General features: G+C 44.1%; 2 protein-coding genes across 4 annotated transcripts; one reads left to right on the top strand and one right to left on the bottom strand.

Annotated features, from left to right (window-relative positions):
• Positions 1 to 52,480: 52,480 nt before the first annotated feature.
• On the bottom strand, positions 52,481 to 90,422 carry COTL1 (coactosin like F-actin binding protein 1). Its single transcript, XM_001510276.6, has 4 exons — positions 90,118 to 90,422; positions 89,672 to 89,754; positions 71,027 to 71,184; positions 52,481 to 53,762 (listed from the first exon to the last, which is right to left on the bottom strand). Exons 1-4 carry the CDS (start codon positions 90,192 to 90,194, stop codon positions 53,652 to 53,654), a joined length of 429 nt encoding a protein of 142 aa, XP_001510326.1. The 5' UTR covers positions 90,195 to 90,422; the 3' UTR covers positions 52,481 to 53,651.
• An 802-nt stretch (positions 90,423 to 91,224) lies between these two features.
• Positions 91,225 to 127,529, top strand: KLHL36 (kelch like family member 36). 3 transcript variants are annotated; one of them, XM_029075419.2, is made up of 7 exons: positions 91,225 to 91,711; positions 93,629 to 93,735; positions 99,451 to 99,559; positions 110,147 to 110,233; positions 118,392 to 119,465; positions 120,584 to 120,741; positions 124,230 to 127,529. In XM_029075419.2, exons 4-7 carry the CDS (start codon positions 110,171 to 110,173, stop codon positions 124,783 to 124,785), a joined length of 1,851 nt encoding a protein of 616 aa, XP_028931252.1. In that variant the 5' UTR covers positions 91,225 to 91,711; positions 93,629 to 93,735; positions 99,451 to 99,559; positions 110,147 to 110,170; the 3' UTR covers positions 124,786 to 127,529. The 3 variants fall into 3 exon arrangements, with proteins under 3 accessions (XP_028931252.1, XP_007669840.1, XP_001509771.2); XM_007671650.3 differs by lacking the exon at positions 99,451 to 99,559; XM_001509721.5 differs by lacking the exons at positions 91,225 to 91,711; positions 93,629 to 93,735; positions 99,451 to 99,559 and adding an exon at positions 107,514 to 107,623.
• Positions 127,530 to 144,179: the final 16,650 nt, after the last annotated feature.

The following is a 144,179-nucleotide window of genomic DNA, read 5'->3' as shown; positions in this document are numbered from 1 at the left end:
TAATCTCACATGACAGTCTCTATCCTACAAAGCGCTCACAGCCGAAAAAGTGATCGTTGTATATGTTATCTCCAGAAATTGAATATTGCTCCACGCTATGTGCACAGATGCACACATACACACACAAACCCCTGCAATGGCTTGTTTGCCCACACAACACAATCCAGAACAGTGGATGTGCTTCCTCCTATCTTTAGCCATTTAGATTTACACAGATCATGCTACACACCCTGCACAATCTCACACAGGTAGAGTGCTGGATATCAACCCATCTCTCAGCTGAATACGTTGGAGTTTAGACGTTGCAGCTTTCTGTGACCAGTTCATTAGATTGCTCTGCTATGGAGCTTTGAAGAGTCAGGGAGACAGGTCTAGCGGAAATTGATGTGTCACTCAGTTTTACCTTCTCGTCCCAAGACAATCCATCAGCTCTTTAATGAAGGTCAAAATAGATCACCAACGTGCTCCAAGGTCATCCTGTACTTTCCTTTTCAACATTAGAGAAAAGAATCCCCATAGGGGTCTACTTTGGAGTTGCAGTAGGAAAATTGTAGTTTGAAAGAACAGGCAGTGTTCATTTTACTCTACTCAGAATATACCTTCAAATAGCATAACACGTTTGAGGGGAAATGCTCGCCTTAAGCAGAGTAACCTAAAAAGGAAGTAAAATAAGGGCATGGTGTCAAATGTTTGAAGCATTCAAAGAGACTAGGGAGAAAGATATAAGATGGATCAAGTTCTATTCGGGGCCTGACTTGAAACATCATAGTAGATGTGACCAAAAGAAATCAAAGCAGTCTGATCACCGTACACCTGGATTCAAGACACAGGCATGTCACCTAAATGTGGGATTGCCAAATAGATGACTCTGCAAACACGCTTTGCAAATTAAGTCGGTCACTCTAATATTTCCCTCTCACTAGCTTCTCAGACAGAGCCACGTACCAATAAAATGTTTTCATAAGTATGGGGATCCGTGTTTTCCCACTGGGGTTCAAAAAGGGTTTTTGCCACCCAATACGCAATTATGTTAACTGTGCTCATTGCCTTATATCACTTATATCAGGCCAAATCTAACCTGAGTATGAAAATTTTGGCAGATTTTGTAGAAAATTGAAAAGGAGGCAATACCTGCAAACCAGGAGAGCTAATGTTATGATTCTTGGTCAGTATGGAAAAAGCATTTCAGATGCTGGAAAAGGTTGACGCTTTATAGATGAAGGAAGGCCCTGCCTGGGACTGGTTTTAAAAAAAAACCTGTTCCCTTACAGCAGTTACATTCATTCATTCATTCAATAGTATTTATTGAGCGCTTACTATGTGCAGAGCACTGTACTAAGCGCTTGGAATGGACAAATTAGTAACAGAGACAGTCTCTGCCCTTTGACGGGCTTACAGTCTATCCCACCAGTTTCATTGCTGAACTGTTGCTTTGCTGCATTTTCCCTGTTGTTTCTTTCCTCTTGCATCTTTCCCCCAGAATGTTTCTCTCTCCCTCTACCTCAGTTTAGATCGGCGAAGGCTCACAGTGAGTTAGGAATCTTGTTTGAATTTAGATCTTGGAACTTTTTTCCTTTAAGCTGAGTTGAGTGCTTTGTACAACCTATCAAGCAATCGTATTTACTGAGCCCTTCCTGTGTGCAGAACACTGGACTAAGCATTTAGGAGAGAACACTCTAACAGAGATGGTTTCCCTGCCCCCAAGGAGCTTTCAGGCTAAAGGGAAACAAGAAGACAAATCAGATTTCCTTGTCAGAAGTGGAGAAATTGGGCACCCCCAGTTTCATCACCAAAAAACGGGTTTTATTAAGTAGCTACAAGGGTGACAATTGAAGACGCACAATTGCCCCCTTCCAGGAAGACTTCATCTAAAGTAGTGATGGAAACAAACCCTTAGAAGACACACACAGGCCCAGCTTTCATTTCAGAAATCTGGGGGCATCGCCTACACCGCTGCTTTACTCATCCTCTGTTCCGGAAAGAAGTGTGACTTAGTGGATAGAGCACAGGCCTGGGAGTCAGAAGGACATGGGTTCTAGTCCCCGCTCTGCCGCTTGTCCGCTGGGGGACCTTGGGCAAGTCACTTCACTGGGCCTCAGTTGCTTCGTCTGTAAAATGGGATAAGAATATGCACCCCATGTGGGACGAAGGACTGCGTCCAACCTGAATAACTTTTATCTATTCTAGTGCTTAGAACAGTGCTTGGCACATAAACAAGTACCATAATAATAATAGTTATTATTAAGGAACTCTGTCACTCAGATATGGGATGAACTGCCTTTTCAGGAAAAAGAGACAGAGGAATGAAATAAGGGGCAGCCCAACTGATTGGGACATTCTCTTCTTCAGCCTGGAAGAAGAGGGGAAATTAGAGATGGGGGTCGGGAAGGGAGACTTTTTTAAAGTAATCCCTCAGTGCCGAAGAACAGGTCAGGCCAGGAGCTGTGGGCTCCAAGAGTTACAGGAATAATCCATCAGTGGTATTTATTGAGTACTTCCTCTGTGCTTGGGGGAGTTCTCTAGAGTTAGAAGGGAAAGAAGGCAGAGAGTGACAAGAGAGGTAAGGACCACATTTTATCACTTTCAAGGGCATTTGAATATTTTGTTACCAAAACAAAAATAGTCAAATATCTGTGGGGTAAAAATAAAAATAAGTATCTTGAAATCTATTTGGGGAAACCTAAAAGCCCTCCCAACGGAAAGAAGGAATGAGCTGGGAAAATGGTAGCACTGCATTAGGATATTCATGACCAACCCACTTCTCCCATGAGGAGAGAGAGAAAGTAGTACCAGCATTCTAAGCTTTCAGACCATTGGGAAGACTGTGGCCGTAGTCATGGCTGCGACCATTCATGATAAAGATTGTGGTATTTCTTAAGGTCCTACCATAGGGAAGCTGCGCGGCTTAGTGGAAAGAGCACAGGTTTGGGAGTCAGAGGACATGGGTTCTAATCCCAGCTCCGCCACTTGTCAGCTGTGTGACTTTAGGCAAGTCACTTAACTTCTCTATGCCTCAGTTACCTCCTCTGTAAAATGAGGATTAAAACTGGGAGCCCCAAGTGGGACAACCTGATTATCTTATATCTACCCCAGCGCTTAGAACAGTGCTTGGCACACAGTAAGCCCTTAAATGCCATAATAATAATAATGTGCCAAGCACTGGGATAGATGAGAGACATAGAGGCCGAACACAGTCCCTACCCTACCGGGGCTCACAGTCTAAATAGGAAAGAGAACAGGTTTGGAATCCCTATTTTCCAGAAACTGAAAAGAAGCAGCATGGCTCAGTGGAAAGAGCATAGGTTGGGGATTCAGAGGTCATGGGTTCTAATCCCCGCTCTGCCACTTGTCAGCTGTGTGACTTTGGGCAAGTCACTTCACCTCCCTGGGCCTCAGTTCCCTCATCTGGAAAATGAGGATTAAGACTGCTAGCCCCACGTGGGACCAGCTGATCACCTTGTATCCTCCCCAGCGCTTAGAACAGTGCTCTGCACATAGTAAGCGCTTAACAAATGCCATCATTATTATTAGAAACTGAAGCACAGAGAAGTGACCTGTGCAAGGTCACAATGCAAGTGGCAGAGTGGGATTAGAACCCAGGTCCTTCAACTCCAAGGACCGTGCTCTTTCCATTAGACCACACTACACCTCCAGTGTGGACTGTTGGATCCAGAGCTGCAAGGAGCCTCTTTCATATATTTATATTTTATTAATGCGTTATATATAATATTTATATAATTTATATATATGCAATCATCTTGTCTTATGTTGTTTTTTTTACAACCTCCCCTGTGTGTCTGTCACCTGTCGCCTCTCCCCACAACGTAGCCAAAACAAGAGAAGATTGAGACCCCCCTTGGGGGCCAGAGGCCATGTATAATTTCCACCTGTGTATTTTTACCCCAGCCCCGAGAACAGTACGCTGCACGCGGTAAATGCTTAATAAATCCCATAACTACCATTATTACTATTTGTAAAGCTGTGACATCTCACTGCCAAAAATGACCATTGAGTCATATTACCGGTAAAGCAAGTGCAATCAACAATCATGTTTGGAGAGTGTCCAACATGTTGACATGGCTCCTCAGGAGAAGGGCCAAGGAAAGTGGCTTTTACAATGATGTGCAAGACACTTTCCTCTCGACCTACAGGCAAAAATTCTTCCTCCCAGCCCAGTGAGCTGTTTCTAATTAACGTTGGACACATTTACTGTCACACCAAATAAATCAGGGTTTCACAAGTCTCCTTGGCAACAGTAGTCACGGCAATTCATCGATACCGGTTACACGACACCACTTTTTGTTCAGTAGAAGCTAGCAGCCGTTACCCTATAGTTAGAATTCTTAGACGACGAACGTGTACACAAGTCAGTGACACGGGGGAACCTGCTCTAGAGCTCTAGCACGTAATGCTTTTCTGCACGTATAAAGCTCCAGCCAAATGCACGTCCAGTACGTGCAGAGTTTCCCATGAGCAATGTTCTTCTATGGTAAATGGTTTTCTCCTTAATCCTTGAAAATAATTTTAAAATGAATTTTCATCTTCCATCCCAAAATTGCTCTATTGCATCGACTGGGTAGAAGGCTGGAGTCATTGACACAGTATGGCTGAGAAAGGCTAAAGCACTGAAGGAGAAACTCGCTTTATCAGCACTGCACAAGATGTACAGTCTTCTTACTATACTTTGTACGCCCTACCCCCCAGCACAACACCGAACACATTATAAGCAGTCAATAAAAAGGTCTTTGCTGCTGATGTGCTGAGGATAAGATGGTGAGAACGAATGGAACAAAGTGGAAGAGCTAACAGAAAACAAATCATCTTGGATTTCACGATACTAGGAATAGACTAAGTTTAGAGCGGAGAATTCAGATTAAACCTAGAGTTGGTTAAAGCACGGGCCCCGAAGTCAGAGGAAGTGGATTCTAATCCCACTCTGCCTGCTATGGGAGCTTGGGAAAGACACTTCATTTCTCTGTGCCTCATTTCCCCATCTGTAAAATGGGGATTTCATTTAGACTGTAAGACTCATGAGAGTCAGGGACTGTGTCCGATCTGATCATCTTGTAACTTTTCCCAGTACTTAAATACCACAATTCTTGTTATTGGACCACTAATCGAGTCCAGAGAGTACGATGTGGTAGGTGAGCCCATTTCAAGAGATGAAATGCCAACAGTGAAGGAAGGGAACTCCCATCCTTTAAGAATAATCTTATTTTCAAGATACTTGTCACTCAGAACAAATCTGCACCCACAACTTTTAGCTCAGAAGTGCTCACTGAGAGAAAAGTTGACCATAGAATGGATTCCTGCCAAGAAAGATCCACCAAAGTTAGGCTGGTCAATAAACTCCCTAAGGTTGGACAGCAAAGCTACATCACACAACATCCACCATCTGTCTCCCACACTATACCTGATGCAGTGCAGGGGTCCCATTAAACCCTTTGAAAACACCGAGTTGTGTGACCACTCAACAACCTCACTAATCAAGAGATTGACTGATAACACTGAGTTGAATGAAGACTTCACAACCTCATTAATCAGAAGACTGGAAGCTCCTTGTGGGAAGAGAACATGTCTACCATCTCTGGTATATTGTGCTCTCCCAAGAGTTTTATACAGTGCTTGGCACATAGCAAGAGCGCAATAAATACCATCGACTGACACAAAAACCCATCCTGCAATAGAGTCTACCCTGAATTTGGAAAGAATGTGTGCCAGACAAGCAATCCAAACGGGCCCTGTGTCATTTGCCTGAGAAGGGTGTGGCTTTTTTATTTTCAAGGATGTTAGAGGTCTAGGGAATCGGAAATGGATCAGATCATCCTTGGCAGCCACACATTTTTAAATCTACTGAAATATCACCGGGGAAGAGATCAAGTGATATGGAGGATTTTCAAAAAGACACAGAAACAAGGCAACAGATGTTCTTGGTCTATGCCCTTGGGGAAATTCCATTGGTAAAAAAAAAAAATATTCTATTTCTCTCTTCTACAAACTCCCACTATATTTATGAATCCCTTCACCGCACACTATGCCTCAATTCATGGTCTAATGACAAGTAGAAGTGGGCATAAATTCAAGCGCTAATAATTACTGAGTTTCCCTTTGTCTTTATGCGGGTTAACTCTCAGACTAACCTTGGCAGGCTTGGACAAACAAAGAGGCCTCCTCCAGTTTCAGGGCTGTGGGGAAGCAAGCCCAGCAGGGTTTTCACACATGTTAGCTACAGTGGGACTTAGAGTATCTGGTTCCAATGTGATTCTCAAGTTAGGACATGTAAAAGGTAGGGTTAGCAAATCTCTCCGTAGGAGGGCTTTGACTCAATTACTAAGGGTTTCATCTAGTCAGCCCACTGAGTCAGAGAGAAGAATCAATAATTCTGCAGAGTGATTGTGCTTCATCTCTCTGTGTGGCAGTCACTCAGAAACCCCTCATTTCCATCCGTAGGCACCAAATGAGTGCAAGAATTGTAGATGCAGGCCAAGGAGGAGAAAAATAAAAGGAAGCCAGCAGTGATGACAGAAACAGGAAAGAGTTGCTTCATATATTTTCTTCCCCAACTCCTCATGAACCCTTGTTTAACAAGATTTCTCACAAATTCCTAAGTCTACAAGCTTAGCAAGAGGAAGAGAATAAAAGCTTTGACGGTTGAGTCACTAAAATGATCCATCTCAATGTTAACTTTTTTATTCACAGAAATTAAACCATTTTGCCTAGGAGCTAGTGATCTGGTTCACAGCAAAACTGATTATTAAAGCAGAAACAATTTGCCCCTGTGACTCATGCTATTCAGTTATTTTTTTCTTCACACTTTGAAATTCTGAAAGTGAAAGTGACCAACTGGATGTCCTCCCTCAAGGCTGTGGGATTTCATTGCAGCAAAAGGTGTGAAGCCCCCAAAATAGCTCTGCTTTCTTCAACAGTTCATAAATACAGACTAACTATCCTTTGGGTTTGAGAACGACCATATAATCCATGAGATTTTTCAGTGTGCAGAGGGGTCGCTGATAAGTTTAATATGATACTGGCAATCCCTTCCACATCGTCTGAATGGAAAGATTGCCTCTGCTGCCTGGTTGTATTTATTGCCCTGAAGGCCAAGCTGCTGATCATCCACATCCCCTCTACCCCCTCCCTGAAAGATCATGATCTTCCCAAAGCCTCTGCTCCATTTCTGCACAACAGCGTGCCTGCTGCAGTAATAATAATAATGATAATTGTGGTATTTGTAAAACGCTTACTGTGTGTCCGGCACCGTACTAAGCTCTGGGGTGAATGCAAGCAAATCGGGTTAGGCACAGTCCCTGCCTCACGTGGGGCTCACAGTTTCAATCCTCATTTTACAGATGAGGGAACTGAAGCCCAGAGAAGTGCAGTGACTTGCGCAAGGTCACCCAGCGGATCGGTAACGGAGCTGGAATTAGAACCCGTGACCTTCTGATTCCCAGGCCTGCGCTCTATTCACAACGCTGCTGCTTCACAGCCTCCCCACATACACTGCAGAGCCACAGTGAACTTTGGTTTCACTGGGTCTTTTAAACTATAAACTCCTCCCCTTAGAATGTAAACTAGTGTCTACTAACTCTGTTACAGTGAAATCTCCCAAGTGCTTAGTATAGAGCTCCTCACACACTAAGTGCTCAATAAATATAACTGATTGATTTAGACTACCCACCCTATTTAGTTCCCCATTTTAGATAATAATGCAGAGCACCGTTCTAAGCGCTGGGGTAGATACAGGGTAATCAGGTTGTCCCACGTGAGGCTCACAGGTAATCCCCATTTTACAGACGAGGTCACTGAGGCCCAGAGAAGTGAAGTGACTTGCCCGCAGTCACACGCTGACAAGTGGCGGAGCCGGAATTCGAACCCATGACCTCTGACTCCGAAGCCCGGGCTCTTTCCACTGAGCCACGCTGCATCTCTAGATCACCACAGCACTTTCTTTTGACCTGGTGGAAGAGAAACGCATCTGATGATCTTCCCCCAAATGTTGTTCGAGGTGTCATTATGTTACACTGGGGTACAGAGGCAGCACAGGATATCGACACAACTCTGACAATTTGTTAAGCTCTTACTAGGTGTCAAGGATTGTACTAAGCGTTCAGGTAACTACAAGATAAATGGGTGGGAAAGAGTCACTGACCCACATGAGGCTCAAGTGCTATCTATGTGGAGCGTTGCTCAGTGGAAGGAGCCCGGGCTTGGGAGTCAGAGGTCATGGGTTCGAATTCCGCGTCTGCCACGTGGCAGCTGTGTGACTGTGGGCAAGTCACTTCACTTCTCTGGGCCTCAGTGACCTCATCTGTAAAATGGGGATTACCTGTGAGCCTCACGTGGGACAACCTGATTGCCCTGTATCTATCCCGGCACTTAGAACAGTGCTCTGCACACGGTAAGCGCTTAACAAATACCAACATCATCATTATTATTATTATTACAGGATGACATATCATGAGCACTGCTGCATTATCAGTGCAAGGTAATGATGTCATATGGAACCGGAAGGAAGGGAAAACCTGCTTTTCCCACCTCCGGATGGCCAGATAGATGTCTGGAGATGTCTGCACAGAGAGACAGAAATAGGGAAGCAGTGTAGACTAGTAGAAAAAAAAAATTGTAATATTTGTTAAGTGCTTGCTATGTGCAAAGTACTGTTCCAAGTGCTGGGGTAGATACGAGGTCATCAGGTTGTCCCCCATAGGGCTCACAGTCTTCATCCCCATTTTACAGATGAGGTAACTGAGGCTCAGAGAAGTGAAGTGACTTGCCCAAAGTCACACAGCTGGCAAGTGGCAGAGCTGGGATTAGACCCCATGACCTTTGACTCCCAAGCCCGTGCTCTTTCCACTAACTGACTTCCAGGCTCTGTATCTACTAGAGAAGCAGTGTGGCTCAGTGGAAAGAGTCCGGGCTTGGGAGTCAAAGGTCATGGCTCATGGAGAGGTCATGGGTTCTAATCTCGGCTCCGCCGCTTGTCAGCTGTGTGACCTTGGGCAAGTCACAACTTCTCTGTGCCTCAATTACCTCATCTGTAAAATGGGGATGAAGACTGTGAGCCCTATGTGGGACAATCTGATTATCTTGTAGCTACCCCAGCGCTTAGAGGAGTTCTTGGCACACAGTAAGCACTTAACAAATACCAACATTATTAATTAGAAGGACCTGGGTTCTAATTCTGGTTCCACTACTTGCTTGCTGTGTGACCATGGGCAAGTCACTTCTTGGTGCCTCAGTTAACCTCATCTGTTAAATAGGGATTAAGACTGTGAGCTCCTCGTGGAACAGGGTCTGTGTCCAACCAATTGGCTTGAACCCACCCCAGCACTTAGTAGAGTGCTTGGCACATAGTAAGCACTTAAATGTCACTATTATTATTTTTATTATTATTATTAAAACAACCATCTCCTGATGGTGTTAAAAACTTTTTAAAGGTCTACCCTTTGGAGGTTTAATGCCATTTCTCCTAGATCTGTATCTATCAACTCTGTTGGATTGTACTCTGCTGCGTGTTTAGTACAGTGCTCAGTACAGTACAGTACAGGCAAGTGCTCAATAAGTACAATTGATTGATCTGATGTGTAGCAGAGATGGTTTCTGACGTGTCCTGCTGTGGTCTAAAGCCAAACAAAGTGGCTGATCCAGGAGAACTATGGATAGGTTCATGTCAGAATGGAGAGAGCCCATGAGAGCATCTGCCATCAGTTTTCTCACCACGTATCTATTTCCTTAACCACTCTAGTTCTGGACCCAAGTTGAATTGATCCTAGTTAGTGTCCAAGTAAACTCAAATCTTTGTCCTCCAACTCCTGAATATCACTCAGCTTGCTCTCAATTTTTAATGGTATTTGTTAAGTACAACCTGATTCCCATGTGTCTACCCCAGCGCTTAGAACAGTGCTCTGCACATAGTAAGCGCTTAACAAATACCAACATTATTATTATTATTATTAAGTGCTTACTAAGTTCAAGGCACTATACTAAGCATTGGGATAGATACAAGCTGATCAGATTGGACAAGTCCTTGTCTTACAGTCTTAATCCCCATTTTATAGTTGTGGTAACAGGCACAGATAAGTCAAGTGACTTGCCCAAGGTCACACAGCAGACACCGCAGTTCTATGGGAGTCAGAAGGTCACGGGTTCTAATCCCAGCTCTGGACCTCGTCTGCTATGTGACCTTAGGCAAGCCACTGAACTTCTCTGCACCTCTGATCCCTTATCTATAAAATGGAGAATGATGCTGTGAGCCCCTCGTGGGACAGGGACTGCATCCAACCCAATTTGCTTGTATCCACCCCAGTGCTCGGTACAGTGCCTGGCACACAGTAAGTGCTTAACAAATACCACTATTATTTCACCTTCCAGCCACTTGTCAGCTGTGTGACTTTGGGCAAGTCACTTAACTTCTCGGTGCCTCAGTTACCTCATCTGTAAAATGGGGATTAAGACTGTGAGCCCCACATGGGACAACCTGATTCCCCTGTGTCTACCCCAGCACTTAGAACAGTGCTCGGCACATAGTAAGCGCTTAACAAATTATTATTATTTTTCCTGAAACTTGAAGGACCTCCCCTAGAGGTCCATGTTGCTGTAACCCATCTAAGAAGGAAGCACAGAGATACTCTATTCAGTAACCACAGACTGCAACATGGCCTAGTGGAGAGAGTAAGGGCCTGGGAGTCAGAAGGACCTGAGATCTAATCCCAGCTCTGCCACTTGTCTTTTGTGTGACCTTGGGAAAGTCACTTCACTTGTCCCTGCCTCAGTTATAATAAAAAATAATGTTGGTATTTGTTAAGCGCTTACTATGTGCCGAGCACTGTTCTAAGCGCTGGGGTAGACACAGGGGAATCAGATTGTCCCACGTGGGGCTCACAGTCTTAATCCCCATTTTACAGATGAGGTAACCGAGGCACCGAGATCTCATCTGTAAAATGGGGATCAAGATTGTGAGCTCCATGTGGGACAGGGACTATGTCCAACCCACTTAGCTTGTAACTACCGCAGCGCTTAGAATAGCGCCTGACACATAGTAAGCACTTAAATATCACAATTATCATTATTATCGTGACAAACCCACCAGACGTTACCTCATTTCCAGCCCTTATATATTTATTGATAACCATTCTCAGGAGTTGGCATATTTATTCAATTATACATTCAATATTTGATTTTGATTACTCCAGTTGTAAATGGTTTATGTGTGTGATCTAAGATCCAAGGTTTTAGTACAGTTCATTTTTTCCTGGAGGGTGCTCAATAAATACTATTACAACTACTATCATTTGTGGAGCAATAGCAGTTTACCTGTAAGCAACTGGGAGGGTGAGTCAATCCTGCATGTCTTCTTAGCCACATTCACCAACAGATAAGATCTCATCATGGTAGATAATGGCCTCTTAATGTAAAGTTCCTCCTTTAGTCTATAAGCTCCTTGGGGGCAGGGTACGAGCTCGTCGCCTCTGTTGTACTGTACTTTCCCAAACACTTAGTACAGTGTTCTGCACTCCATAGCAGCTCAATAAATACCACTGATTGATAAGCAGCGTGGCTCAGTGGAAAGAGCCCGGGCTGCGGAGTCAGAGGTCATGGGTTCGAATCCCTGCACTGCCACTTGGCAGTTCTGTGACTGTGGGCAAGTCACTTCACGTCTCCGTGCCTCCGTTCCCCCATCTGTAAAATGGGGATGAAGACTGTGAGCCTCACATGGGACAACCTGATTACCCTGTGTCTCCCCCAGTGTTTAGAACAGTGCTCTGCACATAGTAAGCGCTTAACAAATACCAACGCTATTATTATAAAGGACAGCACGACTCCCATCGACTCTATTCATACTGTCATCCCTGTTTCCAGAATAGGGCCTCTCTCCACTAACAGCATCCTCTTGCTTATTGTCTTGTCCAGTCTTATGCCACTGAGTCGTTTCCGACCCATAGCGACACCACGGACACATCTCTCCCAGAACGCCCCGCTCTCCATCTGCAATCCTTCTGGTAGTGTAACCATCGAGTTTTCTTGGTAAAAATACGGAAGTGGCTTACCACCGTCTCCTTCCATGCAGTAAACTCGGGTCTGCTTGACTCTCCCTCCAGTAGCCGAGACTGGTAGAGTACTGGAAACTCTCCAGATGTGACCTGAGAGAGGTCTTGCTTCTTACTATTTATCAGATGGATCATTAACCAATCTTCTAGTTATCCTGTACCCTTTTAGAAGTCATTCATTCATTCAATAGTATTTATTGAGCCCTTACTATGTGCAGAGCACTGTACTAAGCGCTTGGAATGTACAAATCGGTAACAGATATAGACAGTCCCTGCCCTTTGACGGGCTTACAGTCTAATCGGGGGAGACGGACAGACAAGAACAATAGCAGTAAATAGAATCGGGGGATGAACATCAGTCAGCAGAATGTACCTCTTGCCCAGACTTTCCTCTTATTTCTTCCTGACGAGTCACTGTCCATTTTGAAGCAATCTCCTCTCTCATTTTATTTTCCTTGAGTGGGGAACATTCCCTTACATATTCCCACCAGTTGGTGCTTCCTCCACGGAGGGTCCAGGGAGTTCACCACACAATCAATCAGCGGCATCTATGAGTGCTTACTGTGTGCAGAATGCTGTATTAAACGATTCGATTCGGAGACTACAATAGGAGTTGATGATGATGATATTTGTTAAGCACTTACTATGTGCCAAACATTGTTCTAAGTGCCAGGGTAATCAGGTTGTCCTATATGGGGCCCACAGTCTTAAGCCCTATTTTACAGATGAGGAAACTGAAGCACAGAGAAGTTAAACGATTTGCCCAAGGTCACACAGCAGACAAGTGGCAAAGCTGGGGTTAGAACCCATGACTTCTGACTCCCAAGCCCAGGCTCTTCCCACTAAGCCACATGTTTCTTGACCATGAGGAGAAAGTGCTCAGTTTAGAGGGAGAAACAGATATTGAAGTAAATTGTGGCTACCTACAGGTCTCCCAGGCTCTGGGAAGACTTGGGTAATTCCAGTCAGGGCTAAGCACTTAGTACACTGCTTTGCACACAGTAGGCACTCACTAAATGGGATTGAATGAATGAAAAAGCCCAGAATGGAGCCTTTGTATTCCTCAAAGCTCTTTGAAGCCTGAAGCTTCCCTTCATTCCTTCCTTTAAAATCCCTCCCTCTTCTCACCCCAGAGTGCAAAATGAAAAGTTACTCCTGACATCTGTATTTACTCTCTTGGCTAGGGGGTTCATTATACTACCACCAAGCTTCTAAAAAAAGAATGCTACTATCATCTCCTCTTTTTAGCTCATCTGCCTGTGAAAGCTACCCTAAGATAAAGTCTGACCCTCAAGGCCGTGAATGATGGGTTTTGTTTCAACTAGAACAGTGTAGTAAAACAGCCCACATTCTTTTACACAGTAATTCCTCTTATTTGTCAGTAAACACCAGTCCTAAATAGGTTGTCTGACCAGGGTTCAAAGGACCCCTGTTCCTGTTTTTCAGTGTCTTAGAAAACAATTGGAAACTCGATGGAAAGAAGTCAAGTTAGTGATAAATTTCCAGATTTCCTCAGTTACAATAAAGTTTTAAAAAAATGCTTATTCACTTTCAGAGGATAAAGACTGATTTCTCCCTCCAGGTTCTAATTTTTCACCTGCTTTCTCAGACACCTAAATGCATGCACGCTACAAATTATGAGCTGAATTCTCCCCTCGTAGTTCAGGTGGAGTCTCAACAATAAGTTCTCACAAGTGGTGAAGGAAAAACAGTTGCTCTTCTCCCTTTCTCACCCATATGCAGTGTGAGAGCCAGGCCCAAACACAGCTATAGTAATAAAAATAATAATCAGAGTAACTTAAGTGCTTTCTATGTACCAAGCACTGTGCTGATCACAAGGAGGATACAATACATATCAGACAGTCCCTATCCCACATGAAGCTCATAATTTAAGGGGGAGGTAGTGAATCTCCATTTTGCAAATGAGGAAACTGAAGCCCAGAGAAGTTAAGTGATTTGCCTGAGGTCACACAGCAGGCAAGTAGTGGACCTAGACCAAGAACCCAAGTCTCCCGATTTAAGTCTTACGCTCTTTCCACTAGTCCATGCTGTCACAGAGCTACGCTTGGGCAACTTGAGAATCAGAGTGAAGTGGGGACCACCATCACGGTGTCACCAGAATTGCCAGAAATCAGGGGTTGCTGCTCGGCTCCTCTCCTGCCCCTGTCTGTCTGATCATCCTGTGAACCTGAGGTACACCCTGAGGATCACTCCATCATATGAGGATACTGTGTGTGACATCTGTGTTCCATGCATAGGTACAGGACACACTCCTCTCTACTCCTTACAGCAGCCACACAAACCCGCGGACACCCGCTATCTGTAGATCTGAGAAATGGGTTCGCTTTTCCTGACCCTGCACAGAAACCCAGTGACAGTATGAAGGAACTCTTTGTGTTCCTCAGCTGTACCTCCTTTCTTAAGAGGAAGGTGATCAGACTGATTTCCCCCTTTTAGACTGTGAATCCATTATTGGATAGGGATTGTCTCTACATTCTGCCACATTGTACTTTCCAAGTGCTTGGTACAGTGCTCGGCACACAGTGAGTGCTCAATAGATATGATTGAATGAATGAGTGAATGAATTTATCAACTCTCTGTAGCTTCCAGTACCTGTTATTTTAACAGCACTAGGGTGTAGGCTCTGTGAGGCAGGGATCATGCGTACCAACTTGGACACACTGTACTCTCCCACGTGCATCGTACAGAGCTCTGCCCACAGTAAGCATTTAATAAACCCTATTGATTGAACACTCGGTGACTGTACAACACCAGCTACGTGAAGCCTAATCATAGCTGAGGAGACAAAACAGGCAGTAGGGAGGATCCCAGCAGTAGTCAGGATTTTGGAGCAGAATCAGACTGACCCAGTCCCAGAGCCACGAACCAGAGGACTTGGTCTCACCTGGCCCCGAAACTCAGTGAGAAGGAGAAAAGCCATGGTTGAGAAAGGGGAGGAGACCTCGCCACAGTCCGGGCAGATAACTCTCTCTCCTCTTCCCTCCTTTTTTCCTCCTCTCTTCCTCTCCCACCCAGTTTTCCTTCTCTGTCCCCACAAAGTCCTTCTCCCACAAAGCCCTCCCTAAGCTCAAAATTAATAACTGCCTCCCCCCCGGCCCGCATTTGCTTAACTCACTCCGAGGAACCCCTACGTACTCCCAGGCCCTCTCAGAGTCATTGAGGAGAGTAGTGTGAGGGGACAGAGGTCAGGGAGCAGCTCTTCCAGCTGGGCTTCCCACTCACACTTGCTCTGACTGGGATTAACCCATGAAATATTCTGGGCCGGGGGGCTCTGTGCCTGAAGTAGATTCAGAAGTGGGACATCAGCAGTTCTAGCTGATTAACAGCCTCGAGGCCAAACCCTGACCCTGGCTTAGGGTCCCAGTCCCTCCTCAGAGTCCAAGATAGACTGTAAGCTCCTTGTGAGCAGAGAATGTATCTACCAATATTACATTATATTCTCCTAAACACTTAGTACTGTGCTGTGCACACAGTAAGCACTCAATAAATGATTGTTTGGAGGAGAAGGGGAGAACAGGGCTTCTTCCACACCAGGGCATGGTTGTGGGGGGTCAATAAGTCATCCTGGCAGGGAATGTTGCTCCAAGGAGCTCCACCCAGCGTGGTGCGACGGAAGAGCCGCGGGCCTGAAAGCTGGAGGTCCCGGGTTCAAGACCTGCCTCTGACACCCGTGCCCTGTGTGGCTTTGGGCAAGTCACTCAACTTCCTCATGCCTAAGTTTTCCCAGCTCTAAATTGGGGATAATAATACCTGAACCCTACCTCGCAGGGCTGTTGCAAAGAGTTGCAACTAAATAATGTAAGGTGCTTTGGTAATGAAAGCACCACCTGGAAACGCAGTTTGGAGAAGCCATGTGGCTTAGTGGACAGAGCACGGGCTTGGGAGTCAGAGGACCTGCGTTCTAACCCAGGCTTTGCCACTTGTCTGCTGTGTGACCTCAGGCGAGCCACTTGACTTTTCTGTGCCTCAGCTACCTCACCTGTAAAATGGGAATTAAGACTGCGAGCCCCATATGGGACAACCTGATTATCTTGTATCTACCTTAGTACTTAGAACAGTGCTTGGCACATAGTAAGTGCTTAACAAATGCCATAACTATTATTATTATCCCTCCTCCAGTAACACGACCCAGTCCTTTCATTCCAGCACACTGAAGTGATAGGAAACTCAGGATGCTGACAACTGACAATTAGACTACTAGCACCTGACTAGTAGTAACAAGCTGGATCTGTTCACCTGCTTTAGTTTTTTTCCAAGTCCTTCCCATGTATCCACACGCACTCTGCGATATAATCTGTCATTTGACTGGTCTCTGCCCATCTAGAAAATGGGGATAGCAAACTCCCTCATATCCCTGTGGGGCAGTGAAGTTTCCTGGATCGACTTCATCAAATGATTTGCAACCTCAGTTAATGGAACGATGACTACTATCTTTAAAGTTGGACCAAATGGGAAATAGAAAACTCAGAGGAAAAAGGGTGGGTGAACTTGAAAAAGAGAAAGAGAAGGCAGATGGGGCTTGAGCTCCTTCCTGATAGTAACATCATGCTTAAAAACCTTGTTGGTTTCCTGTTGCGAAACTCCCTTCTAGAATCTCCTCTGCCTCCTGTGCCATTGTTTGACAGGGGAACTTCCTCATGAACTAAACTCTGAAAAAGGGAGGGGAACAGAGAGTTCATTGCAATACACTGCTACTCTCTATAACCTTAGGGTGGTCAACGATGGCAGAAAAAATACTGCAAACCTCTTCGTCAATCACCGGGCTATCTCCTGCAGGGTCTCATTTTCAGAAGTCTCGTCCCCTGTGTGGTATAGTTATAGTTCAGATTCTTTAACGGGCTGGTATTTTCATTATTATTGCCCAACCCCCTTCCTCTATGCTTAAGATTTGGCAGCCGTGTTCCCACAGGCCTAGGAGGGAAATGCAAAGACTCCGGAACAAATAGGGTGTCAGAGATCTCCCCTGCCACACCCAGAGAAATGCTCTGGAATTGGACAGAACCAGAGTACTTGCACAAAACTGTGCATATATAATCATCACATCACGGGAAGCAGCATGGTGTAGTGGATAGAGCCCGGGCCTGGGAGTCAGAAGGTCATGGGTTCTAATCCCAGATCTGCCATCTGTCTGCTGTGTGTCCTTGGGCAAGTCACTCAACTTCTCTGTACTTCAGTTACCTCATCTGTAAAATGGGGATTAAGAGCGTGAGCCCCATGTGGGACAGGGACTGTGTCTAACATGATTTGCTTGTATTTACCCCAGTGCTTAGTACTGTGCCTGGCACATAGTAAGCACTTAACAAATATCTTAATTATCATTATTATTATTAATGTGAGTCTGGAGTGACATCTCTCCCCCATCCCGCCCATATAATAGTAGACATGGAACAGGCAGCTATGAACCATATGAATGACGAGACATGGCATGCTAGTGGGAAGCAACAGGCTAAGTTGGCATTGTTTGGAAAACAAAATACCCAGAAGTACCTGGTAGCCAAGCAGCAGAGAACTAGTCCCAGAGTTTTCAGCAAACACATGCTGAAAAACGGAACCCCACAAAGTAGCATACCACTGCAAACAATAATGGAAATAAACATGCTAAATTAAGGGGCAGAAGGGCACTCAGTTTGCAAGTCAAAGTTCATGGCCACAAATCCAAGGATGTGAAAATATAGAATAAGTAGCAGGACACAAAAGCACATATGAATCCAAATCAACTGAAAGGCCCTAGAATAAAAGTACTAACCCACTGGCCTACTTGACTTTCTAGAGAGGAAAAGTGAGAGGATACTTTCCCATTCCCGGTTTGCGCTTACCGTTCTTTGTCTTCGGTCAATCTACAAACCTCTTGAGGCAGAGAGTCGGTGATTGTTCTGGCACAAACTCGCTTACTACCGAATAGTCACTTGCTCTCTAACAACACAAATTTCTGTGAATGTAAGACCTGGCAGTCTACCCAGATGACAGGGGAAGGATTTTATTTAGGAAATACTGAAGGGCAATTTGCATGGTTGTCAACATATGTTCCTTAGCAAAGAAGACATGCCCTATCTACTGGGCAAACATCCGCCTGTTTGTTTTTTAAGAACCTTTCAAGATCCTTCTTATTGGACTCAGAGTCAGAAGCAAATTGATCACGTCCGAAAATGATTCTTTCATCTCTTTGCTCTATCTTCAGACCTTCCTGAGCCTGCAGAGCTGCCAGTAAAAGCCCCCTACCCCGACCCAAACCGCTTCCACTGGCTGCAGGATCCTGGGCTGGTCCATACTTAGCCTGACTCCTAAATTCTGCAATCCTTGAGCACAGACACTCCACTTCCCCTAAGGAGTCCCAGGAAGAATGGAACCAAGTGACTTGGGAGAGATCAGATTCAGTATTTATAGTAACAACTATGATATATTAAGTACTTATTACTTACAAAGCAAGGGCTAATTGCTGGCATGGACACAGGATCAGCAGATCAGACCCCATTCCAGGGGTGGGGCTTCACATTTAAGGAGAGAAGAAGAGCAGGTATATGCTCCCCATTTTACAGAGGAGGAAGCCAAGGCATAGAGAAGTGACATCACTTGCCAAAGGTCATACAGCAGATCAGTGGCAGAGCAGGGATAAGAAAGCAGGTCACCTGGCTCCCAGTCCCATGAGCTTTCCACTACTCCTAACTTCCTCTCCACTCCCACTGGGACAATAATTGCGGTCAAACATCCAGCTTTCTGTCAGGCCAAAAAAGTTATTACCTACCTTTATTAAAACTGCTTTTTCCTTTCATCCTGCTCCCATTTACCTCCCTCACTTTTTCCTAGGAATCCTGTGTCTGAGTTTCTCAAGGAATCAGAAGTGTCAGAGGAATCAGAAGGAATCAGCACTGCCTCCTTTCATTCATCACTCCTCACCCCGTTAGGAAACTCTGTGAATCATTGGTCTTGTAGTGAATAGGTAATTCAAGGTTCAGCAAATTCTATATGTTTCAGACGTAATTCCATAGCTGCATTCCCCCCTGTAGTTCCTAGAGAAAGGGCAGAGTGACCCATAGATTCAACAGAGATCTAGAATCCTCAGAGTTCTAGTTGTTTGGGGTCCTTTGGGACATCAGTCTTCCAGTGGGAAAAGCCATTATAATGGTTCATCTCTGAGGCTTATTTTGGAAGAAGCTTACTTGATGGATTGTCTGAGCTTGGGGACTCTGCTGTGAGGTAGCTGAACACTGTTAAGGACACAAATTTAATCCAGGGAGATCTTAAAAGTTCAGCTCTTTGTGTCTACTGGACAGTTCCAGAGCTAAGGACCCTATTTTTTTTAACAGTATTTGTTAACTGAGGCTTTGTATCTCAGTTACCTCCTCTGTAAAATGGGGATTAAGACTGTGAGCCCCATGTGGGACAGGGACTGTTTTCATCCCGATTTCTTTGTAATACTACCCTAGCACTTAGTCCAGTGACTGGCACAGAATAAGCAATTAACAACTACTAAAAGTGTTATTATTATAATAAAGTGAAGCGATTTACCTAAGGGCACACTGCAGACAAGGGGCAGAGACAGGATTAGAACCCAGGTCCTTCTAACTCCTAGGCCTGTGCTTTATCCACTAGGCCACACCGCTTCACTCTCTAGGGTAGAGTAAATGGGGATTATTACTTCAAGTTCCATGATCTAGGCCCCTGCCCTCTCAGTGAGCAGGATTCCAGTCAGCTGCTGCCATATGGACTAATGGAGGGAGGAAGGCGTAGTCACTCGCCTGAGCACTGGACAACCATCCCCAGTCTCCCCACTATCCTACATGGTGGCGACTGGAAGACTCAGAATGGGGATGGGACCAAGGGCATGAGGCGGTAAAGAGTCTTAGAATGAGGTGGCCATTCTGAGAGAGGGTGAAATGGGGAGAAGAGAGAATTTGTCAGAATAACTGTTCTTTTTTTATCCCTTTCCCCTCAGTGAATGGGAACCTGCACTTTCATGGCCTAGTAGAAAGAGTCCAGGCTCGGGAGCCAGAGGACCTAGGTTCTAGACCTTGGGAAAGTCAATTATGTCTCTGTGACTCAGTTTCCTCATCTGTAAAAGAGATTCCATATCTATTCTCCCTTTTACTTAGAAAGTGAGTCCCATGTGGAACAGGAACTGAATTATCATATATCACTCCCAATTCATTCAGTCATATTTATTGAGTGTTTACTGTGTTCAGAGCACTGTATTAAGCACTTGGTACATAGTAAGAACCACGGTTACATTATTGTCACAGGGTGCATATCCTGCTCGGAATGCTCTGACACCAGGTAATCAATCAGTGGTATTCAATGCAGCGTGCCTCAGTGGAAAGAACCCGGGCTTGGGAGTCAGAGGTCGTGGGTTCTAATTCCAGCTCTGCCACTTGTCAGCTGGGTGACTTTGGGCAAGTCACTTCACTTCTCTGGGCCTCAGTGAGCTCATCTGTAAAATGGGGATGAAGATTATGAGCCCTATGTGGGACAACCTGATGACCTTGTTTCTACCCCAGTGCTTAGAACAGTGCTCGGCACATAGTAAGCGCTTAAATACCAACATTATTTTTATTATCATTCACTGAGCACTTACTGTTTGCAGACCACTGTATTAAGTGCTTGGGAGAGTACAGCAGTGTTGGCAGACAAGTTTCCTGCCCCCAACAAGCTTCCTTAGTGATTAAATACCATAAACATAAATGTCAAAAACAGGAGGTGGGCAGTGCCATTTTGGGGTGAAACCAGAACAGAGAAGCAGGGTCGCCTAGTGGATAGAGCACAGGCCTGATAGTTGGAAGGACACGGGTTATAATGCCGACTCCACCACTTGTCTGCTGTGTGACCTTGGCAAGTCACTTAACTTCTCTTTGCCTCAGTTACCTTATATGTAAAATGGGGATTAAATTTGAGAGCACTATGTGGGACAAGGACTGATTACTTTATATTGACTCTAGCGCTTAGTACAGTGCCTGGCACATGGTACGTGCTTAACAAATACCATAAAAAAAAGGGCAGTTGCAGCATCTCAGTGACAGTTCATGAAAATCCTGCTGCTCAAGTAACATCACCTTGGTACATCTTTTGAAGCACTTACCCCCCCTTCATTTTGCTTTGCCACTTTTCCTTCCTGTAATCTACCTGAAATATAACTACAAGACTGTAACTGAGGCAGTGCCAAGTTTGGTCAATTGTGTTAATGTTTAGATGCCACCGATTTAAATGAAGAGAAAGAGGATTGATGTTTTTGGCAGATTTTGCTCTTTCCACACAGCACACACAGTTGGGAAAACTTTCTTTTATGATCTCCAGGTCTGTGGAGGGAGGCCCTATCTCTGGTGCCAAGAGTAGTCGTTCTTTTGTGCATTTCTCTGTTTGTACCCAGAAGAACCCTGAAGGAGATATTCTGGTGCAGCTTCAGAAAGAAAGATTCCTATTGATGGTAAAAAACAACTAGAACCACTATCAGAACTCAGCTTCCCTTCCACACCTTCCCCGGATGGTGCAGACATCGTCAGAGAGAGGATGGCCCGAACGCTGAAAACTGAGTCAGAGCAGAAGTTTGAAATGCCTCATGAAGCCATAATGCCTGACATGTTTAATTCTGTTTCTTTCACGGTCCATTCTCTCTAAAGTGGTTAAGTGGAACATTTTAGGAAGATTGCGGAGGAAAGACAAGCTAGAACATTCCACTTGTACTGGCATTATCCCAGCTACTCTCCAAAGTGGCTCTTTTTACCCCATTCCCAAAGGCTTATGGGCCAGGCCTCCAAGAGACTATGCAGCCTGGATCCATCTGCTCTTGTTTTGTCAAAATGAAGGCCTAACTCCTTTTGAGTTCTTCAGAAGAAAGAAAAGCAACCTCCCTGATCAACCCCAAATAAGACCTGTCCTCAGAACACTGTTTGCCTCTCCCCCAGAAAAAATAAGAGGAAGAACTTAAGAGCTCTGTGAGCTGGGAATTAAGTCCTGGCAGAAAATTAACCAATGAAGACACTATCTTTTCCTCAGGGTGCCAAAGTATTCCACTCTATCGCGATTGCAACTGTATCTCACATGCAGACTAGGATGGTCTGGCCCCAAATTGGCCCCTTCAGTCACTTGCATGATCCCAGAAGCCAATTCCCTCCAAAAGTAATATAACAGGTCTCAGAAGGTTCAGGAAAGCAATCTAGCCACCACTTGATTGGACACACTGGAAAAAAAAATTCACTAGAATTGCAGGACAATTTTTAGAGCCAGAAACTGCAGCTGAGGAAATTAGTATAGTGTGACTATCGTCCCATGAGTCACTAGGCACCTGCAAGACCCTTTCAACCCCTCATTGTGGGCAGGGAATGTACCTGTTTATTGTTGTACTGTACTCACCCAAGCCCTTAGTAGAGTGCTCTGCACACAATATGCTAAAATGCTCTATAAATATGACTGAACAATGGTTGTCAGTGTTACCAGGATGGACTCCTTGTTTCTACCAGATACTCTCTAGGGAATTCGCCTGCAGAACCTCTATACTGTCTACCAATTCGAATGTGATTATTCTTTTTTAATGGTATCTGTTCCACACCGTGTGCCAGGCACTGTATTAAGTGCTGGAGTAGATACAAGTTAATCTGGTTCACTGTCCACATCCGACATGGGACTCAGTCTAAATTCCCATTCTACAGATAACTGAGAAGTGAAGAGACTTGCCCAAGGTCACACAGTAGACGAATATATTCTCCCCATCTACTTTAACTGTGAGCCTCATTTGGGACAGGGATTGGGTCTAACCTGATTATCTCAATAGAGTGCTTGGCATTTAGTAAGTGCTAAACAAATATCACTTTTTATTAATAATTGCAACAATCAATTGTATTTATTTATTGAGTGCTTATTGTGTGCAGAACACCATACTAGATGCTTGGGAAACAGCATGGCTTAGTGAAAAGAGCATAGGCCGAGGAGACAGAGGACCTGGGTTCTAATTCCGGCTCTGCCAAATGCTTGCCGGATGGCCTTGGACAAGTCACTTAACTTCTCCATGCCTCAATTTTCCTGTTCTCCTTCCCACTTAGACTGAGCCCCATGCAGAACAGGGACTGTGTCCAACCTAATTCACTTGCATCTAAGCCAGTGCTTAGAATTACGTGTCAGTGCCACATAGGAAGCACTTAAATACCATTAAAAACAAAACAAAAAAAGAATCTTTAAATGAATGAGCATTCCAATACTTTATTATGTGAATCAATTGTATTTACTGAGTGCCTACTAAATGTACTTTATTCACCCCACCCTCAGCCCCACAGCATTTATGTACATATCCCGAATTTTTTTTAAAAAAAGTCTGTCTTCCCCTGTAAACTGTAAACTCCTTGTGAGCAGGGGACACATGTACCAACTCTGTTGTATTGTACTCTCCAGAGCACTTAGTACAGGGCTCTGCACACAAGAAGTGCTCAATAAATACCGTTGATTATTAGCAGATAATTACTTCTTTAATTCGATATATCTCCCCTACTCCTACCAGCTCCAAATTCTTCCAGGCTTCCTTCACTGAAGATTCAGGCACATAAGTTAGAGAGAGAAAATTGTGTTCCCCTACCTCCTTTCTCATAAAGAAGGCCCCCTTCCTAACTGATATACACAGAGTGGGTCTAACAGCCACTTCCACCTCCCAGAATGGTGTTGACATAATCGCCTCGTTTGAGAGTGTGCTTTAAATGTGTCTGAAGCAATTCTTTTTTTCTCCTCCCTTCAGTTGGTCCACTTCGGCTCACTGAGTACGCAGTAGCCGTTTGGGTCACCTTCTCTCTCATTCATGATCCACACTTGTTGGACCCAAAGAAGTTTCATAGATACGAGCACAACTTTGATTCTGGTATACGATCTGGGGGGTTCCGGGAACCCTGTCGATGATTCCTCTGTCTTACCATAGGGTGCCAAGAATGGGACTACTTAATCAGCTAAATGGTATGTTTGAGGCAAGTCCAGTAATCATAAGTATCACTCAATTTAATCAATTGCATTTATTGAGCACTTACTATGCGCAGAACATTCAATCGTATTTACTGAGTGCTTACTGTGTACAGAGTACTGTACTAAGTGTTTGGAAGAGTATAATACAACAGAATTAGCAGGCACATTCTCTGCTCATAATAGTTTAGCAGAAAGGTCAGTTAGTATCTCTTCCAGTGGAGCAGATCTTGGGCATGACTTCTTGGCCATCTGGCACGATGCATAGAGCTGAGCCTCCTCCCACGGGTTGCCTAACATTGTGTAATGCCCGCTATTCATCAGTCATCACTTCAATCAATCAATAATATTTATCAAGTGCTTACTGTGTGCAAAGCATTCAACTAAATATTTAGGAGAGTACAACCGAGTTGGTAGACACATTCCTTGCCCACTATGAGTTTACAGTCTAAAAAGGGGAGTGTTACTTGCACCGAGTCTATTTTCACAGGAGAAATAAATGTGTCAGCAGCAGGAGTTACTATTTACGGCTCAGATCATTTTGGGTTTGGTGATTTTTGTATGCTTTACTCCTGAGCTGCAGCATTCACGGCCTTGCAGACTGTCACTGCCATTACGGTGAGATGACACGGGGGTGGGAGAATTGTTTCAAAAATATTCTATTGCCCTTTGCACAGGATATGGTATGCAAGCTCATATGGTAACCACATCCTTTCAGCTCAATGCAAAAGTAGTCACACTCTCTGTGAGAGACTTTTGGGCAGAACTGCCACTCGTTGGATTTTGACGGGGTTAACCTTTCTGCGACTGGGAAAGAGAGCAAGTTTAAAAAAAAAACCACCTGCTTTCATTTTTTTTAACCCCTCAAAGCCATAATAATGCATTCTTGAATGGAGATTTGAAGGCACCACTTAAAAAAACCTGCCTCATGCGACCACCTGTGGTCCAAATAAAATCAATTACTCCCACAGGCTGAATTTTGAATCTGGAGAAGAGTTTAATTTTCTAAGAGTATTTCAAAGGAACCAATTGCTGCAGAGTGCTCTTTCGATACATTTTCCCTAAAGTTGATCCCGATTAAAAGTGTGTAATTTCATTACCTTTTACATTGTAATTCCCTAGATTTCTATTTTACGATCGTCAGAGAAATAAACCTGGTAGCTAGGGCAAATCAGGGAATTGTAGCACAAAGCAGACTCGGCACTTGCTCAGTCTCCTTTTCAAACCACCCCTTGACTCCAAGCGATTTCCAAGTGACCAAAGAGCTAACGATGAAACGAGAACATAATAATTAATAAACAACTGTGGTGTTAAGCATTTACTATGCGTCAAGCACTTTACTAAGCGCTGGGGTAGATACTAAATAATCAAGTCCCACACGGGGCTCGCATTTTAAGTCAGAAGGAAAACAAGTATTGAATCCCCATTTTGCCCATGAGGGAACTTAAGCACCGAAAAGTTAAATGACTTGTCCAAGGTCACACAACAGACAAGTGGCAGAGATGGGATTCGAACCCAGGTTCTCTGACACCCAGGCTCTTTCCACTAGGCCATGCTGCTTCTCACCTGGGGCAGCTGGGAAGGGCTCTTTTATACTACACCTTTGGGCCTAACAATTTCCCCTTACCCACCAGTAGATGCGAACACTTATGTGGAGATCCAAGAGTCCTTAGGTGAGATCATGTCTTAATAAACCAATTGTCGTAGGCTTAATTTGGACATCTGATGAAGCTAGGGCAATATACTCCTTTCCTCTGCTCCCACTCCCTTCTGTATCACTCTGACTTGCTCCCTTTATTCATCACCCGCCCCAGCCCCACAGCACTTATATAGTATATGCAATTTATTTATATTAATATCTGTCTCCCCCTCTAGAATGTAAGCTCGTTGTGGACAGGAAATATAATAATAATGTTGGTATTTGTTAAGCGCTTACTATGTGCAGAACATTGTTCTAAGCTCCGGGGTAGATTTACAGGGTAATCAGGTCGTCCCACGTGAGGCTCACAGTCTTCATCCCCATTTTACAGATGAGGTCACTGAGGCACAGAGAAGTGAAGTGACTTGCCCACAGTCACCCAGCTGACAAGTGGCAGAGTCAGAATTCAAACCCATGACCTCTGACTCCCAAGCCCAGGCTCTTTCCACTGAGCCACGGTGCTTCTCTATTTATTGCTATATTGTACTCTCCCAAGCACTTAGTACAGTGCTCTGCACACAGTAAGCACTCAATAAATACGATTGAATGAATACACCCAGACAAAAGATGCGAGAAAAATTTTTGCTATGGCATTTTCTCATTCACAGGGTTGAATGCAGTATTAATATAAAGTACTAGAAATGTTTACAGTAGATTTGAGAATCAGCAGGGCCTACTGGAAAGAGTACGGGCCAGGGAGTCAGAGGACCGCTTCTAATCCCGGTTCTGTCACCAGTCTGCTGTGAGACCTTGGGCAAATCACTTAACTTCTCTGTGCCTCAGTTACCTCATCTCTCAAATGGGGATTAAGACTGTGAGCTCTATGTGGAACATGGACTGCGTCCAACCTGATAATCTTGTATCTACCTCCGGGCTTAGCACGCTATCTGGCAGATAGTAAGTGCTTAAAAATTACCATTATTTAATACCCCACTCCTCTTCACCAAGATAATGAGGGCAGAGACTTTGGTGCTGAGATGTGAATTGTTTGGGGAGACTCTGGAGAACAGTTTATTTTTCTAAGAGTATTTCAAAGGAACTAGTTGCTGCGGAGTGCTCTTTTGAGTCTCTGTATCGTCATTTCCATTTTGGGGAGAAGGGAGAGAGAAGCTGAAAAATGGGGTGAGAAGAGTGAGGGGAGAGGGCAGGAAAGATTTCAGTTATGACCCCTAGTCAGATGACTCCTTTAATATCAGAATCCTGAGACCTGTCACCCTGAGGAGAAACTGCCCAGCTGCCCCTTCTCCAATGCAGCAGAGGTAGGATGAAGCAGCAGTAGTGCAAGGCCTTTCCAAAAGGCAGGGAACATGTCTGCCAACTCTCTTATATTGTACTCTCCCAGGTGCTTAGGACAGTGCTCTGCAAACAGTAAGTACTCAAATATAATCATTTGAATATTGGGAATTCCACGACTGTGGCTAGAACCTCCCCCAGCGCCACAGGATTCTGCTTTATGGAAACCCCATTTCTTGTATGGCATGAACTGAGTCACGTTTGGCTCAGAACCCCTCCCCTGAAGACTGGGGCAGATTGGGCATAATTTTTGCCAATCTTCAGATATAGAAGTCAGAAGGCTATGGATTCTAATTCTGGCACCTTGCCCAAGTCACTTCACTTCTCTGTGCCTCAGTTCCCTCATCTGTAAAATGGGGATGAAGACTGTGAGCCCTATGTGGGTCCAGGACTGTGTCCAACCTGATTATCTTGTATCTACCCCAGGATTAGAACAGTGCCTGGCAAATAGTAGATCCTTAATAAATACCATAATTATTATTATCATCACCTAGGCCTCACAGAAGCATTTGACATCTCCAGTAGACTCAAACACTGGAAATTGCTGAGTAAATGTAGTGGCCTGAGAAATTCATTAATTCCAAGACTATCTCCCAGTTGCATGACTCGTCATGCTGCATTATCTGCTCCATTTTCCATCAAGGGGGTAAAGCAGGGATATGTACAGTGACTGGTACATAGTAAACACTTAAATACCATAATTACATGTAGTGGGGGCTTATGCTACATAGGCAGCAGAATGATAGGGTTGCTAAATGCAGGTGACTTTGCCCTAGAGACAAAAATATGTCTGGAGAAAATGGAAATCATGTACCAGCCTGCACCAGGAAAACCTTACAAACAACAAAAGAGCATCACTGTCAATACAGACTTAAATGCCACCATAGAATACTTTTACCCAAGCAGCACAACGCTTAATCGTGCAATGATAGAGAAGGAATTTGATCAGAGCATCCTTTGGGAAGCTGACAGAAATATATTATCAGGCTTCATCAGACTAGGGTGGCTACTGACAGCACTCAAAATTAAAATGAACTCAGATGCACGACTGGGCATACGGTGAGACAGCATGCGCGTGCCTTAGTGGAAAGAGTGGGGGCCTGGGAGTCAGAGGTCATGGAACAATGTAATGAGTTTGTATCTACCACAGAGCTTAGAACAGTGCTTGGCACATAGTAAGTGCTTAACAAATACCATTATTATTAGTAGTGGTATTTGTGACATTTTGCAGAAATACGCCAAATTCGCTCAAATCTCGAGCACTTTTCCAAGAGGACCACTCACCCCCACACTTGTTCCAGAGCTGTTGCATTCCACTTCCAGCTTCCTGTGACCCAGGCAGTACTTCCAGGCCATGGGACTCAGCAACCAGGGCTATGGATGGAAGAGGGATACTGAAAATAAAAATGGTAGATCTGGAGTCATCTATATTGATTTGGGGACGGGGGCAGCTGAAAAGCGGACTCTCCGGAATTAGTGGGATGACTGGCCACCCAACTTCAGTCAAAATTGAAGGCCCACAGAGCTGTAGAGTTATCCAACCTTCTCTATAGTTGTGAGACTTGACCACCACTGTAGAAACCACTTCCAACTCCTTGAGCAGCTCCATCAGCATCACATACTGGCAACATGCAACAGAACGTTTCAAGATGGACCACAAATAAAAAAACCAGTACAGATAGACAACTCAACACAGCTTTACCGGGCGAGACATGTGAGGAAAGCACAGGCTAGTAACATACCCAAAATGATTGGTGAAATTGTACAACTGAGGACAAGGGAGATAGAAGGTAGGTTTCAATAACCAGTGCTTAAAACAGTGCTTGGCACATAGTAAGCACTTAACAAATACCATCATCATCATGATTATTGTGGTATTGGTCAAGCACTTTTATGCCAAGCACTGTACTAAACACTGGGGTAGATACAAGATCAATCAATAGTATTTATTTATTGAGTACTTATTGTGTGCAGAGAGCTGTACTAAGCGCTTGGGAGAGTCCAATTCAACAGATAATCAGATGCAGATATAACAAGATAATCAGATCAACATGGTCCCTGTCCCACATGGAGCTCAAAGTCCACGTTTTAATACTAAAACAAAGTCTTAGGCAATATTACACTCTAGCTGAAAATTGGAAGATAACTGGGGCAGATAGATTATTAGCATGGTCCATTGCATTCGAGAGAGAAACTCCTCGGCTTGGCCAGAGGAAAAAACAAAAACAGTGCCAGATGCTGCAACAACATGGCAACGTAAGGGACAATTTTTGTGCGTAGATGATGTAGTTACTAATGTTAGACCCACACTGGTTTTTCCAACCAAGCGTGATCCATACGTGAACTTCATTGATAGAGATGTCTTCAAGCGCGAAAGTCAACTAGATACCTTTTTAAAAGTCACACCAGTACCTACATCCTAGGAGGCTATAGTGCCACCCACCAAAGTATCAACAGGAAGAAAAAAGAACTAAGAACCTGCAGAATAGACTGTGAACACAGTGGAATCTGGGGACAAAGTGAGTGGGATAAAGTTACCTCATAAAGGGCAGTCAAGGGCTAGATGAAGCTCACGGAAAAGTATATTTTGGAGTAGGGGATAACGTTCCTCTTTAATTGAGCTTCACATCATTTTGCCATTTTTTTAATCCATACTAAACTAATGTATCTTCTGGCTCCATCAAAATTGACATTTGGCCTAAAATATGAACTATCTCCTTTTAATGCAAGAGATTTAGAAAGCACAGTTTAGCAGGATCTCCAACAGCTCTCTGGGCCTCTGAAGCTGCACGGACAACTTAGTGATAGAAGGTCAGTATCTGCTCCAGCCCTTTTGAAAGCATTAGGAAGATGACTTACAAGCCAGCCCATAACAAACTCTTCTTCCTTTAATTTAGTAAATGAGAAATGGCTTTTAAATAATTGACAGCTACTAAAACTTATTGCTTCTGAGCATGCCTGCCCACAGCCATTTAGATATCTCGGAACTGCCAGCCCATTTCACCAACATCTCTTCCCTAAGGAAAAATATCATATTTGACCTTAGAGTAGGATGAATTTTAAAGTGTTGTCTCAAATGGAGATCCTAAGTATCACATCTCCATATAGTTCCACAGTGTTAGAGATAAACCTAATTCCAGTCAATCAGTAGTGTTTATTGAGTGCTTACTGTGTGCAGAGCACTGTACTAAGATCTTGTGAGACTAAAATATAACAAACTGACACAGTCCCTGCCCACAACAAGCTTACAATCTAGAGGGGGAGAAAGACATTAATAGGAATAAATTACAGATATGTACACAAGACCAGCTTTCACACGAGCAACTTCACTTCAAATCCAAAATGACAGAACAATATTTGTAAAGCGCTTACTATGTGCCGAGCACAGTTCTAAGAGCTGGGGTAGATACAGGGTAATCAAGTTGTCCCACATGAGGCTCACAGGTAATCCCCATTTTACAGATGAGGTAACTGAGGCCCAGAGAAGTGAAGTGACTTGCCCACAGTCACACAGCTGACAAGTGGCAGAGCTGGGATTCAAACTAATGACCTCTGACTCCTAAGCCCGTGCTCCTTCCACTGAGCCATGCTGCTTCATTAAACAATATGCATTCAAACACTATGGAGTTAACTACCCAGGGGGCTTATATGGTTCATCTTTAATAAGTCCCTGGAACCTAACAAAACTACGTGAATTCAGTTTAATTACTCCGTTTTGAGCAACTAAAGGGTTAGTTCAGTCACTATGAAGAAATACAAAAATGAAGACAGTATGGCATGCTCAAATGTCCCAAGATGTGTTCAAAATGCTTTTTAGCAAAACAGACAGTTGTTATTTGTCACCTCGGTTATACTGTAAACTCCTTGTGGTCAAGGAAATCTCATTTCTGTATTCTGTGCTTTCCAAGGGTTTAGCATTATGCTCTGCACCAAGTGGACAAATGGCAAATACTTCTAATAATATTTCAATAGCAAATAGGGGCTAGGTGCCAACCCCTTCCACAGACTTTCCTATTTCTCTGCATATATAAGTTCTTAGAACTAAGGCACAAATTTTTATGCCCCACAGGTGCTTTTAGGGATTCTGTATTATACAAAATATTGAAGCAACCAGTCTTCTGGAGCACACACATATGTTTAAGGGAGAGTTCTTGTCTCACCCCCATACATCAAGCTGGCTTTCCTAGGTAACAGAGACCATATCAGAAATGCAAATTCTAGGTTCTCACTAATGTAACTCAAGAACACAATGTGCATGGCCACAATAACACAATTTTTTGCAGTTTTTTTTATGGTATTTGCTAAGCATTTACTTGGTGCCAGGCACTGTATTAAACACTGGGGTAGATACAAGCTAATCAGGTAGGACACAATTCATGTCCTACATGGGCTCACAGTCTTAATCCTCTTTTTACAGAAGAGGTAAATGAGGCATAGAGAAACTAAGTGACTTGTCCCGAGTCCCACAGCAAAGTGGTGGAGCTGGGATTAGAACCCAGGTCCTTCTGAATCCCAGGCCCAAAGTGTATCCATAATTTTTTCATTCTACTTTTCCCTTCAAATAGTTAAATATGAAGATTTCTTAGTTTTCACCAAGTTTTGGAGAGAACAATGAAGTGACACTGCAACAAAGCAGTTACACCAAACCCATTTTTGGGGAAATCAGGGACTATGATAATAAGGAATACAGTCCTTGTCCTCACAGAGTTTGCAGCCTGATTCAAACAAAACAAATGGTCAATACATTCCCCATTCAATGGACAAAGACTACCAACATACATACTCATTCAGAAGAGCTGTTCACCAGTAGGGATGGGGAGGCTGAGCAGAGAAGGTTGGCTCTGAGTTGAATTTTGAAAGATGAAAACAATATAGTCTGTAAGAAGAGAGAAGGAGCCTAGTCCTAACATGGAACTGGCATGAGTAAATGGCTCTGTAAAGTCTAAGGAAGTGAGTTTGCAGCAGAGAGTAATTGGGTCTGATTAGAAAGGACTGGGCAGGTTGGACACGACTAGGAAATGAGTTGAATGAGGGAGCATTTGGTGAGTCTCCCTAGCAAATCCAGTTCTCCTAAGATCTAAGCCCAAGGGTCAGCAGAAGGTAAGGTGTTTGAAATTGTGTCGAGGGAAAGGAAAGGACAATCCAGACAGAGCTGCAACTGAAGATGGTGAGGAGAACCGGGTTAAATCAAACCAGGCAGCTGGCTTTCAGTGGGACACAGCTGAGAGACATTTTAAGTAATTGAATCTATTTCAAGTGTGAGTTACTAAAGGTTTAGAATTTTGGCAAAGTTCTCAGCACAAGCTAGCATGCTTTTTGTTCGTCAAATGAGCCTTTCCTTAGTGTCAGAATGTGATTCAGACAACTTTTTCCAGAATTTTACCATTCCTTGGCTATAAGCAACATTATAAGTTAGGAACACAAGAAGTGAACACTGCATTAGACTAATAGTCCACCCAGCCCAGTATTCTGTCTCCATCAGTGGCAATGGCTACTGGGAGGGAAAAGTTTGATATTTGCTATCTTTGCCTATTCCATGACACTAAAACAGATATCCATTCTGGCATCCCTACTGCTTCCCTCTAATAGCCAGTTGTGCTTTTCTTATCCAAGAATTGATCAAACCTTTCAAATTCAAAGGGGTATGTTCTGACTGTACAAGTTCCTGAAGAATTTATCACCTGGTACTATTAAAAAATTCCTTTTCATTTTGTTATGAATTACAATTTTCCAATATCATTGGGTCCCTAGTATAAAATTTGTTGAACAGAAATTACCTTCATTATTTTGTAAATTTCAAATCTCATCCCCTGAGCTAAAATCTTTACAGACTAAAGAGTCTTAATCTTTTCAGTTTATGCTTTTATGGACGCTGGTCTGTCTTTTGATCATTTTGACTAACTTTCTATTACCTATATTATGTCTGTGATTAAACCACATAGAGTAATCCACGTGAGGCTGCATCATGGTTTTATGTAGTGGCAAAGGTGTGTTGCATATTAGTTGATTATCCCTAACACTCTATTTTATCCATTATGTTGTATTTGGGAAACAGTAGGACCTAGGGGATAGAACACAGGACTAGAAATCAGGAGACCTGGGTTTGAGCTCCGGCTCTGTCATTAGCCTACCGTGAGACCTTGGGCAAGTCACTTAACCTTTCTGAGTTTCATTTACCTCATCTGGAAAGTGGGGATAGACTAAATTGTGAGCCCCAAGTGGAACAGGGACTATGTCTCCCACCTCATAACCAGGGATCTACTACCAGTGTTTAACATTTTGTAAATGCTTAATAGATGCCATCATGTTATTATTATTCTTTGGTGGGAAATTGAATGCAATAGTCATTCTATTAATTACTAATATTGAATATATGTTGAGTCAACAGTATGCTTGAATGTGCTCAGTAGTTACACTGTAACAAAATCCCTGCTCATGGGTAGCCGACCTAAATTGAGCAACATGAGATGATCCAAATGACGAGAAAGGTAGTGATAAATATACTGAAATATTAATAAATATGCAAATAGCCACTGTCCACTTGAAAAAAACCCCTACAATTTAATTAAATGAGTCAACAGGTGGGTAAATAAAGGCAGAAATATATAGATAAGGCCTATAATTTTAAGGCCACTGTAAATGTTTCCTTCTTGCTGCATTAAAGTTGTTGAAGTGTACAATATTATCGTTTCCAGAAAAAAAGGTCATGACTGTGGCCTAATCCGTCTTGCCTATTTAATTATTCTGGATAGGCTTCTTCACCTTTAGTCATAATAATCTGGAATATTTTATTACTAATAATAGTATTTATAATAATTGCGGTATTTGTTAAGGACTTACTTTGGGCCAGGCACTATACTAAGCAATGGAGTGGATACAAGCAGATTAGGTTGGACAGAGTTCTTGTCCCACATGGAGCTCACAGTTGTAATCCCCATTTTACAGATGAGGTAACTGAGGCAGAGAGAAATTAAGTGACTTGCCCTGGGTCACACAACAGACAAGTAGCAGAGCTGGCATTAAAAACCAGGTCCTTCTGACTCTCAGACCTGAACTCTATCCTCTGGGCTATACTGCTTCTCATCTTTCCCTGCTGCTAACTTATTCTCCCACCTTACTTGCCTTCCCATCTGAGTGGTCTATGTACTTGGGTTTGTTAGCCCATTCCTAGCCCCAAAGAACTTATATACATATTCTTATACTCTGCTGATTGCCCTACCTGTAATTTATTTTATTTTACATTCTCTCCCTCTAGACCATAATAAGTTCCTTGAGGGCAGGGACAGTGATTACCAACTCTCTAGTGCCAATTCAAAGGAACAGCACAAAGATTCATTTGGGCTTTAAAAGATTTACATTTAGCAGCAAATGGATTTTGTTATCAGCTTTTCATTTCTTCACTGACTCTGGTCACCAATCCTGCCTGGTCACGTCATTCTCCTCCTGGAATCCAACCTCCTTAAATTTACCAATAAGGCAGTTACTGAGTTAAGAACTGACTTCAGTTATTCCTGCCAGTTATTTATTAATCTTCCTTAATGACTTTCCTGTAAAGGATTCTCAGATAAGCCAACAGGAAGGTTTCTGATTAGGGTCTTTCCAACTAATTTTTTCTAGGTTGTAAACATGAGTGAGAAAGGAGGGTGTCAGCAGAATGCAGAGAGGTAAAGGCAGAACTTCTGACTGTTTCATTAACTGAGGCCTGCTCCATAAGGGAGACTGGGGAAAACTACAGCTTCTTCCTAGTAGCTTGTTTCCTGCTAGCCTGGGGAAGAAAAAGAAATAAACTGTGTGGAAGCACTACGATTTACCAGCCTCCTTTGACAGGGGCCATTCTGAGCTGAGGAGGTCAAGCTGCAATTTCTAATAGATCGGTTTGTGACTGGTTTCACACAAAACCAACAGCCTTAGGAGCCTCAGAAGGAAATTTGGACATCAAAGACTTAAGAAGTAACTGAGAAAAATAGCAGGAGGCTGAGCAAAGCAGGGGACCTTTGTAGACACAAGAGGATTTCAAGGAGGAAAATTTTTCACAGGAGCTCAGATCTGGGGAAATTTTTTAAGGGGGTCCAGAAAAGAGAGTAAACGTTACTGAAGTCTGTTCATAAGTGAATGTTCATATGAAGAATGTGTGTCAATGCTTGCGATAACAGGATTTTTATTTCATTTTTCCATTCAATAGTATTCATTGGATAACTACTGCTGTGGACAAAGCTGGGGGAGAGTAATAATAATAATAAGAGGAATTTGTTAAACATTCCCTATATGCAAAGTACTTTATTACACATTGGCATACATGCAAGATAATCAAATCAGACACAGTCACAGTTGCACATAGATATTTAGTAGGCGAGAGAACGGTGTTTAGCCCCATTCTACCCAAGAGGAAACTGAGGCACAGAGAAGTTGAGTGACTTGACCAAAGTCACCCAGCAGACAACTGGGGAAGCTGGCATTAAAGCATGGGTCCTCTGACTCATAGACTGAACTTCTTCCAATAGGTCACACTGCCTCCCAGGAGACATGTTGCCTACCCTACAGAGAGTTACCAATTTAATACTAAGGCAGATGGGGAGGGTTGTGTACACACAGGGAAGGTTGAAGGACTAAAATGATATAATTACATAAAAAAACCCAAAATTAACAGGGGCTAATTTGTGGCCTAGTGGAGAGAGCACTGGCCTGGGAATCAGAAGGATCTGGGTTCTAATCCTGACTTGTCCACTTGTCTGCTGTATGATATTGAGCAAGTCACTTAACTTCTCTGTGGCTCAGTAACTTCAATCCATAAAATGGGGATTAAGACTGTGAGCCCCACATAGGATATGGACTTTCATTCATTCATTCATTCATTCATATTTATTGAGCTCTTACTGTGTGTGAAGCACCATACTAAGCACTTGGGAGAGTACAATATAAGAACAAACAGACACATTCCCTGCACACAACAACCTCACAGACTAGAGGGGGAGATAGACATCAAAATGCATAAATAAATAAATAATGGATGATACAAATGTGCTGTGAAGATAGGAGGAAGGATGAATGAGGGGAGCAAGTCAGGGAGATGCAGAAGTGAGTGGGAGAAGAGGAGAAGAGGGCTTAGTGAAGAAAGGCTTTATCCTCTCCTGGTCCTCCTCTTATCTCTCTGGCAGTTGGTTCTCAGTTTCCTTCATGGAGTCCTCCTCTCCCTCCCATCCCCTAATGGTGGGAGTACCTCAAGGTTCAGTTCTCGGTCCTCTTCTATTTTCCATCTACACCTCTTCCCTTGGAGAACTCATTTGCTCCTATGGCTTCAACTACAGTCTCTATATGGATGATACTCAAATCTACATCTCCTCTCCTGATCTCTCTCCCAGACTCGCATCTCCTCCTGCCTTCAAAACATCTCTACTTGGATGTCGTCCCTTCAGCTCAAACTCAACATGTCCAAAACAGAGATCCTTATCTTCCCACCCAAACCCTGTCCTCTCCTGGACTTTCTTGTCACTGTGAACGGTACCACCGTCCTTCTCGCAAGCCCGTAACTTTGGAGTTGTCCTTGACTCCACTCTCTCATTCAATCCACATATCCAATCTGTCACCAAATCCTAACAGTCTCACCTTCACCACATCGCTAAAATCTGCCCTTTCCTCTCCATCCTAACCACCATCATGTTAATACAATCACTCATCCTATCTCGCCTAGACTACTGCGTCAGCCTCCTTTCTGACCTCCCAAACTCCTGCCTCTCCCTACTCCAGTCCAAACTTCACTCCGCTGCCCAGATTATCTTTCTACAGAAACATTCAGGGAATGTTACCCCCCTCCTCAGAAATCTCCAAAAAGCCAATGGTCAGGAGTTTTTGTTGGATGCGGAGGTGGATGGGCAATGACTAGAGTTTCTTGAGGAGTGGGGAAACATGGACTGAATGTTTTTGAAGAAAAATGATCCAGGTGGCAGAATAGAGTATGGACTGGAATGGGAAGAGACAGGAGGCAGGGAGGCCAGCAAGGAGGTTGATAAATTAATCAAGGCAGGATAAGATAAGTCATTGCATTAATACGGTAGTAGTTCGATGGAGAGGAAGGAGCGGATTTTGGCGATGTCGTGAAGGTAGAACTGATTTAGTGATGGCTTGAATATGAGAGTTGAATGAGAGAGAAGAATCAAGGATAATGCCAAGGTTACAGGCTTGGGATACAGGAAGGATGGTGGTGCCATCAACAGTGATGGGAAAGCGAGCAGGAGGACAGGGTTTGAGTGGGAAGATGAGAAGTTCAGTTTTAGTCACAGTAAGTTTGAAGTGACTGGAGGACATCCAAGTGGAGATGTCTTAAAGGCAGGAGGAAATGCCAAACTGCTGAGAGAGAGAGCTCAGGGCTGGAGATGTAGATTTGGGTGTCATCGGCAAAGAGGTGGTAGTTGAAGCCGTGTGAGCGAATGTGTTTTCCAAGGGCGTAGGTGGAGATGGTAAAAAGAAGGGGACCCAGAATTGAACCTTGAGGGACACCCACAGTTAGGGGATGGGAGGCGAAGGAGGAGCCGGAAAAAGAGACTGAAAATGAGCGGCCACAGAGATAGGAGGAGGAGAGCCAGAAGAGGACCCCGTCAGTGAAGCCAAAGATGGACCATGTGAAAGGCAGCAGAGAGGTCAAGGAAGATTAGGATGGAGTAGAGGCTATTGGATTTGCCAAGAAGGAAATCACTTGTGACCTTAGAGAGGTTGGATTCTGTGAAGTGAAGGGGACAAGGAGAGAACTGGAGGAGAGGAACTTGTGGCAGGAACTTGAGGTGTACACAGCTCGCTCAAGGAGTTTGGAGAGGAATGGTACGAGGGAGATAGGACAATAATTGGAGGGAGCTATGGGGTCAAGGAAGGGGTTTTTTTAGGATAGGGGAGATATATCATGTTTAAAAACAGTGGGGAAGAAGCCATTGGAGAGTGAACAGTTGAAGATGGCAGTTAGGGAGGGAAGAAGGGAAGAGGCAAGTGTTTTGATGAGGTACGAAGGAATGGGGTAGGATGGGCAGGAGGAGGGGGTGGGTTTTGAGAGGAGGCAAGAGATTTCCTCTAGAAATTCTCCTGGGAAAGATGGGAGAGTTGTAGAAGGGGCAAGAGAGGGGAGGAACTGGAGACGGACATGGCACATTTTCGGGAGATCATGCCTGATACTGTCAATTTTGTTTATGAAGTAGGAGGCCAGGTGATTGGGGACAAGGGATGGGGGAAGCAGGGAGACAGGGGACCTGAGGAGAGAATTAAATAACTGGAACAACTGGTGAGGGCAAAGCACACGAGTATCAATAAGGGAGGAGAAATAGTAATGCCGGGCAGAAGAGAGGACAGAGCTAAAGCATTCAAGGATAAACTTGAAGTAGATAAAATCAGCCTGATATCTAGATTTCCTCCAGCAACGCTCGTGCACAGGAGCGAAGGAGGCGGACTTTAGAGGTGACCCAGGGCTATGGTAGTGATACGAGATCATTGAAGGGATGAGGAGCGAGTGAGTTGTGTTCAGTAGCGAGAGTGGTGTTGAGAGTGTCCATTTGATCATCAAGTGAAGTCCAACCTTGTATCTAACCCGGTGCTTAATACGGTGCCTGGCACATAGTAAGTGCTTAACAGGTACCATAAAAAAAACAGGAGCTAGTCTAAGTTCTGGATGAGGAAGCCATTTTCCAGCCTTCCATCACTGTGGCAGGCCAGTGCAGACTTTAACGGTCAGACGGTCACAGGATTTCCCTGGTTCCAAATGTTGTCCAGCATGAGTCAGCTTCTCCTCACTTGCCCCCTCAGGAGCAGGCAGACCCCTCAGGCCCCACAGCCTGCTTCTGCCAACAGCAGGCCACTGTGTACTGCTGGTGAGGGGGCAGTGGAGGTCGGAGGGCACATCAGCTACTTTATAACTTTGACGTTAGACCTGAGAGCACAAGCTTAATTCAATCAGTCAAATAATCAGTGATAGTTACGGAGCACTTTAGGGAAGCAACATGGCCTGGTGGAAAGAGTACGGGCCTGGGAGTCAGAGGAACTGGCTTCTTATCCCGACTCTGCCAGTGTCTACTGTTTGACTTTGGACAAGTCACTTAAGTTATCTACGCTTCAGTTCCCCATTTGCAAAATGGGGATTCAATACCTATTGTCCCTCCTACTTAGACTTTGAGCCCCACGTGAGACCTGATTATCTTGCATCTACCACAGCTTTTAGTATGACCCTTGGCACATAGTAAGCGCTTAACAGACACCACAGTTATTAGCCCCGTCAATACTTACTACATGCAGAGAACTGTATTAAATGCTTGGGACAGAGCAATATAAAAGTATTGATAGACATGTTCTCTGCCCACAAGAAGCGTCCAATCTAGAGGGGAAGAGAGACATTAATATAAGTTTGGAAATTATGGTTATATACATAAGTACTGTGGGACTGAGGGTGGGGTGAGGTTAAAGGTACAGGTACAAATTTGCTTATGTTGTGCTTAGCTCAAAGAGCTAATAATAGAATTCTATTTATGGTGACTTTGTTTCAAGGACTGGTTCTTATTTAAGGGGTTTGGAGAGCACATTCTGACCAGCCTGATGACTGTAATTTGCCCAAAGTTATTTGACACTGATTATAGCTCCTGTTAGTGCAAGACCAAAATTATAAGGATGAAATGGGACCAGTCAGGATCTAAATGGGAGCTGAAGAAGCTCACAGTTTTCCTCAAGCAGTAATAATTCCGGCATAGTTGCTCAGGGTCCTCCTTCAGCTGTACTTATTAAAGCCGCTGTTTCAATCAAAAAGGTTAATGGCCATTGCTATGGTAAACGGCACTATTTGCAAACCGACCGTGTGCAGAGCACTAAACTAAGCACTTGGGAATAACATCAATTGTATTTGTTGAGCATTTACTGTGTGCAGAGCCCTGTATTTTACTCTTGGGAGAGTACAGTACCACAGAGTTACATTGTACCAGATCCTTTCTCATAACAAGTTTGCAGTCTAGAAATGTAATAAAAATGCTGGTGACTTCCAGATTATCTCTCTCACCCTGATCTCTAATCTCACCTGCAATCAACATATTTATCATTGTTATCAATGATAATAATAATAAACAATAGTATTTGTTAAGCACTCACTGTGAGCCAAGACCTATCCTAAGAGGAGCAGCATGACTTTAGTGGACAGACCATGGACCTGGAAGTCAGAAGGTCATGGATTCTAATTCTGGCCCTGCCACTTGTCTGCTTTGTGACCATGGGTGAGTCACTTCACTTCCCTGGGCCTCAGTTACTTCATCTGTAAAATGGAGATTGAAACTGTGAGCCCCATGTGGGACAGGGATTGTGTCCAACTCGATTTGCTTGTATCACCCCCATTGCTTAGTACAGTGTGTGGCCAGGAGCATAGTACAGTGCTCTGCACATAGTAAGCACTCAATAAATACTATTGAATGAATGAATTAAATAGTAGGCGTTTAACAAATATCGTCATAATTGCTAATACTAACACTGGAATAGATACAATATAAGTAGATACACATGAGGCTCATAGTCTAAGCAGGAGGGAGAACAGAGAAGCAGCATGGCATAGTGGAGAGAGCACAGACCTGGGAGTCAGAAGGTCGTGAGTTCTAATCCTAGCTCAACCACTTCTCTGCTCTGGACCTCGGATTAGTCACTTCACTTCTCTGGGTCTCATTTACCTCCTCGGTAAAATGGGGATTGAGACTGAGAGCCCCTCATGGGACAGGGACTGTGTCCAAGTCATTTATCTTGTATCTACCCCAGTGCTTAGAACAGTGCCTGGCACATAGTAAGCGCTTAACAAATACCAGAATTATTATTAACAGGAATCTTAATCCCATTTTTACAGATGAAGGAGCTGAGGCAAGAGAAGTTTAGTGACTTTCCCAAGGTCACACAGCAGCCAAGAGGCAGAGCCCCTCTTGCTTCCAGGACATGTCTACCTGGATGCCCCCTAGCATCTCAAATGTAATTTGTTTAAAATCAAAGTCCTCATCTTCCATCCAAAATCTACTCCTTCCCCTGACTTTCCTCTCTCAGCCCAGAACACCACTCCCTTCCCCATCCCAGAAGCCAGGAACCTTGGCATCCACCTCCTCTCCCCTTCTACTGCCAAATCCTGCCAGCTTTTCCTACCAAACATTCCACGTCCTCCCCTCCTCTTCCTCTCCACACAAACAACTACTACTTTGGTACTAGTTCTGAACATATCACTCCTGGATTACTATATCAACCACCTCTCTGGTCTTCCTACCTCTAATCTCACCCCCTCTGTAGATTATAAAATTGATTATGATGGATTCTGAGTTTATTTAGAGATAGAAAGGATGTCTCTAGGCAAAGAGAAGAGGTTATCTTTTTAAACTTAACGGGCTGCCCCCAAGGATAATGACAAATAGAGGGATGCTACAAATGTACTCAGAGAAGAAATCGGGATTGGGTTATGAATGGCCTTTTATTGCTTCAGTCTCACCTTGAACACAATGCAGAGTTTAATGCACCATAAATATGCTATGTTGGTAAAAACAAATTTATTCATTCCCTCCCATCCGTTTGATTTCCTGTGTTGTGGGCAGGGAGCCTATCAACCCTGTTGTATTTTTATATTCACCCAGTCCCCTGCTCTGCACACAGTAAGTACTCAATAAATACCATTGATTGACTTACCAGTTTCCATTTTCATAAGCCTGGGAAACGAGCCAGCCTAAGGCCAAATCGAAACCAGGTTCTCCCCTACCTTGGTTATTGCTTCCCAAGAGATTATAATCGTGAAGCAAGATCCCCTGAGATCTTCCTTGGTACTAGGATTGAGCCTCACCTTCTACCTCTGGATAACAGAGAGAGCAGTTCCTCAATTTTTAAAGCAGAATGCCTGTTAATTGTTAACATAGTGCCGAGGTACCTAGAAATGTAATGTACCTTTCACCAGGAAAATATTCATGGGGCAATAATAATGATTAAAGATGAGCCTTGCTTCCCTTAACATTTAAATCCCTGTAGCTAGAGTCTTTGGAACCTCTTTGACTTCCTTAAAAAATATTTCTCTTGAAAGCATCAGTTTTGCTACTCCTCCCCTTGCAATGAAAAGAGATTTAATTCCCATTCTTCCACCTTCCATATACAAAGCAAGGCACGAAAACTGAATTCAACTCTGCCTTCCTCCTCTGGTTTCCCAATATCAGTTTTAAACAGACCAGCTTTCTCTCCTCTTCAGTGTTTACTGCAAATATAATTCCAAAAAGTCTCTTCTATTGTTGCTGAAAAGACTTTCTGAATTCAGATGGAATGGTTCTACTGGCTTTTTAAGCATTTATCTCTATCTTTCTCTTGTCTTTCCATTTTCAAAATGACTCTTCTTTCCAAAAGCTTGTTTACATTTTGCTGATACATTCTTAGTCATAATCCCTGGCAGAGACTTCCCAGGGGCATCTAAGGTTTAGCCTATCTAATAAAGAAAGGTAATTACCAGTGAAATCATAACCACACCAGGCACACTAGTAGAGGAAGGAAAATACCAATCAGATTCATAAGTGCACAACAACCATCAAAAAACCCCATCTTCCTTCATCTATCTTAATAATAATAATAATGTTGGTATTTGTTAAGCGCTTACTATGTGCCGAGCACTGTTCTAAGCGCTGGGGTAGACATAGGGGAATCAGGTTGTCCCACATGGGGCTCACAGTCTTAATCCCCATTTTACAGATGAGGTAACTGAGGCCCAGAGAAGTTAAGTGACTTGCCCACAGTCACACAGCTGACAAGTGGCCGAGCCGGGATTTGAACTCATGACCTCTGACTCCAAAGCCCGTGCTCTTTCCACTGAGCCACGCTGCTTATCTTGAACTGCTGTGTAACGCAGCTGCTTCAGTGAAGTGTTTAAAGATGGCACATTCCATGCATTTATTGCTCCCAATCAGTCAATCAATCAATGGTATTTACTGGGCACTTACTATGCGCAGAGCACTCTACTAAGTGCTTGGGAGAGGACAATGCAACAGAGTTGGTACGCATGCTCCTTGCCCATAAGAAGCTTATAGAGTTAGCGGAGGACACAGACATTGAATAAATTACAGATGGCAGCTCGAGGCCTGGCCACCCAGAAATCACCCCAAAACTACCATTTCCTACTTACACTGGGCTCCATTCTACTTTCTTCACAGCAGCAGCGGGAGAAGAGATCGATCATAAATCTTCCACATTCATTCATTCATTCGTTCAATCGTATTTATTGAGCATTTACTGTGTGCATTTCAGACTGATATGGTTGGGATAGTTGTGGCTATGGTTGTGTGACTTTGAATAGCCCTGCTTGGACAAAAAGAAGCAGGAAACTTCTCCTTTAGCCACAATCTTCTGAATTCCTACGGTATTTATTCTTGTCCTTTTCTTTTTGTTACTTTCCTGTTTATTGTGTCACTTATCCTGTATGTCCATCACTGCCCCTTCCCCTGTTTTTTCTTAGGGATAATGTCTAAATCGCATCCAGACCTTAATACAGTGCTTTGCACCCATCAGGTATTTAATAAATACTATTACCACCGCTATTACTAAAGAAATTGAGGCACTACCTACATATAAAAATAATTCTGGGATTTGGGTGCCCCAAAACATACTTGGGGCAGGGGGGCAGTTCCAGATATTTTAGAATAAATGGAGGTTTGGGAAGAAGACTAAGGTTTGAAGGATGGAGTGGTTTGGGCCTGAAAGTCACCGAATCTGGATAATTCAAACCAAATGTGTTTCTTAAGCTGTGGTACTGGGGTCTTGACTGGGAAGCCCAGGAACACACCTAGACCTCGAAGTTCAGGAACAGAGCCCTCCAAATCCTGGCTTGTGGTTTAGCTCACTATACTCTATCGCCTCTCGGTGCAGAAGAGGAGTGCCAGATACAGGTACTAAAAATGAATCCAGTGCAGACAGTCGGAGATGGAGCCGGAAAAGACCTCTGGATGTCTAGTCCCGAAAAAAAAGACCCCAGTCTCCCTCCATTTCCTCTGTTGGTCAAGATGGCTTGAGAGGTGAGAGAAGGTGAACAGAGGGAAGAGCAATGAAGCAGTGTGGCCTATTGGAGGAGAGAGCACAGGCCTGAGAGTCAGAAGGACCTGGGTTCTAATCCCGGCTCCAACACTTGTCTGCTGTGTGACCTTAGGCAAGTCACTTCACTTCTCTGTGCTGCAGTTACCTCATATGTAAAATGGGGATTAAGAATGAGCTCTATCTGGGAAAGGGACTGCATCCAAACCAGTCACCTCATACCTACCGCAGCGCTTATTACAGTACCTAGCACGTAGTAAACACAACAAATACCACAACTGTTATTATTGTTAGAAGAGGCTGAGGATTCAGGGTCTAGGGCCCAGGAGGGTCAACCCCCACAGTAGCTCCAGCTAGCATATAAGAGCTGTCCGGTGAAGTCCTGGTTGGAAAGAGGAGCCCATCCGAACAATCAATAATCAATAGTACAAATTGAGCATTTATTCTGAGCAAGAGCACTGTATTATGCACCTATGGGAGTACAATAGAGTTAGTAGACACGATCCGTGCCCTCGCTGAACTGAAAAATCTATTCGGGAAGGCAGACACTAAAAGAAATTACAGGTAGGGGAAGTAATGGAGATTAAAGATATTTACATTTATGTTGTAAGGATCCGGTGTTCTAGTGGAAGAGCCTCCAATTAGCCTGGGTGGAATCAAATGCCTATTTTTCTCTCCCGTGTTTGTCCTTCTATAGTAAATCTCCAGTTTCTCTAGTGAGCAAGAATCCATTTTCAGGTCAGCAGTTTATACTGCAGGGATAATAATGTTAGTTCAGGCTCCCTGCTGTGCAATTTACTTAACAGCCAGGGATAATCCAGCATTATGCCCTGTTGTACCCTTTGGGCATTTAGTATTCACCTCACCCTCAGTTCCACAGCACTTATGTTCATATCCATAGATTATTTATTTATATTAATGTCTGTCTTCCCCTCTAGACTGTAAGCTCGGTGTAGACAAAGAATGTGTCAACCAACTCCACTGTACTGTACTCTTCAAACCTCTTAGTACAGTGCTCTGCACACAGTAAGCCCTCAACAAATACCACTGATTGATGGCGTCGATTATTTAGGCGTACTTAATTTGCTATTTTGTGCACAACATGCGGTTTTCAGATCTGGGCCATTTTATGCTTACTTTCTACTCCCAGCTTTTTCACCTGTCTGCTGTGTGACCTTGGTCAAGTCACTCAAACTCACTGTACTCCAGTTTTCTCATCCCTAAAACGAGGATAATTAGCAGCATGACATAGTGAATAATAATAATAATAATAGTGATGTTTGTTATGATCTTACTATGTGGCAGGCACTATAAGAAGTGCTGGGGAAGAATACAAGCAAATTGGTTTGGACACAGTCCCTGTCGCATGTGGGGCTCACAGTCTGAATCCCCAATTTATAGATGAGGTAATTGAGGCACAGAGAAGTGAAGTGGCTTACCCAAGGTCACAAAGCAGACAATGGCAGAAGCAGGATTAGAACCCATGTCCTTCCTACTTCCAGGCCCATGCTCTATCGACTAGGCCACACTGCTAGAACATGGGACTGGGAGACAGGAAACTTGGGTTCTAATCCCAGCACCAACACTGGCCTGCTAGTTGTCTTTGGGCAAACCACTTATCTTTTTGGTGACTAAGCTTCTTTATCTGTAAAAAGGGAGGAGATACCTGCTCTCCCTATCTCTTAGTTTGGGATAGGACTGTGTTTGTTCTGATTATCTTATATCTACCTCAGCTCTTAGCATAGTGCTTGACATATTTTTCAGTGTCTAATGAGAATTATAATCAACAACACCATCATCACCGTCAGTAGAAAAATGTGTTTCACCTTTTTCTTATGGCTCGAGGGAGCATTTATTTACCATAGAAGTCATATTTTTTAATGGTATTTGTTAAGCATTTGCTATGTGCCGGGAACTCTACTAAGCACTCGGATGGATATGAGAAAATTGGGTTGGACACAGTGCCTGTCTTATATGGGGCTCACAATCTAAATTAGAGGGAGGGGGATTTAATCCCCATTTTGCAGATGAGGTAATCAATCAAATATATTTATTGAGCGCTTATTGTGTGCAGAGCACTGTACTAAGCCTTGGGAGAGTTCAATATAATAGATCCATTCCCTGTCCACAATGAGTTAACAGTCTAGAGGAACTAAGGCACAGAGGAGTTAAGTGACTTGTCTGAGATCACCCAGCAGCAAGTGGCAGAGTCAGGATTAGGACCCAAGTCCCCTGACTTTCAGCCCAATACTCCGTCCACTAGGCTATACTGCTTTCCATGTGGAAATTAGCTTTGAGCAACGCCGGAGGTAACGACTGACAGCAGCCGTAGTTCATCCTTTTTACTGAAAGGTCAGCTCAGCTAGTGACCTTACAAACACTTGGGAATCTAAGGTTATGAAGATTTTATTACTTCGTGCTCTTCTTTCTGACAAATCCAGATGCTTCTCTGCAAGCATGATGTGTGATGTGAAGTTGAAAGTTGCTTTCTTTTGTAGAGTCCAAATGAACAAATGAACAAAGCCTATTTTCAATTCTTACGAAACTCTATTATAGGGGTCTTTTAAGAGAAAAGTCTCTATGTTAGAAGTCAATCCAAAATATATACAATTTGACAGAATTTATTCAAGGAGGCAGTAAGATGTAGTGGAAAGAGGCTTGGGGGCTGGCATAAATGCTCAATAAATATGATTGAATGAATGAATTTTTTTAAAAATGGAATTAGTTTAGCACTCACTATGTGTCAGGCACTGTACTAAGCTCTGGGGTAGATAAGAAGCAGTGTGGTTCAGTGGAAAGAGCCCGGGCCTGGGAGTCAGAGGTCATGGGTTTGAATCACAGCTCTGCCACTTGTCAGCTGGGTGACTGTGGGCAAGTCACTTAACTTCTCTGTGCCATAGTTACCTCATCTGTAAAATGGGGATTAACTGTGAGCCTCAGGTGGGACAACCTGATTTCCCTGTATCTACCCCAGCTCTTAGAACAGTGCTCTGCATATATTAAGAGCTTAACAAATACCAACATTATTATTATTATTAAGATTTTGGACACAGTCCATGTCCTACATGGGGCTCAGAGTCTTAATTCTAACTTTACAGATGAGGGAACTGAGGCACAGAGAAGTTAAGTGATTTGCCCAAGTCACACAGCAGACAAGTGGCAGAGCCAAGGTTAGAATCCCATCCTCTGGCTCCCAGGCCTGTGCTCTCTCCACCAGGCCATGCTGCCATTTGCCTGGTCTGTGACCTTGGATAAATCACTTGATTTTGCTCTGCCTCGGTTTCTTCATCTGTAAAATGAGAATAAAATATCTCTTCTCAACCTCCTCTTAGACTGTGAGTTCATGAGGGACAGGGACTGTCTGACCTGATTATCCCATTAAAATTATTCAAATATACTAGGTGAAAGTAGGTCGTTTGGGAGCCTCAAGTTATCCAGATTATTTGTCAGTGGAGAGCTAAACACAGGATCACAGAGAAAACTTTCTGATTAGGTCTTCACCAACCACATAAAATCTAAATCTGTAGCATGCAAGATCTCCACAGAACCGAAGGGTTTATAAGAGCACAGTTTAAATGAGGCACACATCGGAAAGGGAGATTGTCAACTTGTGAAGGGAACATAAAAGAAAAGCAGATTATCTGAGGTTTAGAACCCTAAATAGGGGGATCACTTTTACTATTTTTGAGGGGTTTATCGTTTCGTTTGTGTTTTCGTTTGAAACGACGATCCTTCCGAACATGATCTTTAATCTGTAATACCATTCTGGGTAGAATGCTGTTCTTTTTCACATAAGTGTCAAAAGACAAATATTTTAAAATTTCAATTTAACCTGCAACTGAAGAAGGCATAAAGTAATAAGTCCCAAAAAAACTCTTTAATGTGATCCCAAAATAAATCCAGGTCAGAATATAGCCCAAGAGCCTGGAATGCCTAGGAGAAAAGGTTCCGTCCGCTCAGCAATTGCAGAGATGCTGTAGGTTAATCAAGATTGGAGTGGGTATTGAGGTGAGACGGACAGAGTGGTTATTGAAGCCTCTTCTTGGTGTGCAGACAGGCTTCCCCCTAAAACTTGGGAACGTGCCTGCTGCTATCGCATTCATCCCCGAACCTCTTGCAAATCCTGGGCTTTCTGGTAAATTGTTCACCGCCCCTGAGCACTCTGGAAAACATTAAACCTGGACTTCTGTTTCTTCTGAAAGTGAATCAGCAGCCAAGCTAGCAACAGTAATGAGGGGAAGAGCCAGAGAGTTACCTACTCCCATCCACTCCCACCTATTCTCCCAGGGTGACTAAAAATCCTACCTCATCCAGGAGGTATTGTTTTTCTTCTTCTCAGGTTTTATCCCCCCCCAGTTTCCCATTAATTGATGGTATTTAAGATCAATTACTCTGTGCAGAGCACTGAACTAAGTGCTTGGGAGAGTACTTGGGAGAGAAGCAACTTGGCTGAGTGGAAAGTTCAGGGGCTTCGGAGTCAGAGGACGTGGGTTCTAATCCTGGCTCTGCCACTTGTCTGCTGTGTGACCTTGGGCAAGCCACTTCACTTCTCTGTGCCTCAGTTACCTCATCCATAAAATGGGGATTAAAACTGTGAGCTCCGCGAGGGACAACTTGATTACCCTGTATCTACCTGAGCTCTTAGAACAGTGTTTGGCACATAGTAAGCGCTTAACAAATACCATTATTATTATTATTACACATTTATACTCTCATAACCACTAGTAGCACTTAGATACATTTCAATCTACAAACACTATTGGGAATAACATACTCACTCACCCTCTAGACTGTAAACTCATTATAGGCAGGGAACGTGTCTGCTAATTCTGCTGCATTGTACTCTCCCAAGTGCTTAGTAACAATAATAATAATAATAACGGTATTTGTTAAGCATTGGTAGTGCTCCGGATATAGTTAGCAGTTGTCTGAGGTTGTCTGGCGTTCTATCAATTCCATAAACCTCAAAGTGAAGTGGTTGACTCACTCTCCTCCTCGGTTCCCCCTTCCCCTCCCCTTCCCCTAATCCCTTGTGGCCACCTCCAATCTGCTTCCCATCCCCTGGAGAATTTACAGTCTCGCTTGTTCCAAATTCACTCTCGCTCATTCCAGTGGCAAGAGGATAATAATAATAATTGTGGTATTAAGCGCTTACTAGGCGTCAAGCACTGTACAAGCCCTGGGGTAGATACAAGACAATCAGGTCCTACATGGGACTTACAGTCCAAGAAGGAAGGAGAAAAGGTATTGAATCCCCAATAGGGGGTCTCGACCCATCTCACAAATAACAGCCTCCACGTTGCCCGGCTTTGGCCGCAGGCGGGACTGCTGCCGAAGGCCCCCTTCCTCTGCCTGGGACCTGGGATGGTCTGGGTTGCATCTCATGACTTTCAGCTCGACGCCCCACCTACCTCATCCCCGGTGCCACTCCCCTGCTCTTAAAGTCCGGCTGGCTCGTAATATAAAGTTTGCAGAGACCAGTTCGGGCGATTCTATCAAACACCTCTGGATGGGATCATCTCGAAGGATGAAGCCTTATTAACATTTCATAGAATAAAGTACCCCCAACTTCCATGGTTCCCTCTGCGTCACCACCTCCAAACTCAGCTCCAGTACCTGGAGGAGACTCGGTGACAGGTAGGAAGCTCACTGAAGGAATGGCTGGTTGCACATAATAAACTTATAGAGTTTACTCAGCCTGCCCCACGGTGCCGCCAGCAGAGTTGCCGACCGAGGCGAGCAGGTAGGTTTCTTTGCGGGTGCAGGCGAGTGATCTGCAGATGCCGAGCAGACACTGTGATGCAGGAATGCCCTGGTTTAATAATTGTGGTATTTGCTAAGTGCTTACTATGTGCCGGGCACTGTACTAGGCGCTGGGGCGAATGCAAGCAAATTGGGCTGGACACAGTCCCTGTCTCACATAGGGTTCACAGTCTCAATCCCTATTTCACAGATGAAGTAACTGGGGCACAGAGAAGTGAAGTGACTTACCCAAGGTCACACAGCCAAGTGGCAGAGCTGAATTAAGATGTAGGGTCCTGACAATATTTTTAAATGTACACCCTGTGTCAGCCTTCTGACACAACGGTGTTAAATTGACAGTACTAGCCTCCTTTGTGCCCCACCCCCCCCAGTTTAAGACTGCAAGCTCATCATAGGCAGGGAATGTGTCTACCAACTCTGTTATGTTGGACTTTCCTGGAAGCTTAGTACAGTGCTCTGTACATAGTAAGCACTCAATAAATACCAGACTGTGACACTAGTTTTTGGACAGTGACGCATGCACGGGAGCCACGGGAAAAAAGCCAAAATAATTTCTAAAGCGGTGATGGGGAGATACCAGGCCACCAGGTAGTGTCGCAGGGTGGGGTTGATACGGCCCATTTTACTTTCAGTGCAGCAGAAGTACACAATTTTAGTAAGACTATCACCCAGCTTTGGTTTTGAAAACAATCCCCATTTATTCAATAGTATTTATTGAGCACTTATTATGTGCAGATCACTGTACTAAGCACTTTATAATATTGTTCCTCTGAGAGAAATTGAAATATTGTAAATTCAAACCAAGGTGCATTAGTATGCGCTGAGCTCTTTTTAGACAGGGTATGAGTCTGTTTTATGGTTATATTGCACTCTCCCAAGCACTTAGTACAGTGGTCTGCACAGAGTAAGCACTCAGTAAATAGGATTGTCTGACAGAGGAGCAGCATGGCATAGTATATAGAGCACAGACCTGGGAGTCAGAAATCATGAGTTCTAATCCCCCCTCGGCCACTTGTCTGCTATGTGACCTTGGACAGTCACTTCACTTCTCTGTGCTTCAGTTCCCTCACCTGCAAAATGGGGATTGAGACTGTGAGTCCCACATGGGCCGGGGACTGTGTCCAACCCGATTTGCTTGGATCCACCTCAGGGCTTAGTACAGTGCCTGGCATGTAGTAAGCACTCAACGAATACCGTGATTATTATTCTCTGTGCCTCGCTTACCTCCTCTGTAAAATGAGGATTGAGACTGCGAGCCCCACCTTGGACAGGGACTACGTCCAACCTGATTTGCTTGCACCCACTCCAGAGCTTAGTACAGCACCTGGCACACAGTAAGCGCTTAGCAAATACCACAATTGTTAATTATCATTACCTACTGAGAGAGAAACAAGGTAATTGGATCGGGCACAACTCCTGCCCCTTTCAGGGCTCACAGCCTAAGAGAGTGAGGGAGGACAGGTATTCTATTTCCATTTTACAGATGAGGATAAGAGGTAGTGACTTGTCCAAAGGCCACCTAGTAGTTAAGTGGATGGAAGTAGAACTAGACCCTGGGCCTCCTGCCTCCCTCCCTCCACTAGGCCACACTCCCTCCCGGGGCTCCAGCTGTCAGTAAAAACTTCTACTGTGATTCAGGCCAACATCCTTAGATTTGAACTTTCGAATTGTAGGTGCCTCACATAAAAGAAGCAATAGGGCTTGAATGAGGGGGGGGTTCACTTTTGGAGGATGAATAATCAATCTATGAATCCATCAATGGTATTTGGCAATCTGCTTTCCAAACCAGTACGGCGATAGCAAGCAACGAGAGGAAGTTTCCAGGGTGGCCGAATTTTTCAGATAAGCATAGGAGTCTGACTGGATCCCTTTGCCCGCTACCTTGGAAAAAACAAGCCGGCCAGAAGGTGAGAACTCTCCCTTTTTTAATGTGGTGGAGAGGTGAGCAAGCATTCGGCCATGTTGACACAGTCCCAACTGTGATCCAACTGTGACCCAACACCTAACCTCGCCACTTGCTGGAAAAATCTCCCAGGCTTACTATTTGTTCTGAATTTTTTTTCATTCCACCTATGCTTTCCCCTCCTTCCCCTCCCCCACCCTGCTTGCCCTGGGCCTGATGCTCACTATGACCTAATTAAAACTCCCCACCAGGATTTGATGTGCTGGAATTCCAGTTCCGAGCTCCTGAACGAATCCGAGAAGGGTGTCGTCAAACAGCCGAGAGGAAGCTTCAGCTTTGCGGTACTGAAAATTACACTGATTGCCTGCTCATTAATTATCTGTGTCCATTTTCCTGATTGTTGTCTACTCGGTAATGGGTGTTTGCTTTCCTCATGCTTAGAATCTAAGCCTCTCAAGGGCATCTTACTTCTGCTGTAGGCTCTCCGATGTCTAGTTTTTTACTCCACGCACAGTAGATGCTCAAAAAATGCTATCACTAAACATATTAAAAGGCACAGATGGTTCTCACGGATGCCTTTGGGATGCAAACAAAGAGCAGGAAGTGTCATGGGTAATAATAATCGTGGTATTTAATGGCTCACTACGTGCTAAGCACTGGGGTAGTAACCGAGAACCTCACCAACTCTTTCGTAAAAGCTAGCCTTTATCTGGGAAGGGGCACAAATCTAGGGTGGAAATTCCAGCTGGGAACAAAGTTGACAAGCAAACGAAAGAAAGAAGGCAATGTTGAACATTCTTTCTGGAAAAAAAACCCAAAAAAAATCTTTATTTTTGTAAATTGTTTTAGCGCTCACTTTGTCCCAAACCCCAATACAGTACAGTTTTTCCCTAAGTGATATGTGTGTGTTTGTGGAAACAGGAAATGTGTCTCTTAGCCCATGCCAATTTTTTTTTAACCATTAAATTCCCAGAACTGAGCTAAAGCTACTAAACACGGATGGTGGTGTTCCAACAGAACAGCCAAGCTCCATATCTAGGTCATGAGCCAAGACAATAACGATCTGCGTTGGGACTTAAAACTGATTTTTGTAAAAGTTAACAAAAAAGGGGTAGGGAGAGGCTTCTAGTCTCAGCAGCAGCTACTTTGGCCTGTCTCAAGACAAATTTACCAGGCATCTGAATCACATCTTGGGCCTTCATCTTAATGCCCTGCCACATTAACAAATTCAAATTATATGTCATAAAACCAGTATCCGCTTGTTATAAGACTCAGTGCCAGAGGTTTGCACCTTTACTGGTTTGCATAACAAGATTCCAATCAAGAGAAACTTGCAGGCTTATTTTTGGACAGGCATAGTGCACAGAGCAGAGCAGCTATCAAGCAAGTTTTAAGGCAAATTTAATGTCTTCCTGTTTATTAAGAGTCGAAGATACTGTTTTAACTGCTAAGCAACGTATTTCCATTTAACACTTTTATGTTCTGGTAAATTTAACTGGGTGCATCCAGAGTGAATCAAATTTGTCTACACCTTTGGGGAAATAAGTGAATATATTGCATGAATATCAGAAACTACTAAACCCCTAGTGCTCAGCTCCCGGAGTGTTTTTTTCTTGTTGGTAAATGGAAGCATGAGTGGGCCTCAAAGAATGAAGCAGAGGCTACTATTAAAAAAAAAAGACTGCAGCGGAGCAGAGAGGTTCAGAACAAAACCCTAAAGAAAAAAATAATCCAGGGCAAAGCATCAGCATAGGTCTGTGAGTACACGTACAAAATAATTTTAAGAAAAGAAAGGTTTTGTTGGACGGAAGGTGGAGGAGGGACGTCCTTTCTGGGGAGCAGGGAAGGGAGTTTTGTGCCCACAAATAAGCAGTGTGATCTCATCTCATCTCCCTGTTTTGGTGTTCGGTGGCTTGCCGGGGCTCTTCCCTTTCCTGGTCCAGGCAGATGCTGCTGAAGCAGGGGGTGTTTATTCTGTCTGAGCATCATAATTTGCTCCTCCTGCTTTCTTCAGCTCACTCTTGATGAAGTCTTCCTCCAGCTCCTTTGGGTCACTGATCACAAATTCTTTGGCAAAATTCTGAAAAAAGTAAACAAAAAAGGAATATAGTTTTAAAAAGGAAAACTGACTCAAAAAGAGACATTGGCGACCACTGTCCCAGCTCAAGGAATTTCAAGAGTTTCGAAGAAAGGCTAACATGAACATTAATCTAATAGCTTAGACGCCAGTATCAAAAGCTACGTGAATCTCTCTTATCAAGTTTTGTTTTTTTTCAAAGGAATGGCCTCATGTTACTCCTGAAACCTGGGACAGTTAAGACCCTCCTAGTCCAGATCGAAATGGGCCTGAATGGGTGAAAAGTTCATTGGAGAAGCAGCGTGGCTCAGTGGAAAGAGCACGGGCTTTGGAGTCAGGGCTCATAATAATGATGGTAGTTGTTAAGCGCTTACTATGTGCAGAGCACTGTTCTAAGCGCTGGGGTAGACACAGGGGAATCAGGTTGTCCCACGTGGGGCTCACAATCTTAATCCCCATTTTACAGATGAGGGAACTGAGGCACAGAGAAGTGAAGCGACTTGCCCACAGTCACACAGCTGGCAAGTGGCAGAGCCGGGATTTGAACTCATGACCTCTGACTCCAAAGCCCGGGCTCTTTCCACTGAGCCACGCTGCTTCATGAGTTCGAATCCCAGCTCTGCCACTTGTCGGCTGTGTGACTGTGGGCAAGTCACTTAACTTCTCTGTGCCTCAGTTCCCTCATCTGTAAAATGGGGATTAAGACTGTGAGCCCCACGTAGGACAACCTGATTCCCCTATGTCTACCCCAGCGCTTAGAACAGTGCTCGGCACATAGTAAGCGCTTAACAAATACCAACATTATTAATTTCTAGAAGTGTTTGAAAATGCAGTTTTCTACAATCCAGAGGGAGGCGTGTGTTCCTGGGTGTTTTGTCTTCCTGAGATCTCCTCTGTTGTCCAAGTCTAAACTTGTTTCCTACCTGCTCCCTACCCGTCACCCTACCAGCAGATAGAATGCCATATTCCTCCTCCTGTATCTGCCCCTCCTAGTCCACAGTTTTGCCAACACACGGTAGATCAAAAACTTCCTTATGGTCACCCAAACTTGCCTTGCTTTGGCCATAGGGGAAGAACCAAGCCCAAATTACCACCAGGCTCAAAATCGTAGTGTCCAAGTTGACGAACAGTAAGACCGCATTAAGGTAATGTCCTGCCTCGGGTTCCTCTCTTGTTAAATACTGTTTTCCCCATATTATTACTACAATATTTAAGTGTTTACTATGTGTCAAGCATTGCTCTAGTCGCTAGGGTAGATAAAAGTTATTAAGGCTTGTTCAATATGGGGCTTACAGTCTAAGTAGGCGGGAGAATGGGTATTGAATCCCCATTTTACAGTTGAGGAAACTGAGGCACAGAGCACTTTAGTCATTTGCCCAAGGTCACAAAGCAGGTAACTGGCAGATCTCAGATGAGAATCCAGGCCCTCTGATTCCCAGGTCCATGATCTTCCCATTAGAGCCATGCTGCTTCTCTATATTACTATAAGCTCCTTGAGGCAGATATCCTGTCTATCAACGCTATGGTAGTCTACTCTCCCAACACTTAGTCAGTGTTCTGCACCCAGTAAGTGCTCAGTGAATACCTCTGATCGAATGTTCCAAAGGATTAATCGTTGTTGTCAGGTGCACATCAATCAATATTATTAGGGTGTCTATTAAATTCATTCATTCAATAGTATTTATTGAGCATTTACTGTGTGCAGAGCACTTGGGAAAGTACAATATAACATGTAGAGCACTGTACTGGGGGAGTACAATGGAATTAGTAGAACCGAAACAGGCCTTCTAGGAGAAGGTATAAAATAATCAGATCCCTCAATGGGCTCAGAGTTTAAGTAGGAGGGAGGACAGGTATTTTGCAGATGAGGGAACTGAAGCACAGAGAAGTTAAATGATTTGCCCAAGGTCACACAGCAGAAAGTAGCAGGGCTGGGATTAGAACCGATTAGAACCCAGGCCCTCTGACTCTCAGGCCTGTGCTCCCTAAATTGGGGAGATTAGAATTCAACTGGGGAAGACTTCCTGGTAGAGCTGCAATTCTAAACGGGCTTTGACCTAGGAGAGCAATGGTCTGTTCAATGTTAGAGGGAAGGAAGCAGGAGTGAGGGGTTGAGCAAGAGTAGGCTGTGGAAGAGAAAGGACCTAGTAAATAGATGAGCTTCAGAGGAATGCAGACTGTGATCTGGGGTGCAGTGGGAGAAGAGAGTGGATAATTCAGCAGGAGGGGACTGACTGAATGTCTCAAAGACAATCACTAAGAGTTTCTGCTGATGCAGAGAGAGATGGCCCAGTTATTGGAGAGACATGGGCAGAAAGGAGAGCAGAGCATGGACGGAGACAGGGAAGTCAATGACGAGGCTGAAATAGCCCATAGTGTCACAAAGATAATTTGTCATTTTTTTCCCTGTTCTTTTAAAGCCATAGAAATAAGTAAAAAAAAAAGAATACTGGTCTATTGCTTCAGGCATAGTAACCTGGGCTGTACATTCTGAACACAGAGAAAGTATTTTTTCTAACGGCAAAGGTAATATGAATGTTTAAAAAGTACCATGGAAAATAATTTAGAGGGGAGGAGAGTGCAGACTCCTGATTTTCATCGACAGGCCTGATTTTCATAGCATCCCACCCAGTCCTCTCCAGCATGCTGTGTCGACTTTGTTCAGGGAAAACACAAAAACACTCACATTGAAAAACACCCAATTCAGATTTCATGTGTTTGGTGGAGCCCTGCATCATGCTCAGTGTGACAGATCACTAACACGGAGGGAATGAGGGAGAGAACAGTAAGGTCTCACTAAGCCCCAAGGCAATTTTGTGAGGAGTGTCCTGGAGCCCAACACTGATTAGATGGTTGCTCTGTCAGAGCCACGGGAATCCAAATTGAAAGCTAACCCCAAACTGCTCTTTTCTCCAAACCAAATCTGAACTGTGACTTTCATGTCCCTGTGGGTTATAATATATACCATAGATATTTTACATTCTTCAATCTGAATCAGTTTGAACTATTGTTGAACCAGAGAACAAATCTCAGTCACAGCTGAACAGAAGGTACCGGTATTATCTCATTGCATTCATTACAGATGCTTTAATAAGACTGTTCACCTGAAACAAGGTGGGAAGCTTTGTTGGCCTTCAAATCCTCAAGTATCCATGAAATAGAAGTGTTTTCAATTTACCTCTTCCCAGATCACTGTGGATATGGGGTTTAAGACTTAGCCTGCTTAAATCCTCTGACACATTAGAGTTAGGGATACTGGTCAGTACTTGCAGTTTCAGACATTCAAAGAGTGATACTTAAAAACTTCTTAAGTGCTGATCTTAAAATGCTCATATTCCCACTTGACTATTGCTAGAACAATAATGACACTAGTATCAGGGCCTATCGGTGAGATCATTCTGGAGTTGGGGTCTGATTTGGATGTCTGAATTGTGGATGAAAGTTGAAGAGACTGGATCATACTGTGACCTCATTTTAGGCAGTGGATCCTAACACATTCTGGCTTCCAGACAAGCTCTCAAAAAAGTGTCAAAAAAAAAAAAAACTGTGGATAAGCTTTATTCACTGGGCCATATTCCCTGACCATTCCTCCTTAGAATCATCTGAACAACTGAGCCCAGATTTCTTGTGATTGGACCCAGAAAGAGACAGGCAATGCCCAGGTTTCAAGGCAGAAACAACTAATTTTACTCCTTTAATCTGGAGTACTGTGTTTGGACAAAAGGTCAATACGCAATGATTGTGATCATTGTTTAATTTGCCTAGTATACCGGACCCAGTGAGAGAAGTCTCACCCATTTCATAGCCCAAGTATCTGGACAAAGATTAAACTCTTGGAATCCACCACCTAGACTTTCATCATTGCTCTGGGTGAATGCTTCTCAGGGGACTAAGAGGAATTGGGTGTGTGAGTTCTTGAGTAATCAATCTTTAATTGATCAACCATCTTTATTTGTTAAGCACCTACTATGTGCCAAGCACAGTTCTAAGCGCTGGGGGTAGATACAAGATGATCAGGTTGTCCCACGTGGGGACGGGGGGGTTCACAGTCTTAATCTCCATTTCACAGATGAGGGAACTGAAGCACAGAGAAGTTAAGTGACTTGCCCAGAGTCGCACACAGCTGACAAGTGGCGGAGCTGGGATTAGAACCCATGACCTCTGACTCCCAAGGCCGTGCTCTTTCCTTTATTGTACATGTATTGTGTACAGAACTCTGTATTAAGCCCTCAGGAGTGTGCAATAGAAGAGAGTTGGTAGACACTGTCCCTGCACACTCCAAGCTTACAATCTAGAGGGGGAGATAGACATTAAAATAAATTACGGATATGTACATAAGTGCTGTGGCCCGAGGGTGAAGTCAATAAAAGGATAACCGTCCAAGTGCAAGCGTGATGCAGAAAGGAGAGGGGGTAGGGGAAATGAGGTCTTGCTGGGGGGAGGCCTCTTGGAGATGTGCTTTTAATAAGGCTTTGAAGGTGGGGAGTGATAGTCTGTTGGATTTGAAGGGGAAGGAAGTTCCAGGTCAGAGCTCATGGTAAAAATGTCAGGGCACATGCTCTTGATAAAAGCACTAGCCAATGTGTCAGTGAGTTCACCCCTCTGGTCTGTAAGCTCCTTGTGGGCAGGGAACATGTCTACCAAATCTGTTACATTGGACTCTCCCAAGAGCTTAGTAATAATAATAATAATGGTATTTATTAAGTGCTTACTATGTGCCAGGCACAGTACTGAGAACTGGACACTGTAAGCTCTCGATAAATACGGTTGATTGATTCACCCTGCCTAAAAGTATTTCCTCTTCAGAGAGACTATGATGAGTCAAGGATGGGGGCAATGGGGAAGGGTGAGGAGGTAATGGATTTAGAGGAAGGAGCCTAAGGAAAATATTAAACAGGACAAGCAGAGTAACAGGATGATCAGATCACCCTGCAGGCCATTTCAACTTCAACACAGTTCTAAGCTTGGATTTTGCAGGAACAAGAGAAGGGGAGGACTCCCCAGTTTTACAGTGCCTTTGAAACTGAGCCAAGAGACTGTGCCCTTGAAATACCAATGGCAGATTTTATGGGATGGGCATATCTTCTAAGGGACTCCATGACGATTTCAGGCTTCTGGTTCTGCTCCTGTTCCCAAACTTTCTGGCTTACCCCTGCGTGCCTAAGCTTTGTACACATCTAAAAGGCAGCCTTTGTGCTTGCTCGGAGGACAGTGGAGATCCCAAGGGATAAAAGTGAGAACGTTTTCATTGATCTTCATGGAGTGTGGGGGCGCTGCCGTTCCCTGACCTTTTCCCCGTCAATCATGTAGTCACTTTATACATTTATGCATAATAAATCTGGCCCTCTAGACAACACAGGACAGGACGTAGAGTACCATATGGGTTAGATTACCTCTGGAAATTATACACTGCAGGAGAAGGTCAGACAGGGACTCAGGCAAGCGATGCTGACTAGAGCTCCAGCTCTGAAAGCCATCAGTGGTCTCATTTTTTAAGACTGATAGCAAATACTTTAAGAGAGAGCATTGCTGGGCACAATTGGGCAGAAACCTAATTTTTTCCTTCCCCAGGCTGGGAAACCCCATTTCACTTAGAGGGGAGGAAAAGAAGATAATTTCATGGGTATTTTGATATTAATCATAGTCCCCAAACACACAAATTCATATTCAAACAACCCCGGAGTCAATGGCTCAGGTACATTTAGGAGAAGGACCACTGGGGTTGGGATCCCGGGCCCCTCTTCAATTAGGCATCTCTTGCAGTGGCTCTCCCTTCCTCTCCAAAACAGTCTCGGCCCTAAAGGTCATGGGTTCTAATCCCCACGCCCAGACTATGAGCTCATTATGGGCAGGCAATGTGTCTATTTATTGTTATAGTGTACTCTTGCAAGCATTAGTACAGTGCTTTGCACACAGTAAGTGCTCAGTAAATATTTTTGAATGACTGAAGCAGTTTAGAGAAGCTGGTGTTGCCGACTTGTTCATTCCAAGCGCTTAGTACAGTGCTCTGCACATAGTAAGCGCTCAATAAATACTATTGAAAGAATAATTGGTGCAAAGAACTTTCAAAATTACTTGGTGCTAGACTGATGCAATACACCTGCTCTGTAGCAATAGAACCCAACGTGGCTCACTGGAAAGAGCACGGGCTTTGGAGTCAGAGGTCATGGGTTCGAACCCCAGCTCTGCCACTTGCCAGCTGTGTGACTTTGGGCAAGTCACTTAACTTCTCGGTGCCTCAGTTCCCTCATCTGTAAAATGGGGATTAAGACTGTGAGCCCCACGTGGGACAACCTGATTCCCCTGTGTCTACCCCAGCGCTTAGAACAGTGCTTGGCACATAGTAAGCGCTTAACAAATACCAACATTATTATTATTAACCCAAGGGGTTTAGTTCTGGCGGCTTTCAAAATGTGGTCTGAATTAGACAGGGCCAAGAAATCAGACAGGTGCCCGATAAAGTTGCTCTCAACTCTAAAGTAAAGACATGTGTCACAGCTAGTCCTATTTTAAAGACAAATAGATTATTACAATCAATCAGTGGTATTTATTGAGTGCTTACTGTGTGTGGTGCATTAGACTAAGCACTTGGGAGAGGACCAAGCAAAAGAGTTCACATTCATGTCCTGTCCTATTACTGTTCACAAGAAACTTTCAGGCTAGAGCGGGCAACAGACAATAAAATAAATTACATATAAAGAAAATGGGAACATATAGAGATTATAATAATAGTAATAATGTTGGTATTTGTTAAGTGCTTACTATGGGCAGAGCACTGTTCTAAGCGCTGGGGTAGATACAGGGTGATCAGGTTGTCCCACGTAGGGCTCACAGTTTTAATCCCCATTTTACAGATGAGGTAACTGAGGCACAGAGAAGTTAAGTGACCTGCCCAAAGTCACACAGCTGACAAGTGGCGGAGTCGGCATTCGAACCCATGACTTCTGACTCCCAAGCCCGGGCTCTTTCCATTGAGCCACACTTGCCATAATGAGCCCCCAAAATGCCCCCATACGAGCAGATCTGCCAAAGGCAAGATCTTTAGGCCCCAAATTATACAGAAGCAGATTTATACATAAGTGTTGTGGGAGAATATAAGCCCCATGGGGGAGTGTGTCCAACCTGATAAATGTGTATTTAACCCAGTGCTTAGTACAATGCCTGGTACAAAGTAAGTGTTTGACAAATACCACAATTATTAAGTGCTTGAGGAATGCAGATCCAAGTGCATAGATGACACAGAAGAGAGGGCAAATGGGGAAAATGAGGGTTTAGTCATGGAAGGGTTCTTGGAGAGGATGTGCTTTTAGGAGGGTTTTGAAGGTTAGAGGAGTGATGGTCTTTCATATATGAAGGGGGAAGAAGTTCCAGGTCAGAGGGAGGATGTGAGCAAGGGAGTTGGTAGTGAGGTAGATGAGATTGAGGTACAGTGAGCAGTTTGGCATTAGGGAGCCAACTATGTGGAGTGGGTTATAGTAGGAGATAAGTGAGGTAAAGTAAGGGGGAGAGCTGATTGAGTGCCTTATAGAAAGGACTTTGTTGGATGTGGAGATGGATGGGTAATCACTGAAGGTTTCTGAAGAATGGGGAGACAAGGAGTGAACAGATTTTTAAATGATCTGGGCAGCAGAGGGTAGTATGAACTGGAATTGGGAGAAGCAGGGATGTCAGCAAGGAGGCTGATTTAGTATCTAAGGCAGGATATGGTAAGTGCATAGATTAGCATGGCAGAAGTTCAGATGGAGAGGAAAGGGTGGACTCTAGTGAGGCTGTGAAGGTAGAATCATTAGAATTTCATGACAGATTGAATATGTGAGTAATGTGAGAGATAAGTCAAGGATAATGCCAAGGTCACTGGTCTGTGAGACAGGGAGGATATTCATGTTGTCTACAGAGATGGGAAAGTCAGGGGAAGACAGGGTTAGGGTGGGAAGATGGGGAGTTCTGTTTTGGGCATGGTTAAGTTTAAAGTGTTGGCAGAACATCCCTGTAGAGATGTTCTGAAGGTAAAGGAGGAATAAACGTGAGACGGTAGGGAAGGAGAAAGATCAGGGCTGGAGAGGAAGTTATGGGAATCGTCCGCATAAGAGATGACAGTTGAAGCTGTGGGAGTAAATTAGTTATCCAGAGTGTGTGTATACGGCAAATAGAAGGGGACCCAGAACTAAGCCTTGTGGGACCTCCGCAGTTAGAGGGTGAGAGGCAGTGGATATATAAATGAATATAGGTTATATATTGTATCCAGGAGTCCACAGTGTTGAAGGTAGCTAAGAGGTTCCCTCCTTTACCCAAATTTTTGCACGGCCAGACGGTTTGATGTATACAACTTTGAAGGAGGAGTGAGGAGTGAGGAGAATACTCTCCAAATATGACTGGCAATCAAACACTCAATGAGAGTGAATGAATCAGTGAGAGTCAGAGTGAATTATAACTTCAACAGAAGGCTCTCAACAGATTGCCAGATTCACTAAACAATGAGTAAAAACAGTGCCCTGAACTCTGTAATTCATTTTGGCCCTGATGTGCACCGAGAGGGGAGAGGCTTTTATTTCTGACCTCAATAGAAACAACACTCAAGCTACCTTATAATATCTTGAAAGTCTGCCTGAGCCATCAAAGTGGTGCTGGTCAGAAGAAGTTCTAAATGGGCTTTGAAGTAGCCCTAGAGAATGGAAAATTATTTCAGTAATAAAGACCACTGTTCTCCCTACATACTATAAGTCCAAAGAACATAATGTCTTCTGAATATGGAGAGCCACTGAAATCCACTGCAAGGAGGTCATGAGTTTGAATCCCGGCTCTGCCACTTGTCAGCTGTGTGACTATGGGCAAGTCACTTAACTTCTCTGTGCCTCAGTTACCTCATCTGTAAAATGGGGATTAACTGAGAGCCTCACGTGGGACAACCTGATTACCCTGTATCTACCCCAGTGCTTTGAACAGTGCTCGGCACATAGTAAGCGCTTAACAAATACCAACGTTATTATTATCTCCCTGGATGTCAATTAGATTGATAGAAGACCACCTCAGCCCCAGACAGTAATGCTGCAATTGTAGAAAAGAAGAGAATGTAGGGAGGTGAAGGAGAATGTTAGAGAGTTACAGATGCCTCCCCATCATCCCTGACAATGTTGTGTGGCAGCCACAAGGATTTTCCCTTCTGCTCAACCTCAGCTTACTGCATTGGGAAGAAAAGGGAAAAACTAAAGGGAGAAGAATAGTGAGAGGAGCAAGATTTTCCAGGCCCTGCAGAGAATCCGTGTTGAACCTAGTTGAAAGAGCACGGGACTCGGAATCAGAGGACCCAGGTTCTAATTTCAACTCTGTTAACTGCTTCCTCTGTGTCCTTGAGGAAGTCACTTAACTTCTCTGTGCCTCAGTTCTCCTGTTTTCCTTCTTACTTAGATTGTGAGCCCAAGGCGGAACAGGAACTGTGGCCAATCTGATTAATTTCTCTCTCTCCCAGCACATAGAACAATGTTTGACACAAAAGTAAGCACTTACTTCCATTCGTATTTATTGAGCACTTACTGTGTGCAGAGCGCTGTAATAAGTGTTTGGGAAAGTACAATACAACAATAAACTGCCATTCTGACCCACAGAAAACAAAAACTATAAAAAAACCCACACCTGGTATTGTTTTATACCTGGGGAAAAAAGCCCACCACACTGTAGAGAGGGACAGGAGGGGAAAAAGAGACTTAGACCCAAAAGTTACAGAATCCATCCCCAACCTACTACTAGCCTCATGGGAAATGTGAGGAGGGATCATCTTTTCACAGACATCTCACCCCCTCAAAAGGTAAGCATCTGTTCAGACTTGGTGAGGGAAATGCCCCTAGTCTTCATAAATGCCTCAGGGGTCTTCAACAGACAGACACTGTGATTCATATTATTATTATGACATTTCATTCATTCAAACGTATTTACTGAGTGCTTACTATGTGCAGAGTACAGTACGAGGCACTTGGGAGAGTACAATATAGCGATAAACAGACACATTCCCTGCTCACAATGAGGTTAGAGGCTATTAAGCATCTCCTATGTTCTAATCGTTGGAGACGGTTCACCCTGTCCCACACAAGGTTCACAATCTACCTTTTCTTCATGTTACAGATGAGGAAACTGAGACCCAGAGAGGTTAAGTGATGTGATCTTGGGCAACTCCCTTAACCTCCCTTGCTCTCAGTTTCCTCATCTGACTCCGAGTTGATTGCTCTATCCATTAGACACTCCGCCTCAAAAATATACCAAATTCATTTGCCTGATTGGTGGATTACAGCCACCTCCAAAGTACTCCATATTCATTTTACCTTGGATTTATCTGTCCAAATTCTCAGAGCTTTTTTTTTTAAAAAAAATAAATTATGATTCAACAAGGTATTTCCTTCCCTTCTTCCCTCACACATAGTTGCTATATCACTGAGCAAACATTGGGTAAACCCATATTGACCAATGACCTAATAAGCTTAGGCAAAGGAAAAGTCTAAGGGCTACGAAAGAGCTTTGAGGGACCACCACCAGCTGGGAAGTTGAGATGAATAAGACACTACTAAAAGAAAGACTTCAGGACAAACCTGGCCAGGTTTCTACCCAAAGCAGGCATTTCTGAGAAAAACGTATTTCTATAGTGGTAAAGAGACTAAGGGACTTGGCATAGAGAATATTCAATTTACAAAAAAATTACTCACTGAGCTTGGGCCTCTAATATTACTACTAATAATAACAAGGATATTGTTAACAAGCACTGTACTAAGCACTGGGATAGTCAAGTTGGGCCCGGTGCAAGTCCCACATGGGGCTCACAGTCTTAAATCCCCATTTTACAGATGAGCTAACTGAGATAAAGAGAAGCTAAGTGACTTGCCAAGACCACAGAGCAGACAACAGCAATGGCAGAGCCAGAGTTAGAACCCAGGTTCTTTCGACTCCCAGGCCCATACTCTAATCCACTAGGCACTGCAATGCTGCTTGTCCAATTTAATTGGTGTTCAATTTAATTATGGTTTTCATTTAGAAATGCACTCTTCTTGTTTGTAACTGAGTAATACATTTTGGGGCTATTGCAATAAAATGTTGTGAAACTGACTTTCTGATGACATAATAATAATAAAAATAATGATAACAACACTAATAGTATTTGTCAAGGACTGTTCTAAGTTCTAGAGTAGATACAAGGCAATCATGTTGGATACAGTGCCTTCCCCACATGGGGTTCACGGTTAGGGATTGAATTCCCATTTTACAGATGAGGAAACTGAGGCACAGAGAAGTTAAGTGACATACCCAAGGTTACACAGCAGACACATGGCAAACTGGGATTAAGCTACATTTTTATATTGTACTCTCCCAAGCGCTTATGTCTGTCTTCCTCTCCAAACCGTAAACTCATTTTGGACAGGGAACATGGCTGCTAATTCTGCTGTAGAGTACTCTCCCAAGCATTTAGTACAGTGCTCTGCACCTAGTAAGCACTCAATAAAAACCATTGATTGATCGCTCTGCACACAGTAAGTGCTCAATAAATGACTGATTGATTGACTCAGGTTTACACACTCAATTTCTATTAACTCCTTTCATTTATCTCCGGGCTCCTCCTCCTTCAGGCCCAGATCAACTCCGTGCCCAGGAACCTTCTAGTTAACCTTGAAACTTGCCATTTTTGGAGGGAGTTAGGGGTTGACTCTGCATAGAGCAACTGGAAAAGTAATCATGCCCATTATCTCATTTCCCCCCACTACTATTAAAAAGGACATTATTTCTGGAGACACAAATCTCCACCTTTTGAGAACTAATCCAAGTGTCATTATCGTCTTTACCTAACCAGAGTCTCACTGGCCTCTTGGCATATGTTAAAATGCAGCCCCTAATACAGTCAATGATGTACTGTGCCCTGGAAACAGAACTTTTCTAAGATCGATCAATTGTATTTATTGTGCTCTGGGTGCGGAGCACTGTACTAGACACTTGGCTGGAATATATATTAGCAAATGATACGGAACTGGAAATTGCAAAAACTTCATGATGGTAACCTCAAATTTTAATTTAAAAGACGTTAAGACTCAATTTAGGCAAGCTTCTTTTAGAGTATCTTAGATTTCTCTTTCTTTTTTAATAAGAAAAAAATGATCAAAGTCAGTAATTTTTATCCACCCTATAGTTTAAATGAAAAGTCTATGGATGGAGAACCAATTCTGTTTCAATCCTTTCAGTACAATTTACTGCACGAACAAAGACCCCAGTGAGCTGTGGTTCTGAGAAAAATGGGATTTAAGAGCACTAAAGTGTAAACCAGCATCTAGCCTCCTTACAAAGTGCAGGTGTTCTCCAGCCTCAAGGAGCAGGCGTGGACTGCAACCTCAAAGGAACGGAATCGAGATTGGAAGGGCTAAACACAGTATTTAACCTGCCCTGCAGGAGACCTGCTTGCACACCTATTACCACCACCTACAAGGGTTAGGAAAAACTCAGGAGAAAACACGTTTTTGCATTCAGCCAGCAAGTTGCAATGCATCAAAAAGACGGAAAGAACGAGGTACAAGATGAGCATGAGTAATCAGGGTTAAAAATATATATATATATTGCCATACCCTTGTCAGTATTGACTTTACTCTTACAGTCTAGAAGGGTGGAGACAGACAACAAAACAAGTAAACAGGCATTAATATAAATAAATAAAATTACAGATATATACATAAGTGCTGTGGGGCACTGAGGGGTGGAGAGCAAAGTGAGTGAGTCAAGATAACGCGGAAGGGAGGATGAGGTGAGGAAAAGGAGGGCTTAGTCTAGGAAGGCTTCTTGGAGGAAGTGAACCTTCAGTAGGGCTTTGAAGGGGGAAAGAGTGACTGGTGGATTTGAGGAGGGAGAGTGTTCCAGGCCATAGATAGGACATGGGCCAGGGGTCGAAGGCAGGACAGGTGAGAACGAGGCACAGTGAGAATGTTAGCACCAGAGGAGCGGAGTGTGCGGGCTGGGATATAGAAGGAGTGAAGGGAGGTGAGGTAAGAAGGGGCAAGGTAATGGAGAGCTTTGAAGCAAATAGTGAGGAGTTTTTGTTTGATACAGAGTTTGATAAGCAACCACTGGAGATTTTTGAGGAGCGGGGTGACATGGCCAGAACGTTTCTGTAGAAATATTATCCAGGCAGCAGAGTAAGAATGGACTGAAGTGGGGAGAGGCAGGAGGTTGAGAGGTCAGAAAGGAGGCTGATGCAGTAATCCAGTCAGGATAGGACGAGTGACTGTACTAATGTGATAGCTTGAGGAGGGAGGAGGGGGAAGAACAGATAGTGAATCCCATTTTATAATTGAGGAAACTGAGGCACAGTGAAGTGACTTGCCTAAGGTCACACAGCAGGCGAGTGATGAAGTTGAGCAGGAGAGCTATTTTTTCCACTAATTTGAAAGAAAGGGTTTGAAAATTCTTCCTAGAGCAAGACTGTGTCAAATTTCAAGTGAGTACAGCAGTAGGGGAGGGTGGAAATCACCCATCTATTCCAGCTCCCAGGGCATGTTTCCAGTATGGGGACATGAAATCCTACATCAAGGATAACGTGAGCCTCCTCTACCCTTTTTTCTTCAGTTCCCTGCTTTCACCTTCTAAAGACAGCCTGAGCTGATTTCAGACAAATGGGAAGCATATGGCCTGTCACGTTCTGGTCAAACTTGCCTTTTAAAATGGTAAATCGGCTACCATCGTACACATGAGAGGCAGAGAAGAAGCTTGCCTCTCCCCACACAGCTCCCTTTGATGAGACAGGAGAATGGAACAGAAAAGCCTAGGGACAGTCTCTCAAAATGGCTTTAGTGAAACAATCTCATCCTCTATAAAAACAAACTGCCAGATCGGCTCATGCCATGAGACTACTCTTGGGGACAATTAAGAAGCTACAGGTGCTCCCCAGTTAGCTTCAGAAATAACCACTTAATTTGCAAAGGGCAGTAACAAACAGAAGCACAGTTCACTGAAGTACATACAGTACCTGTTACTCCCAGGGAGTCACTTAGAAAGCTTAACTAGCTTGCTAGCTTTAGCCAGTTGGGTTGGCAGAAGCATTTCAACTTGTATTAAACAATGGCAGCGTCGCTCACTCAACCATATCTCCTTATATAAACTTATTTTCCTTGGTGCAATCTGTTCTGAAGTGCATTCTCACATAATCCATGGTTAAATACTGTATTTAGGCATTTAAAAGCAAAGAGAATAAAGAACATATGCATCATGACAAGCACAGTGAAGTTTCTACTGAACTTAAGGGTGGCTCTGGGGTGCTCTAACCAATCAATTGCTTTGCTAGCAACTGAAAGGAGCCTGGAGCACAAAGCAAGCCAGCATATTTTTTTATTGGAAGGCTTACTGATACAGCTGGTTGATTATAGGCACACAAACACCACTACAATAGACCTCAGCAGCATTGCCATTGTTAAGGGAACTGGTTTGGAGCATTCCTTTCTTAATATCTCCTTTGAGTAAATAGCTGGCCACCCCCTTCCCCAAACAGAAAATTGAGAAGTACTCTCTTGTTACATAAGAAGTGATGGGGGATGGGGAGAAGAAAGAGGGCCAAAAATAAAAGAGATTTTTGCAAAAGGCAGCATCATGGTGTTCTGCCGGTTGATAAAAATCTTTCCTTAAATCAAGGATCTTGTCTCAACATTAAGCACCCGTTATTAGATGTTTGTATTGTTCCTGCAGTGGAGTGGCAATTAAAGACATAACTGAACGTACTCTATATACTTCGTCTTGGTTCTCTGACGGAGCATCAGATGTAGGCAGCTATAGTGAACTAACCATGTAGAATGTTCTAAGGCTTTATTACCTTGATTCCAATCTGGGCAATTACAATTGCTTTAATTCCCTTGCAATTTGCCAAAGGCTCTGTCACTATTTCATCTTTCTGATTTTCTCAAACTTTGTAGCATTGATGTGCCAGAGTAAGGCTACTGTCCTTAAGCCAGTAAAATGCTAAATATGCTGGGTACTTGTAAAATCACTTTATACCTGATTAATTGAATCGATCATATTTATTAAGCACATACTGGGTGCAGAGCACTTTACTAAACACTTGAGAGAGTACAACAACAGAAACATTCCCTGCCCACAGTGAGTTTATAGTCTAGAGGCGGAGACTGACATTAATATAAATAAATTATGGATATATGCGTAAGTGCTGGGGGCCTGGAGGGGAAGTGAGTAAAGGGATCAAGTCAGTGAGTAAAGGGAGCAGAAGGGAGTGGGAAAAGAGGAAATGAAGGCTTAATCGGGAAAGGCCTCTTGGAGGAGATGTACCTTCAATAAAGCTTTCAACGTAGGGACAGTGATTGTCTCTTGGATATGAAGAGAGAAGGTGCTCCAGGCCAGAGGCAGAATGTGGGCAAGAAGTTGAAGGCGAGATAGACGAGATTGAGGTAAAGTGAGTAGGTTGGCATTAGAGGAGCGAAGTATGCGGGCTGGATAGTAGTAGGAGGGTAGGGAGGTAAGGTAGGAGGGGGTAAGGTGATTGAGTGCTTTAAAAGCAATGGTGAGGAGCTTGATGCAGAGGTGGATAGGGAACCACTGGAGATTCTTAAGAAGGGGGAAACATGGACTGAATTTTTCTGTAAAAAAATGATCCAGGCAGCAGAGTTAAGTATGGACTGGAATAGGGAGAGACAGAATGCAGGGAGGTCACTGAGCAGGTGGATACAGTAGTCAAGGTGGGATAGGAGAAGTGCTTGGATTAATGTGGTAGCACTTTGAATGGAGAAGCAAGGGTGATTTTAGCAATGTTGTGAAGGTGGAACTGACAGGATTTAGTGATAGATGGAATATGTGGGTTGAATGAGAGAAAGGAGTCAAGGATAATGTCAAGGTTATGGGCTTGTATGACAGGAAACATGGTGGTGCTGTCTACAGTGATGGGAGAGTCATGGGAAGGACAGAGTTTGGGTGGGAACATAAGGAGTTCTGTATTAGACATGCTAAATTTGAGATGAAGGCAGGACATCCAAGTAGAGATGAGAGAGACAGAGACACAGAGAGGCAGATATCAAGGTTAGAGATGTAGATTTGGGAATCATCCTCATTGAGTGGGTAGTTGAAGCCATGGTAGCAAATGAGTTCACCAAGGGAGTAGAGAATAGATGGGGACCCAGAACTGAACCTTGAGGGACACCCACAGTTAAGTTATACTCTTAAAAAAAATGGAAAAAGAGGGGAAAATGAAGGGTAAATGAAATTATAAGCAGGCAGTAATATATAGTTTCTTCAAGATTCTTTCAAATCATCAGAGTTTCCTCCCTAGAAAGACACTTAAAGAACGAAGAAGAGTCACCTTTTCATCATGCAATGTCTACTGCACCATACCAAGTCAGAGGAAGTTCTCAATTAGTTTCATCCTACAAAACCTACACAAATGAGATGGGTTGGATGTACAAAATGCAAGTGTCTGCTTTAATTCCTCTGGATTATAACCAAAAAGTCTTGCAAGTCAACTCATGCCTGGTCCAAAGAAATAAAAGATATCAAAATTTTCTTCCCTCATCCATAATCACTGTTGAGCATGGGGTGGTTGGGAAAAATTTTCCTTGTAAAGAGCAGTATTTAACAAAAAGGTGGGGGGGGAGGTTTCTCTTAGCTTGTCTTTCCTATTTATTCAGTGGCCTTTTGTGCCAAAATTCCCAATACCTTTGAAATAGTTCATTCAGGCAAGCCATGACAAGAAATTAACTAAGGTCACTAGGAGACTTCTGTGCATGGCACACAGATTTTTTAATTTTCTTATTACAACAGCTACGGTCAACAGAAAACAATTAATGACTAGTTAACTAATAAATTCAGAAATGAAGAGGAGTTGGGAATGGAGCCTGTTGGACTGAGTCTATCTCCCCAGTGAAAGCACAGTAAACCAAGATGGATAACCCTCAACATTTCTAGTGTTAAAAAAAAAAGAGAGACCAAAGAAGTGGAGAGGAAAGTGAAACTAAACAGCAAGTACTGACAGGAGAGCCACAGGGGTATAGAGAGGACATTTATACATCAAGTATAGGCAGCTGCCTTTCTTGTTCTGGGAATAAATAGTAGCAGGATTCAAAGATAACACAAGTCCAAAGGTTCATTGGCTCACCCACTTTTGCAAGGTGTGTGGTCTCATTCTAAGGAAGGACTTTAAGACAAGGAAGGATAAATCTTTAAAACAGTCAGTTGAAGAACCAGTAGGCTTTCCAGGGGTCACGATTACCAGGCCCAAGAGGGGTCCAGGAAGGCTACAAGAAGAATGAAATTACCTGTACTACTTCTTTCACCAGAGTCTTGTCCGTCCCGGTCTTTGCTCGCTGCAGTCCACTGACACTCTCACCGATCCAAGTGATTAGGGCAAACTTCACTCTTTTGCTCATGGCATCTCCAGTAGTAAATCGGACAAACCCAAACAATCGAATGTCATCTTTAGAAAATAAAAAGAAAAAAATTACAATGCAATAAAAATACTTCCCAGAAAGTACTCACACCCAAAGAAATTTATTCTAGACCTGTCAGGGGGGAAGGGTGTCACTAATGAAAAACAGGACCTCAATCAACTGATTGTATTTATTGACTGTTTACCTTGTGCAAAGCACTCTACTAAGCGTGTGGGAGAGTACAGTATAACAGAGTTAGTAGCTATGTTCCTTGACCACGATGAGCTTACATTCAAAAGGACTCCATGGAAACATTTTAGCAACCTGAGACATTATAACAAACACAGATTGCTTAAGGCTCTTCCAGTCTAAGAGCCACCATATGTTTCAAGACAACCCCATCATCTGGGTAATGAAAGAAAACCATAAAGTCATGAGATTGGGTGGGGCAGGGTAATAATAACGATGGCATTTGTTAAACACTTACTGTGTGCCTGAGCACTGTTCTAAGCACTGGCGTAAATATAAAGTAATCAGGTTGTCCCAAGTGGGGCTCACAGTCTTAATCCCCATTTTACAGATAAGTTAACTGAGCTACTGAGAAGCTAAGTGACTTACCCAAAGTCACACAGCTGTCAAGTGGCAGAGCTGGGATTAGAACCCACGACCTCTGACCCCCAAACCCATGCTCTTTCCACTAAGCCATGCTGCTTCTCTAAGGTAGGGTAAGAAAACTTACCTTTAAATGCAAAACATTGGGGCACATTCTGGAACTGCAAGCCAAACTAGCCAAACCCAGGGGACAGTGCAGCTAGTTCAAGGCATTATGCTCTTTGTAAGTGGTTACAACACGTTGGTATGAAGTGGTTTCAATATACATATTAACCAGTTCATGAGATCCGGGAGTGAGAGCCAAGCTGTGCAGCAGAGTGACTTCAGTGTGGAAGGCTAAGGGAGGTTTCTAATGGACCACCCAGTGTTCAGAGAATCTCTTCATTTTCTCCCACTCATGTGCACCCTGGGAGACCAAAACATGCTGATCAGGCCAAATTATACTGATGTTAAGGAGGACTGTGCCCCAGTGAGCAGTTGGTGGGGATTTGGAAAAAAAAATGAATATCTTGGAAGTCCTAAGAAATACAAACAGGCAAGAAATGAAAATAAAACTATGAAAATATTTTTAATTTTAATGAAAACATACTACTCAGACCTGCTGTCCTTCATGAAATAGAGTGACAGCAGGACACTGAGGTAAGCCCATATATAGACTAAGACTGAAATAAAGAACTCTAGGTTGATAATGAGGAAAAAAATATCAAAAAATGAAGATGAACGATGAAGAATGGGGGGCTGAGTAAAACCAGAGTCCTGAAGAATTAATGCAGCTTCCAAAGGGATCTACCTCACTAATAGCCAGAAAGGAGCATCTAGTAACTTTGAAAGAACCGGAATCAACAACATATTGGGGAAGTGAGTCTGATTTTTATGAATATACAGAGTCCCAGGCTACTGTATGCATTCACCTAAGGGAAGTCCTAGACTTTAAACAAGGATCCAAATCTCTTCTGAGGACAGAGCTGACTTCAGTGTAATAATAATAATAATAATTAGTGTTTAAGCACTTACTGTGTGCCAGGCACTGTACTATGCACTGGGGTAGAAATAAGGTAATCGGGTTGGACACAGTCCCTGTCCCAAATAGGGCTCACAGTCTTAATCCCTATTTTACAGATGAAGTAACTGAGGTCAGAGGTCTTAATCCCTATTTTACAGATGAAGTAACTGAGGTCAGAGGACTTCATCCAAGGTCACACAGCAGTCAGTCAAGTGACAGAGCCAGGATTACAGCCCAGGTCCTTCCGACGCCCAGGCAAGCTCAGTTGTGTTTGAGTGGGACAGTGTACAGCTTGATCAGTTGCTCCAAGCCCACAGTCATCCTGACTATTTGGGGGATAATGTCTCATCCTAGAGAAGGTCCTTCCTTACAGAGATCCCCAGAGCAACTCTTCCCACTCTTGACCTCCGCTGGTGCCACCAAGGGGCTAAAAATAGCTCTGGCTGGGTTTGAGGGTCATTGGCAGGATTCTGGGAAGGAGGGAGGGAGCCAATGTGGCTTGCCCAGTTTCCCTCCCACGTAAGCTCCTATGTGCAGGGATCATGTCTATCAACTCTATTGCATTGGTCTTTCCCCAGATGCTTAATACAGTGCTCTGCACCCAGTAAGTGTCCGTAATTTATAATTATATTAATATCTCTCTCCCCCTCTAGACTGTAAGCTTGTTGTGGGCAGGGAATGTGTCTGTTTATTATTGTATCGTACTCTCCCATCATGCACATAGTATATACTTGATAAATATGATGGATGATGGGAACTTGATTTTTTTTTTTTTTTAGTAAAAAGTGGCAACCCTCTGCAGTTAGGGGCAAACAGATCTTTTTGGCACACTATGGTCTAAAACTGGTAAATCCAGAACTAGCTTTCCTTGCCACAAGAGCCTTCAAAACCTCCCATAATGAGCTTTATTATTATTATTAATGTATTTGTTAAACGCTTACCATGTGCCAAACACTGTTCCAAGCGCTCGGGTAGATACAAGGTAAACATGTTGCCCCACGTGGAGCTCACAGTCTTAATCCCCATTCTACAGTGAGGTAACTGAGGCCTCAAGCAATTCAGTGGTTTGCCCAAGGTCACCCAGCAGACAAGTGGCGGAGCCGGGATTAGAACCCACTTCTTCACCCCACAAGCTCCGCTCCTCTGCCACCCACCTCCTCACTGTCCCCCGTTCTCACCTATCCTGCCGTCGACCCCCGGGCCACATCCTCCCGCTGTCCTGGAATATCCTCCCTCCTCACCTCTGCCAAACTAATTCTCTTCCCCTCTTCAAAGCCCTACTGAAAGCTCACCTCCTCCAAGAGGCCTTCCCAGACTGAGCTTCCCCTTTTCCCTCTGCTGCCTCTCTACCCCACCTTCACCTCCCGTCAACTAAGCCCCCTTTTCCCCCCTTTCCCTCTGCTCCTCCCCCTCTTCCTTCCCCTCCCCTCAGCACTGTGCTCGTCCACTCATTTGTATACATTTTATTACCCTATTTATTTTGTTAATGAGATGTACATCCCCTTGATTCTATTTATTGCTATTGTTTTAATGAGGTGTACATCCCCTTGATTCTATTTATTGCTATTGTTTTTGTCTGTCTCCCCCGATTAGACTGTAAGCCCGTCAATTGGCAGGGACTCTCTGTTGCCGAATTGTACATTCCAAGCGCTTAGTACAGTGCTCTGCACATAGTTAGCGCTCAATAAATGCTATTGAATGAATGAATGAATTCTTCTGACTCCCAAGCCCGGGCTCTTTCCACTAGGCCTTGCTGCTTTAGCTATTGAGACAAAGGCAGCCAAAGAATATCCACGATCCGAGTAGTCTGAAAGGTCAGAAATGCTGCAAATTCCACTGAATACACATTTCCAACAGTTCTGAGTCTATAAATGCTAGCTTGAAGAGTAAAAAGAAATACAGCAGGCGCCTGCCTGAAAATGAAGCTCTACTGCTATCAATTCTCACTTCAGCAAACAGTGGTTTGAAGGTCCACTCAGCTCTGCATCTATCACAAAGAGGCCTCGAAAAATTACACCTTTTAGAAGAAAACTGTCAACCCACTCGAGACTAGCTTGAAAACTAGCTTGATGTGAAACAGAGTTCAAAGCTGTGGAAGCTCGGGTCTTAGTTTTCATTGAAAAGGAATGGAAACAGAAGTATTTCCAGAAAAAATAAATTGCTGGATTGGTATTAGCATACCTGGGAATGATAGGCAGGTAGAAGAGAGCACCTTTTGCAACCATGGGTAGGGTTAACATGGATGAGATCACAGGTTTTGTTTCCTGATTTTAAACCCATCACATTAAGAAGTCTTCACAGGTTTAATAAGGCAAAATGTCATAGATCAAAAGAAGTATGAGTTACTCGTCCTGCAGCTGAAAGGTCAAATCTTCCCAACTGTTTTAAGTGATATGTAAATTTACTGTTGCTGAACAGCAGAGGTACAGTGTCCCAGTAGGAAGTTTGGAGAATGTTTGGCACTTAAAACAAGATCCACACTTTCTTTCAGGAAAAGCCTGGGTTCAGTGGCTAGTGATTAATTTTTCCAGTTCAAGTGTTTATAACTCCAAACAATAATTGAGGATGAACTTGATTTCTGATAAGATTGATTTTTCAAGTCAGAAGAGTTACATGAACTCTTGGGAAAAAGAAAATAGAGGGAACAATTTATGGTTTCCCCTCTTACCCAATTGCTTTGAACATTAGACTTTGAATATTGTTATTGGACATGGATATTATGGAGCCAGTGGCTAGATTTGGCAATCTGGAGTCCATTTAAAGAGAACTCAGAAAATCTCATTATCCTAAACCTATTTCCTAACAGAATGGGAGAATTTCATTCAGTTACAGCCAACACCCTAATGCTAAATATGCAAGGTCATTCACCTACAACACATGCTGTCTCCACTTTTCTGATAAGTGGTAATGTCATGTGGTGTCATAGGTCATGGAATTTCGAGCCAGTTTTCCCAATTTGAAGGTCTGCATATAAGACAAAGTTACTGACACCAAAGTGAGAAAGCCACCGAAATCAATATCCCAATGTTGTAAGATGTTCTCCATAAATCTAGTACTCCACATGTCTGTTCCCTCAGTAATCACTTAATGTTTGAAATGTGTTTCAACATTACCAAATTTGACAACCCTCAGAGTTTGCTTAGACTTGGAACACTGGTGGAGACGCAGATCCGTCAAACCCAAAGATCTGTGCTAGGTTTATGGTTTTTTGTTTTTTTTGGGGGGCAGAGGTGGGGAGGCAGGAGAGGAGGCAGGAGATGCCCTCACAAAGTACCCACCTTATCTAATAATGTTAAAGGCCCCAAACGGGCAGTGGATAAGAGGAACAGATGCAGCTTCAGGCTGCATGGGAGTCAGGAAGGAAGAAAAAATAAAAGGTGAGAGGGGCATTCTCTGGTCACTTGATCGCCATCACCCCATAAGGCTCAGAGAAAAGCCTTCTGGGTGTGGTCACCAGGCTGGAACCATTGTGGCCAAAGGGAGCACTAGCCCCTGACCAAATCTCTAGCCACCAGATGCAGCTTTGGGGCAACACTAGGGGCCTAAAGAAGCAGGGTCTGTGATGATCCAGCCCCAGCTGTAGCATCCACAGACCTCTGCTGTTTGGAGCCCAACCCCAAAGGCTTGTCCCCAGCTAGAGCGTTGCCCTTTCCCTTACTTCTGTAAGGCCTTAGGTTATGGAGGAGGAGGAAGAAGGGCCACTCTTTGAAGCACAGGTGTGAGTAGGGGCTCTCTGGGCTCCTTCCTGAGGGAACTACCTGGTCCCTCCCTGAACCCCCATTTACTTCAGTGATCACCCCAAGTCCCATTCCTCCCATACTTTCGTGTTCTTTTTCATGTTGAACTCCTTGTTTGTCCACCTTGCCTCCCCAAAAGATGATATGCTCTTTTTAACAAGATCTATGTCTAAACTCCAAAAACCCCATTATGCCTGGGAAAGTTCCAAGGACCCTGGGGGCACTAAAAAGGATTTGGAGGTGGTGGTGAACAGCAGACTACAATACAACTAGATATGGCTGTGATTAATCTGACTTAGCACCTTTAGTTTTCTATAACTACCATGTAACTGGAATTCGTTTCATTTTTTAGCAGTAGAACTGCTTCTTAAAGAACGTCACCTTCATTACTGTTTCCGGATGACATGTTTAGGAGCCAGGGAAAATCGGTGTTAAGAATCTTCCCAATAATTAGTCCTGCTGATTTTTCATATCTGTTCTTTCCATCCCCTCCCCCAAAGACAATGCAAAGTTGTTAGTCTACATTTTCTGTCAGCAGTCACATAAACCTCCACACTCAGGAAGCTCTTAGGAACAGGGTTCTAAACCCAGGTCTGCCACTTGTGTGCTGTGTGACTCTGGGCAAGTCACTTAATTTCTCGGGGCCTCTGTTTCCTCACCGGTAAACATGGATTCAATTCCTCTTCTCCCTCTTACTGAGATTATAAGCCGACATGGGACAGGGACCACATCCGACCTGATTATCTTGTATCTACCCTAGCTCTTAGCTCTGGGTTTGGCACAAAGTAAGCAAGCATTTAAAAAACACCACTATCAGTATGGAATTAATATCCCCGGCAGAGAAAATCTTGAGTCTGGGAGGAATTTCTACGGGGGTCATTGATTCCATCCCCTATCTTTAAGCAAGATTGCAAATAAACCAATCCAGACAATGAAGTTTCACCCAAAACACATTCACAGCTCACTGGGTCATATAATAATAATAGTATTTGTTAAACGCTTACTATGAGCCAGGCTGGGGTAGACACACCATCTACCCCACCATTATAAGTGCTGGGGTAGACACAAGCAAACCAGGTTGGACACAGTCCCTTGTCCTAGATGGACAACTGGATCAGAATAATGTTGCACCCCAAGGGAATCAGAGCCCTGCAGAATTCATTCCAAAGGAAGGTTGGATCCAAAGCTTTACAGCCTGGAATTTCATTTTGGCAGCCATTAAGTCTAAGGAAGTGGCAAATAACCTGATTATCTTAGATCTGCCCCAACCCTTAGCACAGTGCTTGGCATACAGTAAGCACTGAACAAATACCACATTTATCATTTTCCACCACTCAACATGGCTGTGGGTCTGGTAAATTGCAGGTTTCTCCAGCAGGGCAGAAACTTTGGACACCTTCCTGTTCCTTTTCTTACTGATCATCCTCCACTCAGAGGAGAGGAGTGTGGGCTGGGGCTGAGACAGGAAGTGACAAGTAGAAAAGGAAGGAATAGTAATTGAATGCCCACTGGATGCAAAGCCTAGTACCAAGTGTTTGGGGCATAAGTGGATTTTTGACCCCATCACTGAGTTTGGCACAAGGAAGAGGAAGCATCCACTGGTCAGTTGGTCAGTCAGTCATATTTACTGAGCACTTACTGTGTGCTGAGACTGTACTAAGCACTTGGGAGAATACAACAATACAGTAGACACATTCCCTGCCCACAGTGAGTTTATGGTCTAGAGGGGGAGACACAATAGAAATAAATACATAAATTACATAAATAGTAAAAACCCACTAGTGATGGAGGCTTGCTGCCTCACTTCCTCTAATCTTCCAGTCCTATTCTCACAGACGCCATGGGGTTATGAGATGCCCCTCATTTAGGCTCACCCTTTTGTGATCTTGTTACCTTTTTGGTTTGGACTCCCAGCCTGTCTCCTCTTAGCTTCTGTGATGCTGATCCACTTAACTACCATTTCACTCAGTGAAAGCCACCAATTTTCCTTGCTGAAATGTCCCAGAAGAGCCCCATCTCTGTAAAGGGTATACTTAATCTACATATTATCCCAGAGTGTCTTCTACCCAGAAATCCACTTTGTTTGGAAAGGAAGTCTCCACATGCCCTGGCTCCAGCTCATACCACCTGCCTGTGCCCCAGGCTGAAGAAGTTGTCTTGGCATCCTCTGGACAGGCTTTCAAGGCTAGGTGGAACAGCAACAAGTCACTCAGGAAGAGAGCTCCCCACTGCTCTGAAGGGAAGGTTAATCTGAGATCCCTTTCTCCAGACACTGAAATTAATCAGATTGGGATTGATCCCGAATGCCTACATTAATAAGATTTATTTATAAGATATATAAAGTCCCATATATTTCTCCCACCCAGGAAATTAGTTCATACTTTGGCCCAAGCATTGAACTTTAAAAAAAAAAAGGAACAGGAAAAGGGGAAGTTCCACATATTTAACCTTTAAGATTTTAAATACAACAGAAAAAGAGGCAGAAAAAGAAAGCAATATACTTAGTTCCTGCTAATAATCTAATGTTTCATCTACACCCAGTTCCTGAGAGGTCTGATCTATGTGCTCTGTAGAAAAAGAATAAGTTGTCAAACAGGGAGGAACTTTCTTGTCCTCTTGAGTGTGTGAAAGGAAAGTAAGAGAAATCCTAACATCTTGCTAGTGGTAAACAAAGTGGGCTGTCAAGAGTATAACTAGAGCCCCAACAGCATGGAAGCCAGCTGGCTCACTTTTGGAAGCTGTTATGCGGGCCCAACCCATATATATTGTAACATCGTGAGCAGCTATGGCGACAGAGTGAGGAATAAAAATATTTGAGAAAAGAAAGTTCTCGTTCCTAAGAAAGAGGAACAGGGAAGGTTTTCTTTTGATGGTAGGGTGTTTCTTGGAGAGGAAGTTGAAATGAGAGAGTGATACTTAAATTGCCCTTTATGTTGACACCTCACCAAAAAGAGAGATCAAACTGTCTCCTTATTTAAAAGGGAGTTAAATGAAAGACACCATTTTCAAGAAGACACTTTTTGGATGAATTTCCATAGACTCCTAAAGCACAGGAGAAGTACTTTGTTAACGACTGCTCAGATTTTGATGAAACAGAAAACTGGGGACCAGATGGTCCTAGGGTAAAGGTTTTCCAACTGATTCTCCCTGACAGCCTTCCCTGCTCCACCCGCGAGGGCCCAGCCAAGGAGAAGGAGCCGAGCTCGGCAGACTCAAGCCCTCAGACAAAGGGAAATTTACAGGAAGTTACCGTAAGGAGGATTCGGTTTTGAAAGCTGTGGCAGAGAGCAGGAAAAAGGACAAAGAGCTTGGGAAAGAAAATAAGACAAAACAAAAACAAAAGACAAAACAAAACAAATACTCAGCTATTCATTTCTGAGGAAAATCACAGCTCCTCACCAAGCAGTATTACCAACACTACAGAGCTTGAACTGCCCACAAATATCAGGTCAATTGCCTTTTATTTTCTTTCATTCATCCCACAGAGAAACTTTATAGTTTCTCCCAACTATTAATTCCTGATTCTGATGCTTGGGTTTTCAGTCCGTTTTCCACAGCCTGCAGAAAGGCATCCAGATTTAGTGGATCAAGTACCGGGAAGTTAGTAACTAAGTCTGGGGTTCCATTGCTATGGATACCAGTTAACCCCTCCACATCCATGCAGCAATCTACGCACCCTTTTGGAAGAGTGATTTAGCATCACTTACCATTTACTAGAAAAGCCAAATGGCAGGGAAAAGTCAAAACAAAATACTGAAACAAACAACATTAACAAAAAAACAACACATCAACAAGCAGCAGGACAGCCTAGCGGCTAGAGCACGGGCCTCGGAGTCAAAGGACCTGGGTTCTAAACCCAGCTCTGCCACTTGGCTGCTGTGCGAGCTTGGGCAAGTCACTTCTCTGGGACACAGTTCCCTCATCTGTAAAATGGGGATAAAAAGACATGTGGGACAGGGACTATGTCTAACCTGATAAGCTTTTATCTACCCCAGCGCTTAGATCAGTGCCTGGCACATAATAAAAGCTTAACAAATACCATTAAAAAAGCAACAAACGAAAACATACACACACACACAAAACCCCAACTGACAAAGGAAGATGGCCAGGTAGTCAAAAGTTTTCCACTCCACCATCAGTGGGGGCCATTACACAACGGCTCCCTGATCTTAAGGAACAACCTGTCCCTGCACGGGTTAGTTGCAAACATTTTCCAATGCCTTGAATCTACATTTGGGGGGGGGGGGGGCTCATGATTTCCAGAAGAAATAGAATCTATGCAAATCCTGCAAAATTGCCAAATCCCATTAGTTCACAAGTACTGACTAAGAAGCAGAAACGAACCAAGTCGACAACCCATTCGGTAACTCTGTAGTCTGAAAACACCCAGTTTAGTCTGAAATTGCTAGCAGGCAGTTGAATTTGAATTTCAAAGCTACTCTGTGACATAACCACAAGTCCTGTGATATGGATATTAGGACCTTTTCCCACCCTTTGGGGTGGGGGGCGCGGAGAAACCCTTCAAAAGTCTAAACCATGTTTCTGGCTCCAAATTCGGGAATGCAGTCTTTTGTTTAGAGGTGTGCTGATGGCATGAAATGTTAAATACCAAATTCATGTGCCACCATCTTCAGAAACAGGCAACTGGACCGATGCCATCCGATGAAGCCTTACAGCTGCACTGGCAAGACAGACTGCTTAAAAGGCCTTGAATTAAGTCCTTGTATAATGTTGAGAAAGCTTATGAACAATCGCTCTGCCCCAAAGTAAACTTTGGACTGCCTCCCAAAGACAGTGCCACAAGAACAGCTTCAGACAGGCAGCGGGAACCAGCCAGGCAGCCATAGTTCCACGAGAGCAAGCACTACTCTTCCCCTTAGACAAGACATCGATGCTTTCTGGGTCCAGCTTAGTTCATATTATTCGTAGTAGTATTTATTAAGTGCTTATTATTTGCCAAGTGCACATAATACAAGATGAGTGGAGACAGTCCTTGCCCCATACGGGGCTCACACTCTAAAAGGCTGGAGAACAAGTACTCTTACAGATGAGGAAACTAAGAAACAGAGAAGTGACTTGCTCATGGTGACTTAGCAGTAGCGGAGCAAGGGACTCTTTATTCTCAGATCCAAGCTCTTCGCCCCAACCCAGGCACGCTAGCTCTTTAGAGGTAACAGACTGACATCGAGTTTCACATTTAAAATGGGGGTAAAAGAACATCCCATTTTCCAGACCAGGTCACCCCATCAGCCACTCTTAGCACTCCTATATGAACTGATTTATTCTTACACTTAAAAACAAAAAACAAAATAAAAACTTTTGTTGCTACCAATTGTATTTGTTTTTCCACTTGCACATATGCAAGCTGTGCCTGTCTCCTCTGTTAGATTGCAAATTTCCTGAGGGCAGGGACCAGGTGTTCTATTTCTTTATGCTGAGAAGCTCCTTCTCTAGACTGTAAACTCGCTGTGGGCAGGGAATGTGCTTATTGTTGTATTGTTCTCTTCCAAATGTCTAGTACAGTTCCCTGCACCCAGTAAGTGCTCAATAAATGATTGAATGATGCAATAAAAATTGTATTCTATAAACAGTAAGTGCTCATATTCAAGATATTTGCCATCTCTAAGCTGTACTCATTTACCATAAAGAACTCAATAACAATTATTGAATTCATTAAGCACTTACTACATACCACACATTGTGCTAAGAAATGGATTTGAAACAAGACGGTCAGATAGGACAGTCTCTGTTTCTAGGTTGCACACTTTATAAAATGGAAATATGTGGATATCCAGTGCACCCTCTTCCTTTCTGCCCCTGTAATGTAGCCTAGCAGACAAGTATAGAAAGCACATCAGCCAATAAAAATGTTTCGTAAGTCTATCCAAGCAATACTAAACCATTAATTGTCGGGGGCCTCTGTTGCTATGCAAAACTGCTAGAATGAAATCTACGCTAATGTGGGCTACATGAGAGACAAATAATTCAGTTTCTTATTCAAGTTCTGTGGAAACTGATAGGAAGTCATTTCCTTCTGTTCACAAGTAGTATTTTCATTTTATTTTCTCACACTCCCTGCAAAATTTTCTACTCTCTTACATCCTCTCCCATGGCATTTTAAGGAGGTGACCACCAAGGCTTTGTTGAAAGACAAACTGGTGTTACAATATCCTTTTGTGGGACAACCAGAATCTGGTCATTCCTTCCACACAAAAACATTTTCATCAGGATGATCTAGTCTTGTGGGTAAAGTGATGAGGTTAACATTGAGACTGGTTCTCATCATTTTGTAATACATTTTAGGTTTACAAGTTTTATTTGCCCAGTTAAACATGCCAAGGGATTTCTGAGATTTGAGTGCATTGTTCATCAATCAAAGGTATTTGAGCAGTTGCTGTGTGCAGAACACTATACTAAGCGCCTGGGAGGATGCAGCAGAGTTGTTAGACATGTTCCCCTGTCCACAAAAAGTTTACAGTCTTCAAGGGAAGACAGATACTAAAGTTACAGATAGGGGAAATGGCAGAGTATAAGGACATGGATATGAATATAAGTGTTGAGGGTGGAGTGAATATCAAAATGATTAAGATCGAAGTGCATGAGTAACACAAAAATGAAAAGGAATAGGGAAGGGAGGGATGACCTCTTGGAAGAGATGTAATTTTTGGAGAGTGTGAGACTCTTAAATATGAAGGTGGAGAGAGTTCCAGGCCAGAAGGAGGACATGAACAAGGGGTCGGCGGTGGGACTGACAAGATCAGGGTCCTGAGAGTAGGTTGGCATTAATAATGTTGGTATTTGTTAAGCGCTTACTATGTGTCGAGCACTGTTCTAAGCGCTGGGGTAGACATAGGGGAATCGGGTTGTCCCACTTGGGGCTCACAGTCTTAATCCCCATTTTACAGATGAGGGAACTGAGGCCCAGAGAAGTTAAGTGACTCGCCCACAGTCACACAGCCGACAAGTGGCAGAGCTGGGATTCGAACTCGTGAGCCCTGACTCCAAAGCCAGTGCTCTTTCCACTGAGCCACGCTGCTTCTCCAAAAGAAGCAGAGTGTGAAGTTTCATCAAATCAAGGATATTTAACAAGCGCTTACTTGACTAAACACTTGGGAGACGACAATACAACTGAGTTTGCAGACATGTTCTCTGCCTATGAAGAGCTTAGAGGGATAGACAGACATTAATATAAATAAATTACAGATATGTACATAAGGGCTGTGGGACTGAAAGCAGGGTTAATATCAAATATTCAATATGGATTGTGGCTTCTCATCCTCTTTAATAAAAAAAAAACCTGGGAAGATATCACTCATGCATATGGTTGTCAAACGAAAAAAAATCTAAGAGAGATACAGAGATCATCTTTGTTATCATGTCAATCTAGAATTTAAAAAGATACCTTTCATAACTGCCTAAAAAATAGCACTACTTTCGAAGAGTATTTATATTGTGCCGATTATTCCACTCGATATAATTCATGAATCAGATAAAACACTTACCCCTTGCTAGGCCTAACTCAGTACTCCACTTCAATAGAAGAGCCCTGGAGCCTTCTTACATCTCAATAATCCCTAGCATAAACTTCAGATTCCCTAACAGCATCGCCACCATCCTGACTACAAGTTCCATGAGCTGGTCCAGAATAGAAGCCTCCATTTCCTTCTATAGCTTGATGTCAATTCCAAATCTAGTCCCCCAAATCACTGTATTTTTAGATGTCCACTTTTCACTTTGCGCACAGGGATCTGGCAGTTTGGTGTGGGGGAATGGTAGGGGGAGCAGGAGGGTTGGAGAGAGGAGACAGAAGAGGATGAGGACTGAGAGTGGACAAGCTTCAGGGAGCGAGTATACCAGAAAGCCAACACTGGGGGTTTTCTCAGCCCTGCTGGGAAACTCAGATCACAGCAGATTCCTAGAGCAGATCCTAAATTGCATATATAGAGCTATTACTATGTGCCAAGTACTATGCTAAATTCTGAGCTAGATGCAAGGATATCACACCAAATACTCCCTTCTCACAATCTATAAATCTCGCAGGTACAAAATTGGCTAAAGTATGAACTCTGAATCTGGTTTATTTAGAAAAAGCAATTTTGTCTTTACCAACCATTTCTCAGTGTATGAAATTGAATGCTGTAAACCTGCAAGCCAGAAACAAGTCTATAACTCTCTAACAATTCTGAACACAAATTCTGTGCTTAGCAGAGCAGCGCTAAATAAAATTTAATCTGAGAGAAGGGTAAAAAAAACCATGGACTATTGGAAAGAGTTGCCTTGGGAGTCAGGGGATCGGTGTTCTAATCCTGGCTCTGCCACTTACCTTTTGTGTGACTTTGGGCAAGTCACTCCACTTCTCTGTACCTAATTTTTTTCCATCTGTAAAATGGGAATTAAATACGTTTTCTCCCTCCTACTTAGACTGAAAGCCAAAGTGGGACAGGGACTGTGCCCAATGTGATCATCTTGCATCTAGATAGTGCTTACTACAGGCTTAGCACGCTGTAAGCAGTTAAATACCACAATTATTAATAAATGTGCATTACTGACATCTAGGATGTTGTCTGTCTTGCCCTCTGGAAGTCTAGTTTTCAGTAAACAGATTGGTAGATGTTTAAAATCAAAATGTGGTTCAACGTCTTCAGTGATTGCCCTATCAACTAGCCTTATTTTCTTCTAAATATACATGTTTTGGGAATTAGAGAAATTCAATGCCTCTGCAATATTTAATTACATTTCTGTGGCTCTCAGGTTTGTGCAGCTGTGTTCCAGAATACTGTTGCCCTTTTTTCCCCTCAGCATATATGAGACTAATAAAATAACAGGGCTAATAGAGTAAACTAAGTGTCAGATGCTGAAGACTGGGATAAAAAATGCATAGAGTCAAAAGATAGTTTGATATATAGTTATGGCAGACAGTGGCAACAACTGGAGTGCATGGGTGGAAGTGGGAAAGTGTACTTGGAAAAAAAAGTTTGATTTATTTTCTCTAGGCCTGCATAAAGGCAAGCTTTACACTAAGCTCCTAACATTCATGGGTATGGAGCCACAGCTGAGGAAACCAAGTTGGTCCTGCTCAAGATGTGCTCACTGCTAATCAGATGGTCATAATGTCATCTCAGGTTCTAATAGCTGCTATCAGTCATTTATAGCCACAGGCCAAACAGGAGGCGGAAACAAGGAAGCAATCCTGGCTTGTCTGTTTTTAGTTCTACCAAGGCTCAATTGTAGCAAAAATCGCTATTCATTGAGACCATTTTCTCTTACTCTTTAAGTCCACACAGGAGAGAGCAAAGAGTACTCCATACCCTTTTCCTCTTCCCAACTGCAATGAAGTTCATTTGGTGCAGATGCTTGCAATGAAGATGATACAGGTGCTAGTGTTGGGGAAAGGGAATTCTTTTTGTACCTACTTCGGGGCTAAGTAGCAGCAGGATATGATACACAGAATTCCCAACCAGGATTCCAGGAGTCTGAAGGCCAGTGGGAGACAGAAAGAGCTCTTTGTTAAGAGGAAGACTAACAGATCCAAGATGAGAGATCTTTGGACCTTAGACCATATCTATCTCTCTCTATATAAGTGTATGTATATGAGAGGGAGAGAGAGAACACAAGTGGAGATATCTGGGTGAAGTGTCCCATCGCAAACAAGAGGCCTGAGGAAAGTTAGATAAGGTTAATACTCTTTTTCACTAGAGTTGGTGAGAATGCTTTTGCCTCATTGAGCATGAGGGGAAAGTTAGGATTTACCACAGTACTGCCGTAAATAGAAAAAATGAAAGCACCTGATTCTGGTACTTTTGCAAAATTGCTTGTTCACTAACATGTTTTAGCCAGATGATGATACAGGGTCTTTCTGGGCCCTTGTCTGGAACAGGAGAGGGGGATCTCAAGGCCACATCTACCAAAAACCCCTTAGGAAGTTATTTCCAACATTGCTCAATCCTTGGCATGTTTGAGCAAACCAAGCCTCAGAGATGTTACAGAACAGGAAGACACCAAGAACAATGCCCTCTGAGATACTAAAACTGTTTTCCCAGAAGTTAGTTATAAACCACATCCAAGAAGTGTCAGAAAGCCAGGGACTATCCCAAGGAAAACAGAATAGTAGAAAACAGAGCATGTGTAGAGTCCTCTCCCATTATCAATAATATTTACTGAGTTCCTACTGTGGGTAGAGCACTAAGTCTTTGGCAGAATCTGGTAGAATTAGTAGACACGATTCTTGCCCTTGAGGAGTTTAGTGTCTGGCAGGTGACAGATACTAAAATAAGTTATAGTTAGAAAGAAGTAATAAACTTAATCTGTAATTTTATTTATTTCTACTAATGTCCTTCTTCTCCCGAGTGTGAGCTTGTGGGCAGGGAATATCACTGTTTACTGTACTTTCTCAACTGCTTAATAAATACGATTGAATTTATTGAATGTTTAAGCGGTGCAGAAGAAGAATCTAAAAGGTAGGTTGGAAATCAATCTTGGAAGACCTCTTGGAGGAAATGGGATTTCAGAAGGGCCCTGAAGGTGAGGAGAACTGTGGGCTTTAGGATGTGAAGGAGAGGGTACTCCAGGCAGAAGGAAGGTTCTTGTCTGCCTGTCTCCCCCGATTGACTGTAAGCCCGTCAAAGGGCAGGGACTGTCTCTGTCTGTTGCCGATTTGTACATTCCAAGCGCTTAGTACAGTGCTTTGCACATAGTAAGTGCTCAATAAATACTATTGAATGAATGAATGAATGAATGAAAGGAAGGGCATAAGCTAGAGGTTGGGATAGGAGAGACAAGAACGAGACACAATGTATAAGTTAGTTTGGAAGGAATGAAGAGTGCAAGCTGTGATGTAGTGGGGAGCCCCGAAGGAATGTCTGACCAAATTATCTTATATCTTCCCCAGCTCTTGGTACAGTGTCTGGCGTGTAGAAAGTGTTAACAAATACCACGCAAGTTTTTGTTTAATGCAGTAAAGAATGGGCAACTATTAAAGGAGGGTGTTTTTTTAATGCCATCATAAGGCCTGATTTCAACCATTTTTCTTACACTTTAAAAGAAAGTCCCTAGATTTCTTTTCCCTACTTTCATGTCCCTGGGAGAATCTTTAAACTTAAACAAAATGTACATACTCCTCTCTGGGAATAACTTGGCCAGGTGCCAAAGGGCAGATCTTAGGCACATCAGAGAAGAGGAAGGTATGATTTTATTCAATAGCAGGAAGGGAAGGGAGAAGGTGCTACATTCATTCATTCATTACACACATTAACCCCTTCTCTACTCTAGTCTCCTTTTGGCTACCACTACAAAATAGAATCTCGCTTCAGGGATGAAGTGTCAGTTTCAAACCCAACTCAGTGAATATATTCCACCCAGTAATTCAAGCTGATGAAATCTGCCATTTGTAAGAGACAAGAACAGGACCTTCTGTCCCTTTGAAAATCCTTGTGACACCAAGTTATGTGAGTTTAAACAAGGCAAAGTTCTTTCTGAGCAGTATGAAAATACAAAGCAATTTGCACACCACATTGGGAGGGCTTTTAATAAGAGCAGCTTGAGAAGGAAACTATACACATGCTTTACATTAGCGTAACAGATGGCTTGGAAAGCAAAGCGGACTCCCAGTATGAAGCAGGCAGAGGTTTTCTGTTCCATGTCCCACTTTTACGTTGGCCCCCTGAAATATGAGGATCCCTAAGAACCCCCTGCCGACTTGTTCATCCCAAGCGCTTAGTACAGTGCTCTGCACATAGTAAGCGCTCAATAAATACTATTGAATGAATAAATACAACTCAGAGTTGCTCAGCACCCCACTGTCTTCCGAGTAAGAGACTTTTGCTAAACTTATCGAGGTGTGACCACAGGAAATCCAGAACAAGGAAGGAAATGCATTTTAAGACCATCCAGCTCAGCAATTTGGGAGAATTCTGCAGGCAGCCTTTGATATAAATCCCGATGAGGACAACGGCCAGTCAAACCCTCACCTTCCCCCACAGGACTGAGAAAGCAATGACCTCATTGCTGGAACCAATCTGACTTTTTTTGGATGATTGGAGAATATGACCTGCCTCCCCAACTCACACAGCACTTCCCAAAGGACGGGAGTGGAGGAAAGCTGCATTTTGCCAGGTCAGCACATTCAATGCCGCTGAGCATATCTGGAATTTGCTAACCACAGACCGGCAGAGAAGAAGAAGAAGAAGAAAAATTTTTACAGGTTGCACAGAATTTGGTGTTGAGCCTACCCTCTACTGGACAGCTCAGTTCATAACAGAGGCTCATTTTCTTTAAAGAGAAAAATCTAACCCCCTCACCCCTCTGAAGTGTGCCATACACATAACCCTCAAGTAGCCCCCAGAAAAGTTCCCGAGGCACTTCTACCGAATACTGGGAATCCTTCTAGGACAGGCCAGAACAAGGAAAGAGATGCATTTTATGACCATCCAAGCTAAGAAATTTGGGGGAATTTTGGTAAAAATAACTAAACGTCTTTTGGCTTCCTCCTTTGACACTTTGGGAAGTACCTAATACACTTTCAGAAGTACCGTGTCTTGCACACTTTTGTCATTTTGAAATTTGCTTGAAAAGTGAAGTACACTAAGCAGAAGAACACCGATGATTTACCCGTATTTAAAATGGCTTACCTTGATTCTTAGTTTAGTGTTACCGCCAGTCACAACTTCTTCAAACTAATATGGGATATTTTACGGGTGAGTTGAAGTTCTCTTCCACCCCACCCACCAAACAGGTGCTACATAATAATATAAACTAGTAGCAAAAAAAGTTATTGTGCCTAGGAGGAAGATATGAATAGAGATGATAGACTACTTCAGCAGTAGGACCCAATTAAAACTATTCCCTGCCGACCAAAAAAAAAAAAAGTTTTCAGACGGTGTATTCGCCAGTCGTGATTAGAAAGCTTCTTGGCTTCAAAAAGTATTGTTTTAGGATTCAGGGAACCTCAGATCCGGTCCCAGCATGAGGAGGTCAAAAATCATACGGTCATACTTAATGCGCGCCTACTACGTGCAGGCAAGCACTGTGCTAAGCGCTTGGGAGAGTACAACACAACAGAATTAGCAGACACATCCCCTGCCCCTAATGAGCCATGAAAATGAGTTATACTCCAGCTTTGAATAACGGGTTACTAAAACGTGACCCTCAATCCATTACATAAACAAGGAATTAGGTGGGACTTACCTGTACATTCCTTTATAAATCCTTGGTATTCCGTTCCTTGATCTCCAGGGACAATGGTGGAACCGTCATACTTAAAAGTCACCCTTTAGGAAGTGGGGAGGGGAAAATAATCAAATATTTGTGTTTCAATGGGGAAAGTTCTTCCTACCGGAACTTAAGGTAACTGAGAAGCGGGGTCACACAGGTAAAACGGAGAGGCTTAACTTCGACTAGGGGGCCGAAATCAAGTAAGCGGATGCCCGGGAATTGACTTTAATCCAACGAGGTTAATAGCGATTTAAAAAATGCCTCTATTTCAGTTATCGGAGGGAGTGGCGACGTATACCTGTTAAGGCCATCGCTAGGTCCCCTTCCCCACCCCCGCCCGAGGGTGAACCGTGCGACCGTGCAAGCTGCGGCTGGGGGAAGGAGAGCCTCTGGAAGGCGGGCCAAGCATCCACACTCACCAGATGACATCTGTGCCATCGTCTCTTACGAGATTGTAGGCTTCTCTGCATGCTTCTTTGTCGATTTTCGTTGCCATTTGCTTGACGGAATCGAGAGGCGAGGAGGAGGAGGAGGAAACCGAACCGACTCCGGGGCTGCAAACCTCAGGGATCCGGACTGCGCACAAGCTTCATAAAGATCCGAAAGGAGAGAGATGCTGAATGAGCGAGAGAGAAAGAAAGAGAGAGGGGGTAGGGAGCGAGCTTTGTGCCTCTCTGTCCGCTGCAGAGGGTTGGAAGGGGTTGCTCCCTGCCTACTAAATGACCAGGGGCGGGAGGGAGGAGAGGAACTTAACCTCTCCACTGCCGGGCCGCACCCCGCCGGCCTCAGCTGGGCTGCTTTTCGGCCCGGCTATTGGTCCCGAGCCCCGAGGAGGGGGTGCGGGGGGACAGGGAAGGGGAGGTGCACCCGCCTTTCATTTAACTTCTGCCAATCAAAACGAAAAGTCGTTCAGCAACACCCCTTTCCGCTTCAGGAAGATGGTTTTAACCTTTCTCTTCCCCCACCCCCCACTTCTTCTCCCTCCCTTTCTTCCTCTCCCTCCCCCTCTTTCTCTTTTTCCCCCCTCTCTTCTTCCCCCTTCTCTTCTCTCCCTCCCCCCGTCTCTCCCCTCCTTCTCTTCCCCCTTTTCTCTCTCCCTCCCCCTTTTCTTTCTCTTCCCCCCTTTCTCTCTCCCTCCCTCCCCCCTTCTCCCTCCCTCCCTCTCTTCTTCCCCTCTCTCTTCCTCCCATCCTCTCCCTCCCTCTTCTTCTCCGTCCCTCTCCTTCCCCCTTCTTCTCCGTCCCTCCTCTTCCCTCTCTTTCTCCCCCTTCTTCTCCCTCCCTCCTCTTCCCTCTCTTTCTCCCCCTTCTTCTCCGTCCCTCCTCTTCCCTCTCTTTCTCCCCCTTCTCCCTCCCTCCTCTTCCCTCTCTTTCTCCCCTTCTTCTCCCTCCCTCCTCTTCCCTCTCTTTCTCCCCCTTCTTCTCCCTCCCTCCTCTTCCCTCTCTCCCTCCCCCTTCTTCTCCCTCCCTCCTCTTCCCTCTCTTTCTCCCTCTTCTTCTCCCTCCCTCCTCTTCCCTCTCTCCCTCTCCCCTTCTTCTACCTCCCTCTCTCCGTCTCTCTCCTCCTTGTCCCTCTCCCCTTTTTTAAAATAAATTCCCTTCTCCTGCAAAGCATTACTGGGATTTCCATATCGGTGATGCAACGGGGTGATGAGAGCGGAGGAAATGCTGGAAAGGGAGCTAGATCTTTTTTTTTTCTTTTTCAGAATTCCCATTGTCTTCGGATGGCGAGGCTTCCGGAGACTCTGAAAATCCAATTCTGAGCTTGTAGGATGAGTGGGGGGAAAGCGAGCCGCTATACTTAACATCGTCCCCCGAGACAGACAGAGAGACAGACAGACAGGGATAAAACGGTGAAATCCAAAAAGAGGGGGCCGGGGCAAAACCCTGCTTTACTGTGCCATCCCAAGGTGAAAGAGCTGTCCTGCGGTTTCTGGAAAAGAAGAAAGGGGGACGAGATGTAAAGATAGTCGACAGTGTGGGAGGCGACATTAGAAGGAGCTTCTTGGCCCAGGTAGGCGATCCGAAAGGTGTTTTGTTTCAATCAATCAATCAATAAATCAATGGTATTTATTGAATGCTTATAAGTGCAGAGCACTATACGAAGCGCTTGGGAGAGTAAACACAACAGAATTGGCAGACCCAATCCCTCCCTGTCCATAACGATCTTACAGTCCAGAGGGGGAGGCAGACATTAATGTGAATAAATGAGTAATCTCTTGCTTGGTTCGCAGTAGAAGATGAAAGGGTGTGACTGAACGAAGGTCAGTGTTTTACACCAAGAGCCCCATGGAGGCAAAGCTGCTGATAAGGGAGAAGTTTCTGGGCTGTATAGGGTGGTGCACTGTCAAAAGATGTGGGTAGATAGGGTGTAGGTTTGCATGTTGCGTGAAGGTGAACTTGTACTTCCGCTGCTCAGGGTTATCCTCCCGTCCAGTTTGATTTCCTGCTGGATGATTAGAAAAGTGGCAGTTCCTCAAGCTTGTTTCCAGTTTGATCTCTTTTTTCTCAACGAAAATCCTAGATGAACCTCTTTTTATGGCATTCGCTAAGTGCTTACAATGTGCCAGGCACTGTACTAAGTGCTGGGGTAAATACAAGCTAACCCTGTCCCACACGGGGTTTACAGTCTTAATCCCCGTTTTGCAGAGGAGGTAACTGAAGCACAGAGAATTGAAGTGCTCTTGACTCTAGACTGTAAACTTGAGTCCTCTAGAGGGTAAGCTAGCTGTGGGCAGGGAAATTGGTTATTTTTGTACTGTACTTTCCCAAGTAGTTAGTACAGTGCTCTACGTACAGTAAATGCTCCACAGAGTCTGCCCATCACACCCTAGCTAGGTGCCTTAAGACAGTTAACTGGCGTGCATAAATTCACACTCGGATCTGAACTGCTTTAGTTACCAGATTCCAACTCTGCATCCAAATCCTCTGATTGCACCTCAATTCCTCTGTACACAAGAGGTGGATTGGGTGTCTACAGTTTTAAGCCCGAACAAGTATGCCTGACTCTGAGCACTGACCTTGGGGGAACAACCCAAAAAACCAAAAACCCAACAACTCAGAAGTGAGTTATAGATTTGCTCCTGCAATTTTGACATGTTACAAAATGCTAAAGAAACCACAGTGGTTTTAGGCGACTACAATCGGGATAATATAAAGTATCTTGTGATTTTAGTGTTCTCAATCACTTTTTGCTTCTGTGTAGAAAAGCAGCATGGCCTAGCGAATGACCATGGGCCAGGGAGTCAGAGGACCTGGGTTCTAATCTCAGCTCCTTCATTTGTCTGCTTTGTGACTTTGGGCAAGTCACTTAACTTCTCTGGACCTCAGCTCCCTCATCTGCAAAATGGGGGTTCGCTACCTGATTTCCCTGCTACTTAGCCTGTGAGCTCCTTGTCGAACATGATTATCTTATACCTACTCCAGTGTTAGCACAGTGTTTGGTACATAGTGCTTAACAAATACCATTATTATTGTCATTATTATTGTTATTATCTTTCAGATATAGACTGTGGTCAGGGATTGTATCTATATCTCGGTTCTGTCGTATTCTCCCAAGTGCTCAGTACAGTGATCTTGCGTACAGTGAGCACTCAAATATTGTTGATCACATATGATGTGTTCAATAAATATCACTGATTGATTTCCAAGGAACGCATGCATGATGCCTTGGAATGAGTAATAATTGATGGCAGGTCTCCATAAAGGAAGCTGATTTTACTCATTTCTTCTGAGTAGAAAGAGTGTGTTGGGGCATTAGATATGTTGCATGTCGATTAAACCATTTTGAGCCAAAATACAATTTGACTCATAGAAATATACACACTTTAAAAATTATATACAGAACATGCTTGTGCAGGCCTGTTCTCAATTACAGATGTCTGTGTCTAAAATAAAATTGAAAAGCTTCATCTTTGATTTATCTTTTAAGGTTTGTGACCTGGATTCTACATCTCTTTCTCCGTGAGAAAATGTCACACCTCCTTAGTAATCAGCAGTTTCTGGTAACAACATAACCCTGAACTGACTTCTTAAAAGGTAAGTTGAAAAGTTGGTAGTAGTCTAGAAGTTGATGCCCAGGTTACTGGCAGAATATTCATTCATTCATTGATTCAATAGTATTTATTGAGCGCTTACTATGTGCAGAGCACTGTACTAAGCCCTTGGAATGTACAAATCGGTATCAGATAGACAGTCCCTGCCCTTTGATGGGCTTACAGTCTAATCGGGGGAGACAGACTGACAAGAACAATGGCAATAAATAGAATCAAGGGGAAGCACATCTCATTAAAACAATAGCAAATAAATAGAATCAAGGTGATGTACATCTCATTAACAAAATAAATAGGGTAATGAAGATATGTACAGTTGAGCAGACAAGAACAGTGCTGAGGGGATGGGATGGGAGGGGGGAGGAGCAGAGGGAAAGGGGAATATCCTGTACCATACACTGGGAATGTTGAACCTCTTGGTATGGAGAGCATATTCACTGTCACCATAGCTCTGTGAGGAAGGTAGCTTCAAATAAGGCTAGGAAAACAGTCACCATATCTTCAATAATGACGGAATATTTTGCTCTGACTAGAAGAGCAGATCTCTTACCTCATCTCTATTTCACACCTTAAAGCTATGCTTATCGTGGCCACTGAAAGCGCTCATTAATACTAGTGGCTCTGCCCACTCAGAATTAACAAACATACACTACCTTATGCACGTTGCATTGGGTTTTTTTAATGGCATTTGTTAAGTGCTTACTAAATGCCAATCACTGTACTAAGCACTAGGGTAAGTGCAAGATAATCAGGTTGGACACAGTCCATGTCCCACATGGGCCTCACAAGCCTTAGTCTCCATTTTACAGAGGACGTAACTGAGGCAAAGACAACTGAAGTGACATGTCCAAAGTCACACAGCAGACGAGTGGCAGAGCGGGGATTAAAACTCAGGTCCTTCTGACTCCCAGGCCCATGCTCTATCCACTAGGCCACGAAGGTAATCATCTCATATGCAACTTTACGAAGAAATCCACAGAACAGAAAATCTGTCACAGAGTGGCCGGTGACCACCTGCCTGACTTCTGACCCATTGCATTCCCCTCCCAGGGCCTTGAAAACACAGGCTCCCCTTTCTAGCCATGGGACGCGACAGTAGGAGCAAGGCATAGCGAGACAGGGTGTTTAAGAGAAACCTACCTTTCGTCATGGCTCAGTGGAAAGAGCACGGGCTGGGCGGGGGAGGGGGTCAGAGGTCATGGATTCAAATCCCGGCTCCGCCACTTGTCAGCTCTGTGACTTTGGGCAAGTCACTTAACTTCTCTGTGCCTCAGGTACCGTAGAGAAACAGCGTGGCTCAGTGGAAAGAGCATGGGCTTGGGAGTCAGAGGTCATGGGTTTGAATCCCAGCTCTGCCACTTGTCAGCTGTGTGACTGTGGGCAAGTCACTTAACTTCTCTGTGCCTCAGTTACCTCATCTGTAAAATGGGGATTAAGACTGTGAGCCTCACTTGGGACAACCTGATTACCCTGTATCTACCCCAGCACTTAGAACAGTGAGAGCTGCCAACATTACTGTAATCCCGTCAATGGGCAGGGACTGTCTCTATCTGTTGCCGATTTGTCCATTCCAAATGCTTAGTACAGTGCTCTGCACATAGTAAGCGCTCAATAAATACTATTGAATGAACAGTGCTCTGCACATAGTAAGCGCTTTACAAATACCAACATTATTATTATTATTATTACCGCGTCTGTAAAAATGGGCATTAAGACTGTGAGCCCCACGTGGGAGAACCCGAGCACCTTGGATCCTGCCCAGTGCTTAGACAGTGCTTTGCACAGAGTAAGCGCTTACAAATGCCATTATTAGTAGTATCATATAGACATCTGGTACTGGCTGGGGACCTTGGGGAAAACTGCCTGCCAACGGGCATCACTGTAAACGTGGCTCTGCTTTTCCAGTTCAGAAAAGCCTGTGGGGACACTTTCTGCCTATCAGAGGGCCCTCTGCAAAGAGCCAGCCGGCTCTCCATTTCATTAGAGGGGCCCCCCTTCAGGGTTTTGTCATTCAAACCTCACCAGCTCGCACTCAGACCAAGCTGCAGACCCCTTGCAACTTTGAAGCCCCCTTTCGTCCACTCCCAAGTCTACAACTATCCAGGATGGTGTTTAGCCGTTAAAGACACTCTCCCTTTCACTGTGGGTTGTTTTGCAAGAAAAATGGGGCTTCGAGGTTCTGAAATGTTGACCTCGTTAAGGTTCATTTTTTCTCCCACCAGTTTTATTGTTTGTAAGCTCATCGTGGGCAGGGAATGTTTCTGTTTATTGTTATATGGTACTCTCTCAAGCGCTCAGTACGGCGCTCTGCACACAGTAAGCGCTTGGTAAATACAACTGAATGAATGGAAGGAATGAATCACAAGATTCCCTGTGATCAGAAAGGCCATGTCGCCTCTGCCATCCTCTTTCTCGTATGTCATTCTTTTCAAGGCCATCAACTCTCTCTGCTGACTGAGCCAACATTTCAGGAAAACAACCTCTCCTGACAGGAAGTGCCTCTTATAAGTCCAGAGAGGAAGCCAGTTTGCAGAAGTGTTAGCTCAGCAGACTAGAAGACTGGGCCTCCATGACCAAACTGACATGGAATGTGATTGGGAGCAGAAATGGCTGAAACATTCCAGTTTGGTTCCACCTCCTCTGAGAAGGGGGAGTATTCATTCATCCAATTCAATCGTATTTACTGAGCGCGGACTGCGTGCAGACCATTGTACCAAGTGCCTGGAAAGTACAATTTGGCGACAAATAGAGACAATCCCTACCCAACAACGGGCTCTCAGTCTAGAAGGAGAGGACACCTAACTGGACACCTACCTGGACCACATCTTTGTATTCAGTTTTCAACATAAGGATATCAAAAACTGCATAACTATGGCATAATATTGGGGGGGGGGGGTTGAGAGGATTCAAAAATGAAACATGAATCCACCAGTAGTAGTGATAATTGTATTTATTAAGCACCCATTTTGTGCAGAGCAAGGAACCAAGGACTGGGAAAAAAAAATGCATGGATGAGAATTAGATAGTAATAATAATTATGGTATTTGTTAAGTGCTTACTATGTGGCAGGCACTGTACTAAGCACTGGGGTAGATAAAAGCAAATTGGGTTGGACACAGTCCTGGTCTCACTTGGGGCTCACAGTCTCAATCCCCATTTTTCAGAAGAGGTAACAGAGAAGTGAAGTGACTTGCCCAAAGTCACACAGCAGACATGTGGTGGAGCAGGGATTAGAACCCTGGTCCTTCTAACTCCCAGCCCTATGCTCTGTCCACTAGGCCCTGCTGCTTATCTGTGATCTCTTGCCATCAAGGAGCCCTCAATCACAGAATAAAGGGGAGAGGAATCTAGCAACTAACACATAAGGAAAGACAAATCAACAAGGACACAAACATAACATAAAAGAACAAGTACACAAACATAACATAAAAACCGAGGACCAGAGTAATGCAAAAAAACTTTTAAAAGCAATATGGAACTATTTTTCTTTTATGGTATTTTTTAAGTGCTTACTATATGCCAGGCACTGTACTAAATGCTGTACTAAACACTGTACTAAATACAGTGTACTAACTTGTGCCTACAAGTTAATCAGGTTGGACACACTGCATGTTTCACATGGGGCTCACAGTCTTAATCCCCATTTTATAGATGAGGTAACTGAAGCACATAAAAATGAAGTGATTTGCCCAAGGTCACACAACAGACGAGTGGCAGAGCTAGGATTAGAACCCAGGTCTTTCTGACACCCAAGCCCGTGCATGATCCACTGGGCCACTCTGCTTCCCTTCACTATGGATAAAAGAGTAGGGTTCGGGGCTTTTTGCAGGTCAGAGTCCAGTAATAATAATAATAATGATGTTGGTATTTGTTAAGCACTTACTATGTGCAGAGCACTGTTCTAAGCGCTGGGGTAGATAAAGGGTAATCAGGTTGTCCCACGTGGGGCTCACGGTCTTAATCCCCATTTTACACATGAGGTAACTGAGGCACAGAGAAGTGAAGTGACTTGCCCAAAGTCACACAGCTGACAAGTAGCAGAGCCGAGATTCGAACCCATGACCTCTGACTCCCACGCTCTTGTTCTTTCAACTGAGCCACACTGCTTCTCTTAGTCGTAGCTGCAGCCTTTAGTAACTGGTACAGCTATGACCTTCCTTCATTCTACATTTGAGACGTTCTACTAAATGAAACTTTGGAATGTCCATACCTGGAATACTACATGGTGCTGTGGTTACCACAGATTCGGAAGGGCATTAAGCAGCAAGAAAAGATTCAGAGGACTAAAATGAACCAGAACTGGAGCAGCTTCAGAATGAGGCTGGAAAGACAAAGCCTAAGGGCTTTGATTAAAGTTGGCAAAATCTTGAAGTCTGTCTGAAGGATATTTCCAAAGGATGATTATTAATTTAAAAAGGGCTTTTTCAGCCATTGTGTTGTTATTCCCCAGGGGCAATAATTGATATCCAGCTTTACAAACAAGGAAATTGAATTATAGAGTGGGAAGATGACTTGCCCAAGTTCACACTGCGGGACAGTACTAGAGCCAGGATTACAATCCAGAAATCTCACCCCCATCTACGGCTTGGCCCATTAAATCTTAAATTTTCGCATGGAAACCTCTCCCAAGAAACACCCTTGCATGTTAGCTCAGACAGACCTGAAAAATATTGTCTTTCAAAAAAACGCATGTGAAGAAAAAAAAGTTGAATGCAAATGGTAAAATTGACTTAAAGGAAAGCAACGTGGCTGAATGGAATGGCAAGAGCACAGGCCTAGGGGTTAAAGAATCTGTGTTCAAAACCCAGCTCTGCCCCTTGTCTGTTGTGTGGCCTTGGGCAAGGCACTTGACTTCTCTGTGCCTCAGTTACCTCATCTGTAAAATGGGGATCCCTCCTTTTTAGTCTGTGAACTGTATGTGGGATGGGGACCGTGTCCAACCTGATTATATCCACCCTCCTTCTTGACGTAGTAAGTGCTTAACAAATACCAAAATGATCATTACTGGATCCTGCCAGGCTTCTGATGCAAGTCACTCCAGGTGGCTATAGTAGTGCTGTCATTCTACTAAATTGTAAGGGAAGAGTGATAATTTCCCATCACATTTCCTCTCTATTTTATTATGATCCAAACAGGAAAATGCTTATCGCAGTAACATGTAGAGTAATATAAAGATGCTTGGGTTGAAAATGCACTTTTTTAGTAGATCTGTCAGAGAATTCAGTCAGAAAAACCTCACTTATCCCCCAATTCCATTTCCTGACCCCCTCCTAAAACAGTCTTTCCTGCCCCTCCTCCAATGTTGCCTGCTCTATTGACTCGCCCTGAGGGCCAAAGGGGGTTGGTAACAGATTCTCCACAGTGAGTCAGTTGTTTTAGGTTCTTTGCTGGTAGTCAAATAACACAGAGCGGTTATCTTGAGATGGTCAGTAAGATGCCCTTTAAAAGTTTCTGAAATCTGATGGATTACAGCCTTTGAATAAAATCGGTTCATTTCAAAAGGAAACAAATAAGCTCTTATTCTATCAGAAAATATTCTTTCTGTAAACTTCAAAAAAGTCTCCTCACACTCCTAAGGCTCCTCACTTGCCCAGCATTCAAGAGTAGTTTATACAACAGTAGTTTGAAACTAATTCTTTTCCAAATGATTTGCTAACTCTGAATGAAAACTTTAAAAATGCTTTTAAAATGTCATTCACAGCACTGCTTCCTGTCAAACCCTGCACCTCAACATCCTGATAGTAAACAAGAACCAGAAAAGGAAATTTAACAGTCTAAGATGAGCAAAGCACAGGAAACAAAACATTTGGGTGGGTTTTTTTGTTCTTTCATTTTGGGGCCCAGATGACCGTATGATCACCAACCCGGTCAAGTCGTCCAATTTTTTTTAGTGTGAATTTTAATCTAAGGGGCCTTATCTCTGATAGGAAGTGCTTCCATTACTATGGTGTGGTCTGAGCCAGGACATTTAAAAATAGACCTTAGTTAAGTTTCAAGATGCTGACACTTTCAGTTGGCCAAAACTGCTATGAGTTTACAAACTATATTTGATGAGAAAATATCAGGCTGTTACATAATCTGTGTGTTATACTGGGCTGTGATCGGGACTTTATTCTACTAAAAAGCATACTTAAAGAAGAGGCCTCCTCACAGCTAAATCTTCTGTTCATTCATCCATTTATTCATTCATTCATTCAATAATATTTATTGAGCACTTACAATGTGCAGAGCACTGTACTAAGCCCTTGGAATGTACAAATCGGTAACAGATACAGTCCCTGCCCTTTGACAGACTTACGGTCTAATCGGGGGAGGCGGACAGACGAGAACAATGTCAATAAATAGAATCAAGGGGAAGAACATCTCATTAAAACAATAGCAAATAAATAGAATCAAGGCGATGTACATCTCATTAACAAAATAAATAGGGTCATGAAGATATATACAGTTGAGCAGACGAGTACAGTGCTGAGTGGGGGGAAGGGAACGGGGGAGGAGCAGAGGGAAAGTGGGAAGAAGAGGGTTTGAGGGTTTAGCTGTGGAGAGGTGAGGGGGGGGGGTAGAGGCAGCAGAGGGAAAAGGGGAGCTCAGTCTGGGAAGGCCTCTTGGAGGAGGTGAGCTTTAAGTAGGGTTTTGAAGAGGGGAAGAGAAGTAGTTTGGCGGAGGTGAGAAGGGAGGGCGGGAGGGCGTTCCAGGACAGCGGGAGGACGTGGCCCAGGGGTCGGCGGCGGGATAGGTGAGAACGGGGGACGGTGAGGAGGTGGGCGGCGGAGGAGCGGACCGTGCGGGGTGGGCGGTAGAAGAGAGAAGGGAGGAGAGGTGGGAAGGGGCAAGGTGATGGAGAGCCTTGAAGTTCTGTTCTGCCACTGGTCTGCTGTGTGACCTTGAGTAAACCACTTACCCTCTCTGTCTAGGTTTGATTTCCTCATCTGTAAAATTGATACAAAATACCTGCTTCTCTACCTTTTAGATTATGAGTTGGTGTGGAATAGACTGTCTAAGGGTTAACAAAATGTTTAGCACTTAGTGAGGGAAGCAGTTTTGCCTGGAGGGTAACGCCCGGGGGCTGGGAGTCAGAGAACCCCGGTCCTAATCCCAACTCCCCTGGCTGCTGTGTGACCTCGGGCAAGTCACTTCACCTCTCTCTGCTTCAGCTCCCTCATCTATAAAATGGGGATTAAGACTGTGAGCCCCATCTGGGCTCAGTGGAAAGAGCACGGGCTTGGGAGTCAGAGGTCATGGGTTCAAATCCAGGCTGTGCCACTTGTCAGCTGTGTGACTTTGGGCAAGTCACTTAAATTCTCTGTGCCTCAGTTACCTCATCTGTAAAATGGGGATTAACTGTGAGAAGATGCTTCTCATCTGTGAGAAGCAGCGTGGCTCAGTGGAAAAGAGCCTGGGCTTCGGAGTCAGAGGTCATGAGTTCGACTCCCGGCTCTGCCACTTGTCAGCTGGGTGACTGTGGGCAAGTCACTTAACTTCTCTGTGCCTCAGTTACCTCATCTGTAAAATGGGGATTAACTGTGAGCCTCACGTGGGATGACCTGATTACCCTGAATCTACCCCAGCGCTTAGAACAGTGCTCTGCACATAGTAAGCGCCTAACAAATACCAACATTATTATTATTAAGATGGGCATTAAGACTGTGAACCCCACGTGGGGCACCTTCATCACTTTGTATCCTCCCCAGCGCTTAGAACAGTGCTCTGCACATAGTAAGCGCTTGACAAATACCAACATTATTATTATTATTATTAGACCAGTGTTTTGCACATAGTAAGCGCTTAACAAATGCCTTAATTATTCTTATTATTATTTGGGACATGAACTGTGTCCGACTTGATTAACTTGTATCTATCCAGTGACATTATTATTATTATTAGAACAGTGTTTTGCATATAGTAAGCGCTTAACAAATGCCTTAATTATTATTATTATTATTATTGGGACGTGGACTGTGTCCGTCTTGATTAGCATGTATCTATCCAGCGCTCTGTACAGTGCCTGGCACATAGTAAGTGCTTAGCAAATTACCATAAGATGTTTTTAAAGGGCTCAATACAGTCATAACTAAGGGATTCTAACATCTCATCTCCAAAATAATTGAATAAGTGCATACCCCAAACGGGACAGGCAGATTCCTAAGCCAGGGAAATAAACAACTTCCCTCCCTATTTCTATTACAGCTGCTCTCCAGTTAAGATTGCTGGCAGCCCATCAATACTTCCTTTCACACTTGTGGGAAGAGAGGGAGGGAGAAGGGGGAGACTGAGGAAGCTAAGGCTCCGCTGTTGATCCCAGCAGCAGACTGCTGGGAGCAGGGCAGGGGTCAGTGCCAGTGAGGTTTTCTTCCCCAGTAGCAGCCTGAAGTCCCGGGCAGAGGTTTAAGATGCTTCTAGCCAGCGGAGATCGGGGTGCAGGTCCTGACCACAAAGAGTTTCAGGGACCGAATATGCAATAATAATAAAGTTGGTATTTGTTAAGCGCTTACTATGTGCAGAGCACAGTTCTAAGCATTGGGGTAGATACGGGGTAATGAGGTTGTCCCACATGGGGTTCCCAGTCTTAATCCCCATTTTACAGTTGAGGTAACTGAGGCACAGAGAAGTTAAGTGACCTGCCCACAGTCACATAGTTGACAAGTGGCAGAGTAGGGAATCGAACCCATGACCTCGGACTCCCAAGCCCGGGCTCTTTCCACTGAGCCACGCTGCTTCTCTAGTACGATAAAACAAAGCCAGTAGATGCGATCCCCGACCACAAGGAGCTTTCAGTCTAGAGGAGGAGACAGAGTAGGAGACTGTGAGTCCGTCGTTGGGTAGGGATAGTCTCTGTCTGTTGCCGAATTGTACTTTCTAAGCGCTTAGTACAGTGCTCTGCACACAGTAATGAATTGAATGAACGAATAGGGGAAATAGTGGAGAATTAAAATATTGTCCAAAGCACTGTTGGGTTTCTCCTCTCAGGGCTGCACCTGGAGAGTTTCAGGGACCCTACAAGTCTCGGCTAAGGGAGGGAGAGTCAAGCAGAGGTCTATCCGTTCGATTCCTAGTTTGGGCAGTGGCTAGCTAGTGGAAGGCCATCTGCTCCAAGTCAAAACTCACCTGTCCTGGGCAGCAGCGGCACGGGAGAGAGGCGAGGGTGGAGGCTCACATTTACGGCACGGAAGGAGGCGACGGTGAACCACTTCCATATTTTTACCAAGTAAACTCTGTGGATCTACTACCAGAAGGATGGCAGATGGAGGTGGGGTTTCTGGGAGAGATGTGTCCATGGCGTCGCTATGGGTCGGAGACGACTCGACAGCCTAAGACAAAACATTGTTGAGTTGGGGTGAGTATCAATAGGCTTAAGGCGTACACAGCCAAGTGCACTGTTAATGATAATAATAATTTGGGTATTTGTCAAGTGCTTACTATGTGCCGAGCACTGTTCTAAGCATTGGGGTAGATAATAATAATAATAATAATGTTGGTATTTGTTAAACGCTTACTATGTGCAGAGCACTGTTCTAAGCGCTGGGGTAGATACAGAGTCAACAGGTTGTCCCACGTGGGGCTGCCAGTCTTCATCCCCATTTTACAGATGAGGTAACTGAGGCCCAGAGAAGTGAAGTGACTTGCCCACAGTCACACAGCTGACAAGTGGCAGAGCCAGGATTCGAACCCGTGACCTCTGACTCCCAAGCCTGGGCTCTTTCCGTGAACCACGCTGGTAATCAGGTTGTCCCATGTGAGGCTCACCGACTTAATCCCCATTTTCAGATGAGGTAATTGAGGCACAGAGAAGTCAAGTGACTTGCCCAAAGTCACACAGCTGACAGGTGGCGGAGCCGGGATTAGAACCCCTGACCTCTGACTCCCAAGCCCGTGCTCTTTCCACTGAGCCACGCTGGGGGAGGGTCAATAAGCGAAATGAAGGGCTCAGTCTTGGAAAGTGTCTTGGAGGAGATGTGATTTAGGAGGGTTTTGAAAGTGGGGAGAGTGGTGGGCTGTCAGATATGAAGGGGGAGGAAGTTCAAGACCCAAGGGAAAACATGGATATAGAGTTGGTGAAAAGATAGATGAGTTGGAGATACAGTGAATAGGTTGGTGGTAGAGGAGCGGAGTGTGTGAGTTAGGTTATAATAGGTGATCACTGAGGTTAGGCAGCTGGAACAAGGCTGAAGGAGTGCCTTTTGTCAGCTGTGTGACTGTGGGCAAGGCACTTCACTTCTCTGGGCCTCAGTTCCCTCATCTGTAAAATGGGAATTAACTGTGAGCCTCACGTGGGACACCCTGATGACCCTAATGTATCTCCCCCAGCGCTTAGAACAGTGCTCTGCCCATAGTAAGCGCTTAACAAATACCAACGTTATTATGATTAAAGCCAATGGTGAGGATTTTCTGTTGGATGTGGAGGTGGTTAGAACATTCATTCATTCATTCAATAGTATTTATTGAGCGCTTACTATGTGCAGAGCACTGTACTAAGCGCTTGGAATGGACAAATCGGTAACAGATAGAGACAGGCCCTGCCCTTCGACGGGCTTACGGACTAATCGGGGGAGACGGACGGACGAGAACAATAGCGATAAATAGAATCGAGGGGATGAACGTTTCATTAAAACAATAGCAAATAAATAGAATCAAGGCGATGTACATTTCATGAGCAAAATAAATAGGGTCATGAAAATATATACAGTTGAGCGGACGAGCACAGTGCAGAGGGGAGTGGAAGGGAGAGGGGGAGGAGCAGAGGGAAAGGGGGAGAAAGGGGGCTTAGCTGAGGGGAGGTGAAAGAGGGGGTAGAGAGGGAGCAGAGGGAAAAGGGGAAGCTCAGTCTGGGAAGGCCTCTTGGAGGAGGTGAGCTCTCAGTAGGGCTTTGAAGAGGGGAAGAGAATGAGTTTGGCGGAGGTGAGGAGGGAGGGCGTTCCGGGACGGCGGGAGGACGTGGCCCGGGGGTCGACGGCGGGATAGGCGAGAACGGGGGACGTTGAGGAGGTGGGCGGCAGAGGAGCAGAGCGTGCGGGGTGCGCAGTGGAACACAAGCCTGCTTGTCAGAAGGACCTGGCTTCCAATCCTGGATCTGCCACTTGTCTGCTGTATGGCCTTGGGCAAATCACTTAACTACTCTGTGCCTCAGTTACTTCATCGTAAAATGGGGATTAAGAAGGTGAGCCGCATATGGGACCATGGACTGTGTCCAACCCGATTAGCATGTATCTACCCCAGAGGTTAGTATGGCGCCTGGCACATAGTAAGCACTTAACAAATATCATTAAATCAATAAAAAAGGGCAACCTCCGCATCAGAGGGGCAAGAGCCCTGGCCAGGGCACTCCGTGGGCCCTTTAGGGCAGCAGGGGCTGCTTTGTCCATCCTCCAGATTGCACTGCCTGTCTCTCAGTTTCCTTATCTGTAAAATCAGGATTAGATACCCATTCTCCCTCCTACTTAAACATGAGCTCCACATGGCACGGGGACTGCGTCTGACCTAATTTGTATTTGTGCCAGCGCTTAGAACAGTGCTTGCCACTCAGTAAGCACTTTACAAATATCAGTTGCTAATCTGTCCCGGCAGAAAGGCAGCATGGCCTAGGGGATGTGGGCTTGGGAGTCAGAAAGACCCGGGTTCCAATTCAGCCTCCACAGCTTGTCTGCTGTGCGCCCTTAGGCAAGTCACTTGACTTCTCTATGCCTCGGTTACCTCATCTGTAAAATGAGGATTAAGAGTGTGAGCCCCGTGTGTGACAGGAACTATGTCCAACCTATCTTGTATCTACCCCAGGGCTTAGTACAGGGTCTGGCACATAGTAAGCGCTTAACAAATACCTATATGTGTGGATAGATATATAGAGGCAGATAACACAAATACCTACATAATACTAATGTTGGTATTTGTTAAGCGCTTACTATGTGCAGAGCACTGTTCTAAGCGCTGGGGTATACAGGGTAATCAGGTTGTCCCACATGAGGCTCAAAGTCATAATCCTCATTTTACAGATGAGGGAACTGAGGCACAGAGGAGTTAAGTGACTTGCCCACAGTCACACAGCTGACAAGCGGCAGAGCCGGATTCGAACCCATGACCTCTGACTCCCAAGCCCGTGCTCTTTCCACTGAGCCACGCTGCTTCTCATGCATGTATATATATGCATGTATATATATAGATATATAATAATAATATAATAATAACAGTATTTGTAAGCGCTTACTATGTGCCAGGCACTGTTCTAAGCACTGGGGTTGATACAAGATAATCAGGTTGGACACAGTCTGTGTCCCACATAAGGCTCACAGTCTTAATCTCCGTTTTACAGATGAGGTACCTGAAGCCCAGAGAAGTGAAGTGGCTTGCCCACGGTCACATAGCCGACAAGTGGTGGAGTTAAGATTAGAACCCAGGTCCTTCTGACTCCCTAATTCCTAATTACTGTATTTGTTAAGCACTTACTATGTGCCAAGCACTGTTCCAAGCGCTGGGGTAGATGCAAGCAAATCCGGTTGGACCCAATCCCTGTCCCACACGGGGCTCACAGTCTTCATCCCCATTTTCCAGATGAGGGAACTGAGGCCCAGAGAAATTAAGAGACTTGTCCAAGGTCTTCATCCCCATTTTCCAGATGAGGGAACTGAGGCCCAGAGAAGTCAATAGACTTGCCCAAGGTCTCACAGCAGGCAAGTGGCCGAGTCAGGATTAGAACCTGGGTCCTCTGACTCCCAAGCCCGAGCTCTATCCTGTAGGCCACATGGTGGATGGATGGATAGATAGATAGATAGATAGATAGACAGACAGACAGACAGACAGACAGACAGACAGATGGATAGAATAGTGCTTGGCACATAGTGAGCACTTACCAAATAGCATAATTCTTATTATAGAACACTTAAAAGAGTGCCTGGCACATAGTGAGCACTTCCCAAATGGCATAATTCTTATTATAGAGTGCTTAGAAGAGTGCCTGGCGCAAAGTGAGTGCTTCTCAAATACTATAATGCTTATTATAGAAAGCTTAGAAGAGTGCTTGGTGCATAGTGAGCGCTTCCCAAATAGCATAATGCTTATTATAGAAGGCTTTGAAGAGTGCTTGGCGCATAGTGAGCGCTTCCCAAATGGCATCATTCTTCTTATAGAGCGCTTAGAAGAGTGCCTGGCACATAGTGAGCGCTTCCCAAATACTATGATGCTTATTATAGAAAGCTTAGAGGAGTGCTTGGCGCATAGTGAGCGCTTCCCAAATTGCATTATTCTAATTATAGAGCGCTTAGACGAGTGCCTGGCGCATAGTGGGCGCTTCCCAAATACCATAATTCTTATTATAGAGCGCTTAGAAGAGTGCCTGGTACATCGTGAGCGCTTCCCAAATACGATGATGCTTATTATCTGCCTGGCGCATAGTGAGCGCTTCCCAAATACCGTAATTCTTATTATAGAGCGCTTAGAAGAGTGCCTGGTACATCGTGAGCGCTTCCCAAATACGATGATGCTTATTATCTGCCTGGCGCATAGTGAGTGAGCGCTTCCCAAATAGCCTAATCACGAACGAGGTGGCGCTGAGGGGCGGCGGCGTCAGCCGAGGCCAGGTGACCCCGCCCCCCCGGGGCCGCCGCTTCCCCATTGGCCGACCCGGCCCCGCCCCCCGAGGTCCCGCTTCCCCATTGGCCCGTCCGGCCCCGCCCCTCCGAGCTCCCGCTTCCCCATTGGCCGGCCCGGCGCCGCCGCTCTCCCATTGGTCGGCCTCGCCCCCCTGCTCCGCGGGGCCGAGCCCTTCCTTGCGGAGCGATGGCCGCTGCGGGAGCTGGCGGGGCGCGGAGCCTCTAGCGCAGTGTTTCGCGCTTCCCGCTTCCCGCTTCCCGCCGGACCTTGGCCCAGCCGCGGCCCTCGGGGTGGGGGTAAGTGGGGGACGGGGCCCCGGGGAGGGAAGGGTTAAGTGGTGCCAACCGTTGCACCCCAGTGGGGCAGTCGTTAAGCGTGGCTCCGTGGCAAGAGCCCGGGCCGGGGAGTCGGAGGTCATGGGTTCGAATCCCGACTCTGCCCCTTGGCAGCTGGGCGACCGGGGGCGGGTCACTTCACTTCGCTGGGCCTCAGTGACCTCATCTGGAAAATGGGGATTGACTGAGCCTCATGGGGAACAACCAAGCGGCGTGGCTCCGTGGCAAGAGCCCGGGTCGGGGTGTCGGAGGTCGTGGGTTCGAATCCCGGCTCTGCCCCTTGGCAGCTGGGTGACCGGGGGCGAGTCACTTCACTTCGCTGGGCCTCAGTGACCTCATCTGGAAAATGAGATTAAGACTGGGAGCCCCATGTGGGACAACCTGATGACCCCGTGTCTCCCCCAGTGCATAGAATAGTGCTCTGCACATAGGAAGCGCTTAGCAAATACCAACATTATTATTATTTATTTCTCTGGGCCTCAGTGACCTCATCTGGAAAATGGGGATTAACTGTGAGTCTCATGGGGGACAACCTGATGACCCTGTATCTCCCCCAGTGCTTAGAACAGTGCTCTGCACATAGTAAGCGCTTAACAAATACCAACATTATTATTATTTATTTCTCTGGGCCTCAGTTCCCTCATCTGTAAAATGGGGATGAAGACTGTGAGCCTCACGTGGGACAATCTGATGACCCTGTATCTACCCCAGCGCTTAGAACAGTGCTCTGCACAAACTAAGCGCTCAACAAATACCGACTTTATTATTATTATTAAAGTTCCCCCTGTCATTCAGGCCGCAACGGCCAGGGGCCTTCCGAGTCCTGACCTCTTCCCTGTTCCCTGTCCCCTGGAGGCTGCTGTTTCCCTCCCGGCTCTGCCACTTGTCAGCTGGGTGACCGTGGGCAAGTCACCTCAATCCTCTGGGCCTCAGTGACCCCATCTGGAAAATGGGGATGAAGGCTGGGAGCCCCCCGTGGGACAACCTCATTATCCTCATTACCTCATTGAGCGCTCACCTCCTCCAAGAGGCCTTCCCAGACTGAGCTTCCCCTTTTCCCTCTGCTCCCTCTCTGCTCCCCCTTCACCTCCCCTCAGCTAAGCCCCCTTTCCCTCTGCTCTTCCCCCTCTCCCTTCCCCTCAGCAATGTGCTCATTTGGATAGATTTTTATTATTTATTTTTGTTAATGAGGTGTCCATCCCCTTGATTCGATTTATCATGATTATGTGGTCTTGTTTTTGTCCCTATATCTCCGTCGATTAGACTGTGAGCCCGTCGATGGGCAGGGATTGTCTCTATCTGTTGCCGAATTGTCCATTCCAAGCGCTTAGTACAGTGCTCTGCACATAATAAGCGCTCAGTAAATACTACTGAATGAATGAATAAATGAATTACCCTGTATCTAGCGCAACGTTTAGAAGAGTGCTCGGCACATAGCGCTTAACACATACCGACATTATTATTATAAACAGATGGAGGTTCTCGACGGACCTGCCACCTTGGGCTGGCCTTCCCCACCCCAGGGACTGCCCTTCAACCTCGTTACTTTTGATTTTTTCCCACCAACTGCGTGGTTAAGGTCTGCATCCTCAAGCCCTAAAGTCTTTTTAGGCTCCCACCCTCTTTGGAACGTTTGTAAAATCGGACTCTCCAAGTTTTCTTCAAGTTACTTGGTAATGATGAAACTTGAGCAAGAAATAACGATAATGTATTCGTTAAGCGCTTACTGTGTGCCAAGCACTCATCTGAGCACTGGGGGAGATAGAAGGTAATCAGATTGTCCCACGTGCGGCTCACGGCCTTAATCTCCCTTTTACAGATGAGGTAACTGAGGCACAGAAATAAGTGGCTTGCCCCAAGTCACGTAGCTGGCAATTGAGAGCAGGGATTAGAACCCGTGACCTCTCAAATCCGTGTTCTCTCCACCAAGCCGCGCTGCTTCTCCATGCGTTTTTATTCTGGTCCTCTCCCAAGTGCTTAGTACAGTGCTCAGCACCCAGTGAGCTTTCGATAAATACGATCGATTGGTGGCCGGGTTCCTCCGTGGAGTGATGATCTGGGCTCTTTCTATGGCCCTGAATGAGGGCGTCTCTGAAATGGCTCATGTGGCTCTTGGGAGTTGGAGTAAACTTGAATATTTATGGGAAGCTTAAAAAAAGATGTGCTAATACTGTTACACAGTTGGAAGAATAAATGAGAAAGGACAGAAGGCCTTAAATTAGTATTTTCATTCCATTCGGTTGTATTTATTGAGCATTTACTGATTGAAGGGCGTTGTACTAAGCTCTTGGGAGAGTACACAGTTTTATGCATGTAGACTTGATTCTTAAGCCATCGCAAAGGACCGTTTGCTAGTAAACTGTGTTCTCAATGCCTCGTAATTCTACTGTTATCTACCCTATGTTTTCATATGTTTTGGCATGAATATATAGAGTGGTATAGTAATATGCTCAAGAATATCTTTTATTTTTGTTGTTGGTGTAGAAGTTCAGTACTGTCGATCACAGTATGATGGAGGGGAGCAGACAGACGAGAGTGTCCCGTCCTTACAAGATTAGCGAATCATCAAAGGTCTGTGAATTCATCGGCTTTTTACTGCAGTACTTTGTAACTGACCCTTTTTCCTTTGAAATTCATGACCTAATATAGTTTTGAAAAAATTAGTCCAAATGTGTGCTTTTTACTTGCATTATAACAAATATGTCAATCAGCTAAATATGTTAAAAAGTTAGACAATACTATACTGAGAAGGAGCATGACCTAGGGGCAAGAGCACGGGCTTGGGAGTCAGAGGATGTGGGTTCTAATCCCGGCCTGCCACTTGTCTGCTGTGTGACCTTGGGCAAGTCACTTAACTTCTCTGTGCCTCAGTTACCTCATCTGTAAAATGAGGATTAAGACTGGGAGCTCCAAGTGGGACAACCAGATTATCTGTATGTACCCCAGAGTTTAGAACAGTGCTTCGCATATAGTAAGCGCTTAAATACTGTAATTATTATTATTATTTATACTGTATTCTGAAATTTGGAAATACCGATAAGGTTTATAATCTTTTTTTAAAAAAATTCTTCCTTTGACCAAAGCTACAAAGATTTTTATTATACAGAACTTGTCGCCTTCAATGCATGTCTGGCCTCACAAATCCTATCAGTAGGTAATACATTTAAAATCAGTCTTTTAAATTGTAGACTTTTATTTAGTTCCATCAATCAATGGTATTGAGCACTTGTGCACAACACTGTACTAAATGCTTGGGAGAGTGCAACAGAATTAAGTGGGCCGGTTCCTTGCCCATAATCAGCATAACATTTTTTGATCGGAAAAAGGCCCTCTTGAAATGGTGGAGGTGTCTTGCCCCGGTTCAGATTTCCCATTTCTAGGATTCTCACAGTTCTAAAAACTGATCCAGTTTAAATTGGCCATATTCTTGGTCCTACACAGTTGCTGCTAGTGAATAAGATCCTATGTAAAGTAAATTGTTTCCCAAAAAAGAACAGGATTAAGAAAATTCTTAAACAGTTACAACAAGTAGATTTCTGTATTTAAAATACAGAAACTTTAAAATTTGAATGAATGGAATGTAAGGAGTTATTTACTTTTACATCATCAGAAGGGTAGCAAAATTCACACCGTGTAGACTTCTTGTGAATTTTATTTACCTATGATTCAGGGGCTCAGCAGATTCTTCGGCATCCAGAAAAGTTCGTTCTAGGGGAAGTGATATTTAAAATGGAGGAAGGTAGTGGCAGAATTCCCATGGCCATAGCTCCCCAACTCTGCTCCTCAGCACTAAATCAAGTAAGGACCGGAATTTCATGAACCAATTCTCTCTCTCTCTCCTTCCCTCTTTATCCTCCCCTCCACATTTACAATCAGGGAGTTTCCCTCTGAGTTTCCCTCTGAGCTATCCACTCCACCTGACACCTGACACACACATTCTCACCCCATATATAAGGATAAACAGGTTCATTAACCACTTCGACTGTGGAAGTTACTTCTCCAGTTCCTGAAAGTATCAGATTAGGGGATTCACCATCTGGTGAAGTGTCTCTTCAATGTATTCTAAAGTGTAAAGATACGCATTTTGGTGCTAATTAAAAATCCCTGAACTTTTCTTGAGAAAAGGCCAAGGGGGCAGGATTCTGCCCTTCACCCATCAACCCTGTGAAGGGAAATAGAATCATAGAATGCTGAACAGGAATGTTTCATGAGAGGTTCATCTCCCTCCTCTCCAGATATCTATCTCTACCTCTAGCCAGGATGTCACCAAGTTCCCCAACTCCACAACTGCTTAGTCCCAGGGCAAAGAGCATTAGCTTGGGTTGCACCAGGGAGAAAATGGTGCTATTGGTCAAAGCCTTACCAACCAATCAATGATATTTGAGCATTTACGGTGTGCAGAGCACTGTACTAAACACTTGGGAGAGAACAATACCACAAAATTGGGAGCCATATTCCCTGCCCCTAAGGTACAGTCTAGTGTACGGGGATTGGGGGGGTGGAGGGCAGACTTTAAAATAAACTACAGATATCGTGGCTCAGTGGAAAAGAGCCTGGGCTTCGGGTCAGAGGTCATGAGTTCGACTCCCGGCTCTGCCACTTGTCAGCTGTGTGACTGTGGGCAAGTCACTTCACTTCTCTGTGCCTCAGTTACCTCATCTGTAAAATGGGGATTAACTGTGAGCCTCACGTGGGACAATCTGATGACCCTGCTTAACAAATACCAACATTATTATAAGTGCTTTTAGAGGGGGAAGGTGGGGTGAATGTCAAGTGTTTAAAGGGTATAAATCCAAGTGCATAGGTGACACAGAGGGAGTAGGGGAGATGCAGACTTAGTTTTGGAAGGTCTCTTGGAGGAGATGTGATTTTAATAAGGCTATAAAGGAGAGATTGGTGGTCTGTTGTGAATGGGGAGGGAGTTCCAGGCCAGAGGGAGAATATGAGCCAAAGGTTGGTGGGGAGACTGATGAGATGAGCAAATTGGCCTTAGATGAGTGAAGTACGTGGGCTGGTTTGTAGTAGGAAATCAGAGTATTAAGGTAGGAAGGGGCAAGCTTTTTGAGTCTTTAAAGCCAGTGATAAGGCGTTTATGTTTGATGGGCAACTGCTGGCGGTTCTTGGCTGGGGGGATATGGACTGAACATTTTTTTTTTTGATTATTTTTTTTTTAGAAAAACGATCCAGGCAGCAGACTGAAGTAAGGACTGGAATAGGGAGAGGCAGGGAGGTTAGCAACGAGGCTGATATGGAAATTAAGGCAGGATAAGACCAGAACATAGCAGCGTGGCTCAGTGGAAAGAGCCTGGGCTTCGGAGTCAGAGGTCATGGGTTCGACTCCCGGCTCTGCCACTTGACAGCTGTGTGACTGTGGGCAAGTCACTTAACTTCTCTTTGCCTCAGTGACCTCATCTGTAAAATGGGGATTAACCGTGAGCCTCCCGTGGGACAACCTGATGACCCTGTATCTCCCCCAGCACTTAGAACGGTGCTCTGCACATAGTAAGTGCTTTACAAATACCAACATTATTATAGTATCCAATTTTAAAAGGGAGGGGGCCAAAAGCCGGAGAGAGTCCGGAAGAGAATGAACAGTGATTAAAGGGATGGAAAATAGTTCCTGTGAGAGAATTTTAAAGGAATTGGGGTGGTTTCCTTTTCGAGGAGAGGAGCCTAAGAATTGACTGTGAGGCTATGAAGGAGTTTTATCAATCAGTCATATCTATTGAGCGCTTACTGTTTGCAGAGCACTGTACTAAGCGCTTGGGAGATTACACTATAAAAGAGTTAGTAGACACATTCTCTGCCTACAGTGAGTTTACAGTCTATGAGGAACAGCTCTATTCTATGGTCACAGAAGAGTAGATAATAGGAAATCCATCTGAAGCAGGAGAGATTCCAGTTGGTCATGTGAGGGTTTGTGGGACGGGATTGTGTCTGCCAACTCTATTGTACTCTCCCAAGGGCTTAGTACAGTGCTCCGCACATGGTAAGCGCTCAATAAATACCATTGATTGATATGGGAGAAAGTCTTGTCTCCAAGGTAATAACGGAGTGGATTAACTAACCGAAGAATAATAATGTTGGTATTTGTTAAGCGCTTACTATGTGCAGAGCACTGTTCTGAGCGCTGGGGTAGATACAGGGTCATCAGGTTGTCCCACGTGAGGCTCACGGTTAATCCCCATTTTACGGATGAGGGAGCTGAGGCACAGAGAAGTGAAGTGACTTGCCCACAGTCACACAGCTGCCAAGTGGCAGAGCCGGGAGTCGAACCCATGACCTCTGACTCCGAAGCCCAGGCTCTTTCCACTGAGCCACGCTGCTTCCCCAAGGCTATGGCTATCTCCATCTCTGGAGATCTCTTACAAAAACCAGTCATTCACCTGCTTGGTGTCTTGACAGCAGTCTCCCCACCTTCTCTAGCCTTTAAACCCCTCTCCGGCTCCCTTTCAATTTCTGAAGCCAGTAGCGTACTTTGAGATTCCCACTTTCCTCCTCCTCCTGCTGGCTGATGGAAGGATTAAAGTTCAGCAGACTTAACAATCAGTGGCATTTATTGAGCACTTACTGTGTGCAGAGCACTATACTAAGCACTTGGGAGAGTGCAATAAAATAGAGTCGGTAGATTCGGTCAATCCCTGCCCGCAAGGAGTTTGCAATGTACCCTTTCCTCCGCCCAGCCACAATCGACCTAGTGCTGCCCGGCACTTTCACTTGTGGACAGATGTCCGCATCTGCCGTGGGATACAGTTGTAACTGTAATTTATATTAATGTCCATCTCCCCCTCTAGACTGTGGGCAGGGGATGTGACTGTTTATTGCTGTATTGTACTCTCCCAAGTGCTTAGTACAGTGCTTTGCACACAGTAAGCGCTCAATAAATACAATTGTCTTTGGCCCTTGATGGTGTTTTTGGAGAAGCAGAGGTCGGTTTTACCGTGTTGCAAGATTGGGTCTCACCCCTGGTTGTCTTAACTTATCCTACCCTAAGCCTAATTTTAATCAGTCTTATTCTTTAGGGATCTCAAAAGATGGTCTACAGTTCCTTTAGCTAAACCGTCCCAGACTAAACAACACTTACGGTTGGAAAGTGTTTTTCTGATTAAATGTATATGCTTGGAATTAGCACAAATTTATATCCTCTTTTCCGGTCCCAGAGGAAACAGCAGTTGATTATTAAGATTCCTACCACAGCTGACGATGTGCTTTAAGATCATGTCCGAATCAATCAGTGGTATTTATTGAGTGCTTACTATGTGCAGAGCATTCTTCTTGATCTCAAACTGATTTCAGTATTCTCGTATTGGAAAGCAGCGTGGCTCAGTGGAAGGAGCCCGGGCTTGGGAGTCCGAGGTCATGGGTTCGAATCCCGGCTCCGCCACTTGTCAGCTGTGTGACTGTGGGCAAGTCACTTCACTTTTCAGTGCCTCAGTTACCTCATCTGTAAAATGGACATTAAGATTGTGAGCCTCATGTGGGACCACCTGATTACCCTGTATCTACCCCAGCGCTTAGAACAGTGCTCGGTACATAGTAAGCGCTTAACAAATACCAACATTATTATTATAGTAAGGACTTTCTTTCTGAGCATACTGGGAAGATCATGTTTTATCCTCTTTTGCATGTTAAAATAGCAGAGTAGCAGGATCCTCCAGGTCCCTCGCCACTTCCATCTTCTTTACCTCCTCCGGAAACCCCAAGAGGTAGAAGCTGTTTAGAGTCTGTTTTGAGGCTAGGTGAGAGTGTGATTCTTTATAATCCATAAAGGAAATAAGTAGGTTCCTGTAGCCTAACGATTATTAGCCATGGGCCACGTGCAGTAAAGGAAAAGTAAAACAATAATGAAGTATTTGAAAATCACTACATTTATGAAAGGGCTGTTTCTGTTATCCCCTCTCTCCCAAACTTTCCCATCAGTACACATAACACTGACTCCCGAGCCCTCCTACTTAATTCGTAAACCCCCTGTGGGACAGCGACCATTTCTGACCTAATTAACTTATGTGTGCCCCAGGGTTTAGGACAGGGCTTGGGAAGCATGTACTTCAGAGCTTAGGAAGCAGAGTGGCCTAGTGGATAAATTACAGACCTGGGAGACAGAGGACATGGGTTTTAATCCCGGCTCTGCCACTCGTCTGCTGTGTGACTGAAGGCAAGTCACTTAACTTCTCTGTGCCTCAGTTGCATCATCTGTAAAATGGGGATTAAGACTGTGAGCCCCATGTGGGACATGGACTGTGTCCAACCTGATTAGCTTGTATCTACTCCAGTGCTTAGTATAGTGCCTGGTCTGTAAGCCCATCAATGGGCAGGGACTGTATCTGTTGCCGATTTGTATAGTCCAAGTGCTTAGTACAGTGCTCTGCACATAGTAAGTGCTCAGTAAATACTACTGAATGAATAGTAATGCTTAACAAATATCTTTAAAAAGTGCTTGACACATAGCGAGTGCTTAACAAATACAACAATAATAATGAGATACCAATTTGAAAATATGTTTTGATTGAGTGGAAACGGTCAGCGATGTGTAGAGGCTCAGGTCTGACAGAAATAACTTTCAGTTGCTCTGATCTATAACAGCAATCACTTTTTTAATCATAGTAGAATAAACGCCTCAAAAACGGGATGAAGTGAATAGTAGGCTCAACTTGGGCTTTGATTGTTCTCGATATATTGTCTGCAGCGTGACTGTAAAAATGGTCATTATTACTGTTATCGTGGTATTGGTTAAGCACTTAGTATGTGCCAAGGACTTTTTTAAGCACTTTTAGTCTAAGTAGGAGCACCGTAGCCCCTGTGAAAAGAGTCCAGGCATGGGAGTCTGAGGACCTGGTTTCTAATCCCGGCTCCGGCATTGTCTGCTGTGTGTCCTTGGGCAAGTACAGCTTCTCCATGCCTCAGTTTCCTCACCTGTAAATTCAGGCTTCAGTACCTGTCGTCCCTCCTACTTAGACTGTGAGCCCCATGAGGGACAGGGACTGTGATGACCTGATGAACTCGTATTTACCCCAGCATTTTGAACAGTGCTTGAGACGTAATAAGCACTTAACAAATGCCATAAAAAAAACAAGTGGGAGGTACAGCGAGCATTGAATCAGAACAGGCAGTTATCCTGGCTGTTGGTTCAGGGGTGTGATGCGCTGTAACCTCTTTGAAGACAGGGATCTTGTCTACTAGCGCTATTGTACTCTTCCAAGCGTATATACAGTGCTCTGTACTGGGTAAGCACTCAAACGCAACTGGCTGATATTTCCCCAAACCACCCCCAAAGTAGATGAAGCTCAACAAGATTCTTATTGAACACTCCACGTTTACAAGCTGGGAAGGTCATGATCGAGTCTCTGGTCGGACTACTAAAAGTAATTATAGTGGTATTCGTTAAGCATTTACTGTGTGCCAGGCGCTGTACTAGATACAAGTAAATCTGGTTGGATGCAGTCCCCGTCCCACGTGGGGCTCACAGTCTCAATCCTCATTTATAGATGTGGAAACTGAGGCACAGAGAAGTGAAGTGACTCACCCAAGGTCACACAGCTGACAAGCGGCAGAGGCGGGATTAGAACCCATGACCTTCCGACTCGCAGGCCCGTGCTCTATCCGTTACGCCACGATGCTTCCCAGAATGACGAATGAGCCTCATTCCTGAGACTTAAGGACCGAGAACCCGGGCAGAGCAACTGATGACTGTGCTAGTGACGGGCCCAGTGCTGTTCTCTCTGCCGTTCGTGTCCCCACCACTGCTGTCGTAGCTTTCACCCTCTAGACTGTAAGTTCACTGTGGGCAGGGAACGTCTACCAACTCTGTTATACCGTACTCTCCCAAATGCTTGATCTAGTCGTCCGCACACAGTAAGCGCTCAGTAAATACAGTCGGGGAACAGAGAGCAACGAGCAAGCAAGTGGGCAGAGATGCAACATGTTGCGAAGGACCTATTTGTGCCCCAAGCGACCGCGACATAGGCCGATGCCATTCCATTGTGCCGGCATGTGCGGTTGCCTCGGTAGCCAGAGCGGTCCCCGCCTCCCTTGAGGTCTAGCTATCTTCTCTTTTGAGGAACATCCTAAGTGGTTCTTTGGTCAGAAACCTTCATCGCCCGCAGCCTAATCCCGACAGGCAGATCTGGGACAACAGCCCGGGTCTCCCGAGTCCCAGAGTGGTGGTCTTTCTCCTGGACCGCCAGCAGGCCCAGTGACATTAGAATCCGTATCCGATAAGAGATCAGAAAGGGTCAGAGGGTCTTGGGCTCCCGTGGGAGGAGCTGCTGATGGGAGCTTGTGAGAAGCAGTATAGCGTAGTGGATGGCGACGGGCCTGGGACCGTCTCCCCCGATTAGACCGTAAGCCCGTCAAAGGGCAGGACTGTCTCTATCTGTTACCGATTTGTCCATTCCACGCGCTTAGTACAGTGCTCTGCACGTAGTAAGCGCTCAATAAATACTATTGAATGATTGGGAGTCAGAAGGTCGGGGTTCCAATCCCAGCTCTGCCACTTCACAGCTGTGTGACCTCGGGCAAGTCGATTGACTTCTCCGTGCCTCAGTTACTTCACCCGTAACGTGGGGATTGAGACTGTGAGCCCCACGTGGGACAGAGACTGTGTCCAACCCGATTGGCTTGTGTCCACTCCAGCCTTTAGTACGGTGCCCGGCACCAAGTCAGGGCTTAACCAGTGTCGTCATTATTATTATCATTACTAACAGATGCCATAATTCTTCTTCTTCTTCAGGTGTACAGATGGGCCGACCATCCCAGCACCGTCCTGCAGAGGCTGAACGAGCAGAGGCACCGGGGCCTCTTCTGCGACGTCGTCCTGGTCGCCGACGAGCAGCGGGTCCCCGCTCACCGAAACCTCCTGGCCGTGTGCAGCGACTATTTCAATTCGATGTTCACCATCGGCATGCGCGAGGCCCACCAGAAGGAGGTGGAGCTGATCGGGACCTCGTACGTCGGCCTCAAGGCGGCGGTGGACTTCCTGTACGGCGGCGAGCTCCCCCTGGACGGGGGCAACATCGACTACGTCTTGGAGACCGCCCACCTCCTGCAGATCTGGAAGGCGGTCGACTTCTGCTGCGAGTACCTGGAGAACGAGGTGAGCGAGGAGAACTACCTCTACCTCCAGGAGCTGGCCTCCATTTACAACCTGAAGCGGCTGGACTCCTTCATCGACCGCTTCATCCTGCGCAACTTCGGCACGCTCTCCTTCACCCCGGACTTCCTGCAGAACCTCTCGGTCCAGAAGCTCTGCCAGTACCTCTGCAGCAGCCACGTGCAGCAGGAGTGCGAGCACGACCTGCTGCAGGCCGCCTTGCAGTGGCTGACCCAGTGCCCCGAGAGGGAGGCGGATGCCTCCCGGGTCCTGGAAAACATCCACTTCCCGCTCATTCCCAAAAGCGACCTCCTCCACCGGGTCAAGCCGGCCGTCTGCTCCCTGCTCCCCGGGGAGGCGGACTGCGAGGGCTTCATCGAGGAGGCGGTGAGCTACCACAACGACGTCGCCGCCCAGCCCGTCCTGCAGAACAAGCGGACCGCGCTCCGCACGGATGAGGAGCGGCTCCTGTTTGTGGGAGGGGAGATCTCGGAGCGGTGTCTGGAGCTCAGCGACGACACCTGCTTTCTGGACACGCAGAAGGCCCAGTGGGTCACGGAAACGCCCCTCCCGGCCAGGCGGAGCCACCACTGTGTCGCCGTGCTGGGGGGCTTCATCTTCGTAGCTGGAGGCAGTTTCTCAAGAGACAATGGAGGGGATGCAGCATCAAATATTCTCTATAGGTACGATCCCCGCTGTAACCAGTGGATAAAGGTGAGGCTCTGATGGATCGATTCTTTCTTGACGTGTTTTTAAGGGCTTTCCTAGACTTCGTTATGGCTTAAGAAGTGATTTTTTTTCCCCACTTTGATCTGAGAAGCAGCACCGTGGCTCAGTGGAAAGAGCCCGGGCTGGGGAGTCAGAGGTCGTGGGTTTGAATCCCGGCTCTGCCACTTGTCAGCTGTGTCACTGTGGGCAAGTCGCTTCACTTCTCTGGGCCTCAGTTCCCTCATCTGTAAAATGGGGATGAAGACTGGGAGCCTCACGTGGGACAACCTGTTGACCCTGGATCTCCCCCAGCGCTTAGAACGGTGCTCTGCACGTAGTAAGCGCTTAACAAATACCAACGTTATTGTTATTATTATCTGAGAAATAATTTCTCTATAGTAATTATAATGCTTGTTAAATGCCTACATTGTGTCGAGCCCCTTTCTAAGCGCTGAGGTAAATAAAGGTTCATCAGGTGGGACACAGTCCTTGTCCCCCGTGGGCCTCAAAGTCTACGTCTCAGTCCTCTTGGGTCCCACTTCCTTTGGGCAGAACGTTCTTGAGAGGCAGCATGGCGTAGTGGATAGAGCCCGGGCCTGGGAGTCAGAAGGTCATGGGTTCTAATGCCGACTCGGCCACTCGTCTGCTGTGTGACCTTGGGCAAGTCACTTCACTTCTCTGTGCCTCAGTTATCTCATCTGTAAAATGGGGATGAAGACTATGAGCCTCTCGTGGGACAACCTGATTCCCTTGTCTACCCCAGTGCTTAGAACAGTGCTCTGCACATAGTAAGCGCTTAACAAATACCAACATTATTATTATTATTCTCCATGCCTCAGTTGCCCCATCTGTACAATGGGGATTGAGGCTGTGAGCCCCACGTGGGACCGGGATGGTGTCCAACCCGATTTGCTTGCGTCCACTCCAGTACTTAGTACAGTGCCTGGCACCTAGTTAAGTGCTTAACAAATGCCGTAATAATAATAATGGCCCAGAGTATCCTTTGACTAATCGATGGGGGGAAAGTGACTCTTCTTGAGGGGGAAAACTGGGCTAAATGTTGAATGGTTTGGTTTGGTTGGGTTTTTTTTGAGTATTCGGTAAGTCACTACCTGTCTCTGCAGGTGGCCTCCATGAATCAGCACCGAGTGGATTTCTACCTTGCGTCCATCGTAGACAAGCTGGTCGCTATTGGCGGAAGGAATGAGAATGGAGCGCTTTCTTCGGTGGAGACCTACAGCCCTATAAGTGATTCCTGGTCCTATGTAGCAGGCTTGCCAAGGTGATAATGTAGCAGCGGGTGGGGGGTTTATGAGTGGAATTTTAACTGGGATAATTTGGGGCTGTTTCATCTATTGAAAATCTTGAGGCTTCCTGCGGAGAAAAATCACATTCAGAATCATCTCATTAAATTATTTTTCCCTGCCTTCTTAATCTTCAGAGATTTGTTGATCTGAACATCTTTGTCTGATGGAAAAACTATCTTGCACTAATAGGGTAATGGAGAAGCAGCGAGACAAGAGCATGGGCCAGGGAGACAGAGGAGCTGGATTCTAATCCTGGCTCCACCGCTTGCCAGCTCTGTGACCTTGGGCGAGTCACTTGACTTAGAAGCAGCGTGGCTCAGTGGAAAAGAGCACGGGCTTGGGAGTCAGAGGTCATGGGTTCAAATCCCGGCTCTGCCACTTGTCAGCTCTGTGACCGTGGGCAAGTCACTTAACTTCTCTGTGCCTCAGTCACCTCATCTGTAAAATGGGGATTAAGACTGTGAGCCTCATGTGGGACAACCTGATTACCCTGTATATCCCAGCGCTTAGAACAGTGCTCTTCACATAGTAAGCGCTTAATAAATACCAATATTATTATTAACTTCTCTGTGCCTCATCTATAAAATGGGGATTAAGACCAGTGAGTCTCACGTGGGAAATGGACTGTGTCCAACTTGATTAGCTTGTATCTACCCCAGTGTTTAGTGCAGAGCCTGGCACGTCCTAAGTGCTTAACAAATAAAAAATTTCATTTGTTAAATTGTCAAATAAAGAATATTTGAGGGTTGATTAGGCAGAGCATTCTTATGCCACCATTCTTTCCAGATCTCCATGTGGCCAAAGTGCTGGCAAGCCTTATCCTGCTTCTCCTATCTTCTCTCAAGAATACACCTTATTACGGCATAGTTTTTGTTCACGTCTTTAGCACAGCTAGCTGGTCACACCTCTGGCAATTAAAACTTCAGAATTTCCTACCAGAAAGTCTTTCCAGTATGTGTAGATGCTTCTCTGCTGTATTCGTACCTGCTTGTTTACTTTTCTAGAGAAAGGGACAAGACTACCTTAGGCGACTTGGAAGACATACATCATTTGTAAAAAGGCTTAACCATTCTGTGATGTAGAATTCTAATGATCAAGTGGAGAGTAGAGCGTTCTGTCCAGAATGATGGCCGGCGTGGTCCTGAGGTGTCGGAGCTGAGAACTTGCACTTCAAAATACTTTTTTAAACTTAAGATGTGCCCTGGGATAAAACTCTTCAAGACTGTAATAACCTCCTTTAAGGGCTGCTTTTCACAACAGCAGAAACAGGACAGCCCAGCTCAATTAATAATACTAATAATACTGTGTAGTCCCTACTCCGCATTGGGTTAGATAGAAGATGACCGGCCCATGTCTCTCGTGGGCAAAGTTCTCAAACTATTCAAGACTGTAATGGTCTTGAGGTGTCATGTTTCCTCAAAATTTCCTTTAAGGGCTGCTTTTCACGGCAGCAGGAACAGGACAGCCTAGCTCAGTTAATAATAATAATACTGTGTAGCCCCTACCCCACACTGGGTTAGATAGAAAGCGACCGGCCCTTGCCTCTCATGGGCAAAGTTCTCAAACTATTCAAGACTGTAATGGTCTTGAGGTGTCATGTTTCCTTAAAACTTCCTTTAAGGGCTGCTTCTCACGTCAGCAGAAACAGGACAGCCTAGCTTAGTTAATAATAATAATACTGTGTAGCCCCTACTCCACATTGAGTTAAATAGAAGATGACCAGCCCTTGCCTCTCATGGGCAGAGTTCTCAAACTATTCAAGACTGTAATGGTCTTGAGGTGTCATGTTTCTTTAAAACTTTCTTTAAGGGCTGCTTTTCACATCGGCAGAAACAGGACAGCCTAGCTCAGTGAATAATAATAATACCGTGTAGCCCCTACTCTGCATTGGGTTAGATAGAAGATGACCGGCCCGTGTCTCTCATGGGCAGAGTTCTCAAACTATTCAAGACTGTAATGGTCTTGAGGTGTCATGTTTCCTTAAAACTTCCTTTAAGGACTGCTTTTCACATCAGCAGAAACAGGACAACCTAGCTCAATTAATAATAATAATACTGTGTAGCCCCTCTTCCGCATTGGGTTAGGTAGAATATTACCGGCTTGTGTCTTTCATGGGCAAAGTTCTCAAAAGTCAGATGGTCAATTTCACTCTGGGTTTCAATATTGCCATCGGGTGGCAATTTAAGGTAGCCTGCATATAATAATAATAATGGTGGTATTTGTTAAGCGCTTACTAAGTGCAAAGCGCTGTTGTAAGCACTGGGGTAGATACAAGGTAATCAGGTTGTCCCACGTGGGGCTCACAGTTTTAATCCCCATTTTACAGATGAGGTAACTGAGGCACAGAGAAGTTAAGTGACTCGCCCAAAGTCACAAAGCTGGCAAGCGGCAGAGCCGGGATCCGAACCCATTAACTCTGATTCCCAAGCCTGGGCTCTTTCCACTGAGCCACGTTGCTTCTCACTGCATATGGGCCAGTGCTTTTAAGTCCTTGTACCATAATATTTAAAGGGGGAAGTGACCCATTTATTCATTGTCGTATTTATTGAGCACTTACTATGTGCCAAGCACTGAACTAAACATTTGGAAAGCACAATTCAGCAACAGAGAGAGACAGTCCCTGCCCACAACAGGCTCGCAGTCTAGTTCAACCCCTTCTCTGAACCAAGTGAACCCCTGGAATCCAGAAGCATCTCTGGGTCCCCAAGTAATGCGTATCAGTTAGTGAGAATTAACTGAGATGTGTTCATGGTCCTGAAGGCTTTCTCTTCGGTAAATGGGGAAATGACAGTAGACCGTAAGGTCCCGATAAAGAGTTCACCCAAGTTAAACTTATTTTAATGGCGAGGACCTTATTGTTGCGGAAAATCAGAAAATGTTTTATTAAAACTGCCTCTGTTTAAATCGTTTGTAAAAATGAGAAGCCTTTTACTGTGGTGTTCATGTAAATGAGCATTAACTTATTTTAATTAATGAACAGTGTGACATTGTTCATATTTAAGGTAAACAATAGTATTTGGCCACCTACTCTGTGCAGAGCTGCATATAATAATAATAATGATGATGGCATTTGTTAAGCTTTTACTATGTGCAAAGCACTGTTCAAAGCGCTGGAGAAGATACAAGGTGATCAGGTTGTCCCCCGTAGGGCTCACCGTCTTAATCCCCATTTTACAGTTGAGGGAATGAGGCACAGAGAAGTGAAGTGACTTGCCCACAGTCACCCAGCTGACAAGTGGCGGAGTCGGGATTTGAACCCATGACCTCTGGCTCCCAAGCCCGGGCTCTTTCCACTGAGCCATGCGAGGTACAGACAATCAATAGTATTTACTGAATGCTCTCAGTGTGCAGAGCACTGTACTAGGTGCTTGGTAGAGTGCCAGATCTGATTGTTGCTTTCAGAGCTGTCCCTTGATTTGCTGCCTAAGCATCTCAGTTGTTTGATTTTTGTTTTTCTTTCTAGATTTACTTATGGTCACGCTGGCACCGTCTACAAGGAGTGCATTTATATATCGGGAGGACACGATTATCAAATCGGTCCTTACAGGAAAAACCTCCTCCGCTATGACCACCGCACGGACGTTTGGGAAGAAAAGAGACCCATGATCACCGCCCGGGGATGGCACAGTATGTGCAGCTTGGAGGACAACATCTATTCCATCGGAGGCAGCGATGATAACATCGAATCCATGGAACGCTTTGACATTCTGAGCGTGGAGTCCTACAGCCCTCAGTGCAATCAGTGGACCAGATGTGCGCCCTTGTTGCAGGCCAACAGCGAGTCTGGTGTGGCAGTCTGGGAAGGGAAGATTTATATCCTGGGGGGGTACAGCTGGGAAAACACAACCTTCTCCAAAACGGTGCAGATTTATGACCCGGAGAAGAATAAGTGGTGCAGGGGGACGGACCTTCCCAAGGCTATCGCTGGAGTGTCCGCGTGTGTTTGTGCGTTGAAGCCCAGGCCGGAAGATAAAAAGAAAAAGATTAAAACAAAGAAGCATCAGGACCGAGGCCGATGACTCGGTGGGGATAACCCAGTCTCGGGGAGTGAGAAAGCAACAACTTTTTAATATCTCTTGGTTTTAAAAAAAAAAAAAAGAAAATAATGGGAATTTGTGAAACTTAAGGAAGTGTGCTGTGCATGTATTCCCGGGGATCCTGGCAAGAAAAGTGCTATTTTGGTGAGGTGGAGATGAATGTTCGGTAATCCTGTTGTACATTTAGCCGCAGCTTATCACATAGCTGGTGCCTGACAGTGCCGCAGATTAATAACAGGTTAATGTTACACAGACTGCTGAATACTTTTAACTTACTTAAAAAGTAAATAGGAGACAGAGGTCAGGGTGTCTGTATTTTATAACGTCGGTTTCCCTCCCAGCACAAAGACCTGTAGTGGAAATATTCAGACTACAAAACTCATGTGATAACTTTGTCAGTAGTCTCATCTCACTGAGGTTTTGTTTTTAATGCCTTTTAGAATCACTATTATTTAGTATGCAGATTAGATTGCCAAAAGTCTGGTACGTAGCGGTAAAATACTGAATTTCTTAAGCCGATGGCCTTGCTTGATTATTACATTGAAAGGATATCTCTCAAAGTGAGTTGCCCGACCAGGGTGAGATTAAGACTGCATTTTTACTTGAGACATTTCAGGGTTGTATTATTTTGTAAGGACCAGCTAGCACTGATGAGGGGAGATGGTCGATTTGAGCCTCCCATTAGTTAGTTGAACTGCCCTCTGGTGTCTAGTTGGCTGCATTTGGCCGATTCTGGCATGGAGAATCCCATTTTCTTGTTCTCAGTATTGAAACAGGGAAAGCTGTTGGGAAGTTCTCTGAGTTTCATTTATAGTCCTATGAAAGCAACTTCAGAATGAGAATATCCAGTTGAAAGTCTTTAAGATTGGGCTAACTAATGAAATTTGGTTTAGTGGGTTTAGTTTTTTTTTTTTACATTAGTTTTATTTTAGCTTTTACGGTCCACGCGAAACACCTGCATGACCAGTGTATTTTGGATAATATTCTTAATGACATTTCCAGATGTCAGTGGTTAATGCATAGATAATACAGCTACTACTTCTGGCAGACATCATTATGTTAACGTAATCATGATTGGTTTAGCATGTTGGATTCCAAAATCATTCTAAAACAATACCCAAAGCACCCAAGATCATGATTTGTTCAGCATGTTGGATCGCAAAATCATTCTAAAACTTAATACCCAAAGTACCCAAAATCATGATGAGTTTAGCATGTTGGATCGCAAAATCATTCTAAAACTTAATACCCAGAGAATCCAAAATCATGATTAGTTAGCATGTTGGATCCCAAAATGATTCTGAAACTTAATATCCAAAGCTTCCAAGCAAAAGCTAACCAACTCAGCCGCGTGGAGGACGATGAAAACTTAGTTTTAAAAAAAAATCAAAATACATACCAATTCAGTTTGGCAGTGGAGATTTTAATAATTCATCACAGTGATTAAAGTATTTAAGGAGCTGACAGAATCAATTGTAAATTGACAAGAACATTTTGCAGTGAGAGGGTTGAGAAAAACTTTAAAAATGTTTTAAATCACATTTCACTAATTTAAAATAATTATTCACAGAATATGTAGACCTTAGCATGGAAGCTCCTCATGGGTAGGAAACTTGCCACCACTCTATCTAGATTTTCCCAAATACAGTACCTGGTGGGTGTTCAATGAATACTCTTACTGCCACTAGAAATCTGGCTAATCGGGGAAAGCCCTAGAAATTCTTACCCTCCTAGGCTTCCTGTCTCATCTCCTAGTCAAGCCAGGAATTCTATTCTTGGATAGCCTGTGAGTTTGACAATAGTTTAATTGGGATCAGAGGATATGGAGAGGGAAGACCATAAATTTAAGCTATCTTGAAGGTTTTGGATAGCTTGAAAATGAGTGGAAGCTGTTGCTCCAATTCATGATAGGCTGAATTTCACTTATGGTGATTTTCATTCATTCAGTAGTATTTATTGAGCGCTTACTATGTGCAGAGCACTGTACTAAGCACTTGGAATGTACAGTTCGACAACAGATAGAGACAATCCCTGCCCAATGATGGGCTCTCGATTTTGATATTGCCGAAGTGTCCTCCAGTGTCCACTCACTTGCTGAGCGTATTAAGGATGACATTTTAGCCATGACTGAAATTTCTTGGATTTTCTGTGTTACTGACTTTAATATAACATTTTGTGGTGGGTCTCTCTCTCAAATGTTTACGGTGAAGACCCCATCAGCAGAATGGTACGGAGTCTAAAGCATCAGCTTTGACGGAGGGTGTGGTTGGTTTTTTTCCATTTTTAAGCAAGTACTCAGTGTTATTTACAATGGAATTGTATACTGTGAAGATGAATCAACTATACTATGCCTCCCTCTTCAAATGTCCAAAGGTTTTTGAAGATTATATAGTATTTGCTGCACATGTATCTTATTCTTAACCAAGTAAGTCTACAACAGAGACTAATTTCTTGCAGGTTAATATAAATAATCCAGTATTTCAAGAAGGTTCAGTTACTTAATCTATAAATTCAAAAAAGAATTTCACTTAAAATTATGGGCAATTTTCTGAGTAACATTTTAAATGAATATTATGTTACAAAATAAAAACAAAATTTGACTAACAAAGAGGATCAACATACAGCTTTTAAAGTTCATCTTCACGAGGACGAGTGATTTGTTTAGAGAAGCAGCATGGCTCAGTGGAAGGAGCACGGGCTTTGGAGTCAGAGGTCATGGGTTCGAATCCCGGCTCCGCCACTTGTCAGCTGTATGACTTTGGGCAAGACACTTAACTTCTCTGTGCCTCAGTTACCTCATCTGTAAAATGGGGATTAAGACTGTGAGCCCCACCTGGGACAACCTGATTCCCCTGTGTCTACCCCAGCGCTTAGAACAGTACTCTGCACATAGTAAGCACTTAACAAATACCAACATTATTATTATTATTATTATTTAGGTAGCTTAAATCAGTGTGAAAGGTTTTTGTTGTGAGTCACCTTCAACTGCCTCACTGCTCCAAAAAATTATCCATCCAGAAGGACTGCCCCATCACTGGAACAAATTCAGAGCATTTTAGCTGATTTTGATTGGGCTATAACCCTATGATTCCCCAAACCTAAAATGGCCATAAACCTCTTAAAATTTGCAATAAGCTCTAGCCCATTGCAAATCCTAAACCAAAACATTCATTCTTCTATGAATTGTTCATGAACCTGACTATACACATATGAAATCAGCTATGAATGATAGAATATCATCCATCTATTGACCTAGTATATGATCAATCAGTCGTATTTATTCAGTGCTTACTGTGCGCTGAGCACCCGGACCAAGCCCATGAGAAAATACAACGTAACAGAGATGGTAGACATCTTCCCTGCCCACAACAGAGTCAAAATCCATACGCTAGCCATGAAAGCTGAATTAGGTCAGTTTAATAGGAGTTCATAAGTTTTGTGAACTCACACTCTTCATCAGGACTCCAACAGCAAAAGGCAGCACTAGCCCATTTTTGGCATCTTCTGAAAAGTGGCTTTTTACGTACTAGATTGACTACCTTTTCAGAATACAGTGGCCCAGAGATAGCAGTGAATCCTCTATAGGCATTGGCCAAGTGATTTGCATTACAGATTTCAAATATCCATGAATAGTAGTGGTGGATTTTTTTTCGGTAAAGATTGTAAGAATGGAACACCAGCAAGAGTCCATTTCGGGGGGGAAATTTCCATAATACCACGTTCAGTAGGTAGTGACTAAAATTCCAGGTTATGAGCAAACCATCCAATGCCCACCAGCATTGAGATTTTTTGAAATTACTTAAACGTTCTGTAACACGGTTTGGTAATATCTTGTCCCTACTAGCCGAGTCAAGGTCTTACAGCCCAAGCTAGCCACTTGAAATTGTGGTCCACTCGCCCGGTCAGGATCTTCTAGTTTGTGGCTCAGTGTTGAGCCAGTTTTGATGTGAGATAGCCCTTCCATATCTTCAAGATGCCCATCAGACAGAGCTGTAAGTAAGACCAGTATAGGCTTTTTCACTGGCAAGTCAGTCTAAAGCTGTTCTTTGTTATTGCCATCAGTGATCTGCTGAGCGACTATTGGGAGCCATGACTTTTTCATTCAGTAGTATTTATTGTGCGCTTACTATGTGCAGAGCACTGTACTTTTAAAAATTGTCTTGGCCTTTTTAAAAAATTCAGGATTCTAATAATAATAATTAAGCTCTCACTATGTGCCAGGCACTATACTAAGCACTGGGGTTGGTACAAGTCACTTGGGTTGGACACTGTCCCTGTCCCACATGGGGTTCACATCCTCAATCACCATTTTCAAGATGAGGGAAAAGAGGCACAGAGAAGTGAAGTGATTTGCCCGCAGTCACACAGCAGACAAGTGGCAGAGCTGGGATTAGAACCTTCTGACTCCTCGGCCCATGCTTTATCCACTAGTCCACGTTTCTTCTCTGTATCTTTTTCTTTAATTAGACATGTCCTATTCTTTTTTAAAAACTTCTGATTTGCCTCAATAATGTGAAAGTAACTGTTAGGATCAGATGGATTTACCTGCTTAGATTTTGAGGATATATTTGACTATCTGTAAAGCAGCATCTCGTGAAGACCTCAGTGAGTTGGAATTTGATGCCCTGTGTTAAAATTAAACACAGAAGATGTGATGGAATATTTTAAACCTTTCAGTGTTGTTCCATTAAAAAACATTTTTTACTCTCAAACTTGGTAGTGTTCTTGCCATTCCTGCTAACAATGAAAATAATAATCTGTTTCTATTAATGCCATTCCTTTTTGTAGAAGATTATTTCAGCAGCTTCTCCTCAAATCCATTAACTTATTTTGCCATTTGGATTACACTGATTACTTATGTGCCTGAAATCTTGTGCTTGGATTTATACTATTGCTTTTTTAATTTGTAAACTTACAATCGTAAAGCAGTTATGTGTCTTTTGTTACACATAAAGAATTTGGCAGTGAGAACACGATTTATTTTAAAGTTGCATCCTAGTCCGAAGTTATGAAAATCAGTCTTCCTAATTGCTGTTTTCAATGTGTAGTTTTAAACGGAAGAATCCTAAATTCCCTCATTACCTGAAATGAAATGATCTGCTTAGACTATTAGAGGTGAGGGGATTTAACTTTTTTACGAATTGCACTTTCATTTAATCATATTTTTTGAGCGCTTACTGCATGCAGAACACTGTATTAAGTGCTTGGAAAGTACAATTCAATTCCGCATCCTAATCAACTCTGTTCTCCCAGGGGCACAGAGTGCAACAGCAAAGTAGGCAGGCATGAGGTCAGCACACTGTGAAGGGCACGGGAGGATTTTTACATGGCCATAGTGACTGCAACGTAGTGCCGATGTTAGCCTAATGCCATGTTCCGGTAGGTGGTTTGCCTTGGAAACTGCTGCGTTTTTGCGGCCCACGTTAGCCTGATTTTTTACAAACGTTCCTGCGGGGTTCGCCTATTTCCCGGAACACCCTGAATGGTTCTTCAGTCAGAAATCATCACCACTGATAGCCCATGAGGCCCTTCCCCCACTCGTAGACCTAGGACTAGAACCCAGATCTCCTGATCTTTTCACTGCACCAACAGTAAGGCCCACCTGTAAATTATTATTAATCATAAAATGATTAGTAACCTAATCTGTTATTCAGTAGAAATCATGTCCCTCTCAAACCCTCGCCCGTCTGATCCTCCCCTTAGTCAGTTGGCTCCGTCAGAGAAGCGGGAGGAGAAAGTTGCCGGGGAGTTTGTCTTTGGCTGGCACTGATCCTTGCTCCAGGCTGAAGGAGCTTCTCTGGGGGGAGGGTTGCATCCAAAGCAGCCCTTCCCGCTCCCTTCCCTGGGTCTTTGGAAACCTGGCAGCCACAGCCTCAATCGTGCCTTCCCCCTTTTCCCTGCTGCAACTGGCTGTCCTTCAGGAACCACAGACAACCACACAAATGACCACAAGTTTGATGGGCCCGCTTGAGGGGTTAGAAGACCTTTTCTCTCCCATCGCTTCTTGGTTCTTGGGGACCGATAGGAAGCAGAAGCTCAAGAGCATTTCCTTTCTAGGGACTCTGCACGACTCCCAGTGGGGCAGTTGGGCAAGGAGGTGGCTTGCAGCTGCATTTGGTGAGCTCTGATTTGTGGAATCATAGGACTTGTCTAAGGGCTCTGTGAATTGATACCTAGCCCCATACGGAGAAATTACCTCCTCATTTTCTAGACAATGGACAGCAAAGAGCTGGGAAGGAGGGGAAGAAACCAACTTTATGGAGCTGTTCAATGGGTTTATCAGCCCACAACTGTTCCTTCCTCCATGAAGTTTTCACCAGCTCTTTGTGCAAATACCAACGTTCTCAATGATGATAACTGTCAGGTGATCAACGGCATTGACCGTAAGCCCGTCAAAGGGCAGGGACTGTCTCTGTTACTGATTTGTACATTCCAACTGATTAGTACAGTGCTCTGCATATAGTAAGCGCTCAATAAATAACTATTGAATGAATTGACCAAGCACTGGGAAAAGAATACAGTAGTAGGTGGGAAGTTATTAAGACTCTAGGCTGTAAGCTCATTGTAGGCAGAGAATTTATCTGCCAACTCTGTTGGATTGTACTCTCCCAAGCGCTTAGTACAGTGCTTGGCCCAAAATAAGCACTCAATAAATCCCACTGATGATTATGATAAGACTTAAAACATAGTCCCTGTGAGACACTTCACAAATTTTAATATCGGGAGAAATCCTTTGGAAATAAAGGAAATACAATTCTCCCTTACGCTGCAAAATTAAAAGAAAGGGATAAATAAGTGGTCACACCTAGATAGAGATGAAATCAAAATTCTTGATTTCTGGCCCTTGGGTATCAGTCGGGCTGTTGTCCCGATGCTGCTTCAGTGGAAAGAGTGTGACTCTAGCAATAAGCAGACCTGGGTTCTAGTTGTGGGTCTGCAAGAAGAATGCCTGCTGGAGCCAGGCCACCAGTGCTGAAAGTTTCTAATTAAAGGACCACGTGGACAGTCCAAGAGGTAAAGAGGCCCAACGGGAATCCTGGTGTACAGGCCGTAAAGACCACAGTGGGGAGCTGGTGAAAAATGAGTCTAGAGCACACTATGGCAACCTGGGGTGGTCAATGTAGCTGTGAATGGGTACTGCATATAAAAACACCCTGCGTGCTCTTTGCAATGTGCAAAACGGTACTCGCCTAGTTGCTCCGGACACTTGGTGGCACAGCAGGAATATGCCTGGCAGGGATGCAAGTATTAATGTGCTGTACAATCCACTATCATTCTAATCAATTTCTTCATGTAGGTTTGTGGTTCTGATAAAGGATTAAGGACCACCCACAAAAACCATCTCCATCCCATTACGATATGTTAAAACTTTGGCTCAAACTTTTTAAATGGGACATTTTGAAGCGGCTATTGCCTTCTAGGACTTTTATTCAGTTGACTTTATTAGCCTTATTCCTCTCCTGTTCCCTTGCTTTCCTCCATATTCCATGTTCATTTCTGCTACTCCTCTTTCACCTTTGCTTTAGGCTCTGCTCTTATTCTTCCTGGTAATATTCTTGCCTTCTCTGCTTCTTATGCAAACACTTGTTAACCCAGCTTTTATTGATTTGTTATTTTACTGTGGTATTTGGTAAGCAATTATGTACTAAGTGCTGGGCAGCTAAAATACCAGCTTAGCCACTGTTCCTTACCCCAAAGGGCTCACAATTCAAGAGGAATGGTGAACAGGTATGTTATTCCCATTTTACAGATGAAAGAACTGAGAGATAGATTAAATGACTTGCCCAAGGACACAAAACAGGCCAGTGGCAAACTGGGATTAGAACTCAGTTCTCCTGACTTCCAGTCCTCTGCGCTTTCCATTGTCACACTGTCTCTACGTATCCTGCTTACCGTATATTAATATATCTGGCATTTGATCGACCTCAAAGCTCTAATGACCAGCATTTCTGATATTCCACGTAGTGCGGTTTTCTGTACACTGTATGTGTTCAATAAATACCCTTGACTAACTGATCCATTTCCCACCCTCGCCATTCCGAGAGCAATCTTGGGCTGATCCCTTTTGGCGAATGCCACCCAAAAGGAGGACATTTCAGAGATCAGGATAAATCGCCTGAGGGAGGAGCAGCCTTTTCAAATCAACTAGATCCCCTGAAGCCATGGCCTAGAATCTCCCCAGAGACTGGGGATAATAATAATTGATGATGTTGGTATTTGTTAAGTGCTTACTATGTGCAGAGCACTGTTCTAAGCGCTGGGGCAGATAATCAGCTCCCACGCGGGGCTCACAATCTTAATCCCCATTTTCCAGACGAGGTAACTGAGGCACCGAGATGTTAAGTGACTTGCCCGAAGTCACACAGCTGACAAGCGGCGGAGCTGGGATTAGAACCCATGACTTCTGACTCCTAAACCTATGCTCTTTCCACTGATGTGCTATTTGTTAAGCCCTTACTATGTGCCAGGCACTGTACTATGTGCTAAGGTAGATACAGGCAAAGCAGGTTAGACACAGTCCCTGCCCCACAGAGGACTCTGTCTTAATCCCCATTTTACAGATGAGGTAACTGAGGTATAGAGAAGTGAAATGACTTGTCCAAGGTCACACAGAAGACAAGTGGCAGAGCCAGAATTAGAACCCATGGCTTTCTGACTCCCAGGCTCGTGCTCTATCCGTTACGCCATGCCGCTTCCTAGGCATCCAGATGATCTGCTAATCTCATTAGTGAACCTTCTTCCCTGAGCAACCACTGGAAATGGATGAGAAACAGTGTGGCTTCTAATGAAAAGAGCAAGGACACTGAAGTCAGGGGATCTTGGTTCAGGATTAGAACCATTTGCCTGTTTATGGCCTTGGGCAAAATCACTTAACTTCTCTTTGCCTCAATTTCCTCATCTGTAAAATGAGGATTTAATACCCATTCTCTCTCTTATATAGTCCGCGAGCCCCTTGAGTGTAGGGATAGTATCTATCCTGACAATCTTGAATCTATCCCAGTACTAAGTACTGCGATTGACACATAGTTCTTAATAAATACCACAGTTATTATTCAAAGGCTCATTCTAGTAACCCTGAGCCTGGGTCAGAACTTCTCTAATCCAGTTCTTCACTTCTCAGAATCTGCAGAGCTTTAGGAGATTTCCCAGGCCTTCGGGACAACCAGAGCAATGCCTAGTGGCTAGAGCACAGGCCTGGGAGTCAAAAAAAACCTGGACTCCAATCCTGGTTCTGCCACTTGTCTGCTGTGTGACCTTAGGCAAGTCACTTAACTTCTCAGTGCCTGTTACCTCATTTGGAAAATGGGGGTTAAGACTGCGAACCCCACATGGAATATGGTTTACGTCCAACCTGATTATCTCGTAATTATCCTCCCCAGCACTTAGTAATCAGGGGGCCAGTCTGTAGGGGGATGGACCCCCATCTTAGTCCCCCAAAGGGATTGCTTTGGCCCCTGCAGATTTGCCTCATTTGCTAATATCCATTTGTTAACCTACTTTCCATGTTCTCAGTGGGAACTAAATTGCTTGCCTTGAAATTTTATAGAAAATCCAACTTCACTTTGGTTTAGTAATTTCCTATTTGAAGCAATTAAATATGACATATTTAGGAAAGAATTACTTCCCGTGATTCTCAATAGTTACTGTGCTTGTGAGTGTTTGTGTCAGACTGCTGACTCAGTCAATGACACTGGAATAAAGATTTTTTTTTTAGCTCTGTGTTTTCCATTTAGTATCCAGAAATTAACAGCTTATCGCAAAACATTAGCAACAGAGTAAAGGACCTGATTATCTACTTCCATCCAGTAATGTTGTGTCTCAAGTAGTCCTTCGACATTGGTGCATCTTCTGTCATTAAATCACTGTCATGTTTTCTCATTTGCTTGGCCCGGCAGTCCAACTCTTTCAGATTCTGCAAAAAAAAAAAGTCATTAAGTAAAATGATTCTCTGTTGCAGGCCTGAATTCCAGGAGTTATATGTGGTTTTCATTTGAAAAAATTGAAACAGGATATCTGGTCAGGAGTTAAGAAGACATTCAAAGAAATGTTCTAATGTATTTTCAAGGTCTGTCTAAGCTAGCCAAATCAAGTACTCTAATCTCTTTCTCATCATTCTGATCATTCTCTCCATCACAAAGCAATTTACTTGTCAAAGTCCATTTCAAATCAAAAGTGGATTCAGTTTATCTCCAGATTTTAGCAAAGAGTACTAATGCTCTTCCATTCTGTCTTAACCTTATGGTTTTCATTCCCAGAAACACAAAGAAGCAAAGTGGCTTAGATCCCACATTAAAGGCAAGGCAGAGCCTCAGTGTTTTTTAAAATAGGTACACCAAGTCAAGGACCATGAGGGTTTTGGGCACATTTTCATCCACACAACTTATCCAAACTCAAATCAGCAATCCTCTGAGATCTCACCCAATTTAACCATTAATTAAAAGCAGAAAGTTGAGTTCGACATGCGAAGAAATACTGGTTGCTTAAAGAAAAGGACACTGTGGGACCAAATACATCAGTTGTGCGTGGATTTTGAGTCCCGGTGAAAGCTAGAATCTATAGTTCTCTTTGTACTCCCCAGTGCTCGGCACAAAGTTAGCGGCTCAATAAATAAAACTGATTGAGAAACCAGAATAGCAGGCTAGTGCTGGCGGGCCTCTCTGTTCTATTCCTTCCACATTTCATGGCCTGCTATGTGGCTCCAGAATAATTTATAATCACTGTCCTAAATGCTGGGGGAGTTACAAGGTATTCAGGTTGGTCACAGTCACTGCCCAACAAGGGACTCACAGTCTTCATCCTCATTTTACAGGTGAGGTAACTGAGGCCCAGAGAAGTGAAGTGACTTGCCCAAGATCACCCAGCAGCTCACGACCTTCTGACTCCCAGGCTCATGCTCTATCCATTAGACCACGCCGCTTCTCCAATTTTAGAGAGGGATGAGAAGACACGATAGTCACAAACACAGGAAACACAAAAATGCAGTGGAGTAGGTGCCCAGGATGGGCCCCTCGACCTGGGTGGCTGGAAAGGTCCGAACGTGCCCGGCCCTGAGGACCGGATGCTGACCAAGCAGGGCAGAGGCCCGTGCAGCTGTTCCTGGGTCGGGGGTGTCGGCGGGGCCGAGCCTCGCTCATTGTGGGCAGGGAATGTGTCTGCTTATTGTTATATTGTACTCTCCCAAGCGCTTAATACAGTGCTCTGAACACAGTAAGCGCTCAATAAATATGATTGAGTTGAATGAACAGTGGAGGATCAGGTCAGGAGCAATTCTGCCAGACATCCTGCCGGGCTCTGGACATCCCGCTGGGGGTCCAGCCATCCTCCCGGGGCCCGGCCATCCTGGCAGGGTTCGGCCATCCTCTACACTGTTACCTCATCCTTTAGACAGTAAGTTCATTTTAGGCAGGGAACGTTTCTGTTATATTGTACTCTCCTCCCAAGTGCTTAATACAGTGCTCTGAACACAGTAAGTACTCAATGAATATCGATCGACTGACTGACTGGCAACGGGATGGGTGCTTTTATCTTGGCGGGCTGGGAATATTTTGCTCCTTAACATCTTTTAGAGGCGTCAATAAGCTACTGGGGAGATTGGACAGATGGCAGTAGGTAAAATAGAGAGGCACATACTCTTTTCTCTTCCCAGTCAATCAGTCTCATTTATTGAGCCCTCATTGTCTAGCCTACTGCCTAGAGAGACATAATGGTGCTCATTCAAGAAGGGGCCCCCTCTCTCCCTGAAGAGAAGCAACCTCCTGCTGGGACTGTGTCCAATCTGATTAACTCATATCTCCCCGCCCCCCCCCCCCCGTGCTTAGAACATTGCTCAGCACATAGTAAACGCCTAATAAATAATCACAATTATTAATGGAACCTGCATGCACTATTTGAAAAGCACCGCAGTCCTTACTTCAGTTTTATGGCCTTCAGACATGCTCATCGTTGAGCAGCTGATAGTCAACCACTCTGAGCCCCAAAGCACGTCTGCACATATCAGTAATTTATTTATTTATTCAATAGTATTTATTGAGCGCTTACTATGTGCAGAGCACTGTACTAAGTGCTTGGAGTGTACAAATCGGTAACAGATAGAGACAGTCCCTGCCCTTTGACGGGCTTACAGTCTAATCAATGGCCGTCTCTCCCTCTAGAATGTAAGGGCCTTGTGGGCAGGGAACGGGCCAGCCAACTCTGTTGCACTGTACTCTCCCAAGCACTGAGCACAGCGCTCTGCACACAGTAAGTACTCAATAAATACCATTAATCGACTGATTTAAACACAGCAAAATACCACTTGCACGGCCTTTGCCTCGTTGGAAAATACGGTATATGATTCGCTCTTTTGAGTCTCCGAAAAGTAGGGAACAAGAGATCAGTTTCTCCAGCTCTCAGATTTTTAATATTTTAAAAGAATAATATTTGACAAGTACATTATCTAATGCAATTCAAAGAATAGACAGAGAAGAGGAATGGTTGGGCAACCTGTAGTTTTCTTTTCCTCAACCTCTGTCTCTCTCGCTAGAGAAGCGAATCCCTGCTCTGCCACTTGGCAGCTGTGTGACTGTGGGCAAGTCACTTAACTTCTCTGTGCCTCAGTTACCTCATCTGTAAAATGGGGATTAAGACTGTGAGCCTCACGTGGGACAACCTGATTACCCTGCATCCACCCCAGCGCTTAGAACAGTGCTCTGCACATAGTAAGCGCTTAACAAATACCAACATTATTATTATTACTGTATCCTTCCCTCCAAGACCTCCACCTTCGGCTTTGACTTCCTCACTCCTGTCACTTATTGGCTATAACTCTCGGGGTCTGAAGTTGCTGCATTTCGGTTGAACTGAATGCCGAGCTGACTGATAAATCTGCCCGGATCCCAAATGAGGTGGGATAAGGGCTTCCAAATTCCACTCCCCAGTTTCCCAGAGCAGATGGGATTAGATCTGGGGTAGGAGTAATCAGAGGTTCAGACCAACTCCTGGGGACCAGACCACCCAAGCTAAGAACCCAGTTGGTAACTAAGGAAATTGGCATTCAGATTGCCCTTGAATGGTACCAGTTCCTCTTAAATGCACAAAAGCTTCACCTCCATTTTTCTTCAAAGTGTATTCTGCTCTAGCCACTTGAGGTTTTTCTTTTGGTCAGAGCCAGTTTAAAAGGAACTTTCACCTTAAAGCTCTCATACATTTGCTGAAAAAGTGACTGGTTCTTTATTTCCTTCCTCTGGGCCTATTCCCCAAATTAATGTCCTACTGGGCTTTGTTCAATTTGGCTTGTCACACTGTGTCTTAGTAGAAAAACCACTGGGTCTCTTGGAGTTTGGTAATTATGCATACTCTGTCTTGGCTAATTTGCATCGTCAAAAGACGTGCTCACAGAAGTTTTATTACAGTGTGCTCCCCTCTCTGAGGAGAAATGGTAGGGGAACAATAAGTTACATGGGCCACAACCACAGGTATTTCTAGTTGCATCTCTGAAGGAGCCTCAGAGGTTATTGAGCTGCATTCTTTGTCCCTAACCTTAATTTGATAACCAGCGTGGCCTAGTGGAAAGACCATGGGCCCGGGAGTCAGAGGACCTGGGTTCTTATCCCGGCTCCACCACTTGTCTGCTGTGTGACTTTGGGCAAATCACTTCACTTCTCTGTGCCTCAGTTCCTTCATCTGCAAAATGGGGATTCAATACTTGTTCTCCCTCCTAGTTAGACTTTGAGCCCCATGTGGGACCTGATTATCCTGTATCTTCTCCAGCACTTACAACAATACTTGACATATAGTAAGTACTTAAATATTATTATTATTACCTTTTCTGTAAAACAGCAACTAAGATTGTGAGCCCCACGTAGCACATGGACTTTATCAATACAATGCTTGGTATATAGTACAATCTTAATAAATACCATAAATAAAAATAATAATTATTACCTTTATTATTGTACCTGTTACTATACATCAAGCACTGTGGTAAGCCCTGGGGTAGATACAAGATAATTAGGTTGGACATGGTCCCTGTCCCACATGGGGTTCACAGTCTACATAGGAAGGAGGATTTAATCCCTATTTTACAGAAGAGGAAACTGAGTCATAGAGAAGTCAGGTGACTTTGCCCAAAGCCACACAGCAGACAAAGGGCAGAACAGTGAGATGAGTTATGGAACCCTTGTAAAAGATTCAAATCCCTTGCCATTATCCAACTAACAAAGTAGTGAGAAATATATTCAGCATCATTTAGAGATCCTGAGTAATCCAATAGTAGTTCTCTGCCTGCCATCCTTCTGCTACTAAGTATAATAACCTGGCATTGAGAGAAGATGGGAGCTGAAATGGCATTATTCTTTCTTCTCTTGCACCTTTTCTCACTTCCTCTGCTGGCAACCTTTGCCTCATCTGAAAGATTCTTACAGCCTTAGAAGCTGACAAAAAAACCACAGCATCAGAGGATGTGTGAGGTTATTTTGTCCACCTCTCTGCTTTCAGGCTCTCAAGAAGCTCTTTGAGGGCAGAGATCATGTCTACCCACTCGACTGTCCTCTCCCAAGCATTTATTGCAGTGCTCTGCACACAGTAAGTGCTCAATAAATGCCTTTAATGACTGATGGGCCATATAACCCATCAAAGGAAAATGAAAATCTATTTTGTTTTTAAAAGATCCACTTTTCTCGGACCCATAAAATTCATGTTCTGCTCTCAATTTCATTAAAAACATTTTCCTAATGTGCAAAAACCTACAATTAGTGAAAGGAAAGAGTTATGATGAAAATTTCAATAGCCATTAATACTTTCAGCTCAAGCAGTATTTTACATTAACTTCACATTCATGGTTCTAAGATAAATAATTTACAAATGTTCAAATGTCACATTTCTCCTAAAACTAGTGATGGTGTAGAGACGAGAGTCTCGATGCCTAACAAGGAAACAATGTTATTTACCATATTTAAGAGCCCACATGGTGCGATGCACTGTACTAGGTACCTGAGAGGTATAGAATAAAGTAACATGTTGCCTTCCCCCAAGAAGCTCATGCTCTACAGTGAAAATTTCACTTATAAAAAGTCAAGATCTTATTTCTTCCTTCCAGATTCCCTGAATAACTCTGGGGCGATCCCACTTAATAAAGAGTGGAGTGATTCTGTTTCTGACAGTTATCTGCTTGCTAAAGAATCACTGACTTAGATGATTAACACTCATGAATACCCACCTTGGTTTCTTTCATTATCTTTGTGAAAGGTTTCTTTGCCTTGGCTTCCCTATAACTTCTACAAAATTTTTTTGAAGAGAGAGTGTAGAGGGGAAAAAGCCTAAACTGACAAATTATACTACTGAATTCGGATTCTGAAAAACAGTAAGTTTTTGGTGTGGAATATCCTTCATGATTATCATTGGAGAAGGATTAAAAAGATTGATCTTTAAAATGGAAATCTTTAAATATTGTAAAGGGAAATTGTTAGTGCAATACATCTCCTTAAGTAAACATGTCTCCAAGCAAGCTTTATGGCATCTAATTCATGTCTTAATGAGTCAAATTTTGATTGGTTTATTAAGGATGAATAGAAAGCAGATGCATACACAGCTAGAAATCATAATTTTTCACATGGAGATGAGGTTCATATTAAGATAATAAACTTTGCCATAATTTGTACACATAAATTCTCTAGGAGTCAACATGTTAATATCCTCCAGCATGAAAAATTAAGGGTCTTTTTGATGTGTGATACTGTGGCCCAGCTGTGGTTAATACATATTTCACATGGCAAGCAAGATTCATGAATTACGTTATAGCCTAAACCCTATCATTTTTCAAGCTTTTGGCAAAAGTCTTCCTAATTGGATTTTGTGGGGTTTGGGGGTCAGAGTGCTTGTCCCAGGCTCTTTGGAGGCATTTTTCTTTGTAGATCCCAGAAGGACCAAGCCTCCTTGAACTGAAATGGCATATGCTATTATGTTCCAGTGGCTCATTCATACAAATGGAATCCCTAACTGGTTAGGCCAGTGATTTTTCAAACTCTTCTGACTGAAAGCACCTTAGAGTCAATGTTTCATATTTTCCCCAAATCCCCTTCCTCACCATATAAATGCACAACTTCAGCTGAATATCTCAGAAAGCTTTTTGACTAGTGGGCCATCCATGTTATGGGTTTCCTTTCGTTCATTCAATCATATTTATTAAGCGCTTACTGTGTGCGGAGCATTGTACTAAGCACTTGGGAAAGTACAATACAACAATAAACCGTGGCTACTGAGGCATTCCTCTGAAAGAGTTCTGTAGCATTGATTTTGGAGAGATTCATTCATTCAATCGTATTTACTGAGCACTTACTGTGTGCACAGCACTGTACTAAGCACTCGGAATGTACAATTCAGCAAGAGATAGAAACAATCCCTGCCCATCTATGGGCTCACAGTCTAAAAGGAGGAGACAGAAAACAAAACAAAACAAGTAGTCAGGCATCGATACCATCAAGATAAATAGAATCATAGATATATACACATCATTAATGAAATAGAGTAATAATATTTACAAATATACACAAGTGCTGTGGGGAGGGTAAGAGGGTAGAGCAGAGGGAGGGAGTAGGGGGAATGGGGAAGGGGGGGAATGTATCGACATTTGATAGTGTTTCCTCTAGATTGTAAGCTTGCTGTAGGAGGGGAATGTGTCCGTTACATTGTTGTGTTGCACTCTCCCAAATACTTAGTACAGTGTCCTGCACACAGTAAGACCTCAATAAATACGATTGATTTGATTGATTTCCAGGAAAAAGGAGTGACTCAAAGTATCAAAGGCCCCAGAGAGGTGGAGGAGAATTAAGTTGGGGTAGGGTCTGATAAGATTTAGCAAGGTCACTGAATGTTTCGCACAAACTGTTAGAAGGTTTGAGCCGACAATTCATGTGAAAAAGACTGATGCCCTGTTTCAGTCAAAGTTCAATACCACAACTCCTGCTCAAATGGTATCTATAGATGGTGTGCAGCTTAAAGCCTTTAAAAAATACCGCTTCTTGGGAACCATGCTTTTGCAAAAATCCGTAACTGAGTTATATTCAAGGTGCGTCGGCACGAACAACGCAGCCCTCGGAAAGCTGAAACATTGGCTCTGGAAAGAAAGGGGAGTCTTCCCTCAGGAAGCCTTCCCTCACTAATCTCTCATATCCCCATCCTATTTTCCCTCCTGATTACATTACCCATACAGTGGAGTTCACACCTCCTATGCTCTTAGGTATTTACTAATTATGGTATTTGTTAGGTGCTTATATGTGCCAAGCACTGTTTAAGCACTGGGATAGGTACAAAGTAATCAGGTTGTCCCATGTGGGGCTCACAGTCTTCATCCCCATTTTACAGATGAGGTAACTGTGGCACAGAGAAGTGAAACGACTTTCCCGAGGTCACACAGCAGACAAGTGCGAAGCAGCGTGGCTTAGTGGCAAGAGCGCGAGCTTGGGAGTCAGAGGTCATGGGTTCTAATCCTGCCTCTACCACTTCTCAGCTGTGGGACTTTGGGCAAGTCACTTCACTTCTCTGGGCCTCAGTTACCTCACCTGTAAAATGGGGATTAAGAGTGTGAGCTCCACATGGAACAACCTGATTACCCTGTATCTACCCCAGCGCTTAGAACAGTGCTTGGCACATAGTAAGCACTTAACAAATACCACAATTATTATTATTAAGTGGCAGAGGCAGGATTAGAACCCACGTCCTCTGACTCCCAGGCCCGGGCTTTTCCCCCCATCCTCTCCCCCTCAGCACTTCCGTACACATTTTTATACTTCTACATATTACAGACTTTAATTTCTATCACCCCACCCTTGATTTCAAGTTACCGGCGGGTAGAGCTCATATCTTACTCTGTTGTACTCTCCCAAGCAGTTAATTCAGTACCCTGCACATAGTAAGGACTTAATAAATACAACTGATCAATTGAGTGATTGTCTAAAGGCAAAGATCGAAGCCTACTGGGCCGCTGTCATCCTAACATTGTTAAAAGGCTGTGAAGCGTGGACACCATGCTGACGGCGTATAAAACATCGCGACCAGTTCCATCTGTGCTGAGGCAGATAGCTGGCAGATGGCAAGAACGTATCCAGAACACCGGGGTCCTTGCAACATTACCGAATCACAGGCACTGAGGCAGCGATGATCGGAGCTCAGCTGCAATAGTGCAGTCATCTAATTTGAATGGATGATAAAAGAATTCCCAAGATGATCTTTCGTGGAGAGTGCAGCACTGGAGCCAGTCCAGAGGTGAGCAAAGGAAAAGGTACAAAGATTACTGTCGGTTACCTCGGGGCACGAGCCGCTGTAAACGTATTTGCAAAGTCTGTTAGGCAACAGATTTGCCACTTGGCTATTTAGTTCTTTGCGGACGAATGCGTGATTGCAGCAAAAAGGAAGAGCCAGGTTTCAGGTGTTGCAGAATAATCAATGCTGACCTTCATGTGCACAGTCCGCGGCTGACCATGTGCCTCACCCGTTGGCCTCCACTTGCCCCTCAGAACGTTAATGATAACGTTGGTATTTGTTAAGTGCTTAAAGGGCACAGAGATAATAATGTTCTTATTATCATTAAGCGCTTAACAAATACCAACATTATTATCATTAAGCGCTTAACAAATACCAACATTATTATTATTAAGTGCTTAACAAATACCAACATTATTATTATTATTATTAAACACTTAACAAATACCAACATTATTATTATTATTATTATTATTATCTCTGTGCCCTTTAAGCGCTTAGCAAATACCAACATTCTTCTTATTATTAAGCGCTTAACAAATACCAACATTCTTCTTCTTCTTATTAAGTGCTTAACAAATACCAACATTATTATTATTATTTTTTTATCTCTGTGCCCTTTGAGTGCTTAACAAATACCAACATTCTTCTTCTTATTATCAAGCACTTAACAAATACCAACATTATTGCTATTATCTCTGTGCCCTTTAGGTGCTTAACAAATACCAACATTATCATTATTATTATTAAGCGCTTAACAAATACCAACATTATTATTATTAAGCACTTAACAAATACCAACATTATTATTATCTCTGTGCCCTTTAAGCGCTTAACAAATACCAACGTTCTTCTTCTTCTTCTAATAATGTTGGTATTTGTTAAGCGCTTACTATGTGCCGCGCACTGTTCTAAGCGCCAGGGAATCAGGTTGTCCCAGGTGGGGCTCACAGTCTTCATCCCCATTTTCCAGATGAGGGAACTGAGAAGTGACTTCCCCAAAGTCACCCAGCTGACAAGTGGCAGAGCCGGGGTTCGAACCCCTGACCTCTGACTCCAAAGCCCATGCGCTTTCCACTGAGCCACTGTCTCCTCTCTGGGCCCTTGAAGCGCTTAAAAAATACCAACATTCTTCTTCT

Source organism: Ornithorhynchus anatinus, chromosome 11 (assembly GCF_004115215.2).
Source record: "Ornithorhynchus anatinus isolate Pmale09 chromosome 11, mOrnAna1.pri.v4, whole genome shotgun sequence".
Classification (NCBI taxonomy): domain Eukaryota; kingdom Metazoa; phylum Chordata; class Mammalia; order Monotremata; family Ornithorhynchidae; genus Ornithorhynchus; species Ornithorhynchus anatinus.
This window is presented reverse-complemented; position numbering and strand designations above follow the sequence as displayed.

Coding starts and splice junctions, on each gene's coding strand:
- COTL1 (XM_001510276.6), bottom strand. CDS start 90,194: ATGGCAACGAAAATCGACAAAGAAGCATGCAGAGAAGCCTACAATCTC. Junction 71,185..89,671: donor ATTTATAAAGGAATGTACAG/GTAAGTCCCACC, acceptor TATTTTCTAAAG/ATGACATTCGATTGTTTGGG. Junction 53,763..71,026: donor TGGTGAAAGAAGTAGTACAG/GTAATTTCATTC, acceptor TACTTTTTTCAG/AATTTTGCCAAAGAATTTGT.
- KLHL36 (XM_007671650.3), top strand. CDS start 110,171: ATGATGGAGGGGAGCAGACAGACGAGAGTGTCCCGTCCTTACAAGATT. Junction 110,234..118,391: donor AGATTAGCGAATCATCAAAG/GTCTGTGAATTC, acceptor CTTCTTCTTCAG/GTGTACAGATGGGCCGACCA. Junction 119,466..120,583: donor GCTGTAACCAGTGGATAAAG/GTGAGGCTCTGA, acceptor CTGTCTCTGCAG/GTGGCCTCCATGAATCAGCA.